At 46.7% G+C, this 144179-nt stretch overlaps 2 long non-coding RNA genes across 3 annotated transcripts; one reads left to right on the forward strand and one right to left on the reverse strand.

The window, feature by feature from the left end:
* Nucleotides 1-16540: 16540 nt before the first annotated feature.
* Nucleotides 16541-76683, reverse strand: LOC143768483 (uncharacterized). 2 transcript variants are annotated; one of them, XR_013213886.1, is made up of 3 exons: nt 76664-76683; nt 16846-17037; nt 16541-16739 (listed from the first exon to the last, which is right to left on the reverse strand). It is a non-coding gene; the product is annotated as an uncharacterized LOC143768483 (long non-coding RNA). The 2 variants fall into 2 exon arrangements; XR_013213885.1 differs by lacking the exon at nt 76664-76683 and adding an exon at nt 43595-43639.
* A 27019-nt stretch (nt 76684-103702) lies between these two features.
* LOC143768484 (uncharacterized) lies at nt 103703-104197 on the forward strand. The gene is made up of 2 exons (XR_013213887.1): nt 103703-103892; nt 103999-104197. It is a non-coding gene; the product is annotated as an uncharacterized LOC143768484 (long non-coding RNA).
* The last annotated feature ends 39982 nt before the right edge of the window (nt 104198-144179 follow it).

Raw genomic sequence — 144179 nt, forward strand, 5'->3', positions numbered from 1 at the left:
TACTGTACAACACATGGAAAACTGCTGCGAATCCGCAGCCAAATCCAAAACGTGTGCACAAACCCACAAAGTGTAAAAAGTTTTTTTGGGTTTTTTTTATAACCACAAAGGGATTGGGTGATTGGGTAACAGTGATTTTGATTAGCAGGTTTATTTATTTATTTATTTATTTTTGTTTTGGGTTTTATTTATTTTTTTATGCATGTTTTTATTTCCAATTTATTTCACATAGTGTGTGGATCACCAGGTCATAAGACCTTTGGGGGGCATTATTAGGAGAATTTAATATTCCATATATATACTGTGTGTGTTATATATATAATTAATCTTTTTACTTGAGCAATTCGGTTAATGAACCATGCCCCCCACCATATTCACAAACAGAGCGGCCAACCCTATCTAGCCAACATTCCCTCACATCATACAGGTGACCTCACAGCTACTAGGTAATGAGAGAGCGTTCTACCTGTCATAATGGCCTCAGGGTGTAGGACATTCTACTGGCAGCCCACAAGTTATTAGCAACCCGCCTGGTACCATCAAGACATCATGGCTTCTCACAAGAAAAGCAGGAGATCCTATCCCAGAAGGAGAAGGACTCGCAGACCCCATAAAATGGGTAAATGTTATTGAGCCTACACTAAACAGTATAACCTCCATTATAATGCTATACATGTAATTCTGGGCAATGGGCAACCTTATATTAATACATTGGCTTCTTCTAGGTCATAAACGTAGACACCGTTATTACTCCAGAAGGCGGATGTAGCAGAACCAGGAATAACCCCTTACTGCTGTCACCGATGACCACTTCTCTCCTGATCGAGTCCACTGGGGAAGTTGAAAACAAGAAATTCAGAACTTCATAATCTGTCAATAAATCAGCATAAGGGCACCGGCATGAAATAAACGACCATGAGCAGATTGCAGTCTCTTCTCTTAGTTTTATAGAACTAAAATTATTTAGATAAAATAAGGTAAAACAGGATTTACAGTGGATATTAAAAGAAACATTTTAGAATTTTTTCCACTTTTAAAGTCACCTGTAATCTGTACAAATCCACTGCAAAACAAACTGAAATCTTTTTGGATGGAAAAATAAAAAAATAAAATTAACCCCTTTCTGACCTCGGACGGGATAGTACTTCCGAGGTCAGAACCCCCGTCTTTGATGCGGGCTCCGGCAGTGAGCCCGCATCAAAGCGGCAGACAGCGGCATTTAACTACCGCTTAAGGCCGGGCGGCAGGAAATGAGCGCATCGCTGACCCCGTCACATGATCGGGGGTCAGCGGTGCTTCTGCATTGTAACCATAGAGGTCCTTGAGACCTCTATGGTTACTGATCCCGGCTAGCTATGAGCGCCACCCTGTGCATTTCTGCTGCATAGCAGCGATCTGATGATCGCTGCTATGTAGCAGAGGCGGTCGAGGTGTGCCAGCTTCTAGCCTCCTATGGACGCTATTGAAGTATGGCAAAAGTAAAAAAAATGTGAAAAAAAAAAATATATGAAAGTTTAAATCACTCCCCTTTCGCCTCATTCAAAATAAATCAATAAAAAAAAAAAAATCAAACCTACACATATTTGGTATCGCCGCGTTCAGAATCGCCCGATCTATCAATAGAAAAAAGCATTAACCTGATTGCTAAACAGCAAAGCGAGAAAAAAATTCGAAATGCCAGAATTACGTTTTTTTGGTCGCCGCGACATTGCATGACAATGCAATAACGGCCGATCAAAAGAACGTATCTGCACTAAAATGGTATCATTATAAACACCAGCTCGGCACGCAAAACATAAGCCCTCAAGCGACCCCAGATCATGAAAAATGGAGACGCTACGGGTATCGGAAAATGGAGCATTTTTTTTTAGCAAAGTTTGGATTTTTTTTTCACCACTTAGATAAAAAATTACCCAGACATGTTAGGTGTCTATGACCTTGTAATGACCTGGAGAATCATAATGGCAGGTCAGTTTTAGCATTTAGTGAACCTAGCAAAAAAGCCAAACAAAAAACAAGTGTGGGATTGCACTTTTTTTGCAATTTCACCGCACTTGGAATTTTTTTCCCGTTTTCTAGTACACGACATGCTAAAACCAATGATGTCGTTCAAAAGTACAACTTGTTTAGCAAAAAATAAGCCCTCACATGGCCATATGGATATGGACAGAAAAATAAAAAAAGTTATGGCTCTTGGAAGGAGGGGAGCGAAAAACGAACACGGAAAAACGGAAAATCCCAAGGTCATGAAGGGGTTAAAATAATGTGGTTGAAGAAATATACATACAAACCCTTACACTAACACGTCATTGAAGTACACTTTCAATTTATTGTCGTGTTAAGTCTTTTTGGGTAGTTGTCTATCAGCATGGTACATCTAGAATTGGCAATCTTTCTCCACAATTCTTTGCAGTAGTGCTCCATATCTGTGAGATTGTGAGGGCATCTCCTCAGTACAGCGCCCTCTTCAGGTCATCCCACACATTTTCAACTGGATTCAGATCTGGGTTCAGGCAGGGCCATTCCACAACTCTGATCTTGTTCTAGAGAAGCCATTTTTTTGGTAATTTGGAGGTATGTTTATGGACATTATCATGCTGAAAGGTGAAATTCATATTTCTATTCATCTTTTTTGCACAAGACTTGCAAAATCAACTGATGTTTAGAACTGTTCAGAATTCCGTCTTCTTTGACTAAAGATCCAGTTATAGTTGCTGAGAAACAGTCCTATAGCCGTGGCATATCACTAATAGCAGCAGACCATGTGGTTGCTATGGGGCCTGTGAGTTGGTCCCCCATGGCCTAGCATTGTACATTTAACTTTATCGGCATTCTGGATGTTGATACAGTTGAAAAGTAATTATGGAAGAGAGAGCCATCAGCTCCATCCTCCATCATTCTCCCTGTGCGTTTGAGCTCTGACATTGGAGAGCAGAGGTTCAGAACACGCGCTGCAGAGACCAGAGGACTGGGGAATGAAGAGAGATGAGTACTTTTATTTATTTATTTTAAATAAGGCCATCATACTGTTTGGAGAGCTTTGTGGGGGCCATAAAATTGATTGCAGGGCTATGTTGGGATTGTTATACCATTTACTGGGCTATGTGGAGGCACTATACAGTTTGCAGGGCTATGTGGTGACCATTATACTGTATGCAGGGCTATGTGGAGACCATTATACAGTTTGCAGGGCTATGTGAAGACCATTATACTATATGTAGGGCTATGTGGAGACCATTATACAGTTTGCAGGGCTATGTGGGGGCCATTATACTGTATGCAGGGCCATGTGGGGGCCATTTTACAGTTTGCATGGCTTTGTGGAGACCAATATACAGTTTGCAGGGCTATATGGAGAACATTATACAGTTTGCATGGCTATGTGGAGACCATTATACAGTTTGCAGGGCTATGCGGGGGCCATTATACTTTATACAGGGCCATGTGGGGGCCATTTTACAGTTTGCATGGCTATGTGGAGACCATTATACTATATGCAGGACTATGTGCGGGCCATTATACAGTTTGCAGGGCTATGTGGATACCAATATACAGTTTGCAGGGCTATATGGAGAACATTATACAGTTTGCAGTGCTATGTGAGGACCATTATACCAGAGGCGTATCTAGGGGGGATAGCTGGGGCATGTGCCCCTGGCACAGCCGTCGGGGGGGCACAGTCGGGCCTCATAATCCGGCTGTCAGCAGTGTCTCCCCTGGTGGCTGCATTCTGCCACCCCCTGACTGAAAGTCGGCTGTTATGTGTGCCGAATGTCAAGTTGACAGCCGGCACAGAGAAGCTGCAGGGCGCCGGCCGCATGTGCAGGGATCTTTCCTGCTTCATGCCGTGCTTCGTCTCTCTCACACAGACAGCAGCGCCGCTGGATGACGTCATCATTCAGCGGCCGGCTGTGCCAGAGAGAGGAAGCTGCCAACGGTGATGCTTCAGCTGTGGGAGAGCATGCGGACAGGTGAGAGGTGCTGTGTGTGTCTGTGTGTTTGTGTGCATCTGTGTGTGTGCGTGCGTAGCGCTGCAGGGGAATGTGCAGAGAGGTAAATGGTGTTGTGTGTATAGAGGGAGGAGACGGCAAGGATGGGGTGATGGAGAGGGCAATGGTGGGTATGGTGGGGAGGAGGAAATGATTGAAGTGGAAGAATGGGCAATGATGGGGAGGGTATAGAGCAGGGGTCTCAAACTGCATTCCTCGAGGGCCTCAAACCATGCATGTTTTCAAGATTTCCTTAGCATTGTACAAGGTGCTGGAATCATTCTCTGCAGATGATTAAATTATCACCTGTGCAATACAAGGAAATCCTGAAAACATGACCTGTTTGCAGCCCTCGAGGAATGCAGTTTGAGACGTCTGGTATAGAGTGTACATACTTATGTATAACACAGTCCCTTAGTGTATAGTGCACTCACTTATTATATATAGCACAGTCCCTTAGTATATAGTGTACTCACTAATTCTGTATAACACCATCCTTTGTTACATAGTTTCCTCTTTTATCACGTATAACACCGTTCCTTAAGGTACCATCACACTCAACGAGAACGACAACGATCCGTGACGTTGCAGTGATGTTGCAGCCTGCTGGATAGCGATATCGTTGAGTTTGACACGCAGCAGCGATCTGGATCCTGCTGTGATATCGCTGGTCGGAGCTAGAAGTCCAGACCTTTATTTCGTCGCTGCTCACCCACTGTCATCGCTGGATCGGCGTGTGTGACACCGATCCAGTGATGTGTCCACTTGTAACCAGGGTAAACATCGGATTACTAAGCGCAGGGCCGCGCTTAGTAACCCGATATTTACCCTGGTTACCATTGTAAAAGTAAAAAAAAAAACACTACATACTCACCTTCTGATGTCTGTCACGTCCCCCGGCGTCCACACGCTGCTGCAGAGAGCTATCCCTGCACTGACTGTGTGAGCGCCGGCCGGCCGTAAAGCAGAGCACAGCGGTGACGTCACCGCTGTTACTGCCGGCGCCGCTGACACATTCAGTGCAGGGAAGATTAAGATTAAGATCTGAAGATTAAGTGCACGGGGTCGGACAACTTAAGTGGGGATGGGGGGATTTATTGTGTGTGGGGAGAATTTGATTGGGGATAGGGGGATTTATTATGTGTGGGGAATATTGGAGTGGGGATGGGGGTGTTATGTGTGTAGGTAGAATTGGAGTGGGAATGGGGTATTTATTGTGTGTGGGGAGAATTGGAGTGGGAATGGGGGATTAAGGGTATGTGCACACGTTGCAGATTGGCTGCAGCGGATTCGCAGCAGTTTTCCATCCAGTTTACAGTACCATGTAAACCTATGGAAAACAAAATCCGCAGTGCACATGGTGTACAAAATACCGCACGGAAACTCTGCATTGTATTTTCCGCAGCATGTCAATTCTTTTTGTGGATTCCGCAGCTGTTTACACCTGCTCCTCAATAGGAATCCGCAGGTGTAAAACCGCATGTGGAATCCGCACAAAAACCACAGGTAAATCCGAGGTAAATCCCCAGGTAAAACACAGTGTGTTTTACCTGCGGATTTTGCAAAAACGGTGCCGAAAATCCGCACAGGAATCCGCAACGTGGGGATATAGCATTGTGCGGATTCCACAGCGTTTTACACCTGCTCCTCAATAGGAATCCGCAAGTGGTAAAAAGCAGGTGAAATCCGAACCAAAAACGCTGGAAATCCGCAATAAATCGGCTTGTTATCCGCAGATAAAACACAGTGCATTTTACCTATAGATTTTTAAAAAACGGTGCGGAAAAATCCGCACACGAATCCGCAATGTGGGCACATAGCCTTATCGTGTGTGGGGAGAATTTGAGTGAGGATGGGGGATTTAATGTGTGGGGAAGATTTGAGGACCCAAAATGAAGAGCAAAGGGGGAGATGGGGGGCATATATGAGGAAACAGTACAGGGGAATGGGGGCATGTATGAGGAAATAGTATGGGGGATGGGTGCAGACAGTGTGGGGAGTGAATGGGGGAATGTATGTGGACACAGTATGAGTAGCGATGTGAGAAAGGTATGTGGACAGAGTACGGGGAGTGAGGGTGATGTGATGTGTGCAGACAGTATGGGGAGTCAGGTGAGCAGGCAGTATAGAAAGTGAGGGGGTAAATATATGAGAAGACAGTATGGTGAACAGGGGTATGTGAGAGGAGACAGTATGAGGAGGGAGGGGAATAGCGTGAGGAAACAGTATGGGGGAGTAAAGTGAGTGGGCACAGAATAGAAACTGAGTAGTGGGGTGTAGCATGGAGGGACAGTGTAAGGGCACAGCAAGGAGGGGACAGTATACCAAGGAGGGAAAGTGTGACGAGAGAGTACAGTGTAAATACTGGGCCCTATAGGGGGGACACAGTATAAGAGGACGGTGTGAAGACTGAAGAGGGGTTGGGTATGGAAGGAAGTCTTCAGTGTAAAGAGCATGTACCAAAAGAGGGACAATGTGGGGGTCATATTTTGTGCAGACAATATAGTGAGGGGCAATTTTTTAATCAGGAGCATTATAATTACACTTCTATCTTTAAGGGCATCATGTGGAGATTTTCTGACAAAAAACAGAGAAGATGGAAGTCTGCAGTGACGAGCTGTGGATGACAAAACTCATCATGGGATCTGGACAAGGTGAAGAAAAGAACGAGAACGACTCCAGAGACGACTTCATCTATAAGGTACCTGGATGTAAATGTTATTTGTGATACTGACTAATTCTCATATTTTTATTTATGTTAGGAGCATTAAAGGGGATGTCCCAGTTTGTAATGAGTCTGCAGTCATTCTTTGTGACTGCAGACTTCTGAGTTCTCACAGTGCGCCCTGCACGCTGTGACGATTCTCTCGTGCTGGTGATTTACATACATGAAGTCATGCGCTGACTAGACATGTGTGGCATCACTTAATGAAAATGAACTAAGCGAGGCCAGGCACGTTTAGTCGGAATGTGGTCAGAAGTATACAAATCGCATGCTTGTGATGACATGACTGTCCTCCGGCAAGGGAGAATCCTAAAAGTGTGCAGTGCATTAGTTGTGAGAATTCGGAAGCCTGCAATGTCAGGATTCAGCTCTGCAGGTTTCATCACATGGACACTTTACTCATATACGACTTTCATACTTATGGTCCTGTGACAACTAGCTGCTCTTCCTGCTTCTCTCAGTTTTTCACTGAACATTGAGAACATTAGGGAGAGGACCTCATGGGTACATGACTAAGTGTGCAAATCGCATATGTCCTTGGGAGGGGGGTGGGCGCCAAAATGAATATTTGCTAAGGATGCCAGAAAAAGTAGATACACCTCTGAATTATACTATATGTAGGGTTATGTGGAGACCATTATACTATATGCAGGGCTATGTGGGGGCCATTATACAGTTTGCAGGGCTATGTGGGGGCCATTATACAGTTTGCAAGGCTATGTGGAGGCCATTATACTATATGCAGGGCTATGTGGAGACCATTATACTATATGCAGGGCTATGTGGGGGCCATTATACAGTTTGCAGGGCTATGTGGGCACCATTATACAGTTTGCAGAGCTATGTGGGGGCCATTATACTATATGCAGTGCTCTGTGGTGATTATCATACAGTTTGCAGGGCTACGTGAGGACCATTATACAGTTTGTATGGCTCAAAGGCATTATATAGTTTCAAGGCTATGTGGGGGCCGTTATATTGTTTGGAGGACTAATGGGGCCATTATACTGGGAGAAAGCCATTAGACAATGTAAAGGATTGTGTTGCGGTCATCATATTGTGTTGACGGTTGTTTAGAGGTCATAATAATGTGTGGAGGGGTGTAATGGCGGTTATACTGTATGGAAAACTAACGATAATAAGGGAAAAGTATGCAATAAGATGGATCATCAATAGAAACTCAAGGTTTATTTGTACTTAAGTCAAGGCATATATTAAAAAAATTTAAAAAGCCAAAAATCTATAACTAGTGATAACCGGACAAACCCTTAATAGAGCTAGAGTCCGCCCTATATGTCAAAATAATGAACAGATCCCAATAGCAAGTATAATAAACACCTAAAGATGAGTCCCCAGCGCTGGACCTGGGGATGTGTGACTGCAGACTTGTGAATCCTCCCAGGTCACGCACTGTGCGCTGCGAGGATTCACCATTGTCTGGGAACGGCGGTCAGGCATGCATACTCCTGGCCAGAACCCTCAAAATGATTTCAGGTTGTTTCTCAATAGATTTGTACGGATTGAGTGACATAAAATATATTGTCTATATCTGGAAAAAAGAACCTGAGAATATATACAAGGTATAAATGTAGGAGAAGGAAGTGAAAGTGGCGCTAGTGTTGAAAGGTTTATACAGGGCCGTATTTGGCCTTCATGCTGCCCTAGACACTTTTCGTGGTTGCGCCTCTTACTGACGTCACACACTGAGTCTGTGACATCTATTTAAAGCAGATGCACTCTGTAAAACGCTTTAAAAAGCGCTAAACAAACACTAAAAGTATGAACGCCTGCACTTGCTGTACACAGGTTCAGTCTTTTGAGCGTTTTTTTTAACACCTTCAGCTTTTCAAAGTCATCTATAGGAATATGCCCCCCAATCCCTATTCTAAAGTGTCAGCCACCCCTAAATTGCCAGCCTGCATAGCACCAGTCTCCAGGGGCTGGGTGGCAAATTTTAGCCTTGGGGGCAAGCACAGCAGTGGCCCATGAGTAGCGGCCCATCGTTAAAAAGGTTGTCCGATCTTAAGCTTCAAGTCTAAAGTCACTGTATGTGAATCCTCACATCATGTGCACACTGCGCTGTGAGGATTCTCTGGTGCTGGTGGTGGGATCGGGCAGTTATGTGATGCAGGGTCAGAACCACCATCAGTAGATGAATGCAGGGTCAGAACCACCATCAGTAGATGAATGCAGGGTCAGAACCACCATCAGTAGATGAATGCAGGGTCAGAACCACCATCAGTAGATGAACGCAGCAATACAATCACCATCAGTAGATGAATGCAGGGTCAGAACCACCATCAGTAGATGAATGCAGGGTCAGAACCACCATCAGTAGATGAATGCAGGGTCAGAACCACCATCAGTAGATGAATGCAGGGTCAGAACCACCATTAGTAGATGAATGCAGGCAGGGCCGGACTTAGCCCAAAAGGCGCCCTGTGCGAGACTGCAGGACGGCGCCCCCCCCCCCCCTCCAAACTTTGAAAGAAAACAATAACTCTTTAATATTCACAACAACACGTTTACTTAGAAAACTTGTGTTTCCCTGCAAAACACTTGAAGAAACACTAATATTGCAATAACGGGAATTATAAAGTGCTTTAAAGCGGACCAAAAGGAAAAAATGACGCTTGGTCCAAAGCCATATGGGCTGACAGCCAATCAGAGTGCAGAGCGGCGGCCTGCAAGGCCATACACCGCCACACCATGACCAGATGACATATTACCACCACAGTGATCGAATAATATCAAATACAAGGAACGAATACCACAACATCATGACCAGACCACATATTACCACCACATAGTGACTGAATACTACAATACTGATCAATAATAAAAAAAACCCACAATACTATCACCATAAGTGCCATTATACACAGGAGATCTGTACTTAGTATGCAGCGTCTGTGTATAGGTAATACAGTGATCACCGGTGACATACACAGGACCTCAGTATATAGTATACAGTGTATAGTGTCAGTGTATAGGTAACACACTGACTCACCAGTGACATCTCTAGGTGAAGTCCTTCATCTTTCATCCCGCACAGACCGCCATCACTTCATCCAGCCAGGACTCGTCTCTGCAGGAAATAACACAGTTATCTCGAGTTCCACTTGCAGAACACATTACTTAATTTTCCCAACTTCTACATTACACCACATGAAGAAGGCGACATAGTGTCACTCTACACAGTAATAGGACCGCCCCTCCATTTAAAACAGTATACTCAAAAAATAAAATAAATACATCACTGCAGTAATAATATCCCTTAATTAGCCCCTATGGTAATAATATTCGCCATCCTGGCCCCCGTGTGTCTCATTCCTGGCGTCAGCCATATATTCTCCCATCCTGCCCTAATGAGTATCTATCCTGCCCCATATGATCTTCCCATCCTGCCCCATCTGTCTCCATCGTATCCATCCTGCCCCATCTGTCTCCAATCCTGCCTCCAGTGTCTCCAGTCATGACGCCATGTCTGTCATCCTGCCCCGTGTCTCCATTCTGCCCCTGTGTCAAGCATTCTGCCCGTGTCCAGCATTCTGCACCAGTGTCCAGCATTCTGCACCAGTGTCCAGCATTCTGCCCCTGTGTCCAGCTTTCTGCCCCCTGTGTCCAGCTTTCTGCCCCAGTGTCCAGCTTTCTGCCCCAGTGTCCAGCTTTCTGCCCCAGTGTCCAGCTTTCTGCCCCAGTGTCCAGCGTTCTGCCCCCGTGTCCAGCGTTCTGCCCCCGTGTCCAGCGTTCTGCCCCAGTGTCCAGCGTTCTGCCCCAGTGTCCAGCGTTCTGCCCCAGTGTCCAGCGTTCTGCCCCAGTGTCCAGCGTTCTGCCCCAGTGTCCAGCGTTCTGCCCCTGTGTCCAGCGTTCTGCCCCTGTGTCCAGCGTTCTGCCCCCGTGTCCAGCGTTCTGCCCCAGTGTCCAGCGTTCTGCATCAGTGTCCAGCGTTCTGCCCCAGTGTCCAGCGTTCTGCCCCAGTGTCCAGCGTTCTGCCCCAGTGTCCAGCGTTCTGCCCCAGTGTCCAGCGTTCTGCCCCAGTGTCCAGCGTTCTGCCCCCGTGTCCAGCGTTCTGCCCCCCGTGTCCAGCGTTCTGCCCTCGTGTGCAGCGTTCTGCCCCAATGTCCTTTCTGCCCCCCTGTGTCCAGCTTTCTGTCCCCCCCTGTGTCCAGCGTTCTGCCCCAGTGTCCAGCTTTCTGCCCCCCTGTGTCCAGCTTTCTGCCCCCCAGTGTCCAGCTTTCTGCCCCCCAGTGTCCAGCTTTCTGCCCCCCAGTGTCCAGCTTTCTGCCCCCCAGTGTCCAGCTTTCTGCCCCCCAGTGTCCAGCTTTCTGCCCCCCAGTGTCCAGCGTTCTGCCCCCGTGTCCAGCGTTCTGCCCCCGTGTCCAGCGTTCTGCCCCCGTGTCCAGCTTTCTGCCCCCCAGTGTCCAGCTTTCTGCCCCCCTGTGTCCAGCTTTCTGCCCTGGGCCCCCCCCCCCGATCGCCGCTCTCAATAAAAAAAAAACAAAACAAGTTCTGCTTACCTGACCGCGATCCTGCTCTGTCTGGTTATCGGTGGGGGCGGCCATCTTCCTGAGGCCGCGCGTGCGCAGGTGGAGTGCTCTGCTGCCTGGGGCTTCAGGAAAATGGCCGCGGGATGCCGCGCATGCGCAGATGGAGATCGCGGCGGCCATTTTTCTGAAGCCGACATGCGAACAGGTAAATTCTGCGCCGCCGGCGACCCGCCCCCCGCATTGCGCCCCCCTTCCTACGCCACTGCTTGGCGCCCTGTGCGGCCGCACAGGTCGCACAGGGCAAAGGCCGGCCCTGAATGCAGGGTCAGAACCACCATCAATAGATGAATGCAGCACCACGCTTATTATGGTGGTCAATTTCATTGTTAGATCAGCCCCATGATACAATTGTATGACATGAACATGTACCTCCCAGTATGTCCTTAACTATAGTAAGGAGATACTGGGAGTTGTTGTTACCTTCATCATCAGACTGTGGACCATACAGGAACCTCACCTACTTATGAGATGTACTAAGCCCATTGGGGCTAAACTTTTTGGGTGTTGGCCAGTGATCCGCAGCCCCTGTCCTCACAGGGCATGATTTTGTATTTTTGTGTGGAAAACGTTTTTAATATTTTTGTGTGGTTTACATATAGTCTAATAAATTTTGATATATTTTTTATGGTGATCCCTGCATGAATGCATGACGGTCACATGTCTTCTCCGTCTAAAGTGCTGCCGGCTTTTGAACGTAGGTGATTCCTCATATGTTGATTGAACTGTGAATCACTGAGTCCAATATATTGTACGGGTGACATTTATCTAGCGGAGACGGAGCGTCTCCACAAAATAAATAGACATGCTGCAGTCCGTAAAAGACGAGCCGCACATGTGTCTCTGCAGGAAAGCAGGAGGAGTCATTGCATGCATAGTGGAGATGGGATTTCATGAAATCCCGTCCACTATGCTGTAACATCTGGACGCAGTGGGTGTACGTAGCGTCCAACACGCAGTGGGTACAGAACGTGGGAACGTACCCACACACTCTCATACACACACACACACACACTCTTAGGGCTCATACTCACATGCGAGAAACTCGGACAGAGTCTCGCATGTCAATACTCGGCACTGCACCCGGCACTCAGGAGCGGAGCTGCAGTGTCGGGTGTTGACGTGTGAGACTTGTTCGAGTTTCTCGCATGTGAGTATGAGTCCTTACACACACACACAAACTCATATAGACACACACACACACAATGCCATGCGGCTGCCCTCGTGGACTACTAACACCATGGCCCATTCCCTATACACAGCAAATGACAGATCTCTAATCTTGAGTAGCTCAGCTTCTGCTCCTCATCGGAGCGCTGCTCACCATTCTTCACGCCGGCTGCTGCGTCCCCGCCTCTTCTGCCCCACTCCGCATTGCCAGCAGCAGCAGAGTGATGAGGTCGCAGCCTGATGACCTCATCACTCTGCTGCACGCTAGGCCACGGCACGGGAACAACCGCGATGCTCTGCTCTGTGCATTCTGTGTATATCATGCATTCAAATGTATTCGCGTCTCAAAGAGGCGAATACATGTGGATGCATCATGCAAGATCAGGAAGGAGTCTGCCAGCCAGGCTGCAAATTAAGTTTTGGCATCCGCAATCAAAAGTACGGTGCCGATCCTCCGGCAGCCCTGACCAGCTGCCTGGGGACCGGCCCAGGGGGAAAATGCATCCCTGCCACCCGACCCAGCCTGCCACTGCCAGCCTCCCCTGTTCCCCAGTATAAAACAGCTCCAGCCTCCCCAGTATATAGCAGCCCCAGCCTCCCCTGTTCCCCAGTATATAGCAGCTCTAGCCTCCCCTGTTCCCCAGTATATAGCTCCTCTAGACTCTCCCCTGTCACCAGTATATAGCTCCTCCAGACTCTCCCCTGTCACCAGTATATAGCTCCTCCAGACTCTCCCCCATCACCAGTATATAGCTGCTCCAGACTCTCCCCCGTCACCAGTATATAGCTGCTCCAGACTCCCCCGTCACCAGCATATAGCAGCTCCAGCCTCCCCTGTTCCCCAGTATATAGCAGCACCTGCCTCCCCTTTTCACCAGTATATAGCTGCTCTAGACTCTCCCCTGTCACCAGTAGCTCCTCCAGACTCCCCCCTGTCACCATTATATAGCTCCTCCAGACTCCCCCGTCACCAGTATATAGCTCCTCCAGACTCCCCCCTGTCACCAGTATATAGCTCCTCCAGACTCTCCCCCGTCACCAGTATATAGCTCCTCCAGACTCCCCCGTCACCAGTATATAGCTGCTCCAGACTCTCCGCTGTCACCAGTATATAGCTCCTTCAGACTCCCCTGTCACCAGTATATAGCTGCTCCAGACTCCCCCCTGTCACCAGTATATAGCTCCTCCAGACTCCCCCCGTCACCAGTATATAGCTGCTCCAGACTCTCCCCCGTCACCAGTATATAGCTGCTCCAGACTCTCCCCCGTCACCAGTATATAGCTCCTCCAGACTCTCCCCCGTCACCAGTATATAGCTCCTCCAGACTCTCCCCGTCACCAGTATATAGCTCCTCCAGACTCCCCCGTCACCAGTATATAGCTCCTCCAGACTCTCCCCTGTCACCAGTATATAGCTGCTCCAGACTCTCCCCCGTCACCAGTATATAGCTCCTCCAGACTCTCCCCCGTCACCAGTATATAGCTCCTCCAGACTCTCCCCGTCACCAGTATATAGCTCCTCCAGACTCCCCCGTCACCAGTATATAGCTCCTCCAGACTCTCCCCTGTCACCAGTATATAGCTCCTCCAGACTCTCCCCCGTCACCAGTATATAGCTCCTCCAGACTCCCCCGTCACCAGTATATAGCTGCTCCAGACTCTCCGCTGTCACCAGTATATAGCTCCTTCAGACTCCCCTGTCACCAGTATATAGCTGCTCCAGACTCCCCCCTGTCACCAGTATATAGCTCCTCCAGACTCCCCCCTGTCACCAGTATATAGCTGCTCCAGACTCTCCCCCGTCACCAGTATATAGCTCCTCCAGACTCTCCCCCGTCACCAGTATATAGCTCCTCCAGACTCTCCCCGTCACCAGTATATAGCTCCTCCAGACTCCCCCGTCACCAGTATATAGCTCCTCCAGACTCTCCCCTGTCACCAGTATATAGCTCCTCCAGACTCTCCCCCGTCACCAGTATATAGCTCCTCCAGACTCCCCCATCACCAGTATATAGCTCCTCCAGACTCCCCCGTCACCAGTATATAGCTGCTCCAGACTCTCCCCCGTCACCAGTATATAGCTCCTTCAGACTCCCCTGTCACCAGTATATAGCTGCTCCAGACTCCCCCCTGTTACCAGTATATAGCTCCTCCAGACTCCCCCCTGTCACCAAACTCTTCCCCCCCCCCCCATCTTCAGCTCTATGAGCAGTGTAGTTTATCAATGCAGTTTGGCACTTTTGAAGTTAAGACTCTAATAAAAAAAACAAATTTGGGCTGTCTTAGTAATGTGATCCCTCCTTATTTAGCATTGGTGATGCAGCAGATAAATAGAAGCAACGTAGTAACTTTGGTTACTATACCTTTAAGAAGCTTCAAGTTTGTGCACACAATGCCGTGGATAGCTGTAGTCCGAGAAGGGGGGAGCAATGAAGCAGCACGGAGCCAGGAAGGATGATAAGGTGAAATCACCGCGTGTACAGAGCCAGGGACGCTCTGGCAGGTAGCGTCCCTGGAAACCAGGGAAATCCAAGATGGACGGCGGCTACTGGAATGAGTGTGACCTCACAAGGTACGGAGGCCTGGAAATACCAAAAATTCAACCCATTTCATGGGTTGTCTGACGGAGGGAGGGAAGGGGAGGTTAAAAAAAAAAAAAAAAAGTTCTTCTCTGTCTTGGTGCCGCCCCCTGCAGCCTGCCGCCCCTAGGCACGTGCCCTCCAGTGCCTAGTGGCAAATACGGCCCTGAACACCGCGGAGACACCATCACGTGTTTCTCAACGCAAGCAATGAATAGCCAGGTCTTTCACCAGGAAGGAACAACCACGGGAAGGGCAGCATCCAAGAAAGGAAATCTGTGGATGGATACCATGTTTTGGCATAGGTGGTTTTCCTTTATTGGATGCTGCCCTTCCCGTGGTTGTTCCTTCCCGGTGAAAGACCTGGCTATTCATTGCTTGCGTTGAGAAACACGTGATGGTGTCTCCGTGGCTTTTCTACATGCAATTACGAGTTCATAGACACCTAACATGTCTGGGTAATTTTTTATCTAAGTGGTAAAAAAAAAATTCCAAACTTTGCTAAAAAAAATTGTGCCTTTTTCTGATACCCATAGCATCTCCATTTTTCATGATGTGGGGTCGGTTGAGAGCTTATTTTTTGCGAGCCGAGCTGGTGTTTTTAATGATACCATTTCGGTGCAGATACGTTCTTTTGATCGCCCGTTATTGCATTTTAATGCAATGTCGTGGCGACCAAAAAAACTTAATTCTGGCGTTTCGAATTTTTTTCTCGCTTTGCTGTTTAGCGATCAGGTTAATGCTTTTTTCTATTGATAGATCCGGTGATTCTGAACGCGGCGATACCAAATATGTGTAGGTTTGATTTTTTTTATTGATTTATTTTGAATGGGGCGAAAGGGGATGATTTAAACTTTTATATATTTTTTTATTTTTTTCACATTTTTTTCACATTTTTTTACTTTTGCCATACTTCAATAGCATCCATAGGAGTCTAGAAGCTGGCACAACTCGACCGCCTCTGCTACATAGCAGCGATCATCAGATCGCTGCTATGCAGCAGAAATGCAGGTGTGCTATGAGCGCCGACCACAGGGTGGCGCTCATAGCTAGCCGGGATCAGTATCCATAGAGGTCTCAAGGACCTCTATGGTTACAATGCAGAAGCATCGCTGGCCCCCGATCATGTGACGGGGGTCAGCGATGCGCTCATTTCCGGCCGCCCGGCCGGAAGCGGTAGTTAAATGCCGCTGTCTGTGTTTGACAGTGGCATTTAACTAGTTAATAGTTCAAAACAGCTGACATGTCCCGGCTTTGATGCGGCTCACCGCCGGAGCCCGCATCAAAGACGGGGGTTCTGACCTCGGATGTACTATCCCGTCCGAGGTCAGAAAGGGGTTAATTTAATTTTGTTATTTTTCCATCCAAAAAGATTTCAGTTTGTTTTGCAGTGGATTTGTACAGATTACAGGTGACTTTAAAAGTGGAAGAAATTCTAAAATGATTCTTTTTATATCCACTGTAAGTCCTGTTTTACCTTATTTTATCTAAATAATTTTAGTTCTATAAAACTAAGAGAAGAGACTGCAATCTGCTCATGGTCGTTTATTTCATGCCGGTGCCCTTATGCTGATTTATTGACAGATTATGAAGTTCTGAATTTCTTGTTTTCAACTTCCCCAGTGGACTCGATCAGGAGAGAAGTGATCATCGGTGACAGCAGTAAGGGGTTATTCCTGGTTCTGCTACATCCGCCTTCTGGAGTAATAACGGTGTCTACGTTTATGACCTAGAAGAAGCCAATGTATAAATATAAGGTTGCCCATTGCCAAGAATTACATGTATAGCATTATAATGGAGGTTATACTGTTTACTGTAGGCTCAATAACATTTACCCATTTTATGGGGTCTGCGAGTCCTTCTCCTTCTGGGATAGGATCTCCTGCTTTTCTTGTGAGAAGCCATGATGTCTTGATGGTACCAGGCGGGTTGCTAATAACTTGTGGGCTGCCAGTAGAATGTCCTACACCCTGAGGCCATTATGACAGGTAGAACGCTCTCTCATTACCTAGTAGCTGTGAGGTCACCTGTATGATGTGAGGGAATGTTGGCTAGATAGGGTTGGCCGCTCTGTTTGTGAATATGGTGGGGGGCATGGTTCATTAACCGAATTGCTCAAGTAAAAAGATTAATTATATATAAATATATCACACACAGTATATATATGGAATATTAAATTCTCCTAATAATGCCCCTTGAAGGTCTTATGACCTGGTGATCCACACACTATGTGAAATAAATTGGAAATAACAACATGCATAAAAAATAAATAAAACCCAAAACAAAAAGAAATAAATAAAAAAACCTGCTAATCAAAACCACTGTTACCCAATCACCCAATCCCTTTGTGGTTATAAAAAAAAACTAAAAAACTTTTTACACTTTTTGGGTTTGTGCACACGTTTTGGATTTGGCTGCGGATTCGCAGCAGTTTTCCATGCGTTGTACAGTACCATATAAACCTATGGAAAACCAAAACCACATGGAAACGCTGCGGTTTATTTTCCGTAGCATGTCAATTCTTTGTGCGGAATCCGCAGCGATTTACACCTGCTCTATAATTGGAATCCGAAGCTGTAAAAATGCATGTGAAAACCGCACAAAAACTGCCGTAAATCCATGGTAAATCCGCAGGTAATCCCCAGGTAAAATGCAGGGCGTGTTACATGCGGATTTTTCAAATTCTGCGTGGAATAATCCGCACACGAATCCGCAACGTGTGCACATTGCCTTTATTTTTTTTCCTCCTCTTTTAACAAAAGCTGTAACTTTATTTTTCCATCAACAAAGCCATTTGAGATCTGTATTATTGATTGACGCCGTTCATTTTATCATATCATCTACCGAAAAACAAAGGAAATAATTCAATGCGATAAAATGGTGAAAAACATGATATTCTGAACTCGTTTTTTGGGTTTTGTATTTACAGCGTTCATTGTGTTGTAAAAATGACCTGGGAACCTAGGTCAGTAGGTCAGTGTGCTCTAGGTCAGTATTATTATGGTGATAGCAAACTTCCTTTTTTTTTTAAAGTGGTGAACAAAAATTCAGAAATTCAGTAGAAATTAATGTTTTTTTGTCACCAAACTGATGTTTGCAATGATACTATTTTGGGGAAGAAAGAAAAAAACTCGTATTTCTGGCGTTTTTATTTTTTTTGTTCACCAATCAGGTTAATTAATTTCAGATTTTTGATAGGTGAGTTTTATGAATGCATTAATACCAAATATGTTAATTTATTTATTTTTATAGTAATATTACCAGCCTTTTAATTAATTAAACAAAGATCAAAGTGAGAGTAGGTTCACACGAGCGTATAAAAAAAACATTCAAATTTGTTTTTACAGAAGCAGCTATTAATTATTTACAAGACCCTTTACACTTTCTTTTTTACAGAATTACAATGTATCCATATTGATACAGGAAAGAAATATATCTTGGTACCGTGTTAGCCAGTAGATAGAAAAATATTTAGAATTGAGAGTCCTCAGGGGTTGATACCTTTTAATGGCTAACTGAAAAGATGGTAACAAATTGCAAGCTTTCGAGACTACATACGTCTCTTCATCAGGCAAAGACTAAAACAAATTCTGAAGAATCACATATTTATGCACAACATAGTATAGGAAAAAAAAAAGTGTGAGGGGAAAAAAAAACCATGGATAAGCCAGGTGACATGAAGGAGAATTACCATGGGTGATAAACAGTTACGTCCATAAATATTGGGCCAATTCTTAGATAAGGAATGTTTTATTGTCCCGTGATTAGGGTCTGTTGTGATGACCCCACATGGTCTGATGGGCAAGTTCCTTAGTTGTAGTTAGTTGATGTAAAAAGACATAAATCCGTGTGACACATTCATTCCTGCATTTAGAGTGTCAAAGGTCGTCATCAGTTTATATTCCCAGACTCTCCTGTCTTTCTGCGAATTGAAGTTACTTTTTAGTACAAGTAATTTCATGTCCATAATGCTATGATTTGGGAGACAGAAATGTATTGCCACAGGTATATCCATTCTTTTTTCTCTTATTGTATGGCGATGAGAGTTCATCCTTGTTCTCAGTTTCTGCCCTGTCTCCCCCACATACAGACCCCCAGTTGGACATTTAGTACAAATAATTAGGTACACCACATTAGAAGTGACGCAGCTGAAGGTACCTGGGATCTTGTAGTCCTGATGTGAATTGGGGATCTTTATCTTGTCCGTGGTCATTATAAATGGACAGGTTTTTGTTATGACCCCAATGGCAGAGGGTCTCAAAAGTACATACCAAGTCTGCAAACATAAAAAACCAGCTCATAGGGCAGTGGTAACTGGGCTAACCGTATATCTAATCCTAGCACCACAAATAGCAGCAGCCAGGGAAAGTGCCTACGTTGGTTCTAGACGTCTCGCGCCAGCCGGAGAACTAACTAACCCTAGAAGGGAAAAGATAGACCTTTCTTGCCTCCAGAGAAAAGACCCCAAAAGTTGGATACAAGCCCCCCACAAATAATAACGGTGAGGTAAGAAGAAAAGACAAACGTAAGAATGAACTAGATATTTAGCAAAGAGAGGCCCACTGACTAATAGCAGAATATAGTAAGATGACTTATACGGTCAGCAAAAACCCTATCAAAATTTCCACGCTGGATATTCAAGAACCCCCGAACCGTCTAACGGCCCGGGGGGAGAATACCAGCCCCCTAGAGCTTCCAGCAAAATCAGGAATCACATTTAGTACAAGCTGGACAGAAAATAAGAGCCATACAAATAACCAAAAAACAAGGAAGCACGACTTAGCTTAATTTAGCAAGAACCAGGACCAGCAGACAGGAGCAAACAGAAAGGATCTGATTACAACGATGCCAGGCACTGGACTGAGAATCCAGGAAGCTTATATAGCAACACCCCTGGACTAACGACCCAGGTGGGTGCCAAACAGAGAAAGACAATCCCAGAGTCATATCACCAGTGACCACAAGAGGGAGCCAAAAAAGTCTAATTCACAACAGTACCCCCCCTTTAAGGAGGGGTCACCGAACCCTCACCAAGACCACCAGGGCGATCAGGATGAGCAGCGTGAAAGGCACGAACTAAGTCGGCCGCATGCACATCAGAGGCAACCACCCAGGAATTATCCTCCTGACCATAGCCCTTCCACTTGACCAGATACTGAAGCCTCCGCCTGGAGAGACGGGAATCCAAGATCTTCTCCACCACGTACTCCAACTCGCCCTCAACCAAGACCGGAACAGGAGGCTCAACAGAAGGAACCACAGGTACAACGTACCGCCGCAACAAAGACCTATGGAACACGTTGTGAATGGCAAACGACACCGGAAGATCCAAGCGAAAGGACACAGGATTAAGGATTTCCAATATCTTGTAAGGACCGATGAAGCGAGGCTTAAATTTAGGAGAGGAGACCTTCATAGGAACAAATCGAGAAGACAGCCATACCAAATCCCCAACACGAAGTCGGGGACCCACACCGCGGCGGCGGTTGGCAAAACGCTGAGCCTTCTCCTGTGACAACTTCAAGTTGTCCACCACATGATTCCAGATCTGCTGCAACCTATCCACCACGGAATCTACCCCAGGACAGTCAGAAGGCTCCACATGTCCCGAGGAAAAACGGGGATGGAAACCAGAGTTGCAAAAAAAAGGCGAAACCAAAGTAGCGGAACTAGCCCGATTATTAAGGGCAAACTCAGCCAATGGCAAGAAGGTCACCCAATCATCCTGATCTGCAGAAACAAAACACCTCAAATAAGCCTCCAGAGTCTGATTAGTTCGCTCCGTTTGTCCATTAGTCTGAGGATGAAAGGCAGACGAAAACGACAAATCAATGCCCATCTTAGCACAAAAGGATCGCCAGAACCTGGAAACAAACTGGGATCCTCTGTCAGACACAATATTCTCAGGAATGCCGTGTAAACGAACCACATTCTGAAAGAACAAAGGAACCAGATCGGAAGAGGAAGGCAGCTTAGGCAAAGATACCAAATGGACCATCTTGGAAAAGCGATCACATACCACCCAGATGACAGACATGCCCTGAGACAGCGGAAGATCTGAAATGAAATCCATGGAAATGTGTGTCCAAGGCCTCTTCGGGACAGGCAAGGGCAAGAGCAACCCGCTGGCACGAGAACAGCAAGGCTTAGCTCGAGCACAAGTCCCACAGGACTGCACAAATGACCGCACATCCCGTGACAAGGAAGGCCACCAAAAGGACCTAGCCACCAGATCTCTGGTGCCAAAAATTCCCGGATGCCCTGCCAACACCGAGGAATGAACCTCGGAAATGACTCTGCTGGTCCACTTATCAGGAACAAACAGTCTGTCAGGTGGACAAGAGTCAGGTCTACCAGCCTGAAATCTCTGCAACACACGTCGCAAATCCGGAGAAATGGCTGACAAGATAACTCCCTCTTTAAGAATACCAACAGGTTCTGCGACTCCAGGAGAGTCAGGCACAAAGCTCCTTGAAAGAGCATCAGCCTTCACATTCTTTGAACCTGGTAAATACGAGACCACAAAGTCAAAACGGGAGAAAAACAATGACCAGCGGGCCTGTCTAGGATTCAGGCGTTTAGCAGACTCGAGATACATCAGATTTTTGTGATCAGTCAAGACCACCACACGATGCTTAGCACCCTCGAGCCAATGACGCCACTCCTCAAATGCCCACTTCATGGCCAACAACTCCCGATTGCCAACATCATAATTCCGCTCAGCAGGCGAAAACTTCCTAGAGAAAAAGGCACATGGTCTCATTACAGAGCAACCAGGGCTTCTCTGCGACAAAACGGCCCCTGCCCCAATTTCAGAAGCATCCACTTCAACCTGAAAGGGCAGTGAGACATCAGGCTGGCACAAAACAGGTGCCGAAGTAAACTGGCGCTTCAACTCTTGGAAAGCTTCCACGGCTGCAGGAGCCCAGTTAGCAACATCAGAACCTTTCTTGGTCATATCCGTCAAAGGTTTAACAACGCTAGAAAAATTAGCGATAAAACGACGGTAGAAGTTAGCAAAACCCAAGAACTTCTGAAGACTTTTAACTGACGTGGGCTGAGTCCAATCATGAATAGCTCGGACCTTGACTGGGTCCATCTCCACCGCAGAAGGGAAAAAAATAAACCCCAAGAAGGGAACCTTCTGTACTCGAAAAACCAGAAAAAACAATATTTTATTATTAAATTGTCTAAAATCCCAATAGATAAAACTCAAATGTATGCAATCAACATCAGCCAACTGGGTTGGGTAAGCTAGAAAAATAGGGAGAAAATAGCAGATATGCCTGACACAGTCCCTGTAGGTGGCCCTAAAGTGTCTTAAACCTACCTACCAGCGGAGGTTGGCACCCTAGATTTCGATATGGCGCCCCCGCTCACCGTCGACTGTCCCTCCTTACCCTAGTAGGGTCCTACTTGCTACCCACACCCAGGTACCCACAGACATACACACACAAATTGACCAATAGGTCACACTAACCAAAAAACGTGAAAAAGTGAAAAAAGAAAAAAGTGAACGAAAAATTCTAAAAACACTGCAGACATTGCTGCATAAATGCACTAAATAGCATGTACCCCACAGTTACCTCAAAAAGATTTTTTTGAAAAAATAGATAGTGCAGAGCTATGGGGTACAGCCGGGCACAGTTGGAGTGTGCTCAATAAAATATTCGGAGGTCATAAGTAGTGAAACCTCTAATAGATGTAACAATAGGTCACTGTCTTTGTTAGTGGTTGATGACCTAAAAATCTTAGACAGACCAATAAAGCTAATGTACAGAGTGGATCCCTAAGCAAGATAGCACCCCTCCGAAAAGGTTAGCAGATATATGAGTACACTCAATGGATGTAAATATGTTGTTGGGTGATATAGATATTACACCCTAAATTGTCCAAAAATAAACAGAACAAAATATTCAACAAAAACCAAAAAACAAAATAAACCCAAATGAAAAGATTATCTGCCTTATAGGGTATCACATGTAGTATTTCTCATTTAGTTTAAGGGCTAATGCACATCAGTATACAGAAACGACTGAGAACCATCCCTATATTAGATGATCTGGTAAACTTTTATTGTTATGAGTAGCATAATAGTCTGCACTCTAGATGCCATCCGAGTTCCGCATCTTATACCATAGAAAAAATCAGCAAAATATTGAACAAAATCAGAAAAAAAGAAAAAAACACAAAACAAATTGGTATCACATATAGTGTCTCTCAATTGCGTTAGGTTAGTGCATCTACAGGCCCAAAATATCTAAGGCCAATCCCTTATAGGATATCACATATAGTATTTCTCATTTGGTTTAAGGGCTAATGCACATCAGAGTACAGAAACAACTGAGAGCCATTCCTCTTTACCCTCTCTATAATGGATAATCTGGTACACTTTAGTTGGTGTCAGTAACACATTAGTCTGCACTCTAGATGCCATACGAGTTCCGCATCTCATACCAAAGGAAAAATTTTACCAAAATATAACAAAATCAGAAAAAAGAAAGAAACACAAAATAAATTGGTATCACATAAAGTGTCTCTCAGTAGCGTTAGATTAGTGCAACTACAAGCCCAAAATATCTGAGGCCAATCCCTCATTGCTGTCCTATAGGCAAGTGCTGTACTTGGTCTGTCTTGACAAAAAAACTTATCTGAGTAGGTGACATGTTCAGTCCCATCTCGCCATCCCTACGCGTTTTTGGTAATCCACTTGTGTAGCCATAGCTGCTAGACTTCTGAAGCCATTGTTGCTATACCCGAATTTATCCCCTGATGAGCCCCTAAACTGGGAAGGGGCGAAACGCGTAGGGATGGCGAGATGGGACTGAACATGTCACCTACTCAGATAAGTTTTTTTGTCAAGACAGACCAAGTACAGCACTTGCCTATAGGACAGCAATGAGGGATTGGCCTCAGATATTTTGGGCTTGTAGTTGCACTAATCTAACGCTACTGAGAGACACTTTATGTGATACCAATTTATTTTGTGTTTCTTTCTTTTTTCTGATTTTGTTATATTTTGGTAAAATTTTTCCTTTGGTATGAGATGCGGAACTCGTATGGCATCTAGAGTGCAGACTAATGTGTTACTGACACCAACTAAAGTGTACCAGATTATCCATTATAGAGAGGGTAAAGAGGGATGGCTCTCAGTTGTTTCTGTACTCTGATGTGCATTAGCCCTTAAACCAAATGAGAAATACTATATGTGATATCCTATAAGGGATTGGCCTTAGATATTTTGGGCCTGTAGATGCACTAACCTAACGCAATTGAGAGACACTATATGTGATACCAATTTGTTTTGTGTTTCTTTCTTTTTTCTGATTTTGTTTAATATTTTGCTGATTTTTTCTATGGTATAAGATGCGGAACTCGGATGGCATCTAGAGTGCAGACTAATATGCTACTCATAACAATAAAAGTGTACCAGATCATCTAATATAGAGAGAGTAATGAGGGATAGTTCTCAGTCGTTTTTGTATACTGATGTGCATTAGCCCTTAAACTAAATGAGAAATACTATATGTGATACCCTATAAGGCACTAATCTAACGCTATTGAGAGACACTTTATGTGATACCAAGTTATTTTGTGTTTCTTTCTTTTTTCTGATTCTGTTTAATATTTTGCTAATTTTTTCTTTGGTATGAGATGCGGAACTCGTATGGCATCTAGAGTGCAGACTAATGTGTTACTGACAGCAACAAAAGTGTATCAGATTATCCATTATAGAGAGGGTAATGAGGGATGGCTCTCAGCTGTTTCTGTACTCTGACGTGCATTAGCCCTTAAACCAAATGAGAAATACTATATGTGATATCCTATAATGGGATTGGCCTTATATTTTTTTGGGCTTGTAGATGCACTAATCTAACGCAATTGAGAGACACTATATGTGATACCAATTTGTTTTGTGTTTTTTTCTTTTTTTCTGATTTTGTTCAATATTTTGCTGATTTTTTCTATGGTATAAGATGCGGAACTCGGATGGCATCTAGAGTGCAGACTATTATGCTACTCATAACAATAAAAGTTTACCAGATCATCTAATATAGGGATGGTTCTCAGTCGTTTCTGTATACTGATGTGCATTAGCCCTTAAACTAAATGAGAAATACTACATGTGATACCCTATAAGGCAGATAATCTTTTCATTTGGGTTTATTTTGTTTTTTGGTTTTTGTTGAATATTTTGTTCTGTTTATTTTTGGACAATTTAGGGTGTAATATCTATATCACCCAACAACATATTTACATCCATTGAGTGTACTCATATATCTGCTAACCTTTTCGGAGGGGTGCTATCTTGCTTAGGGATCCACTCTGTACATTAGCTTTATTGGTCTGTCTAAGATTTTTAGGTCATCAACCACTAACAAAGACAGTGACCTATTGTTACATCTATTAGAGGTTTCACTACTTATGACCTCCGAATATTTTATTGAGCACACTCCAACTGTGCCCGGCTGTACCCCATAGCTCTGCACTATCTATTTTTTCAAAAAAATCTTTTTGAGGTAACTGTGGGGTACATGCTATTTAGTGCATTTATGCAGCAATGTCTGCAGTGTTTTTAGAATTTTTCGTTCACTTTTTTCTTTTTTCACTTTTTCACGTTTTTTGGTTAGTGTGACCTATTGGTCAATTTGTGTGTGTATGTCTGTGGGTACCTGGGTGTGGGTAGCAAGTAGGACCCTACTAGGGTAAGGAGGGACAGTCGACGGTGAGCGGGGGCGCCATATCGAAATCTAGGGTGCCAACCTCCGCTGGTAGGTAGGTTTAAGACACTTTAGGGCCACCTACAGGGACTGTGTCAGGCATATCTGCTATTTTCTCCCTATTTTTCTAGCTTACCCAACCCAGTTGGCTGATGTTGATTGCATACATTTGAGTTTTATCTATTGGGATTTTAGACAATTTAATAATAAAATATCGTTTTAAGGATAGTACGTTTTTTCTGGTTTTTCAACTTAATATATCCTTTCAATATTCTAGCCGGTTTTCTAACCTTCTGTACTCCAAAGAGACACTTTGAGCCCTTAACAAACAAAGCATGCTCACGCAAAACCTGAAACACCATCCTGACCTGCTCTACATGCGAGTCCCAATCATCAGAAAAAAACAGAATATCATCCAGATAAACAATCATAAATTTATCCAGATACTTCCGGAAAATATCATGCATAAAGGACTGAAACACTGAAGGAGCATTAGAGAGCCCAAAAGGCATCACCAAGTACTCAAAATGACCTTCGGGCGTATTAAATGCAGTTTTTCATTCATCTCCCTGCTTAATGTGCACAAGGTTGTACGCACCACGAAGATCTATCTTGGTGAACCACTTGGCACCTTTAATCCGGGCAAACAAGTCCGACAACAGAGGCAAAGGATACTGAAATTTAACAGTGATTTTATTCAGAAGCCAATAGTCAATACAAGGTCTCAAAGATCCGTCCTTCTTGGCCACAAAAAAGAATCCCGCACCAAGAGGGGAAGAGGATGGACGGATATGCCCCTTCTCCAGAGACTCCTTGATATACGAACGCATTGCGGTATACTCAGGTACAGACAGATTAAATAATCTTCCCTTAGGAAATTTACTACCTGGAATCAAATCTATGGCGCAGTCACAGTCCCTATGAGGAGGCAGAGCACTGGACCTGGACTCGCTGAACACGTCCTGATAATCAGACAAATACTCAGGAACTTCCGAAGGAGTAGAGGAAGCAATAGACACCGGCGGGGAATCAGCATGAATTCCCTGACAGCCCCAACTTGACACAGACATTGCCTTCCAATCCAAGACTGGATTATGGGTCTGTAACCATGGCAGACCCAAAACGACCAAATCATGCATTTTATGCAGAACAAGAAAACGAATCACCTCCCGATGTTCAGGAGTCATGCACATGGTTACCTGTGTCCAAAACTGCGGTTTATTTTCCGCCAATGGCGTAGCATCAATACCTCTAAGAGGGATAGGATTTACCAAAGGCTCAAGAACAAAACCACAGCGCTTGGCAAATGACATCCATAAGACTCAGCGCAGCACCTGAATCCACAAACGCCATAACAGGGTAGGAAGACAATGAGCAAATTAAAGTCACAGACAAAATAAATTTAGGTTGCAAATTACCAATGGCGACAGGACTAACAACCCTTGTTAGGCGTTTAGAGCATGCTGATATAACATGTGTAGAATCACCACAGTAAAAACACAACCCATTCTGACGTCTATGATTTTTCCGTTCATTTCTAGTCTGAATTCTATCACATTGCATTAAATCAGGTGTTTGTTCAGACAACACCACCAGAGGATTAGCAGTTTTGCGCTCCCGCAAACGCCGGTCAATTTGAATAGCCAGCGCCATGGAATCATTCAGACTTGTAGGAATGGAGAAACCCACCATCACATTCTTAATGGCTTCAGAAAGGCCATTTCTGAAATTTGCGGCCAGAGCACACTCATTCCACTGAGTAAGCACGGACCATTTCCGAAATTTTTGGCAATACACTTCAGCTTCATCCTGGCCCTGAGAAATAGCCAGCAAGGCTTTTTCTGCCTGAATTTCAAGATTGGGTTCCTCGTAAAGCAATCCGAGCGCCAGAAAAAACGCATCAATATTTGCCAATGCCGGATCTCCTGGCGCTAGCGAGAAGGCCCAATCCTGAGGGTCGCCCCGTAAGAAAGAGATAATTTTAACTTGCTGAGCTGAGTCTCCAGATGAACGGGGTCTCAGAGATAGAAACAATTTACAATTATTCCTGAAATTCCTAAACTTGAATCGGTCTCCAGAGAACAGTTCAGGAATAGGTATTTTAGGTTCAGACATTGGACTACTGGTAACAAAATCTTGTATGCCCTGCACACGAGCAGCAAGCTGATCCACACTTGTAATCAAGGTCTGGACATTCATGTCTGCAGCAAGCACAAGCCACTCAGAGGTAAAGGGGAGGAACAAAGAGAGGGAAAAAAAAAAAAAAAAAACCTCAGAATTTCCTTTCTTATTATCCCACTTCTGCAATGCATTAAACATTCAACTTTGGCCTGGCATACTGCTATGACCCCAATGGCAGAGGGTCTCAAAAGTACATACCAAGTCTGCAAACATAAAAAACCAGCTCATAGGGCAGTGGTAACTGGGCTAACCGTATATCTAATCCTAGCACCACAAATAGCAGCAGCCGGGAAACGTGCCTACGTTGGTTCTAGACGTCTCGCGCCAGCCGGAGAACTAACTAACCCTAGAAGGGAAAAGATAGACCTTTCTTGCCTCCAGAGAAAAGACCCCAAAAGTTGGATACAAGCCCCCCACAAATAATAACGGTGAGGTAAGGAGAAAAGACAAACGTAAGAATGAACTAGATATTTAGCAAAGAGAGGCCCACTGACTAATAGCAGAATATAGTAAGATGACTTATACGGTCAGCAAAAACCCTATCAAAATTTCCACGCTGGATATTCAAGAACCCCCGAACCGTCTAACGGCCCGGGGGGAGAATACCAGCCCCCTAGAGCTTCCAGCAAAATCAGGAATCACATTTAGTACAAGCTGGACAGAAAATAAGAGCTATACAAATAACCAAAAAACAAGGAAGCACGACTTAGCTTAATTTAGCAAGAACCAGGACCAGCAGACAGGAGCAAACAGAAAGGATCTGATTACAACGATGCCAGGCACTGGACTGAGAATCCAGGAATCTTATATAGCAACACCCCTGGACTAACGACCCAGGTGGGTGCCAAACAGAGAAAGACAATCCCAGAGTCATATCACCAGTGACCACAAGAGGGAGCCAAAAAAGTCTAATTCACAACAGGTTTTGCATTTTTTCTGTTTGCAAGGAAAGGTACCTGCAGCTGTTGGAGAGGACAGGGAGCTTCTGACAATGATGCTTCTTAGATTTGGGGGCTGCCTAAAACACAGTAGTGGGGGGTCTGGAAAAATGGATTGTAGTCTGGCATCTTTTTGCAGTAAAGGTTGTAATTTCCGTGCAGCTCCCCTTAGCGCCTCCAGATTTGGATTGTAGGTAACTACTAGAGGTACCCGGTTATTTTCTTCTTTAGTTTTGTAATGTAGCAGGTGATTCCTTGATATTCTGGTGGCTCTTGTGATCTGATTTTCAGTTGTTCTTGGATGGTAGCCCTGATTCAAAAAGGTCGCCTCAGCTGACGTCAGCACACACGTTACCGGCGTATGACATCATTGTCATTCGCTGGCGAGTCCCTTCTTGAAATGCCTGGCTTGGACATCGCCACTGGAACGCGGACAGGTAAGGAGAAAGTGTTTTTTTTATTATTATTTTTATTGAAAGCGGCAAGCCTCAAGATGTTTGTGCAGCAAGATGGAGCCACATGGAACATGTGTCTTCTTCCTGCCCCATCTGTCTCCTTCCTGCATCATGATCCTGCACCATGTGAGATGGTGCAGGATGGAAACACATGGCGCAGGATGGAAACAGATGGGGCACGATGGAGACACATGGTGCAGGATGGAGACGGATGGTGCAGGATCATGGGCAGGATGGAGACCTGGGGCAGGATGTACACAGATGGGGCAGGAACATGGGGCAAGATGGAGACAGATGGGGCAGGATGGAGACAGATGAGGCAGGATGGAGACATGGGGCAGGATGGAGACAGATGAGGCAGGATGGAGACAGATGAGGCAGGATGGAGACAGATGAGGCAGGATGGAGACAGATGAGGCAGGATGGAGACAGATGAGGCAGGATGGAGACAGATGGGGCAGGATGGAGACACATGGAGCAGGATCATGGGGCTGGATGAAGATAGGGAGGGATGGAGATAGATAGGGAGGAATAGAGACAGATGGAGCAGGAACATGGGGCAAGATGGAGACACATAGTGCAGTATCATGGGGCAGGATGGAGATATGGTGCAGGATGAAGACACGTGGTGCAGTATCATGGGCAGGATGGAGACAGATAGGGAGGTATGGAGATAGATGGGGCAGGATGGAGACACCTGGAGCAGGATCATGGGGAAGGATGGAGATACACGGTGCAGGATCTTGGGGCAGGATAGAGATGGGGCACATTTCGACTTCTCAGTTGGCTACAGGCTCTACGCTAGGGACGGGCTGCACCTCAATGGGGAAGGGGCAGCTGTGCTGGGGGAGAAAATGGTTAGAAGGTTGGAGGAGTGTTTAAACTAGGGATTGGGGGGGGAGGGTATTCATTTTATAGGAGGGGAAGATAGTGTAGATAGAGACCTGGGCACAAATAAGGAAGTTGGCGGAGGCGGTAGCATAGGGGGTGTGGTTAGAACAGTTAGTAATTTAAGAAAGAATAGAGGTACAGAGAGTAACATCAAGTGCATGTATACTAATGCCAGAAGCCTCGCCAACAAAATGGATGAATTAGAACTAATGTTGTTGGAGCATAATTATGACATGGTGGGGATATCTGAGACGTGGCTGGATGAGAGCCATGACTGGGCTGTTAACTTGCAGGGCTATAGCCTGTTCAGAAATGACTGTACAGATAAGCGAGGGGGTGGGGTGTGTCTATATGTAAAATCTTCATTAAAACCCATCCTGCGTGATAATATAGGTGAATTTAATGAAAATGTAGAGTCCCTGTGGGTGGAGATAAGGGGAGGGGGAAAAAATAATAAATTACTGATAGGGATTTGTTATAAATCTCCAAAAATAATGGAAGCAATGGAGAATATCCTCGTAAAGCAAATAGATGAAGCTGCGACTCAAGGAGAAGTCATTATTATGGGGGACTTCAACTACCCTGAAATAGATTGGGGAACAGAAACCTGCAGTTCCAGCAAAGGTAATCGGTTTTTGACAACTATGAGAGACAATTACCTTTCACAACTGGTTCAGGGCCCAACAAGGAGGGGGGCACTGCTAGACCTAATATTAACCAACAGGCCAGACCACATATCAAATATAAGGGTTGGGGGTCACTTGGGGAATAGTGATCACAAAATAATAAGTTTTCATGTAACCTTTAATAAGATGGGTAGTAGGGGGGTGACAAGGACACTAAACTTCAGGAGGGCAAATTTCCAACGGATGAGAGAGGATCTTGGTGCAATTAACTGGGACGATATCCTGAGACAAAAAAATACACAAAGAAAATGGGAGACGTTTATTAGCATCCTGGATAGGACCTGTGCACAGTATATACCGTATGGGAATAAACATACTAGAAATAGGAGGAAACCAATATGGCTAAATAGAGCTGTAAGGGGCGCAATAAGGGACAAAAATAAAGCATTTAGAGAATTAAAGGAAGTAGGTAGTGAGGAGGCATTAAATAAATACAGAAAATTAAATACATTCTGTAAAAAGCAAATCAAGGCAGCAAAGATTGAGACAGAGAGACTCATTGCCAGAGAGAGTAAAAATAATCCCAAAATATTCTTTAACTATATAAATAGTAAGAAACTAAAAAATGACAGTGTTGGCCCCCTTAAAAATAATCTGGGGGAAATGGTGGATGAGGATGAGGAAAAAGCCAATATGCTAAATGACTTTTTTTCATCAGTATTTACAAAAGAAAATCCCATGGCAGACAAAATGACTAGTGATAAAAATTCCCCATTAAATGTCACCTGCTTAACCCAGCAGGAAGTACAGTGGCGTCTAAAAATAACTAAAATTGACAAATCTCCGGGCCCGGATGGGATACACCCCCGAGTACTGCAGGAACTAAGTACAGTCATTGATAGACCATTATTTTTAATCTTTAAAGACTCCATAATAACAGGGTCTGTACCACAGGACTGGCGTATAGCAAATGTGGTGCCAATATTCAAAAAAGGGGCAAAAAACTGAACTCGGTAATTATAGGCCAGTAAGCTTAACCTCTACTGTGGGTAAAATCCTGGAGGGCATTCTAAGGGATGCTATACTGGAGTATCTGAAGAGGAATAACCTTATGACCCAGTATCAGCACGGGTTTACTAGGGACCGTTCATGTCAGACTAATTTGATCAGCTTCTATGAAGAGGTAAGTTCCGGACTGGACCAAGGGAACCCAGTGGACGTAGTGTATATGGACTTTTCCAAAGCTTTTGATACAGTGCCACACAAAAGGTTGTTACATAAAATGAGAGTAATGGGGATAGGGGAAAATATGTGTAAGTGGGTTGAGAGCTGGCTCAGGGATAGGAAACAAAGGGTGGTTATTAATGGAGCACACTCGGACTGGGTTGCGGTTAGCAGTGGGGTACCACAGGGGTCAGTATTGGGCCCTCTTCTTTTTAACATATTTATTAATGACCTTGTAGGGGGCATTCAGAGTAGAATTTCAATATTTGCAGATGACACTAAACTCTGCAGGGTAATCAATACAGGGGAGGACAATTTTATATTACAGGATGATTTATGTAAACTAGAAGCTTGGGCTGATAAATGGCAAATGAGCTTTAATGGGGATAAATGTAAGGTCATGCACTTGGGTAGAAGTAATAAGATGTATAACTATGTGCTTAATTCTAAAACTCTGGGCAAAACCGTCAATGAAAAAGACCTGGGTATATGGGTGGATGACAAACTCATATTCAGTGGCCAGTGTCAGGCAGCTGCTACAAAGGCAAATAAAATAATGGGATGTATTAAAAGAGGCATAGATGCTCATGAGGAGAACATAATTTTACCTCTATACAAGTCACTAGTTCGACCACACTTAGAATACTGTGCACAGTTCTGGTCTCCGGTGTATAAGAAAGACATAGCTGAACTGGAGCGGGTGCAGAGAAGAGCGACCAAGGTTATTAGAGGACTGGGGGGTCTGCAATACCAAGATAGGTTATTACACTTGGGGCTATTTAGTTTGGAAAAACGAAGACTAAGGGGCGATCTTATTTTAATGTATAAATATATGAGGGGACAGTACAAAGACCTTTCTGATGATCTTTTTAATCATAGACCTGAGACAGGGACAAGGGGGCATCCTCTACGTCTGGAGGAAAGAAGGTTTAAGCATAATAACAGACGCAGATTCTTTACTGTAAGAGCAGTGAGACTATGGAACTCTCTGCCGCATGATGTTGTAATGAGTGATTCATTAATTAAATTTAAGAGGGGACTGGATACCTTTCTGGAAAAGTATAATGTTACAGGGTATATACACTAGATTCCTTGATAAGGCGTTGATCCAGGGAACTAGTCTGATTGCCGTATGTGGAGTCGGGAAGGAATTTTTTTCCCCATGGTGGAGTTACTCTTTGCCACATGGGTTTTTTTTGCCTTCCTCTGGATCAACATGTTAGGGCATGTTAGGTTAGGCTATGGGTTGAACTAGATGGACTTACAGTCTTCCTTCAACCTTAATAACTATGTAACTATGTAACTATGTAACATATATACCAAGATGAGGTCCAGGATAAGCAACATCTACACCAGAATGGGGCCAACATGAGGGACATATACCAGGATTGGTAACATATATGAGGATTGGGGGCATATATACCAGGATGGATCCAGGATAGGGAACATGCAGTATATACCTATATACCTGGATAGATCCAGGATGGGGAACATATTTCCCTGGATTGGGAGCATATATGTCAGGATGGGGCCAGGATGAGGGACATAAATACCAGAATGAACCCAGGATAGGGGACATTACCCTCTGGTTTTCTCAGCGCAAAACTTTTACAAATATACAAGGTATAAATGTAAAATACATTTCCAATAAAATCTATCAAAGACTCTCTGCAGTATATTTGACATCATGTTTCACATTTGATTTTTTGTTATCTTTTAAATCAGTGATTTACATGATGCTCATATCAGGAAGAGGCCAAGTGAAGGTTAATCTCTCCGTGGCTTGTCTATGGCAAGTACTAAGAAGAGCAGAGGATAGTACTAGATCCCCTCTGTTGTAGTCTGGCGTTCATCATTAGTCATTGTCACAGCTGATGTACAGTTAAGTCGCTCGCTGGTGCTTCACAGCAGTGTATTATAAATAGGAGAAGCATAAAAGTGTCTTACCTTGAGGCTATGTGCACACGCTGCAGATTACTCTGCAGATTTTTCCAGAGTGATTTTGGTAAATCCACAGGTAATTCGCACTGCGGATTACCTGCTGAATTGCCATGGATTTACCGGGTTTTTTTGGCGGTTTTTGTGCTGATTTCACATGCGGTTTTACACCTGCAGATTCCTATTATGGAGCAGGTGTAAACCGCTGCGGAATCCGCACAAAGAAGTGACATGCTGCTGAATAAACAACGCTACGCTTCCGCGCGTTTTTATATACGTTGCTTCTATTTATCTGCTGCATCACCAATGCTAAATAAGGAGGGATCACATTACTAAGACAGCCCAAATTTGTTTTTTTTATTAGAGTCTTAACTTCAAAAGTGCTAAACTGCATTGATAAACTACACTGCTCATAGAGCTGAAGATGGGGGGGGGGGGGGAAGAATTTGGTGACGGGGGGGAGTCTGGAGGAGCTATATACTGGTGACAGGGGAGAGTACAATTATGACACCTATCCATTATTAATCCAATTGTATGAAAGGGTTAAAAAAACACACACACATTATTAAAAAGTATTTTAATGAAATAAACACACAGGTTGTTTTAATATTTTATTGCTCTCTCAATCCATGTGAAGACCCTCGCTTGGAAAAATAATAAACCAACAATATACATACCCTCTCTGATGACCTGTCACATCCCACGAGGTAATCCATCTGAAGGGGTTAAAATATTTTACAAGCAGGAGCCCTGCTAATGCAGCTGTGCTCGTGCTTGTAAGCCCCGGGGAATGAAGGAAATGTAGGTCAATGACCTATAGTTACCTTCAGTCGCGGTGATGCGCCCCCTGGTGGATGTCCTCATATGACCTGGAGCGTGGGAAAAAGTTCCCAGGCTGCAGTTCATGAGGACATCCAGTAGAGGGCGAATCACCGCGACTGAAGGTAACTATAGGTCATTGACCTACATTTCCTTCATTCCCCGGGGCTTACAAGCACGAGCACAGCTGCATTATAGCAGGGCTCCTGCTTGTAAAATATTTTAACCCCTTCAGATGGATTACCTCGTGGGACGTGACAGGTCATCTGAAGGTATGTATATTGTTGGTTTATTATTTTTCCAAGCGAGGGTCATCACATGGATTGAGAGAGCAATAAAATATTAAAACAACTTGTGTGTTTATTTCATTAAAATACTTTTTAATCATGTGTGTGTGTTTTTTTAACCCTTTCATACAATTGGATTAATAATGGATAGGTGTCATAATTGACGCCTGTCCATTATTAATCTGGCTTAATGTCACCTTACAATAGCAAGGTGGCATTAACCCTTCATTACCCCATATCCCACCGCTACACGGGAGTGGGAAGAGAGTGGCCAAGTGCCAGAATAGGCGCATCTTCCAGATGTGCCTTTTCTGGTGTGGCTGGGGGCAGATGTTTTTAGCCACGGGGGGGCCAATAACCATGGACCCTCTCTAGGCTATTAATATCTGCCCTCAGTCACTGGCTTTACTACTCTGGCGGAGAAAATTGCGCGGGAGCCCACGCCAATTTTTTCCGCGATTTAACCCTTAAATTTAATAGCTACAGCGCCGAAATTTTGCACATACACACTACTAACATTAGTAGTATGGAATATGCAAAAAAAAGGGGGATATGACATGGTTTACTGTATGTAAACCATGTCTCATATCCTGTCGGGTTTGGGAAGGAGAAATGAAAAGCTGGTAATTGAATTAGCGGCTTTAATGCTATCTTGCGCTGCATTAAATATAAATATACATATATAGGAGTCTCACTGACATATATATGTATATATACCTATTCTATGTGTATATATCTACTCTATTCTAACCTGTCAGTGTGATTTTACTGTACACAGCACTGATTTGCCGGCTTTTCAAAGGACACCGGTGCGTACAAATTGGACAGTAATACGGATGTCATACGGATGATGCGATTAAAAATCGCATTGCACTCGCATGACAATCGCATACGTTACATCCGTTTTTTCGGTCCAGATTACGGACCGATTTGTCTCTCGCCAGTGGAAATGAGCCCTTCGATGTAAGATTTTCACATACGAGTTCTATCTGTGTTTTTAACGTATATAACTTGCACCTATTATGACTATCAGGGCTCGCTCACACTGGCGTATAGCACTGCTGAGTACTATGCGATGTTTTGTCAGATAGCTCTCGGCACAATGTTATTCTATGGGGCTAGTGCAATCTGCGATTGTTTTCTCATGCCGATTCTGCCTCATGATCCTGAACCATCTCTCTCATCCTGCCCCATCTGTCTCCATCCTTCCCCATCTGTGTCCATCCTGCCCCATGTCCCCATCCTGCCCCATGTTTCTCCATTGTGCCTCATCTGTCTCCATCCTGCCCCATGATCCTGCTCCATGTGTCTACATCCTGCCTCATATCTCCATCCTGCCCATGTCTACATCCTGACTAGTGTTGAGCGATACCGTCCGATACTTGAAAGTATCGGTATCGGAAAGTATCGGCCGATACCGGCAAAGTATCGGATCCAATCCGATACCGATACCCGATACCAATACAAGTCAATGGGACTCAAGTATCGGAGGTATTCCTGATGGTTCCCAGGGTCTGAAGGAGAGGAAACTCTCCTTCAGGCCCTGGGATCCATATAAATGTGTAAAAGAAAGAATTAAAATAAAAAATATCGCTATACTTTACCTCTCCGACGCAGCCGGGACCTCAGCGCAGGAACCGGCAGCGTTGTTTGTTTAAAATTCCCGCTTTTACATGGTTACGCGAACTCCCGGCTTGTGATTGGTCAGGGCGCCCATGTTGCCGGGCCGCGGACCAATCACAGCAAGCCGTGACGAAAATACGTCACGGCTTGCTGTGATTGGTCCGCGTCCCGGCAACATGGCCGCCATTAACCAATCACAAGCCGTGACGTCACGGGAGGCTGGACTTGCGCGCTTTTGAAAAAGCGCGCGTGTCCAGCCTCCAGTGACGTCCCGGCTTATGATTGGTCACGGCGCCATGTTGCCGGGACGCGGACCAATCACAGCAAGCCGTGACGAAAATACGTCACGGCTTGCTGTGATTGGTCCGCGGCCCGGCAACATGGCCGCCATTAACCAATCACAAGCCGTGACGTCACGGGAGGCAGGACAAGCGCGCATTTTAAAATTGCGCGCGTGTCCAGCCTCCCGGCTTGTGATTGGTTGATCGCGGCGCAACCAATCATAAGCCGGGACGTCACTGGAGGCTGGACACGCGCGCTTTTTCAAAAGCGCGCAAGTCCAGCCTCCCGTGACGTCACGGCTTGTGATTGGTTAATGGCGGCCATGTTGCCGGGACGCGGACCAATCACAGCAAGCCGTGACGTATTTTCGTCACGGCTTGCTGTGATTGGTCCGCGGCCCGGCAACATGGGCGCCCTGACCAATCACAAGCCGGGAGTTCGCGTAACCATGTAAAAGCGGGAATTTTAAACAAACAACGCTGCCGGTTCCTGCGCTGAGGTCCCGGCTGCGTCGGACAGGTGAGTATAGCGATATTTTTTATTTTAATTCTCTCTTTTACACATTTTAACAATGTTAAAATGTGTAAAAGAGAGAATTAAAATAAAATGTTGTTCCGATACCCGATACCCGATACCACAAGAGTATCGGAATCCCGGTATCGGAATTCCGATACAGCAAGTATCGGCCGATACCCGATACTTGCAGCATCGGAATGCTCAACACTAATCCTGACCCATGTGTTTCTATCCTGCCCCATATCTCCATCCTGCACCATCTGTCTCCATCCTGCCTCATGATCGTGCTCCATGTGTCTACATCCTGCCCATGTCTCCATCCTGCCCCATGTCTCTATCCTGCCCCATGTCTCCATCCTGCCCCATGTCTCCATCCTGCCCCATCTGTCTCCATCCTTCCCCATCTGTGTCCATCCTGCCCCATGTCCCCATCCTGCCCCATGTTTCTCCATTGTGCCTCATCTGTCTCCATCCTGCCCCATGCTCCTGCTCCATGTGTCTACATCCTGCCTCATATCTCCATCCTGCCCCATGTCTCCATCCTGCCCCATGTGTTTCCATCCTGCCCCATGTGTTTCCATCCTGCCCCATGTGTCTCCTTCCTGCCCCATGTGTCTCCTTCCTGCCCCATGTGTCTCCTTCCTGCCCCACGTGTCTCCTTCCTGCCCCACGTGTCTCCATCATGCCTCATCTGTGTCCATCTTGCCCCATGATCCTGCTCCATGTGTCTACATCCTACTTCATGTCTCCATCCTGCCCCATGTGTTTCCATCCTGCACCATGTGTCTCCATCGTGCCCCATCTGTCTTCATCGTGCCCCATCTGTCTCCATCCTGCCCCATGTGTTTCCATCCTGCACCATCTGTCTCCATCGTGCCCCATCTGTCTCCATCCTGCCCCATGATGACATACTGCAGGATCATGGGGCAGGAAGGAGACAGATGAGGCAGGATGGAGAAACATGTGCTGTCGAAACATATTTGTGGATTGCCACTATTAATAAAAATAAAAAATAAAAACGTTCTCCTCACGCTCCAGCGGCGATGTTCCCTCCAGGCATTTCAAGCACGGACTCACTGGCGAATGACAATGACGTCATATGCCAGCGACGTGTGCGCTGACGTCAGCTGCCAGCCTCTGATTGGTTGGGGCTTTTAACTATTGCCATTCAGGCCCCCACGGCAATAGAGTTTAACTGAACCTGTGTCTTGGTTTCGAACACAGGTTCATTTACTGAATCCTGCCGCTGGGGGCCAATGAGCAGAAGAGAGGGGACCCGATGCTGGCCCCCTCTGCTTATCGGGCCCCATAATCCAGTAAGGGCAGTAATGCCCTGATGGCGGCCCTGATTGTCCCGATTATCTCGCATGAGAGAATATACAATAGTGTGACCCTGGTCTAATGACTTTTCTCGTGGCTGTATATTTTTTGGGACAGAGAGGTCCACACCAAATCTAGGAGACATGTTTGAGTTTGGTCCAAGTCAGTGATCACACTTGCCAATCAAATTCTATGGGTCACTTAAAAAAAATCAGACAGCACATCAGACTTTTTTTTTCATATAAGAAAAAAATGATGAAACTCTGATGGTAAAAGCTGACACACTGACCAAACACTGAGGAAAATCTGATCCAGCACTGAGGGAAATCAGACTATTTTTGTGCATGTGAGAAATCGCTGACTTGTGAATGAGGTCTTAGCTTACATATGTAGATAGCAACTTCATCCACATATATTGTAATCTACATTTTCCATGATACTTGGCGTGAAGTCCACACCAAGAACCTGCAACAAATCTGTAATATCTGAGCAAAACCTTCATGGGGTTATCTGGGACAATTTTATTGTTTTCTCACGTGGCTAAGATCTGACAGGCAGTAATCATGTAAGGTGTTTCATATATACCTTGATTTCCTTACCCTTTCAGTTCCTACAGTTGGCATTACCATCACCAGACTGCATACAGCCGCCTTTATTCCCATAATTTCATATGACATCCAGGTATCTACTTCTCATAATTATTTTTAAAATTACCTTAATGTCACTAGTCACAGCATAACTGCCATTAACCCTTTCTTAGGCCTCTTTCACACGTCAGTGTCTCCGGTACGTGTAGTGACAGTTTTCTCACGTACCGGAGACACTGACACACGTAGACCCATTCAAATGAATGGGTCTATGCACATGTGCGTGTTTTCACACGGACCGTATGTCCGTGCTGAAAACACGTCGACATGTCCGTTTTCCACCGGCAGCACGGACCACAATACGGACAGCACACGTGCACACGGAGATCAGTGTGCACTCTCCTCCGTGTGCACGTACCGCCCGCAGGAGAGACAGCGCTACACTAAGCGCTGTCCCCCCCGCGTGTGGTGCTGAAGGCGGAATTCATCTCTTCTCCCCCGCCGGAGAGAAGAGATGAAAGATCTTTCTTTTTTTTTGTCTGGGGGGGGGGGGTGAAAAATAAAGTTTGCATGTGCCCCGGCGTCCCCCCCCCCCCCCCCCCCAGTGCGCCGCCTGGCCTCTTGCCGCAGAAATACTCACCCGGCCAGCTCCTGCGATGTCTCCTGTGTCCTCTCTGCGCTGCCAGCTTCTCCTGTGTGAGCGGTCACGTGGGACCGCTCATTACAGTCAGGGATTATTCACTGACTGTAACCACGTGACCGCTCACACAGGAGAAGCTGGCAGCGCAGAGAGGACACAGGAGACATCGCAGGAGCTGGCCGGGTGAGTATTTCTGCGGCAAGAGGCCAGGCGGCGCACTGGGGGGGGGGGGGGACGCGGGGGCACATGCAAACTTTATTTTTCACCCCCCCCCCAGACAAAAAAAAAGAAAGATCTATCATCTCTTCTCTCCGGCGGGGAAGAACAGATGAATTCTGCCTTCAGCACCACATGCGGGGGGACAGCGCTTAGTGTAGCGCTGTCTCTCCTGCACGGTCCGTGTGGTCCTCAGGGGGCACACGGGCGGCACACGGATGCCGCACGTATGTGCCACTTGAGCACACGGACATACCGACACGGATATCTCTGGTACCGGTTTTTCCCGGTACCGGAAATATCAGGACGTGTGAAAGAGCCCTTACTAAGATAATTTCAGGAAGGTTATTTTCCCTACAGCACAAAACTGGTAATTTCTCTTAGGCCGGTTTCACACGTCAGTGGCTCCGGTACGTGAGGTGACAGTTTCCTCCCGTACCGGAGACACTGACACACGTAGACCCATAAAAATCAATGCATCTGTTCAGATGTCATTGATTTTGTGCGGACCGTGTGCGGACCGTGTCTCCGTGTGCCAAACACGGAGACATGTCAGTGTTCGTGGGAGCGCACGGATTACACGGACCCAATAGAGTCAATGGGTCCGTGTAAAACACGCACCTCACACGGACATTCTCCGTCTGGGGTCCGTGTGGCGTGCCGGAGACAGCGCTACAGTAAGCGCTGTCCCCCCCACATGGTGCTGAAGCCGCCATTCATATGTTCCCTGTAGCAGCGTTTGCTATAGAGAAAATATGAATGATAGTGTTTAAACTAAAGATCCATGTGTCCGCCGCCCCCCCACCCCCTGTGCGCCCCCCCCGCTGGTCAGAAAATACTTATCCGGGTCCCCCGTCGGCTGTCGCTCCTTCCTGGTCTGGCCGCGCCTCCTACTGTATGCGGCCGATTACACTCATGAATATGTGGCTCCACCTCCAATAGGGGCGGAGCCGCCTATTCATGAGTGTAAATGAGCGGCCCCACGTGACCGCATACAGTAAGCCGCGGCCAGACCAGGAAGGAGCGACTGCCGACGGGGGATCCGGGTGAGTATTTTCTGACCAGCGGGGGGGGCGCACAGGGGGTGGGGGGGCGGCGGACACATGGATCTTTATTTTAAACACTATTCTTCATATTTTCCCTGCAGCAAACGTTGCTGCAGGGATGATATGAATCGCAGCTTCAGCACCATGCAGAGTGGGTACCACACGCTCCGTGTGGTACCCACTCGCCATACGGGCGGCACACGTGTGCCGCAGGTATGGCCTCCGTGAGTTCCCAGGCACACGGACACGGATAACTCCGGTACCGATTTATTCCGGTACCGGAATTATCTGGACGTGTGGGACAGCCCTCAGTAACATTTCCCACATGTCTACTTTACATCAGTACAATTTTGGAACCAAAATTTTTTTTTGTGACGGAGTTATAAGGGTTAATGCCAATGGAAACAGCAGAATCGATTACAGGAGTGGTATGTGACCTCCCAGGGCCAGTAGAGATTGGCACCGGGCACAACAGACAGGTAGTTAGCAACTATATGGCTGTTAGTCCTTGGCCCATAAGAGAAAAATATAATAAACCTAAATAACAGTGGCATAGAGTGCAATGGACACTGTTGCAACATTTGGACCAGGGCCTCCCAGCATGTTGGTCAGATGTATGGGCCCTCATAGCATTCTAAATCCTATAAGGAAATATGTGTCCGTCCCCCCCCCTTTCAACATTATACAGTAATGTCCCCTATCCTGGGTTCATTCTGGTATTTATGTCCCTCATCCTGGCCCCATCCTGACATATATGCTTCCAATCTAGGGAAATATGTTCCCCATCCAGGACCTATCCAGGTATATAGGTATATACTGTATGTTCCCTATCCTGGATCCATCCTGGTATATATGCCTCCAATCCTGGGCTCATCCTGGTATATATGTCCCCAATCCTCATATATATGTTACCAATCCTGGTATATGTCCCTCATCTTGGCCATATTCTGGTATAGATGTGGCTTATCCTGGACCTCATCTTGTTATATATGTGCCCCATCTCTATCCTGCCCCAAGATCCTGCACCGTGTATCTCCATCCTTCCCCATGATCCTGCTCCAGGTGTCTCCATCCTGCCCCATCTATCTCCATACCTCCCTATCTGTCTCCATCCTGCCCCATGATACTGCACCACGTGTCAGCATCCTGCACCATATCTCCATCCTGCCCCATGATACTGCACTATGTGTCTCCATCTTGCCCCATGTTCCTGCCCCATCTGTCTCTATTCCTCCCTATCTGTCTCCATCCCTCCCTATCTATCTTCATCCAGCCCCATGATCCTGCTCCATGTGTCTCCATCCTGCACCATCCGTCTCCATCCTGCACCATGTGTCTCCATCCTGCCTCATCTGTGTACATCCTGCCTCATGTCTCCATCCTGCACCATGTGTCTCCATCGTGCCCCATCTCTTTCCATCCTGCGCCATGTGTTTCCATCCTCCACCATCTCACATGGTGCAGGATCATGATGCAGGAAGGAGACAGATGGGGCAGGAAGAAGACAAATGTTCCATGTGGCTCCATCTTGCTGCACAAACATTTTGAGGCTTGCCGCTTTCAATAAAAATAATAATAAAAAAACACTTTCTCCTTACCTGGCCGCGTTCCAGTGGCGATGTCCAAGCCAGGCATTTCAAGCGGGGACTCGCCAGCGAATGACAATGATGTCATACGCCGGTAACGTGTGTGCTGACATCAGCTGCCAGCCTCCTATTGGCTGGCGGCTTTTAACTATTGCCGTGCGGGCCCACAATAGAGTTTAACTGAACCTGCGTCTCGGACGCAGGTTGAGTAACTGCACCCGCAGAATCCTGCAGAATCCTGCAGCTGGGGCCCGGTGAGCAGAAGAGAGGGGGCCCGATGTGGACCCCCTCTGTTCACCGGGCTCCATACGCCATTCAGAGCAGTAGTGCCCTGATGGCGGCCCTGAGGATACGTTCACACAACCATATTTTCAGTCTTAGGGCTGTCCCACACGTCCAGATAATTCCGGTACCGGAATAAATCGGTACCGGAGTTATCCGTGTCCGTGTGCCTGGGAACTCACGGAGGCCATACCTGCGGCACACGTGTGCCGCCCGTATGGCGAGTGGGTACCACACGGAGCGTGTGGTACCCACTCTGCATGGTGCTGAAGCTGCGATTCATATCATCCCTGCAGCAACGTTTGCTGCAGGGAAAATATGAAGAATAGTGTTTAAAATAAAGATCCATGTGTCCGCCGCCCCCCCACCCCCTGTGCGCCCCCCCCGCTGGTCAGAAAATACTCACCCGGATCCCCCGTCGGCAGTCGCTCCTTCCTGGTCTGGCCGCGGCTTACTGTATGCGGTCACGTGGGGCCGCTCATTTACACTCATGAATAGGCGGCTCCGCCCCTATTGGAGGTGGAGCCACATATTCATGAGTGTAATCGGCCGCATACAGTAGGAGGCGCGGCCAGACCAGGAAGGAGCGACAGCCGACGGGGGACCCGGATAAGTATTTTCTGACCAGCGGGGGGGGCGCACAGGGGGTGGGGGGGCGGCGGACACATGGATCTTTATTTTAAACACTATCATTCATATTTTCTCTGTAGCAAACGCTGCTACAGGGAACATATGAATGGCGGCTTCAGCACCATGTGGGGGGGGACAGCGCTTACTGTAGCGCTGTCTCCGGCACGCCACACGGACCCCAGACGGAGAATGTCCGTGTGAGGTGCGTGTTTTACACGGACCCATTGACTCTATTGGGTCCGTGTAATCCGTGCGCTCCCACGAACACTGACATGTCTCCGTGTTTGGCACACGGAGACACGGTCCGCACACGGTCCGCACAAAATCAATGACATCTGAACAGATGCATTGATTTTTATGGGTCTACGTGTGTCAGTGTCTCCGGTACGGGAGGAAACTGTCACCTCACGTACCGGAGCCACTGACGTGTGAAACCGGCCTTAGGGCTCATTTCCACTGGCGAGGAAAACAGACGAGTGCAATCCGATAAAAAATCGGATTGCACTCGGACCAATGTTATTCAATAGGTGTCTTTTCATTTGCGATTTTTTTCTCAGCCGAAATCGGACTGAGAATAAAATCGCAGCATGCTGCGATTTGCTGCGAGTCTCGGACGAGACTCGCCAATGCAAGTCAATGGGTGCGAGAAAAAAAACGGACGGAATACGGACCATCCGTATTCCGTCCGTTTTTTACAGATGCATCACCATTCTGTGGCCTAGAACACTGTCCATGGTCCTGTAAATGACTTTTTAAAAATAGTTGCAGAGAAAAAAAACGGATTGCATACGGATGTCATACGGATGTAAAACGGATGGTGCGATTAAAAATCGCATTGCACTCGCATGACAATCGCATGACAATCGCATACGCTACATCCCTTTTTTCGGTCCAGATTACGGACTGATTTGTCTCTCGCCAGTGGAAATGAGCCCTTACAGCACAAAACTGTTAACTGTGGATTCACTTTCTTCAACCGCGATATTATAACAAAGTGTTTCTTTTCCAGGTACTTCCATGCTTCCACACCTAGTTCACATTACTTTTACTGAGGCCGGTTTCACACGTCAGTGGCTCCGGTACGTGAGGTGACAGTTTCCTCACGTACCGGAGACACTGACACACGTAGACCCATAAAAATCAATGCATCTGTTCAGATGTCATTGATTTTTTGCGGACCGTGTCTCCGTGTGCCAAACACGGAGACATGTCAGTGTTCGTGGGAGCGCACGTTTTACACGGACCCAATAGAGTCAATGGGTCCGCGTAAAACACGGACCTCACACGGACATTCTCCGTCTGGGGTCCGTGTGGCGTGCCGGAGACAGCGCTACAGTAAGCGCTGTCCCCCCCACGTGGTGCTGAAGCCGGTATTCATATCTTCCCTGTAGCAGCGTTTGCTATAGAGAAAATATGAAGAATAGTGTTAAAAATAAAGATCCATGTGTCCGCCGCCCCCCCACCCCCTGTGCGCCCCCCCGCTGGTCAGAAAATACTTACCCGCTCCCTCGCTCCTTCCTGGTCTGGCCGCGCCTCCTACTGTATGCGGTCACGTGGGGCCGATCATTTACAATCATGAATAGTCGGCTCCGCCCCTATGGGGGGTGGAGCCACATATTCATGACTGTAAATGATCGGCCCCACGTGACCGCATGCAGGAGAAGCCGCGGCCAGACCAGGAAGGAGCGACAGCCGACGGGGGACCCGGGTAAGTATTTTCTGACCAGCGGGGGGGGCGCACAGGGGGTGGGGGGGCGGCGGACACCTAAATCTTTATTTTTAACACTATTCTTCATATTTTCTCTGCAGCAAACGCTACTGCAGAGAGGATATGAATCGCAGCTTCAGCACCATGCAGAGTGGGTACCACACGTGTGGTGTGCCGCACGTATGGCCTCCGTGAGTTCCCAGGCACACGGACACGGATAACTCCGGTACCGATTTATTCCGGTACCGGAATTATCTGGACGTGTGGGACAGCCCTGAAACAGTTTTTATTACTTCTTGTTCACTGTAAGCACCCTTGGATAGAATATCTTCTGTCATCTCCTATCGCGTCAAATCGTTTGACAAGTGGAATCATACTAACATTTTCCCATGTATTTTGTATTCCACGACATATTGTTGATCTTGTCTTGTTTTCTTTTTCTATTTTATGTATACTCTAGTTATCTGCAATAAGGAAATGCTGATGAATGTCCTATGAGGGACCGAAAACGTTTAGGCTGTGTGCACACGTATAATGGTCCACTGCGGATTTTTCCGCAGCAATTTTGATAAATCTGCAGGGCAAAAACGCTGCGTTTTTGCTGCAAATTTATTGCGAATTTAGAGCGGATTTACTGCAATTTTCCTGCGGATTTCACTGCGGTTTTACAACTGCGGTGTTCTATAGGAGCAGCTGTAAAACCGCTGCGGAATCCGCAGAAAGAAGTGACATGCTGCGGAATGTAAACCGCTGCATTTCCGAGCATTTTTTTCCGCAGCATGTGCACAGCGTTTTTTTGTTTCCCATAGGTTTACATTGTAATCTGTAGCGTTTTCCGCATCGTGTGCACATACACTTAATTTAATCTATTTGGTCTGGATGTACAATAAAGAAGGAATCATTTTTTTCAAATACTGAGTACCAAGTAATTTTTTTGCCTAAGATCTGACTGGCGACAGCTCAGAGATCACAGACCACTCCGGGCGATTCTGCTGCTTCACATCAACATAGTAGCTGCTTCTGTTTGGAGCTGCTCTGTCAACTAGGTGAGACTGCTGATGTCATGCCGATTGACACCCAGCTCCCCCTAGTTAGACAGCGGGGATCAGACTGTCTATCAGCATGACATCAGCAGTCACGCCACGGCCCATCAACTGAGCAGAAGAAAAGCAGCTGCTCTGTCTATATGATGCCAATGGAAACAGCAGAATCGATTACAGGAGTGGTATGTGACCTCCCAGATGGGCTCCGGGCACAACAGACAGGTAGTTAGCAACTATATGGCTGTTAGTCCTTGGCCCATAAGAGAAAAATATAATAAACCTAAATAACAGTGGCATAGAGTGCAATGGACACTGTTGCAACATTTGGACCAGGGCTTCCCAGCATGTTGGTCAGATGTATGGGCCCTCATAGCATTCTAAATCCTAGAAGGAAATATGTGTTTCCCCCTTTCAGCATTATACAGTAATGTCCCCTATCCTGGGTTCATTCTGGTATTTATGTCCCTCAACCTGGCCCCATCCTGACATATATGCTCCCAATCCAGGGAAATATGTTCCCCATCCTGGATCTATCCAGGTATATAGGTATATACTGCATGTTCCCTATCCTGGGCTCATCCTGGTATATATGTCCCCAATCCTCATATATGTTACCAATCCTGGTATATGTCCCTCATCTTGGCTCCATTCTGGTGTAGATGTTGCTTATCCTGGACCTCATCTTGTTATATATGTGCCCCATCTCTATCCTGCCCCAAGATCCTGCACCGTGTATCTCCATCCTTCCCCATGATCCTGCTCCAGATGTCTCCATCCTGCCCCATCTATCTCCATACCTCCCTATCTGTCTCCATCCTGCCCATGATACTGCACCACGTGTCTTCATCCTGCACCATATCTCCATCCTGCCCCATGATACTGCACTATGTGTCTCCATCTTGCCCCATGTTCCTGCTCCATCTGTCTCTATTCCTCCCTATCTATCTCCATCCCTCCCTATCTATCTTCATCCAGCCCCATGATCCTGCTCCATGTGTCTCCATCCTGCCCCATCTGTTTCCATCCTGCCTCATCTGTCTCCATCCTGCCTCATCTGTCTCCATCTTGCCCCATGTTCCTGCCCCATCTGTGTACATCCTGCCCCATGTCTCCATCCTGCCCATGATCCTGCACCATCCGTCTCCATCCTGCACCATGTGTCTCCATCGTGCCCCATCTGTTTCCATCCTGCGCCATGTGTTTCCATCCTCCACCATCTCACATGGTGCAGGATCATGATGCAGGAAGGAGACAGATGGGGCAGGAAGACGACAAATGTTCCATGTGGCTCCATCTTGCTGCACAAACATCTTGAGGCTGCCGCTTTCAATAAAAATAATAATAAAAAAAACACTTTCTCCTTACCTGTCCGCGTACCTGTGGCGATGTCCAAGCCAGGCATTTCAAGAAGGGACTCGCCAGCGAATGACAATGATGTCATACGCCGGTAACGTGTGTGCTGACATCAGCTGCCAGCCTCCTATTGGCTGGCGGCTTTTAACTATTGCCGTGCGGGCCCGCAATAGAGTTTAACTGAACCTGCGTCTCGGACTGCACCCACAGAATCCTGCAGCTGGGGCCCGGTGAGCAGAAGAGAGAGGGCCCGATCTGAGCCCCCTCTGTTCACCGGGCTCCATACGCCATTCAGAGCAGTAGTGCCCTGATGGCGGCCCTGAGGATACGTTCACACAACCATATTTTCAGTCTTAGAATAGTATTCTGTGTATGAAAAAAGCAGACAGCATTCAAACCAATATTATTCAACGGGGCAGAGCAGATGAGCAATTTTTTTCACTGACCGAATCTGTGTGTGAAAAAATGGCGACAAACACGAGTTTAGTCTGCAAATCGAAGGAGACTCTACTGTTCTAATCTATGGGTGTGAAAAAATACTGACGCCGTGCGGAGCCACAGTGTAGCATTCAATTTTTATGGATACATTGTAATTCTGTAAAAAAGAAAGTGTAAAGGGTCTTGTAAATAATTAATAGCTGCTGCTGTAAAAACAAATTTGAATGTTTTTTTAGATGCTCGTGTGAACCTACCCTCACTTTGATCTTTGTTTAATTAATTAAAAGGCTAGTAATATTACTATAAAAATAAATAAATTAACATTTGGTATTAATGCATTCATAAAACTCACCTATCAAAAATGTGAAATTAATTAACCTGATTAGTGAACAAAAAAACAAAAAAAATAAAAACGCCAGAATTACAGGTTTTTTCCTTTCTTCCCCAAAATAGTATCATTGCAAACATCAGTTTGGTGACAAAAAAAACACATTATTTTCTACAAACTTCTGAATTTTTGTTCACTTTAAAAAAATAAAAAGGAAGTTTGCTATCACCATAATAATACTGACCTAGAGCACACTGACCTACTGACCTCGGTTCCCAGGTCATTTTTACAACACAATGAACGCTGTAAAGACAAAACCCAAAAAACGAGTTCAGAATATCATGTTTTTCACCATTTTATCGCATTGAATTATTTCCTTTGTTTTTCGGTAGATGATATGATAAAATGAACGGCGTCAATCAATAATCCATAGCTCAAATGGCTTTGTTGATGGAAAAATAAAGTTACAGCTTTTGTTAAAAGAGCAGGAACAAAATAAAGGCTATGTGCACACGTTGCGGATTCATGTGCGGATTATTCCGCGCAGAATTTGAAAAATCCGCAGGTAACACGCCCTGCGTTTTACCTGGGGATTACCTGCGGATTAACCATGGATTTACGGCAGTTTTTGTGCGGTTTTCACATGCGGTTTTACACCTTCGGATTCCAATTATAGAGCAGGTGTAAATCGCTGCGGATTCCGCACAAAGAATTGACATGCTACGGAAAATAAACCGCAGCGTTTCCATGCGGTTTTGGTTTTCCATAGGTTTACATGGTACTGTACAACGCATGGAAAACTGCTGCGAATCCGCAGCCAAATCCAAAATGTGTGCACAAACCCAAAAAGTGTAAAAAGATTTGTTTTTTTTTGTTTTTTTATAACCACAAAGGGATTGGGTGATTGGGTAACAGTGATTTTGATTAGCAGGTTTTTTTATTTATTTATTTTTGTTTTGGGTTTTATTTATTTTCTATGCATGTTTTTATTTCCAATTTATTTCACATAGTGTGTGGATCACCAGGTCATAAGACCTTCGGGGGCATTATTAGGAGAATTTAATATTCCATATACAGTGGGGCAAAAAAGTATTTAGTCAGTCAGCAATAGTGCAAGTTCCACCACTTAAAAAGATGAGAGGCGTCTGTAATTTACATCATAGGTAGACCTCAACTATGGGAGACAAACTGAGTAAAAAAAATCCAGAAAATCACATTGTCTGTTTTTTTATCATTTTATTTGCATATTATGGTGGAAAATAAGTATTTGGTCAGAAACAAAATTTCATCTCAATACTTTGTAATATATCCTTTGTTGGCAATGACAGAGGTCAAACGTTTTCTGTAAGTCTTCACAAGGTTGCCACACACTGTTGTTGGTATGTTGGCCCATTCCTCCATGCATATCTCCTCTAGAGCAGTGATTTTTTTGGCTTTTCGCTTGGCAACACGGACTTTCAACTCCCTCCAAAGGTTTTCTATAGGGTTGAGATCTGGAGACTGGCTAGGCCACTCCAGGACCTTGAAATGCTTCTTACAAAGCCACTCCTTCGTTGCCCTGGCGGTGTGCTTTGGATCATTGTCATGTTGAAAGACCCAGCCACGTTTCATCTTCAATGCCCTTGCTGATGGAAGGAGGTTTGCACTCAAAATCTCACGATACATGGCCCCATTCATTCTTTCATGTACCCGGATCAGTCGTCCTGGCCCCTTTGCAGAGAAACAGCCCCAAAGCATGATGTTTCCACCACCATGCTTTACAGTAGGTATGGTGTTTGATGGATGCAACTCAGTATTCTTTTTCCTCCAAACACGACAAGTTGTGTTTCTACCAAACAGTTCCAGTTTGGTTTCATCAGACCATAGTACATTCTCCCAAAACTCCTCTGGATCATCCAAATGCTCTCTAGCAAACTTCAGACGGGCCCGGACATGTACTGGCTTAAGCAGTGGGACACGTCTGGCACTGCAGGATCTGAGTCCATGGTGGCATAGTGTGTTACTTATGGTAGGCCTTGTTACATTGGTCCCAGCTCTCTGCAGTTCATTCACTAGGTCCCCCCGCGTGGTTCTGGGATTTTTGCTCACCGTTCTTGTGATCATTCTGACCCCACGGGGTGGGATTTTGCGTGGAGCCCCAGATCGAGGGAGATTATCAGTGGTCTTGAATGTCTTCCATTTTCTAATTATTGCTCCCACTGTTGATTTCTTCACTCCAAGCTGGTTGGCTATTGCAGATTCAGTCTTCCCAGCCTGGTGCAGGGCTACAATTTTGTTTCTGGTGTCCTTTGACAGCTCTTTGGTCTTCACCATAGTGGAGTTTGGAGTCAGACTGTTTGAGGGTGTGCACAGGTGTCTTTTTATACTGATAACAAGTTTAAACAGGTGCCATTACTACAGGTAATGAGTGGAGGAAAGAGGAGACTCTTAAAGAAGAAGTTACAGGTCTGTGAGAGCCAGAAATCTTGATTGTTTGTTTCTGACCAAATACTTATTTTCCACCATAATATGCAAATAAAATGTTAAAAAAACAGACAATGTGATTTTCTGGATTTTTTTTCCTCAGTTTGTCTCCCATAGTTGAGGTCTACCTATGATGTAAATTACAGACGCCTCTCATCTTTTTAAGTGGTGGAACTTGCACTATTGCTGACTGACTAAATACTTTTTTGCCCCACTGTATATACTGTGTGTGATATATATATATATATAATTTAATCTTTTTACTTGAGCAATTCGGTTAATGAACCATGCCCCCCACCACATTCACAAACAGAGCGGCCAACCCTATCTAGCCAACATTCCCTCACATCATACAGGTGACCTCACAGCTACTAGGTAATGAGAGAGCGTTCTACCTGTCATAATGGCCTCAGGGTGTAGGACATTCTACTGGCAGCCCACAAGTTATTAGCAACCCGCCTGGTACCATCAAGACATCATGGCTTCTCACAAGAAAAGCAGGAGATCCTATCCCAGAAGGAGAAGGACTCGCAGACCCCATAAAATGGGTAAATGTTATTGAGCCTACACTAAACAGTATAACCTCCATTATAATGCTATACATGTAATTCTTGGCAATGGGGAACCTTATATTAATACATTGGCTTCTTCTAGGTCATAAACGTAGACACCGTTATTACTCCAGAAGGCGGATGTAGCAGAACCAGGAATAACCCCTTACTGCTGTCACCGATGACCACTTCTCTCCTGATCGAGTCCACTGGGGAAGTTGAAAACAAGAAATTCAGAACTTCATAATCTGTCAATAAATCAGCATAAGGGCACCGGCATGAAATAAACGACCATGAGCAGATTGCAGTCTCTTCTCTTAGTTTTATAGAACTAAAATTATTTAAATAAAATAAGGTAAAACAGGACTTACAGTGGATATTAAAAGAAACATTTTAGAATTTCTTCCACTTTTAAAGTCACCTGTAATCTGTACAAATCCACTGCAAAACAAACGGAAATCTTTTTGGATGGAAAAATAAAAAAATAAAATTAACCCCTTTCTGACCTCAGACGGGATAGTACGTCCGAGGTCAGAACCACCGCTTTGATGCGGGCTCCGGCGGTGAGCCGCATCAAAGCCGGGACATGTCAGCTGTTTTGAACTATTAACTAGTTAAATGCCACTGTCAAACACAGACAGAGGCATTTAACTACCGCTTCCGGCCGGGCGGCCGGAAATGAGCACATTGCTGACCCCCGTCACATGATCGGGGGTCAGCGGTGCTTCTGCATTGTAACCATGGATACTGATCCCGGCTAGCTATGAGCGCCACCCTGTGGTCGGCGCTCATAGCACACCTGCATTTCTGCTGCATAGCAGCGATCTGATGATCGCTGCTATGTAGCAGAGGCGGTCGAGGTGTGCCAGCTTCTAGCCTCCTATGGACGCTATTGAAGCATGGCAAAAGTAAAAAATAAAAAAGTTAAAAAAAATGTGAAAAAAATAAAAAAAAAAATAATAGTTTAAATCACCCCCCTTTCGCCCCATTCAAAATAAATCAATAAAAAAAAAAAAATCAAACCTACACATATTTGGTATCGCCGCGTTCAGAATTGCCCGATCTATCAATAGAAAAAAGCATTAACCTGATCGCTAAACAGCAAAGCGAGAAAAAAATTCGAAACACCAGAATTACGTTTTTTTCGTCGCCGCGGCATTGCATGAAAATGCAATAACGGCCGATCAAAAGAACGTATCTGCACTAAAATGGTATCATTAAAAACACCAGCTCGGCACGCAAAAAATAAGCCCTCAACCGACCCCAGATCATGAAAAATGGAGACGCTACGGGTATCGGAAAATGGAGTATTTCTTTTTAGCAAAGTTTGAATTTTTTTTTCACCACTTAGTTAAAAAATTACCCAGACATGTTAGGTGTCTAGGAACTCGTAATGACATGGAGAATCTTAATGGCAGGCCAGTTTTAGCATTTAGTGAACCTAGCAAAAAAGCCAAACAAAAAACAAGTGTGGGATTGCACTTTTTTTGCAATTTCACCGCACTTGGAATTTTTTCCCCGTTTTCTAGTACACGACATGCTAAAACCAATGATGTCGTTCAAAAGTACAACTTGTTTAGCAAAAAATAAGCCCTCACATGGCCATATGGATATGGACAGAAAAATAAAAAAGTTATGGCTCTGGGAAGGAGGGGAGCGAAAAATGAACACGGAAATATGGAAAATCCCAAGGTCATGAAGGGGTTAAAATAATGTGGTTGAAGAAATATACATACAAACCCTTAAACTAACACGTCATTGAAGTACACTTTCAATTTATTGTCGTATAAAGTGGAGCGCCCCCAGACGCAGGGCCGCGGGTACTCGGTACCGGGCCTCTCTCTGTCGGTCTTGGGGTTGTCACGGTGGCCTGACCCGGTGCGTGACCCTGCTAAGGGGCGTCCAATTAAAGGTGGTGGTGCGTGGTGCGATGAATAACGAGGACACAGGGTTGCAGTCTCTTTACCTCTTTACTGAAGGCTTCGGGATCCGCAATCCAGAGCACTGCTAACAGGGCTGTCCGAGACCGGCCGGTCCGAAGGCACATCCAGAGTTCCCTTTGCAGGTGGAAATCAGTGCCTACCTACTAGCGCCTGGGTGTTGTAGTACTTCCCTGCTGAGCACCACGGGATAGTCCTCACAACTGTCATGTATGTTTCTGTTCTTACTCTCCGTCCCCCAGATAATTTGGATAGGACGCACCCGTATGACGGGGTAGGCCTGGAGCTATTTTATAGGGACCCTAGAGACGCCCATCTCCCACAATTTGCCTCCGTTGTCTTCATTAGGTGAATTAGGTGAGACAGCCAACCTATAATTAACTGTCCTGCCGTTGGTTTGAAGTAATGCTTAGAGCCCAATACTTCCTCGGCGTTCCGGCCACCGGCTACGCGCCTCAGTAGGATGTTGCCGATCTCGGGGCACGACTCCTACTGGTTCTATCGCCTTTTGCTGTGATCTCGTTTCTCACTTCTCCACAATAAACCTCGCTTCTTGTCCTTTCTTAAGATACCGCCGCAATGTAGAGCAGGCGCGGTTCTGTAACGATCTGTTCTGTTCGCTAGGCCACTGTCAGGATCCCACCCCTGACAGGGACCCCCCTGAATCTTCCCAAGCAACCTCTTCCCTCACCAGGTGTTGCCTGGGCAAAACCCAGTCAGCTTCTCCCTAACTTCCTATCCAACCCCCAGTTTTACCCAAGTGTGAGGAGTGGCCTAATACATAGAACCCTTTGCTCCCCCTGATGGCAGGAGTGTGAAGTGTAATGTGTGACTGTGATACCTGGTCAGGTGAACTCCTTTAGTGCAATCAGACGTAACATCACTCCCCTTAGTGGCAGAGCGACGTTACTGCAACGACCAGGTTTCTGGGGCGCTGCACTCCCCCCCCCCCCCCCCCCCGGTTAAATCCAGTACTCCCGGACTGGGAAGAAAACAACAATACATGTCAGCAAAAGACATACAACATTTTTAAATGCAATGAACAAGTAAATTTAACAGTGCTTCCCTTTATGGGAGGTGAGGACACTTGAACGTTACAAACAGAAACATATTTAAAGTTTTTAAATAACACTCATTAATTAACTGACTATAAGTAACCATCTTTACCCAGCCAGGTATTCTACCTACTAAGTGCAAATTCTGGGACAATAATTTAACTTTTTCTTTAAGGGCGTTTAGGCTGAACCCACTAAAGGCTTACTATAAAACTCTAGAATATAAATTAACTTTGTCTTTATTTCTCTTTTCTAAATGCAATATTTTCTTTACTCTCTCTGATTCTGAACATGCAGGACCGCCTGGCTACTCGTCCGGGCCTACTGCCTCTTTTCTTTTGTAAGCTTTATTCTTCTTTATTCACAGTATAAGATCAATCAACCATCTCTCTATGGTTTCCAGGAGGACTCACTAACCCCTACGGGTTCACTTTCTTTGAAATTCGGCTTTCAATTCTTTCCTGTCCTCAATCTCTAATAACATCATTAAACATTGTCTATCTTAAATAACTAAACACTATCTACTACCATTCAACATTTTCAAAGTAACATAATACTTAAGTGCAACATGTGAACATCCCCTTTAAGAGGAACACCAAGTCTCTTTGAGGTAGCGCAACTTCTCAAGTTGCAAGTCCGTTTCAAAGCAGGAACCTCTGCGCTGTTTCCTGGAACAGTCTCTTCGAAAAGCTCCTTTTCTTGTAAAACCAGTAGAGGGCACCTTTAATAAGGTGCGAACTATTTACAGCACAGTTTGTGAACCATTCACCGTCCATGATTCGGCAGTCTTTAAAACAGTGATGAACAAAAGCAAAAACAAAAAGAAAAATAATAGCGATCCCGGGTAAACAAAGGGATCCCTTTAAGAATAACCCTGATCGGGTATCAGCAGCAAAACAGACAAACAGGCAGTTAACTATTTACAGTTGCATGGCTTTAAGGCTTACTCCGGTAAATCAGGGGGTGGCCTCCACCGGGGCTTTACCTGACAGGTGGCCCTCTGTGGCTCAGGCAGGCTTGACTCCAAGTCTACTCCCGGTGCCAGGTACACTCCATGAGTTTGAGCCTTCTGCACGACCAGGTCGTGCGCCACGATGAGTGTCTGCATGGGCCGGTGAATAAAGCTGGTGGCGGCAGAGGCTGCTGCAGCCGCTTCAGCGGCAAGCTCCTCCCCCTCGGTTCTGGAGACCGCCAGGACGGCTGTACAGCGCTGCATGTCCCGGGCCCACCAACCTCTTCCCTTTAGATGCCGGCGATACGTCACCACATCTCCCGGCCTCAGGAGGGACTTGGCGCCGTCTCCACACAAGCAGGGTTCCACCTCGACCCGGGTGATGCGGACTCTCAGGGTTGCTCCAATTTCTTGAACGAAGCCTTTCCCTTCCTGGGGCTGGTAAACAATCACAACGCCCCATTTCGGCAAGGAGCCCTCCAGCAGCTCACCTCGCGCTTCCCGCTCCACTTCCCGCTGGAACTCCGCAATTAGATGGTTCCGATAGTCTCCCCAAGGGAAGGGCCTGAGGTCGTGCCCCCCCGGTAATTCGGGGCCAGGCGGCGGGGCCATCGGGGCACAAATGGCCGCGGTGGTGACTGGATCAGGTGCGGGGGTGAGGCGTCCTCCCCGGGGGTCACGGCACTGAGTACCTACGCTTGAGGTAACTCCTCCGGTGCCACTCCACTCTCCTGAGGGAGGCGTACGGACTGGGGACCGTTCAGGCACGGGATGCCCCCCCGGCAGCTCCCATGGATCCAAATCCTCCAACAGGGGCATGTCGGCGTAGTCCTCCGGTGACGGGGGCCGGTGCGGTGCCATTCTTTTCCGCAGGCCTTCTCTGGTCTCCAGTCCCACCTCATCTGAGTCATAGTTTCGTTTCTTCGGTCTCCGCCCACCATAGAAGATCAGGAGGCGGGTTTCAGCTGCTGACGGACACGTCCTTAGGATACAGTAATATTTAGACTGGGCGGCCATTGTCTTTCGCGCTCTCCAGATTGTGTTCGCCCACTTCCACGCCCTTCTTCTCCTCTTGCGCTCCTCTTGGCGCTGTAATGGCGGCGGTTTTGGCGGGAACTTTTGGCGGCAAGTGGCAATGCACAGTCTTTGCAATAAATCACAGTTCAAGCACAATTCAATCACAGTTCCAAGGCACACATGACCTGATTCTTCAGGCTTAAGTAGATCCTGTTCGTGACGCCAAGTTTTGGAGCGCCCCCAGACGCAGGGCCGCGGGGTACTCGGTACCGGGCCCCTCTCTGTCGGTCTTGTGGTTGTCACGGTGGCCTGACCCGGTCCGTGACCCTGCTAAGGGGCGTCCAATTAAAGGTGGTGGTGCGATGAAATAACAAGGACACAGGGTTGCAGTCTCTTTACCTCTTTACTGAAGGCTTCGGGATCCGCAATCCAGAGCACTGCTAACAGGGCTGTCCGAGACCGGCCGGTCCGAAGGCACATCCAGAGTTCCCTTTGCAGGTGGAAATCAGTGCCTACCTACTAGCGCCTGGGTGTTGTAGTACTTTCCTGCTGAGCACCACGGGATAGTCCTCACAACTGTCATGTATGTTTCTGTTCTTTCTCTCCGTCCCCCAGATGATTTGGATAGGACGCACCCATATGACGGGGTAGGCCTGGAGCTATTTTATAGGGACCCTAGAGACGCCCATCTCCCACAATTTGCCTCCATTGTCTTCATTAGGTGAGACAGCCAACCTATAATTAACTGTCCTGCCGTTGGTTTGAAGTAATGCTTAGAGCCCAATACTTCCTCGGCGTTCCGGCCGCCGGCTACGCGCCTCAGTAGGATGTTGCCGATCTCGGGGCACGACTCCTACTGGTTCTATCGCCTTTTGCTGTGATCTCGTTTCTCACTTCTCCACAATAAACCTCGCTTCTTGTCCTTTCTTAAGATACCGCCGCAATGTAGAGCAGGCGCGGTTCTGTAACGATCTGTTCTGTTCGCTAGGCCACTGTCAGGATCCCACCCCTGACAGGGACCCCCCTGAATCTTCCCAAGCAACCTCTTCTCTCACCAGCCCAGTCAGCTTCTCCCTAACTTCCTATCCAACCCCCAGTTTTACCCAAGTGTGAGGAGTGGCCTAATACATAGAACCCTTTGCTCCCCCTGGTGGCCAGAGTGTGAAGTGTAATTTGTGACTGTGATACCTGGTCAGGTGAACTCCTTTAGTGCAATCAGACGTACCATCACTCCCCTTAGTGGCAGAGCGACGTTACTGCAACGACCAGGTCTCTGGGGCGCTGCACTAAGTCTTTTTGGGTAGTTGTCTATCAGCATGGTACATCTAGAATTGGCAATCTTTCTCCACAATTCTTTGCAGTAGTGCTCCAAATCTGTTAGATTGTAAGGGCATCTCCTCAGTACAGCGCCCTCTTCAGGTCATCCCACACATTTTCAATTGGATTCAGATCTGGGTTCTGGAAGGGCCATTCCACAACTCTGATCTTGTTCTAGAGAAGCCATTTTTTTGTTAATTTGGAGGTATGTTTATTGACATTATCATGCTGAAAGGTGAAATTCATATTTCTATTCATCTTTTTTGCACAAGACTTGCAAAATCAACTGATGTTTAGAACTGTTCAGAATTCCGTCTTTTTTGACTAAAGATCCAGTTATAGTTGCCGAGAAACAGTCCTATAGCCGTGGCATACCACTAATAGCAGCAGACCATGTGGTTGCTATGGGGCCTGTGAGTTGGTCCCCCATGGCCTAGCATTGGACATTTAACTTTATCGGCATTCTGGATGTTGATACAGTTGAAAAGTAATTATGGAAGAGAGAGCCATCAGCTCCATCCTCCATCATTCTCCCTGTGCGTTTGAGCTCTGACATTTGAGAGCAGAGTTTCAGAACACGCGCTGCAGAGACCAGAGGAGTGGGGAATGAAGAGAGATGAGTACTTTTATTTATTTATTTATTTTAAATCAGGCCATTATACTGTTTGGAGAGCTTTGTGGGGGCCATAAAATTGATTTCAGGGCTATGTTGGGATCGTTATACCATTTACTGGGCTATGTGGAGGCACTATACAGTTTGCAGGGCTATGTGGAAACCATTATACTATATGCAGGGCTATGTGCGGGCCATAATACAGTTTGCAGGGCTATGTGGAGACCATTATACAGTTTGCAGGGCTATGTGAAGACCATTATACTATATGTAGGGCTATGTGGAGACCATTATACAGTTTGCAGGGCTATGTGGGGGCCATTATACTTTATGCAGGCCCATGTGGGGGCCATTTTACAGTTTGCATGGCTATGTGGAGACCATTATACTATATGCAGGGCTATGTGGAGACCATTATACTATATGCAGGACTATGTGCGGGCCATTATACAGTTTGCAGGGCTATGTGGAGACCAATATACAGTTTGCAGGGCTATATGGAGAACATTATACAGTTTGTAGTGCTATGTGAGGACCATTATACCAGAGGCGTATCTAGGGGGGATAGGTGGGGCATGTGCCCCTGGCATAGCCGTCGGGGGGCACAGTCGGGCCTCATAATCCGGCTGTCAGCAGTGTCTCCCCTGGTGGGTGCATTCTGCCACCCCCTGACTGAAAGTCGGCTGTTATGTGTGCCGAATGTCAAGTTGACAGCCGGCACAGAGAAGATGCGGCGTGCCGGCCGCATGTGCAGGGATCTTTCCTGCTTCATGCCGTGCTTAGTCTCTCTCACACAGACAGCAGCGCCGCTGGATGATGTCATCAGTCAGCGGCCGGCTGTGCCAGAGAGAGGAAGCTGCTGATGGTGATGCTTCAGCTGCGGGAGAGCGTGCGGACAGGTGAGAGGTGCCGTGTGTGTGTCTGTGTGTGTGCGTGCGTGCGTAGCGCTGCAGGGGAATGTGCAGAGAGGTAAATGATGTTGTGTGTATAGGGGGAGGAGACGGCAAGGATGGGGTGATGGAGAGGGCAATGATGGGTATGGTGGGGAGGAGGAAATGATTGAAGTGGAAGAATGGGCAATGATGGGGAGGGTATAGAGCAGGCGTCTCAAACTGCATTCCTTGAGGGCCTCAAACCATGCATGTTTTCAAGATTTCCTTAGCATTGTACAAGGTGCTGGAATCATTCTCTGCAGATGATTAAATTATCACCTGTGCAATACAAGGAAATCCTGAAAACATGACCTGTTTGCAGCCCTCGAGGAATGCAGTTTGAGACCTCTGGTATAGAGTGTACATACTTATGTATAACACAGTCCCTTAGTGTATAGTGCACTCACTTATTATATATAGCACAGTCCCTTAGTATATAGTGTACTCACTAATTCTGTATAACACCATCCTTTGTTACATAGTTTCCTCTTTTATCACTTATAACACCGTTCCTTATTACGGACCATTCTCTTCAGTTATATATGGTGCCGTCCCTTATTATATAGCTTCCTCTGCTGTTATGTACAATGCAGTCTCTTACATAGTGTATTCTTGTTATTTTGTTATTCACAGCGCCCTCTTTTATTACATAGTCCCCTCTCCTTTTAGATATAAAATGACTGCTGATGGAGTAGCCGGTGACGAGACGACCAGACCATCAGCTCCTTCATTAGAAAAGAAGCTTTCCTCTGCTCTATCAGCCATAATTGCATTATACTGCTAACAAAAGAGGATGGTATGTAATAAAAAACAGGGCTCTACGTAATCCAATATGTAAGGGACGGTACTGTACATAACAAGAGAGGGCACTGTATAATAAGGGACGGCAATATACATAATAAATATATACACATGTATGTGTGTGTGGCTATATATATATATATATATATATATATATATATATATATATATATATATATATATATATACACACTATAGCTTTTTCGCCACATATTTCTTGCACAGGGTCCCCAGGCTGTCAGTGACCGCCTCTGCCTAGGCATCAATTGTACTCGCATCTTACAGAAGCGAGAATGCACTTGAGGCTCTGACTGCCGGGTCAGAGCAACGTGATCAGATCATGCGATTACGCTGCTGACGTCACTCACTTGCACTGGTAGAGGTGGACACTGGTGGTAAGTGCTCCAGTGGAGCTGAAAACACCGAAGATTAAGTGCACGGGGTGGGACATTTTAAGTGGGGATGAGGGGATTTAATGTGTGTGAGGAGAATTGGAGTGGTGATGGGGGTGTTTAATGTATGTAGGGTGATATGGAGTGTGGATGGGGGGATTTATTATGTGTGGGTAATATTGGAGTGGGGATGAGGGGATTGAATGTGTGTGTGGAGGTACGGAGTGGGGATTGGGTTATTTATTGTGTGTGGGGAGATTTGTAGTGATGATGGGGGATTTAATGTGTGGGGAAGATTTGAGGACCCAAAATGAAGAGCAAAGGGGGAGATGGGGGGCATATATGAGGAAACAGTACAGGGCAATGGGGGCATGTATGAGAAAACAGTAAGGGGGAATGGGGGGCATGAATGAGGAAGCAGTATGGGGGAATGAGGGCATGTATGAGAAAACAGTACTGGGGAATGGGAGGCATGTATGAGGAAATTGCAGCGCCCCCACTGCCGCAGGGCTGAGGGGTACCCGGTACCGGGCCTCTGGGTCTCTGCTCTGGGGTTGTCACGGTGGCTAGGCCCGGTCCGTGACCCTGCTGAGAGGCGCACAATGAAAGGTGGTGGTATGGGATGATAACGTTATGGTGCGGTGTAGTGCCGGTCGCAGTAAATAACGAGGACACCAGGTTGCAGTCTCTTTACCTCTTTACTGAAGGCTTCTGGGTCCTCAGTCCGGAATACTGTTAACAGGGCTGCGCAAATCCGGCCGGTCCGATGGCACCTCCAGAGTTCCCTTCGCAGGTGGAAATCTGTGCCTACCTGCTAGCGCTTGTGTGTTGTGGTCCTTCCCTGCTGTGCTTACGGAATAGTACCCCACAACTGTTGTGTCTGTTTCTCGTGTTCCCTCACAACTCGATTCTGATGTTCTTCTACGTCCCCCTGATCTTACGGTTAGGACGCACCCGTATGACGGGGAGGCTCGGAGGTTCTTCCTGGGCTCTATCGTCACCCCTCTCCTGTTGTTACCCCCCTGTGTCTTCCTGGGTCTGTGTGAGACAGCCTGCCTGTGACTGACTGTCCTGCCGTAGGTTTGAAGTTTGGCTTGGAGCTCTATACTTCCTCGGCGTTCCGGCCACCGGTTATGCGCCTCAATAGGATGTTGCCTCGATCTTACAGCACGACTCCTACTGGTATTCTCCTAGTTGCGTTGATCTCGTTTCTCACTCAGCACAATAAATCTCGCTTCTTGTCCTTTCTTGGGATACCGCCGCTATATCGTGCAGGCGCGGTCCCGTAACGTTCTCTCTGGTTGCTAGGCCTGTCAGGATCCCACCCCTGACAGGGACCCCTCCGAATCTTCCCCTACAACACCCTCTGCCACAAGGTGTTGCCTGGTTCCAACCCAGTCAGCTTTCTGATCTAACTTCCTGCCTAACCCCCAGTTTTACCAGATTGTGAGGAGTGGCCTAATAAATAGAACCCTTAGCTCCCCCTGGAGGCCAGACTGTGAAATGTATTGGTGTCTGTGATACCTGGTCAGATGAACTCCTTCAGTGCCATCAGACGTACCATAGCCCCCCTTAGTGGCGGAGCTACAGTACTGCAACGACCAGGACTCTGGGGCGCTGCACTCCCCCCCGGTTAAATCCAGTACTCCTGGACTGGGAAGAAAACAACAATACATGTCAGCAAAAAGACATACAATTTTGAAAATGCAAGTACAAGTAAACTGTTTAACAGAGCTTCCCTTTATGGGAGGTGAGGACACTTGAACGTTACAACCATGGTTAAATACTTTAAATAATATACTATAAATAACTTCTTTTACCCAACCGGGTATTCTACTAAGTGCAAAATTTGTGAACAATAATTTAACTTTGCCTTTAAGGACGTACTCGCTAAATCCACTAAAGACCGTCTTATAATCACATTATAAGGCTAATCAACTCTTATACATTCTCCTTCTTTACATCGGCAGGACCGCCTGTCCTAACTGCTCCAGACCTACTGCCTCTCCTTTCTGTTACAGGACCGCCCCTTTCTGCCCGGGCCTACTGTCTTTCCACTGCTATACACAGTATAGAACATATCATTTTTCTTTCAGTTCAAGATCACTGAGCCATCTCTGTGCGGCTCCTAGGAGGACTCACTAACTAACCCCGTACGGGTTCACTCTCTGTCCTCATTCTTCTATCAATATCATTAAACATTCCTTACAATCAACCAGTTAGCTATATATAACTTTCACATGTCAACATTATCAGTACTTTCTTTCAAAACATCATCATTCTTTAAGTGTTTTTTATGAACATCCCCTTTAAGAGGGGACCAAGTCTCTGTGAGGTAGTGCAACTTCTCAAGCTGCAAGTCTGTACGCAGCAAGGACTCCAGTGCTGGTTCTGCGACCAGTGTCTTCGCAAAGAGTCCTTTCGGTCATAAAACCAGTAGAGAGCACCTTTAAGAAGGTGCAAACTATTTACAACATCAGTTTTTGAATCATTCACCGTCCATGATTCAGCAGTCTCTTGAAAACTGAGGCAACAAGTAGACAACAAACAAAAACAATAGGGATCCCGGGTCAACAAAGGGATCCCTTTAAGAGTTAACCCTGGACGGGTTTTAGCAGCAAACGGCAGGAAAACACAGTTAACTTATTTACAATCAATAAAGCATTTTTGCTTACTCAGTTTTCTTATTGTGCAGGGGACGGTCTCCTTCCAGGCCTCACCCGGCCAACGGGTCGCCTTGGTGTAGCAAGGGCCGGTCCCGGCTCCAGCAACGACAGGATCCCTCTGCGGGAGGCCCTCCTTACTCGTGGGCAGGCGCGACCCAGGGGCACACGGTGAGCCCGGACTTCCGAAGGCTCCACGGAGACAGGTTCCAGCGCCTTTTCTGCAGGGGGCTCATCCTCTGATGTTCCGGTATCGGCCTGGAGTGCGACACACCGCTGGACGCCCCGAGCTGTCCAGCCAGTTTCACCAGCTTCCCTCCTCCACCGGGTATAGGTCACTGCGTCGCCAGGCTCCAGGTCGCGATCGTACCTTCCCCCGCAGGGCTCCACTTCCTCTCGATCAACACGGACCTGTAGTGGCTCCCCGATCTCCTGGATAACTCCCCTTCCCTTCCGGGAGTTGAAGGACACCACAACACCCCAGTGTGACGGTGGAGTCTCCGCGACGCTTGTCAGATCAACCTGGGCCGCAGGTTGGAGTCTGTTCCGCCAAGCCGTCATCAAGTGTCGCAGGTGTTCTGCCTCCGGTAGGATCCTTAAGCCCTGAGTCTGCAGCTCACACTCCGCCGCGGTCGGGATGGAAGAAGCGGGGGACACCGGAGACAGGCGGACCTCCGTAGGTTGGCCCAGCCGAGCGATCACGCGGGCATCGGCCTCCAGGCGGTAGGCTATCTGCCGGGCCTCGGCTGCAGCCACACACTCCTCGGACGGCGGCCAGGGGGGTCGGCCCATCGGTAGCTCCGCAAGGGTCAGTTCCCGCAACGATGGCGTGTCCTGGGCTGTGTCGGGTTGTGCAGCCTCTCGCTGGGTCGAGTCATTCCCACTCGGTGCTCCCGGCGTCGCCATCTTCGTTTTCTCTCTGGTGTCCTCTTCCCGCGGTCTCTTTCGTGGGCGGCCCCGTCGCCATGGTCTCCACCCTCCAAAGAGGATGAGAAGGCGGACCTCGGCTGCTGACGGACATGTCCTCAGGACACAGAAATATTTAGACTGGGCGGCCATTGTCTTTCGCGCTCTCCAGCTGGTCTACGCCCACTCCACGCCCCTCTTCTTCTCCTGCGCTCTCCTCAGCGCTGTAATGGCGGATGGTTTTGGCGGCAATTGGTAATCCACAGTCTTTGCAATAAGTCACAGTCCAAGTATAATAAATCACAGTTCCAAGGCACACATGACCTGATTCTTCAGGCTTAAGTAGATCCTGTTCGTGACGCCAAAATTGCAGCGCCCCCACTGCCGCAGGGCCGAGGGGTACCCGGTACCGTGCCTCTGGGTCTCTGCTCTGGGGTTGTCACGGTGGCTAGGCCCGGTCCATGACCCTGCTGAGGGGCGCACAATGAAAGGTGGTGGTATGGGATGATAACGTTATGGTGCGGTGTAGTGCCGGTCGCAGTAAATAACGAGGACACCAGTTTGCAGTCTCTTTACCTCTTTACTGAAGGCTTCTGGGTCCTCAGTCCGGAATACGGTTAACAGGGCTGCGCAAATCCGGCCGGTCCGATGGCACCTCCAGAGTTCCCTTCGCAGGTGGAAATCTGTGCCTACCTGCTAGCGCTTGTGTGTTGTGGTCCTTCCCTGCTGTGCTTACGGAATAGTACCCCACAACTGTTGTGTCTGTTTCTCGTGTTCCCTCACAACTCTATTCTAATGTTCTTCTACGTCCCCCTGATCTTACGGTTAGGACGTACCCGTATGACGGGGAGGCTCGGAGGTTCTTCCTGGGCTCTATCGTCACCCCTCTCCTGTTGTTACCCCCCTGTGTCTTCCTGGGTCTGTGTGAGACAGCCCGCCTGTGACTGACTGTCCTGCCGTAGGTTTGAAGTTTGGCTTGGAGCTCTATACTTCCTCGGCGTTCCGGCCACCGGTTATGCGCCTCAATAGGATGTTGCCTCGATCTTACAGCACGACTCCTACTGGTATTCTCCTAGTTGCGTTGATCTCGTTTCTCACTCAGCACAATAAATCTCGCTTCTTGTCCTTTCTTGGGGTACCGCCGCTATATCGTGCAGGCGCGGTCCCGTAACGTTCTCTCTGGTTGCTAGGCCTCTGTCAGGATCCCACCCCTGACAGGGACCCCTCCGAATCTTCCACTACAACACCCTCTGCCACAAGGTGTTGCCTGGTTCCAACCCAGTCAGCTTTCTGATCTAACTTCCTGCCTAACCCCCAGTTTTACCAGATTGTGAGGAGTGGCCTAATAAATAGAACCCTTAGCTCCCCCTGGAGGCCAGACTGTAAAATGTATTGGTGTCTGTGATACCTGGTCAGATGAACTCCTTCAGTGCCATCAGACGTACCATAGCCCCCCTTAGTGGCGGAGCTACAGTACTGCAACGACCAGGACTCTGGGGCGCTGCAAAATAGCATGGGGGAATGCAGGGCATTTATGAGGAAACAGTATGGGGGATGGGTGCAGACAGTATGGGGAGTGAATGGGGGAATGTATGTGGACACAGTATGAGTAGCGATGTGAGAAAGGTATGTGGACAGAGTAGGGGAGTGAGGGTGATGTGATGTGTGCAGACAGTATGGGGAGTCAAGTGAGGAGGCAGTATAGAAAGTGAGGGGGTAAATATATGAGAAGACAGTATGGTGAACAGGGGTATGTGAGAGGAGACAGTATGAGGAGGGAGGGGAATAGTGTGAGGAGACAGTATGGGGGAGTAAAGTGAGTGGGCACAGAATATAAACTGAGTAGTGGGGTGTAGCATGGAGGGACAGTGTAAGGCCACAGCCAGGAGGGGACAGTATACCAAGGAGGGAGAGTATGACGAGAGAGTACAGTATAAATACTGGGCCCTATAGGGGGGACACAGTATAAGAGGACGGTGTGAAGAGGGGGTGGGTATGGAAGGAAGTGGTAAATGTAAAGAGCATGTACCATAAGAGGGACAATGTGGGGGTCATATTGTGTGCAGACAATATAGTAAGGGGCAATTTTTTATTCAGGAGCATTATAATTACACTTCTATCTTTAAGGGCATCATGTGGAGATTTTCTGAAAAAGAGCGGAGAAGATGGAAGTCTGCAGAGACGAGCTGTGGATGACAAAACTCATCATGGGGTCTGGACAAGGTGAAGAAAAGAACGAGAACGACTCCAGAGACGACTTCATCTATAAGGTACCTGGATGTAAATGTTATTTGTGATACTGACTAATTCTCATATTTTTATTTATGTTAGGAGCATTAAAAGGGATGTCCCGGTTTGTAATGAGTCTGCAGTCATTCTATGTGACTGCAGACTTCTGAGTTCTCACAGTGCGCCCTGCACGCTGTCACGATTCTCTCGTGCTGGTGATTTACATACATGAAGTCATGCGCTGACTGGACATGTGTGGCATCACTTAATGAAAATGAACTGAGCGAGGCAGGGCACGTCTAGTCGGAATGTGGTCAGAAGTATACAAATCGCATGCTTGTGCTGACATGACTGTCCACCGGCAAGGGAGAATCCTAAAAGTGTGCAGTGCATTAGTTGTGAGAATTTGGAAGCCTGCAATGTCAGGATTCAGCTCTGCAGGTTTCATCACATGGACACTTCACTCATATGCGACGTTCATACTTATGGTCCTGTGACAACTAGCTGCTCTTCCTGCTTCTCTCAGTTTTTCACGGAACATTGAGAACATTAGGGAGAGGACCTCATGGGTACATGACTAAGTGTGCAAATCGCATATGTCCTTGGGAGGGGGGTGGGCGCCAAAATGAATATTTGCTAAGGATGCCAGAAAACGTAGATACACCTCTGAATTATACTATATGTAGGGTTATGTGGAGACCATTATACTATATGCAGGGCTATGTGGGGGCCATTATACAGTTTGCAGGGCTATGTGGGGGCCATTATACAGTTTGCAAGGCTATGTGGAGGCCATTATACTATATGCAGGGCTATGTGGAGACCATTATACTATATGTAGGGCTATGTGGGGGCCATTTTACAGTTTGCAGGGCTATGTGGGCACCATTATACAGTTTGCAGGGCTATGTGGGGGCCATTATACTATATGCAGGGCTATGTGGGGGCTATTATACAGTTTGCAGGGCTATGTGGGCACCATTATACAGTTTGCAGGGCTATGTGGGGGCCATTATACTATATGCAGGGCTATGTGGGGGCCATTATACAGTTTGCAGGGCTATGTGGGCACCATTATACAGTTTGCAGGGCTATGTGGGGGCCATTATACTATATGCAGTGCTCTGTGGTGATTATCATACAGTTTGCAGGGCTACGTGAGGACCATTATACAGTTTGTATGGCTCAAAGGCATTATATAGTTTCAAGGCTATGTGGGGGCCGTTATATTGTTTGGAGGACTAATGGGGCCATTATACTGGGTGAAAGCCATTAGACAATGTAAAGGATTGTGTTGCGGTCATCATATTGTGTTGACGGTTGTTTAGAGGCCATAATAATGTGTGGAGGGGTGTAATGGCGGTTATACTGTATGGAAAACTAACGATAATAAGGGAAAAGTATGCAATAAGATGGATCATCAATAGAAACTCAATGTTTATTTGTACTTAAGTCAAGGCATATATTAACCCCTTCCCGACATCTGACGGTATAGTACGTCACATGTCGGGACCCCCGCTTTGATGTGCGCTCCGGCGGTGAGCGCACATCAAAGCCGGGACATGTCAGCTGTTTTGAACAGCTGACATGTGCCCGCAATAGGCGCGAGCAGAATCGCGATCTGCGCGCGCCTATTAACTAGTTAAATGCCGCTGTCAAACGCAGACAGCGGCATTTAACTACCGCATCCGGCCGTGCGGCCGGATATGAGCGCATCGCCGACCCCCGTCACATGATCGGGGGTCGGCGATGCTCCTCCATTGTAACCATAGAGGTCCTTGAGACCTCTATGGTTACTGATTGCCGGTGGCTGTGAGCGCCCCCCTGTGGTCGGCGCTCACAGCACACCTGCAAATCTGCTGTGTAGCAGCGATCTTATGATCACTGCTGCATAGCAGAGCCGATCGGGCTGTGCCTGCTTCTAGCCTCCCATGGAGGCTATAGAAGCATGGCAAAAGTAAAAAAAAAAAGTTTTTAAAAATGTGAAAAAAATAAAAAAAAATATAAAAGTTTAAATCACCCCCCTTTCGCCCCAATCAAAATAAATCAATAAAAAAAAAACCCAACCTACACATATTTGGTATCGCCGCGTTCAGAATCGCCCGATCTATCAATAAAAAAAAAAAAGAATTAACCTGATCGCTAAATGGCGTAATGAGAAAAAAATTTGAAACGCCAGATTTACGTTTTTTTGGTCGCCACGACATTGCATTAAAATGCAATAACGGGCGATCAAAAGAACGTATCTGCACCAAAATGCTATCATTAAAAACGCCAGCTCGGCACGCAAAAAATAAGCCCTCACCTGACCCCAGATCACGAAAAATGGAGACGCTACGAGTATTTCTTCCACAGCTTCACACCGGGCGAGTTGCAATACTACTAATCAAACAATTTTTTCTCCTTCGCTATTATCCTCCCTTTGGGCCAGTTGCAATCATCAGGTGTTACCTACTAAATATTTGGCTGTCTCATGATTAAGTAAACTATTTTCCCTTTTACCCTCTGGTTTTCTTAGCACAAAACTTTTACAAATACACAAGGTATAAATGTAAAATACATTTCCAATAAAATCTATCAAAGACTCTCTGCAGTATATTTGACATCATGTTTCACATTTGATTTTTTGTTATCTTTTAAATCAGTGATTTACATGATGCTCATATCAGGAAGAGGCCAAGCGAAGGTTAATCTCTCCGTGGCTTGTCTATGGCAAGTACTAAGAAGAGCAGAGGATAGTACTAGATCCCCTCTGTTGTAGTCTGGCGTTCATCATTAGTCATTGTCACAGCTGATGTACAGTTAAGTCGCTCGCCGGTGCTTCACAGCAGTGTATTATAAATAGGAGAAGCATAAAAGTGTCTTACCTTGAGGCTATGTGCACACGCTGCAGATTACTCTGCACATTACTCTGCAGATTTTTCCAGACTGATTTTGGTAAATCCGCAGGTAATCCACACTGCGGATTTCCTGCTGAATTACCGTGGATTTACCGTTTTTTTTTTTTGGTGGTTTTTGGTGGATTTCACATGCGGTTTTACACCTGCGGATTCCTATTATGGAGCAGGTGTAATCCGCTGCGGAATCCGCACAAAGAAGTGACATGCTGCTGAATAAACAACGCTACTCTTCCGCGCGTTTTTTTCCGCAGCATGTGCACTGCGGATTTTGTTTTCCATAGGTTTACATGGTACTGTATATAATTCCACCATGGAAAGCTAATGTTAATCCCTTCCCTTAGGCTGGTTTCACACGTCAGTGGCTCCGGTACGTGTGGTGACAGTTTCCTCATGTACCGGAGACACTGACTCACGTAGACACATTAAAATCAATGTGTCTCTGCACATGTCAGCCTGTTTTCACGGACCGTGTGTCCGTTTGAAAAACATGGAGACATGTCAGTGTTTGTGGGAGCGCACGGATCACACGGACCCATTAAAGTTAATGGGTCCGTGTAAAACACGTACCGCACACGGATGCTGTCGGTGTGCCATCCGTGTCCCGTGCAGGAGACAGCGCTACAGTAAGCGCTGTGACCCCAGCTTGTGGTGCTGAAGCCCCCATTCATCCCTTCTCTCCAGCAGCGTTTGCTGGGGAGAAGGAATGAAAAATCATTTTTTTTGTGTGTTTAAAATAACCTTCCCGGCAACCTCCCCCCTCCCACCCCCTGTGCCCCCGGCCGCTGTTATTAAAATACTCACCCGGCTCCCTCGATGCTTCCTCTCCACGCCGCAGCTTGTCCTGTATGAGCTGTCACGTTGTGCCGCTCATTACAGTGATGAATATGCGGCTCCACCTCCCATAGGGGTGGAGCCGCATATTCATCACTGTAATGAGCGGTACCACGTGACCGCTCATACAGGAAGAAGCTGCGGCACGGAGAGAAAGCGTCGAGGGAGCCGGGTGAGTATTTTAATAACAGCGGCCGGGGGCACAGGGGGTGGGAGGGGGGAGGTTGCCGGGAAGTTTATTTAACAGCAAAAAAACAAAAAAAACTATGATTTTTCATTCCTTCTCCACAGCGAACGCTGCTGGGAAGAAGGAATGAATTCCGGCTTCAGCACCAGATGCAGGGGACAGCGCTTATCTCTAGCGCTGTCTCCTGCACGGTCCGTGTGGTACCCAGTCGGCACACGGGCGGCACACGGCTGCCGCACGTGTGCCACACTGATGTGCCACGTGAGCACACGGACATGGATAACTCCGGTACCGATTTTTCCGGTACCGGAATTATCTGGACGTGTGAGACTGCCCTTAGATGTAAGATTTTCACATACGAGTTCTATCTGTCTTTTTATCGAATATAACTTGCACCTATTATGACTATCAGGGCTCACTCACACTGGCGTATAGCACTGCTGAGTACTATGCGATGTTTTGTCAGATAGCTCTCGGCACAATGTTATTCTATGGGGCTAGTGCAATCTGCGATTGTTTTCTCATGACGATTCTGCCTCATGATCCTGAACCATCTCTCTCATCCTGCCACATCTGTCTCCATCCTTCCCCATCTGTGTCCATCCTTCTCCATCTGTCTCCATCCTTCTCCATGACTCCATCCTGCCCCATGTCTCCACCCTGCCCCATGTGTCTCCATCGTGCCTCATCTGTCTCCATCCTGCCCCATGATCCTGCTCCATGTGTCTCCATCCTGCCCATGTCTCCATCCTGCCCCATGTCTCCATCCTGCCCCATGTCTCCATCCTGCCCCATGTCTCCATCCTGCCCCATCTGTCTCCATCCTGCCCCATGTGTTTCCATCCTGCCCCATGTGTTTCCATCCTGCACCATGTGTCTCCATCGTGCACCATGTGTCTCGATCGTGCCCCATCTGTCTCCATCCTGCCCCATGATGACATTTTGCAGGATCATGGGGCAGGAAGGAGACAGATGAGGCAGGATGGCGAAACATGTGCGGTCGAAACATATTGTGGCTTGCCACTATTAATAAAAATAAAAAATAAAAACTTTCTCCTCGCGCTCCAGCGGCGATGTTCCCTCCAGGCATTTCAAGCACGGACTCACTGGCGAATGACAATGACGTCATATGCCAGCGACGTGTGCGCTGACGTCAGCTGCCAGCCTCTGATTGGCTGGGGCTTTTAACTATTGCCATTCAGGCCCCCACGGCAATAGAGTTTAACTGAACCTGTGTCTTGGTCTCGAACACAGGTTCATTTACTGAATCCTGCCGCTGGGGGCCAATGAGCAGAAGAGAGGGGACCCGATGCTGGCCCCCTCTGCTTATCAGGCCCCATAATCCAGTAAGGGCAGTAATGCCCTGATGGCGGCCCTGATTGTCCCGATTATCTCGCATGAGAGAATATACAATAGTGTGACCCTGGTCTAATGACTATTCTCGTGGCTGTGCATTTTTTGGGACAGAGAGGTCCACACCAAATCTAGGAGACATGTTTGAGTTTGGTCCAAGTCAGTGATCACACTTGCCAAACAAATTCTATGGGTCACTAAAAAAATAAATCAGACAGCATATCAGACACTTTTTTTCATAAAAGAAAAAAATGATGAAACTCTGATGGTAAAAGCTGACACACTGACCAAACACTGAGGAAAATCTGATCCAGCACTGAGGGAAATCAGACTATTTTTGTGCATGTGAAAAATCGCTGACTTGTGAATGAGGTCTTAGCTTACATATGTAGATAGCAACTTCATCCACTTATATTGTAATCTACATTTTCCATGATACTTGGTGTGAAGTCCACACCAAGAACCTGCAACAAATCTGTAATATCTGAGCAAAACCTTCATGGGGTTATCTGGGACAATTTTATTGTTTTCTCACGTGGCTAAGATCTGACAGGCAGTAATCATGTAAGGTGTTTCATATATACCTTGATTTCCTTACCCTTTCAGTTCCTACAGTTGGCATTACCATCACCAGACTGCATACAGCCGCCTTTATTCCCATAATTTCATATGACATCCAGGTATCTACTTCTCATAATTATTTTTACAATTACCTTAATGTCACTAGTCACAGCATAACTGCCATTAACCCTTTCTTACTAAAATTATTTCAGGAAGGTTATTTTCCCTACAGCACAAAACTGGTAATTTCTCTTACAGCACAAAACTGTTACCTGTGGATTCACTTTCTTCTACCGCGATATTATAACAAAGTATTTCTTTTCCAGGTACTTCCATGCTTCCACACCTAGTTCACGTTACTTTTACTGAAACAGTTTTTATTACTTCTTGTTCACTGTAAGCACCCTTGGATAGAATATCTTCTGTCATCTCCTATCGCGTCAAATCGTTTGACAAGTGGAATCATACTAACATTTTCCCATGTATTTTGTATTCCACGACATATTGTTGATCTTGTCTTGTTTTGTTTTGCTATTTTATGTATACTCTAGTTATCTCCAATAAGGAAATTCTGATGAAGGTCCTATGACGGACCGAAAACGTTTAGGCTGTGTGCACACGTATAATGGTCCACTGCGGATTTTTCCGCAGCGGATTTGATAAATCTGCAGGACAAAAACGCTGCGTGATTGCTGCAGATTTATCGCGAATTTAGAGCGGATTTACTGCAGTTTTCCTGCGGATTTCACTGCGGTTTTACAACTGCGGTGTTCTATAGGAGCAGCTGTAAAACCGCTGCGGAATCCGCAGAAAGAAGTGACATGCTGCGGAATGTAAACCGCTGCGTTTCCGCGCGTTTTTTTCCGCAGCATGTGCACAGCGTTTTTTTGTTTCCCATAGGTTTATATTGTAATCCGCAGCGTTTTCCGCATCGTGTGCACATACCCTTAATTTAATCAGTAAGAAGAAATATGAATGGCACTGAGAAAAACCGCTCTTAGTATTCACTGTTAAAGGATGAATGAGCTCTGAATCACGGACACATTCCAGAAACCTTCACCTTGCTGGAGGTGCTTGCTATGAAGAAGGTGCATACAAAGTCCAATAAAACAAGAAAAAAGCAGCAGCACTCCAATTGTTGGTGAAAAAAACAACCTTAGTCCTTTATTACATAATAAAGATCATGGACAAGGTATTGCGGGTAAAACAAGTGCAGATTATGCAGGCAATAGGACGACGGCCGTTTCACGCAATAAGCGCTTCCACGGGTCTGTTGTTTCACCAACAATTGGAGTGCTGTTGTTTTATTACACTTAGTTTAATCTATTTGGTCTGGATGCACAATATAGAAGGAATCATTTTTTTCAAATACTGAGTGCCAAGTAATTTTTTTGCCTAAGATCTGACTGGCGACAGCTCAGAGATCACAGACCACTCCTGGCGATTCTGCTGCTTCACATCAACATAGTAGCTGCTTCTGTTTGGAGCTGCTCTGTCAACTAGGTGAGACTGCTGATGTCATGCCGATTGACACCCAGCTCCCCCTAGTTAGACAGCGGGGATCAGACTGTCTATCAGCATGACATCAGCAGTCACGCCACGGCCCATCAACTGAGCAGAAGAAAAGCAGCTGCTCTGTCTATGTGATGCCAATGGAAACAGCAGAATCGATTACAGGAGTGGTATGTTACCTCCCAGGGCCAGTAGAGATTGGCACCGGGCACAACAGACAGGTAGTTAGCAACTATATGGCTGTTAGTCCTTGGCCCATAAGAGAAAAATATAATAAACCTAAATAACAGTGGCATAGAGTGCAATGGACACTTTGGACCAGGGCTTCCCAGCATGTTGGTCAGATGTATGGGCCCTCATAGCATTCTAAATCCTAGAAGGAAATATGTGTTTCCCCCCCCTTTCAGCATTATCCAGTAATGTCCCCTATCCTGGGTTCATCCTGGCCCCATCCTGACATATATGCTCCCAATCCAGGGAAATATGTTCCCCATCCTGGACCTATCCAGGTATATAGGTATATACTGTATGTTCCCTATCCTGGATCCATCCTGGTATATATGCCCCCAATCCTGGGCTCATCCTGGTATATATGTCCCCAATCCTCATATATTTTACCAATCCTGGTATATGTCCCTCATCTTGGCCCCATTGTGGCGTAGATGTTGCTTATCCTGGACCTCATCTTGTTATATATGTGCCCCATCTCTATCCTGCCCCAAGATCCTGCTCCGTGTATCTCCATCCTTCCCCATGATCCTGCTCCAGGTGTCTCCATCCTGCCCCATCTATCTCCATACCTCCCTATCTGTCTCCATCCTGCCCATGATACTCCACCACGTGTCTGCATCCTGCACCATATCTCCATCCTGCCCCATGATACTGCACTATGTGTCTCCATCTTGCCCCATGTTCCTGCCCCATCTGTCTCCATCCCTCCCTATCTATCTTCATCCAGCCCCATGATCCTGCCTCATCTGTCTCCATCGTGCCCCATCTGTCTCCATCCTGCCCCATCTGTCTCCATCCTGCCCCATCTTCCTGCCCCATCTGTGTACATCCTGCCCCATGTCTCCATCCTGCCCATGTGTCTCCATCGTGCCCCATCTGTTTCCATCCTGCGCCATGTGTTTCCATCCTGCACCATCTCACATGGTGCAGGATCATGATGCAGGAAGGAGACAGATGGGGCAGGAAGAAGACAAATGTTCCATGTGGCTCCATCTTGCTGCACAAACATCTTGAGGCTGCCGCTTTCAATAAAAATAATAATTAAAAAAACACTTTCTCCTTACCTGGCCGCGTTCCAGTGGCGATGTCCAAGCCAGGCATTTCAAGCGGGGACTCGCCAGCGAATGACAATGATGTCATACGCCGGTATCGTGTGTGCTGACGTCAGCTGCCAGCCTCCTATTGGCTGGCGGCTTATAACTATTGCCGTGCGGGCCCACAATAGAGTTTAACTGAACCTGCGTCTCGGACGCAGGTTGAGTTACTGCACCCGCAGAATCCTGCAGCTGGGGCCCGGTGAGCAGAAGAGAGGGGGCCTGATGTGAGCCCCCTCTGTTCACCGGGCTCCATACGCCATTCAGAGCAGTAGTGCCCTGATGGCGGCCCTGAGGATACATTCACACAACCGTATTTTCAGTCTTAGAATAGTATTCTGTGTATGAAAAAGCAGACAGCATTCAAACCAATATTATTCAACGGGGCAGAGCAGATGAGCAATTTTTTTCACTGACCGAATCTGCGTGTGAAAAAATGGCGACAAACACGAGTTTAGTCTGCAAATCGAAGGAGACTCTACTGTTCTAATCTATGGGTGTGAAAAAATACTGACACCATGCGGAGCTACAGTGTAGCATTCAATTTTTATGGATACATTGTAATTCTGTAAAAAAGAAAGTGTAAAAGGGTCTTGTAAATAATTAATAGCTGCTTCTGTAAAAACAAATTTGAATGTTTTTTTCAGACGCTCGTGTGAACCTACCCTCACTTTGATCTTTGTTTAATTAATTAAAAGGCTGGTAATATTACTATAAAAATAAATAAATTAACATATTTGGTATTAATGCATTCATAAAACTCACCTATCAAAATCTGAAATTAATTAACCTGATTGGTGAACAAAAAAAATAAAAAAAATAAAAACGCCAGAATTAAGTTTTTTTTTTCTTACCATTCCTCCTTAAAAAAATACAATAAAAAGTAATTAAAACATCTTATGTCCCCCAAAATAGTATCATTGCAAACATCAGTTTGGTGACAAAAAAAACACATTATTTTCTACAAACTTCTGAATTTTTGTTCACCACTTTAAAAAAATAAAAAGGAAGTTTGCTATCACCATAAGGCCGGTTTCACACGTCAGTGGCTCCGGTACGTGAGGTGACAGTTTCCTCACGTACCGGAGACACTGACACACGTAGACCCATAAAAATCAATGCATCTGTTCAGATGTCATTGATTTTTTGCGGACCGTGTCTCCGTGTGCCAAACACAGAGACATGTCAGTGTTCGTGGGAGCGCACGTATTACACGGACCCATTAAAGTCAATGGGTCCGTGTAAAACACGGACCACACACGGACCTTCTCCGTCTGCGGTCCGTGTGCGTGCAGGAGACAGCGCTACAGTAAGCGCTGTCCCCCCCACTGGTGCTGAAGCCGCGATTCATATGTTCCCTGCAGCAGCATTTGCTGCAGAGAAAATATGAATAATAGTGTTTAAAATAAAGATCTATGTGTCCGCCGCCCTCCCACCCCCTGTGCGCCCCCCCCCGCTGATCAGAAAATACTCACCCGCTCCCACGTTGGCTGTCACTCCTTCCTCTCTGCCCCGCGCCTCCTACTGTATGCGGTCACGTGGGGCCGCTCATTTTCAATAATGAATAGTCGGCTCCGCCCCTATGGGAGGTGAAGCCACATATTCATGACTGTAAATGATCGGCCCCACGTGACCGCATACCCTAGAAGCCGCGGCCAGACCAGGAAGCAGCGAGGGAGGCGGGTAAGTATTTTCTGAACAGCGGGGGGAGCGCACAGGGGGTGGGGGGGCGACGGACACATAGATCTTTATTTTAAACACTATTATTCATATTTTCTCTGCAGCAAATGCTGCTGCAGGGAACATATGAATTGACCACTCCCTGAAGAAGCTACGTGTGAAACGCGCGTTGGAGTGTGGAGTTCAGGCACAGGAACGGTATCATGAGCATTGGTAAGGTCCTTTACATGCACTTTGCACTTTTAATTGACTATATCTCTTAGGGGATGTGGGATAAGTACTATATAGGGATTTTTACCCCTCATTGAATATTGGCATTAAGGGCCACTAGCACTGTGCACTATGCACTTTATACTTCACATCATTTAGAGAAGAGGATAATAAATCCATGGTATTTGAATGCACTATTGGTATGTACTTTTACTGGCTGGTTCTTACCATGGCTCATGTTTACATGGATATGTGAATTGGAGGCAAAGGCGTCATTAAGTACTATATATTATATTGAATGTTATAGCAATTTGCCTCTGTACCAATTTTTGTAAATTATACTTTGTGCCTCCTCCGGATTTCTGTGTTTTGTTTTGTTGAGTGTCCTTATATTACGTATCATAATAAAATATTTGGTTTTATAAACTATGTGTTATTAGTGATATTTCCAGGTGGTTTTTTAGGTTATATGCTTGCGGTCCTACTTGGAATAATAAGAATATTGGGTTAGAATTTTCTCCTTTGTTTTTTGGTAAAACATATGAATCGCGGCTTCAGCACCAGTGGGGGTGGGGGGGAACATATGAATCGCGCTTCAGCACGATGCAGGGTACCAGACGCGTGGGTACCACACGCTCCGTGTGGTACCCACTCGCCATACGGGCGGCACACGTGTGCCGCACGTATGGCCTGCGTGAGTTCCCAGGCACACGGACACGGATAACTCCGGTACCGATTTATTCCGGTACCGGAATTATCTGGACGTGTGGGACAGCCCTTATGATACTGACCTAGAGCATACTGACCTACTGACCTAGGTTCCCAGGTCATTTTTACAACACGATGAACGCTGTAAATACAAAACCCAAAAAACGAGTTCAGAATATCATGTTTTTCACCATTTTATCGCATTGAATTATTTCCTTTGTTTTTCCGTAGATGATATGATAAAATGAACGGCGTCAATCAATATTCCATAGCTCAAATGGCTTTGTTGATGGAAAAATAAAGTTACAGCTTTTGTTAAAAGAGGAGGAACAAAATAAAGGCTATGTGCACACGTTGCGGATTCATGTGCAGATTATTCCGCGCAGAATTTGAAAAATCAGCAGGTAACACGCCCTGCGTTTTACCTGGGGATTACCTGCGGATTTACCATGGATTTACGGCAGTTTTTGTGCGGTTTTCACATGCGGTTTTACACCTTCGGATTCCAATTATAGAGCAGGTGTAAATCGCTGCGGAATCTGCACAAAGAATTGACATGCTACGGAAAATAAACCGCAGCGTTTCCATGCGGTTTTGGTTTTCCATAGGTTTACATGGTACTGTACAACGCATGGAAAACTGCTGCGAATCCGCAGCCAAATCCAAAACGTGTGCACAAACCCAAAAAGTGTAAAAAGTTTTTTTTTTTTTTTTTTTATAACCACAAAGGGATTGGGTAAGGGTATGTGTCCACGTTCAGGATTGCATCAGGATTTGGTCAGGATTTTCCATCAGTATTTGTAAGCCAAAACCAGGACTGGAACAATTAGAGGAAAAGTATAACAGAAACATATGCACCACTTCTGCATTTATCACCCACTCCTGGTTTTGGCTTACAAATACTGATGGAAAATCCTGACCAAATCCTGATGCAATCCTGAACGTGGACACATACCCAAAGGGTATGTGTCCACGTTCAGGAATTGCTGCGTTTTTGACGCTGCGTTTTTCCGCAGCGTCAAAAACGCAGCGTCCAGATGTTACAGCATAGTGGAGGGGATTTCATGAAATCCCGACTCCACTATGCCTTAAAAAACCCATGCGTTTTTGCCGCGAAAACGCATGCGCGGTGCGTTTTTTCAAAATGCAGCATGTTGCTACAATGAGCAAAACACGCAGGCACACCGCAGGTGACCTGCCAGTGACCTCAGGTGCAGTTTTGGTCCGGATTTTACTTGTATAAAATCCTGACCAAAGCCTGAAGCAAGCCTGAACGTGGACACATACCCTAAGGCCGGCCTCACACTGGGCATAAGACAATACGCCACGTATTATACGTCCGTACTACGGCCGTAATACGGAGAAATGTTCCCAAAATATTGATCCGTAGTCAGGGTGTGTCAGCGTATTTTGCGCATGGCATCCTCCGTATGTAATCCGTATGGCATCCGTACTGCGAGATTTTCGCGCAGGCTTGCAAAACCGACATCTAATGGATTTATGTGCTCAAATGTTCGGGAAAACATATATACAGTATATATATATATATATATATATATATATATATATATATATATATATATATATATATATATATGTCATTGAGACACATATATATATATTCTGTATTTAGATTTCATTCAGCGCGATATGTGTTAAAAGCCGGTAATTCAATTGCCGGCTTCTCATTTCTCATGCACAAACCCGACAGGATATGAGACATGGTTTACATACAGTAAACAATTCTCATATCCCCTTTTTTTTTGCATATTCCACACTACTAATGTTAGTAGTGTGTATGTGCAAAATTTCAGCGCTGTAGCTGCTGAAATAAAGGGTTAAATGGCGGAAAAAATTGGCGTGGGCTCCCGCGCAATTTTCTCCGCCAGAATGGTAAAGCCAGTGACCGAGGGCAGATATTAATAGCCAGGAGAGGGTCCATGGTTATTGGCCCCCCCGTGGCTAAAAACATCTGCCCCCAGCCACCCCAGAAAAGGCACATCTGGAAGATGCGCCTATTCTGGCACTTGGCCACTCTCTTCCCACTCCCTGTAGCGGTGGGATATGGGGTAATGAAGGGTTAATGCCACCTTGCTATTGGAAGGTGACATTAAGCCAGATTAATAATGGAGAGCCGTCAATTATGTCACCTATCCATTATTAATCCAATAGTACGAAAGGGTTAAAAAACACACACACACATGATTTAAAAGTATTTTAATGAAATAAACACAGCGGTTGTTGTAATAATTTATTGTTCTCTCAATCCATCAGGAACACCCTCGCTTGGAAAAATAATAAACGCACAAGATACATACCTTCTGGTGAACCGTCTCGTCCCACGAAGTAATCCATCTGAAGGGGTTAACTAATATTACAGGCAGGAGCCCTGCTAAATGCAGCTGTGCTCCGTGCTTGTAATTCCCCAGCGAATGAATGAAATGTAGGTCATTGACCTACATTTCCTTCAGTCGCGGTGATGCGCCCCCTGGTGGATGTCCTCATATGACCTGGAGCGTGGGAAAAAGTTCCCAGGCTGCAGTTCATGAGAACATCCACCAGAGGGCGCCTCACCGCGACTGAAGGAAATGTAGGTCAATGACCTACATTTCATTCATTCGCTGGGGAATTACAAGCACGGAGCACCGCTGCATTTAGCAGGGCTCCTGCCTGTAATATTAGTTAACCCCTTCAGATGGATTACTTCGTGGGACGAGACGGTTCACCAGAAGGTATGTATCTTGTGCGTTTATTATTTTTCCAAGCGAGGGTGTTCCTGATGGATTGAGAGAACAATAAATTATTACAACAACCGCTGTGTTTATTTCATTAAAATACTTTTAAATCATGTGTGTGTGTGTTTTTTAACCCTTTCGTACTATTGGATTAATAATGGATAGGTGACATAATTGACGCCTCTCCATTATTAATCTGGCTTAATGTCACCTTCCAATAGCAAGGTGGCATTAACCCTTCATTACCCCATATCCCACCGCTACAGGGAGTGGGAAGAGAGTGGCCAAGTGCCAGAATAGGCGCATCTTCCAGATGTGCCTTTTCTGGGGTGGCTGGGGGCAGATGTTTGTAGCCAGGGGGGGGGGGGGGCAATAACCATGGACCCTCTCCTGGCTATTAATATCTGCCCTCGGTCACTGGCTTTACCACTCTGGCGGAGACAATTGCGCGGGAGCCCACGCCAATTTTTTCCGCCATTTAACCCTTTATTTCAGCAGCTACAGCGCTGAAATTTTGCACATACACACTGCTAACATTAGTAGTGTGGAATATGCAAAAAAAAAGGGGATATGAGATGGTTTACTGTATGTAAACCATGTCTCATATCCTGTCGGGTTTGTGCAGGAGAAATGAAAAGCCGGCAATTGAATTACCGACTTTTCACTAACACCGCTGCGTATTTCTCGCAAGTCACACTGCTGGTCAGTGTGGAATCCGTATTTTTCTCGCCCCCATAGACTTTCATTGGCGATTTTTTTGCGCAATACGGTGACAAACGCAGCATGCTGCGATTTTGTACGGCCGTAGAAAGCCGTATAATACTGAACCGTAATATACGGCTAATAGGAGCAGCCCCTTGAGAATAATTGTGCCGTTTATTTTGCGAGTTTTTCGGACGTAGTTTATGCGCTCATACGTCCGTAAAACTCGCTAGTGTGAGGCCGGCCTAACAGTGGTTTTGATTAGCAGGTTTTTTTATTTATTTATTTATTTTTGTTTTGGGTTTTATTTATTTTTTATGTATGTTTTTATTTCCAATTTATTTCACATAGTGTGTGGATGACCAGGTCATAAGACCTTCGGGGGCATTATTAGGAGAATTTAATATTCCATATATATACTGTGTGTGTTATAGATATTTATATATAAATAATCTTTTTACTTGAGCAATTCCGTTAATGCCCACCACCATATTCACAAACAGAGCGGCCAACCCTATCTAGCCAACATTCCCTTACATCATACAGGTGACCTCACAGCTACTAGGTAATGAGAGAGCGTTCTACCTGTCATAATGGCCTCAGGGTGTAGGACATTCTACTGGCAGCCCACAAGTTATTAGCAACCCGCCTGGTACCATCAAGACATCATGGCTTCTCACAAGAAAAGCAGGAGATCCTATCCTAGAAGGAGAAGGACTCGCAGACCCCATAAAATGGGTAAATGTTATTGAGCCTACACTAAACAGTATAACCTCCATTATAATGCTATACATGTAATTCTTGGCAATGGGCAACCTTATATTTATACATTGGCTTCTTCTAGGTCATAAACGTAGACACCGTTATTATTCCAGAAGGCGGATGTAGCAGAACCAGGAATAACCCCTTACTGCTGTCACCGATGACCACTTCTCTCCTGATCGAGTCCACTGGGGAAGTTGAAATCAAGAAATTCAGAACTTCATAATCTGTCAATAAATCAGCATAAGGGCATGAAATAAACGACCATGAGCAGATTGCAGTCTCTTCTCTTAGTTTTATAGAACTAAAATTATTTAGATAAAATAAGGTAAAACAGGACTTATAGTGGATATAAAAAGAATCATTTTAGAATTTTTTTCCACTTTTAAAGTCACCTGTAATCTGTACAAATCCACTGCAAAACAAACGGAAATCTTTTTGGATGGGAAAATAAAAAAAATAAAATTAACCCCTTTCTGACCTCGGATGGGATAGTACGTCCGACGTCAGAACCCCCGCTTTGATGCGGGCTCCGGCGGTGAGCCGCATCAAAGCCGGGACATGTCAGCTGTTTTGAACTATTAACTAGTTAAATGCCACTGTCAAACACAGACAGCGGCATTTAACTACTGCTTCCGGCCGGGCGGCTGGAAACGAGCGCATCGCTGACCCCCGTCACATGATCGGGGGTCAGCGATGCTTCTGCATTGTAACCATAGAGGTCCTTGAGACCTCTATGGTTACTGATCCCGGCTAGCTATTATTTTAAAAAATAAAAAATATATAAAAGTTTAAATCATCTTCCTTTCGCCCCATTCAAAATAAATCAATAAAAAAAAAATCAAACCTACACATATTTGGTATCGCCGCGTTCAGAATCGCCCGATCTATCAATAGAAAAAAGCATTAACCTGATCACTAAACAGCAAAGTGAGAAAGAAATTCGAAACGCCAGAATTACGTTTTTTTGGTCGCTGCGACATTGCATTAAAATGCAATAACGGGCGATCAAAAGAACGTATCTGCACTAAAATGCTATCATTATAAACACCAGCTCGGCACGCAAAAAATAAGCCCTCAACCGACCCCAGATCATGAAAAATGGAGACGCTACGGGTATCAGAAAAAGGATGATTGGGTGGCTTTCTTGCCGTTGGCCGAGTTTGCCCTTAATAATCGGGCCAGTTCGGCTGCTTTGGTTTCGCCTTTTTTTTGTAATTTAGGTTTCCATCCTCGTTTTTCTTCAGGGCAGGTTGAGCCTTCTGATTGTCCTGGTGTAGATTCTGTGATGGACAGGTTACAGCAGATTTGGACTCATGTGGTAGACGATTTGACGTTGTCTCAGGAAAAGGCTCAGCGTTTTGCTAACCGCCGTCGGTGTGTTGGTCCTCGGCTTCGTGTGGGGGATTTAGTCTGGTTATCTTCTCGTTATGTTCCTATGAAGGTTTCTTCTCCTAAGTTCAAGCCTCGGTTTATTGGTCCTTATAAGATCTCTGAGATTATCAATCCAGTCTCTTTTCATTTGGCTCTTCCAGCCTCTTTTGCCATCCACAATGTTTTCCATAGATCTTTTTTGCGGAGATATGTGGTGCCTGTTGTTCCCTCTGTTGATCCTCCTGCCCCGGTGTTGGTTGAGGGGGAGTTGGAATATGTGGTTGAGAAAATTTTGGATTCTCGTTTTTCGAGGCGGAGGCTTCAGTATCTTGTTAAGTGGAAGGGTTATGGCCAGGAGGATAATTCTTGGGTGGTTGCCTCCGATGTCCATACTGCCGATTTGGTTCGTGCTTTTCACTTGGCGCGTCCTGATCGGCCTGGGGGCTCTGGTGAGGGTTCGGTGACCCCTCCTCAAGGGGGGGTACTGTTGTGAATTCCGCTCTTGGGCTCCCTCCGGTGGTTGTAAGTAGCACTTTTGTGAATTCTGCTCTTGGGCACCCTCCTGTGGTTTTGAGTGGTATAGCTGCTTCTTGGATTTAGCTTTAGCAGCTGCTTCCACTGATCGTCTTTCTGGCTCGGCTATTTTAGTCTGGCCCTAGCCCTCAATCTATGCCAGTTGTTTGTCAATTGTTCCTGCTTGGAGCCACTGCTCTTTTGGATTTCCCTGACACTCTATCCAGTTCAGCAAAGATAAGTCCTTGCTTGTCTTTTTGCAGTCCATTTGTTGTGGACTTTATTGTTCAGCACATTCTATGTTTTGCTCATTTGTCCAGCTTATCAGTATGGATCTATTTAGCTAAGCTGGAAGCTCTGGGCTTTAGATTTTGCCCTCCACACCTTTAGTCAGGTGTGGAGATTTTTGCATATCTCTGCGGCGGACTTTTTCTAGTTTTTATTACTGACCGCACAGTGTTCTTTCCTTACTATGTATATAGCTAGAAGTGGCCTCCTTTGCTAAATCTTGTTTCATACTACGTATGTCATTTCCTTCTCCTCTCACAGTCAATATTTGTGGGGGGCTATCCTATCCTTTGGGGATTTTCTCTGAGGCAAGATAGCTTTCCTGTTTCTACCTTTAGGGGTAGCTAGTTCTCCGGCTGTGACGAGGTGTCCAGCGAGTGACAGGAACATCCCACGGCTACTTCTAGTGTTGTGTTAAGATCAGGAACTGCGGTCTGTATAGTTACCACCTGCTCAGAGCTAGTCGCATGTCGCTCCTAAATTACCAGTCCATAACAGGACTGGTCTGGAGGATATCAAGAGATCCAAATGGTTTAGGGATCTGGAGGACTATCATAACGGTAGAATTTATGGTTGGCAATTTAGAAATTCTATGCCAAACAGATCCGTACCAGTATCGGGCCGTCCTAGGGGTGGTCCGAAGAGGATGAGGAAGTTTCAGAGACGGATGACTCCACAATCTTCATTTGGTTTTACTGGTGGGGAATCAGACTCTACCGACGATGGTGGAGGGATGAATGTGGATACAGCTCGTTTTTTAGCCAAGGAAATAGTGGACGTGTCCCAAGAAGACGGAGGAGCCACAGGGGTGGCAGGAAACACAGGAAAAAGGAACCAAGGACTGATGACCAGATCCAAAGTGAAGAGGAAGTAGGAGAATCATCATCATTGGTGGTAAATATATCTTCATTATCTCTTTCAGATTTACAAGTAAGGGTGCTCTCCAGGGGGCTATCGTTTTGTCCCATGGGTAGCACCAACTGGTTTAACCTTGATAATGATTTATTTTCTTTTTTTCGCCGTCTAAAATTGGCGGTGTTTTTTTCGGATAAAGAGAAAGCTGTGACCTTACCTCCGCAAACACAACTCTCACTTGATAAGTTTGGTCTCTATGGTAAGAGTGACTTTGTGCCTCCAATACAGGATCCGGTTATAGAGACTTTTTGTAAATTGGTGAAGGCTGATATAGCCAAGTTGAAAAATAATGGGAGGAGATTGGGTCGTCCTAATTTGACCTTTGCGGAACGGAAAGAGATAGGGATACTGAGGAGGAATAAATCCATCACCATAAAGCCAGCCGACAAGGGCGGGGCTTTGGTGGTGATGGATACCTCTCAGTATATTGGTGAGATACGGTTGCAGCTTTCAGATATTGATGTTTATGAAAGATTGCAGGTGAACCCAACCCAGAGATTCAAATTGGAACTGGATTTATTGATTGATGGGGCACTGGAAATTGGTCTCATCGATATGAAATTGGCAAAATATCTAAAAGTTGAGTATCCCGTGGTTCCGGTTCTGTACACCTTTCCGAAGATCCACAAGGATCTTCAGAGACCCCCTGGTTGCCCGATTGTGTCGGGCAGGGGGTCTCTATGCAATAAAGTGGCGATCTTTTTGGATCGCTTACTAAGGAAGTTTGCTGCTTCTGCACTCTCTTATGTATGAGATACAAGTGACTTCATAAGATCTTTGGAGGGTGTGCAGGTTGTGGAATCCACGTGGCTGGTTTCGTTTGATGTAACATCCCTGTACACCTCCATTGAGCATGCCAGGGGATTGTCAGCGGTCGGTGTGGCGCTTGCCGACTCCGACATGGACCCGGACTGTGCACGGTTCGCCCTGGCGCTGCTGGAGTTCATCCTCGGGAGGAATTATTTTCTCTTCGGGGATGATTACTACCTGCAGCGCCGCGGGACAGCCATGGGGTCCAATGTGGCCCCCACTTTTGCTAACATCTACATGGCTGTCCTGGAGGACGAACATGTGTACAGTTCGCGGTTTTGGGGCCATGTTAGGGGCTGGCGGCGCTATATCGATGACATCTTCCTGATATGGGATGGTGACAGGGATGAGCTTGAACATTTTCATTTATATTTGAATAACATCTATCCTGGGTTGGGTTTTACCATGGATTGCTCTCAGATGAGCATGCAATTCCTTGATACTTGTGTTTACAAGATGGATGGGTTTTTGCATACGGATCTGTTCGTTAAGCATACGGACAGAAATAATCTACTACATTTTTCCAGTGAACATCCGCGTCGGATGGTGGAGTCTCTGCCATGGATCCAATTATTGAGTCAGAAGAATTGTTTCTTGTGATTCTTTCATTGATGATAGACTTACTGAGATGTGTCAGAAATTCTTGTCAAGGGGTTATTCCAGGGTCGATCTTGACAAGTTTAAAATGAAGGCCTTGACTAAAAAACGTGATGAGCTTCTTATACCTAAAGTGTCTGCTGAATCAAACAAAAGAATAACGTTTGTTACAGTGTATAATGGTTTGAGTAATAAGATCTCGGATGTCATACGTAGACATTGGTCATTATTGAGTAAGGGTCATGTCGATATTAATGAGTTCCAAGTACCTCCTTTATTTTCTTATAGGAGGAATAGGAACCTTAAGGACGAGTTGGTTATGTCAGATGTTGGTAGTTTTAGGAGAGACGTACAAACCACTCTTAGCCGTCCTAGCTTGGGAAATTTCCCTTGTCTTGGATGCGCATGTTGTAACAACTTAGTAAAAGGTGCATCCTTCCATCATCCATAAACTGGAAAGAGGTACGAAATACGGAAACGCTATACATGTAAGAGCAGCTTTGTTGTTTATGTCCTCAGCTGCCCATGTGGTCTCTTCTATGTGGGGGAGACCACGAAGGAGGTTAAAGCGAGTATCAGCAAACACAAAAGCACTATTAGAACGAAATTAATTGAACTTCCGGTACCGAGACATTTTCATGAAATGGGCCATTCGGTTAATCAATTGAGGTACAGGGTTATAGACGATGTACCCATGCCAAGACGAGGTGGAGATCGCGTTACTCTCCTGAAGAGAAAAGAATTAAAATGGATATTTGAATTGGACACTCTTTTCCCCAAAGGATTGAATATAGAATACCAACAGAATTGTTTCCTCTGAGGTTTTGTTGCGTTATCTCATCGGTATAATGTTTTTAACTGTATTATATATTCTTTGTTTGCCTTGTTTTTTATATTGTACAGATTATTTGGGTAGTTTGATGCACACTCCGATTAATCTTTTGTCCCTTCTTTTGAGGGATAATTGTTGAGTATCAGTGATAAAGGGGTTAACCATGTGGCCGTCTATTTGAGGCCGATTGGTGTCCCAGGGATTATTGATACCATTATTTATATGAACATTGATTTATGAAGGAGATTATGGGGCTTTACTATATGGCTAATAAGCTTTGATGTTTGTTATATTATGTCCCTTACCTATTTAATGAGGGTTATTCTATAATTATATTATGGTTACATGTCCCCATTTAGCCTTAAAGGCGATACGCTGTGTTTGGATATATACCTTTCGGAGACTGGCTGTCTATGCTATTATGCCCCTTGTGTCAATGGCCACTTTAGGCTGAATGTGCCTGCCTCCGTTAGATCGCAAATGCTAAGCAGCATTAGGCTGGGCAAATACCAGCATGGGAGACTGGCTGGGAATTCTTCACCCCATAGGGGTGGAGCCGCATATTCATCACTGTAATGAGCAGTACCACGTGACCGCTCATACAGGAAGAAGCTGCGGCACGGAGAGGAAGTGTCGAGGGAGCCGGGTGAGTATTTTAATAACAGCGGCCGGGGGCACAGGGGGTGGGAGGGGGGAGGTTGGCGGGAAGTTTATTTAACAACAAAAAAAACAATGATTTTTCATTCCTTCTCCCCAGCGAACGCTGCTGGGAATGAACGAATTCCGGCTTCAGCACCAGATGCACGGGACAGCGCTTATTTCTAGCGCTGTCTCCTGCACGGTCCGTGTGGTACCCAGTCGGCACACGGCTGGCGCACGTGTGCCACACTGATGTGCCACGTGAGCACACGGACACCTCCGGTACCGATTTTTCCGGTACCGGAATTATCTGGACGTGTGAGACTGCCCTTAGAACTCGTATGTGAAAATCTTACATCTATCTGTGTTTATAACGAATATAACTTGCACCTATTATGACTATCAGGGCTCACTCACACTGGCGTATAGCACTGCTGAGTACTATGCGATGTTTTGTCAGATAGCTCTCGGCACAATGTTATTCTATGGGGCTAGTGCAATCTGCGATTGTTTTCTCATGACGATTCTGCCTCATGATCCTGAACCATCTCTCTCATCCTGCCGCATCTGTCTCCATCCTTCCCCATCTGTGTCCATCCTTCTCCATGACTCCATCCTGCCCCATGTCTCCACCCTGCCCCATGTTTCTCCATTGTGCCTCATCTGTCTCCATCCTGCCCCATGATCCGGCTCCATGTGTCTACATCCTGCCTCATATATCCATCCTGCCCATGTGTTTCCATCCTTCCCCATGTGTTTCCATCCTTCCCCATGTGTTTCCATCCTTCCCCATGTGTTTCCATCTTGCCCCATCTGTCTCCATCCTGCCTCATGATCCTGCTCCATGTGTCTACATCCTGCCTCATATCTCCATCCTGCCTCATGCCTCCATACTGCCCCATGTGTTTCCATCCTGCCCCATGTGTTTCCATCCTGCCCCATGTGTTTCCATCCTGCACCATGTGTCTCCATTCTGCCTCATCTGTCACCATCCTGCTCCATGATCCTGCTCCATGTGTCTCCATCCTACCCCATGTCTCCATCCTGCCCCATGTCTCCATCCTGCCCCATGTCTCCATCCTGCCCCATGTCTCTGCAGCACCCCAGAGTCCTGGTCGTTGCAGTACTGTTGCTCTGCCACTAAGGGGAGTGATGGTACGTCTGATTGCACTAAAGGAGTTCACCTGACCAGGTAACACACACCCACAATACAATTCACACTCCGGCCACCAGGGGGGGTGGTTCTATCTATTAGACCACTCCTCACACTTGGGTAAAACTGGGGGGTTGGACAGGAAGTGAGGGAGAAAGGAGCTGGGAAGAGCTCGAGAGAGGACCTGTCAGAGGTGGGATCCTGGCAGAGCCCTAGTGAACAGGAAAGAACGTTACGGAGCCGTGCCTGTGCTTACAGCGGCAGTCTCCTAGGAAAGGACAAGAAGCGAGAGGTATTGTGAAGGAGTGATAAACGGGAATACAGCGCAGGGGTGATAGGACCAGAAGGAGTCGTGCTGTAAGATCGAGGCAACATCCTTCTGAGGCGCAAAGTCAGTGGCCGGAACGCCGAGAAAGTAAGAGACTAAGCATTACTTCAAACCACGGCAGGACAGCCAATTATAGGTTGGCTGTCTCACTTGAACACCTAAGCAGACAACGGAGGCTGCTGTGGGAGAGGAGCGACTCTAGGGTCCCGGAAGAGCTCCTGGCCTACCCCGTTATACGGGTGCGTCCTAACCATATCATCTGGGGGACGGAGAGAACGAACATCAGAGACAGACACAACAGTTGTGAGGACTATCCCGGGGTGCTCAGCAGGGAATGACTACAACACACAGGCGCTAGAAGGTAGACACTGATTCCCACCTGCTAAGGGAACTCCGGATGTGCCTTTGGACCGGCCGGTCTCAGCCAGCCCTGTTAACAGTGCTCTGGATTGAGTATCTCGAAACCTTCAGTAAAGAGGTAAAGAGACTGCAACCCTGTGTCCTCGTTATTCATTGCACCCCGCACCACACATCATCACTCTCAACTTTTACTGGACGCCCCTTAGCAGGGTCACGGACCGGGTCTAGCCACCGTGACAATCCCAGAACCGAGACAGAGAGGCCCGGTACCGGGTACCCCTCGGCCCTGCGACGGTGGGGGCGCTCCAACTCCATCCTGCACCATGTGTCTCCATCGTGCCCCATCTGTCTCCATCCTGCCCCATGTGTTTCCATCCTGCACCATCTGTCTCGATCGTGCCCCATCTGTCTCCATCCTGCCCCATGATGACATTTTGCAGGATCATGGGGCAGGAAGGAGACAGATGAGGCAGGATGGCGAAACATGTGCGGTCGAAACATATTGTGGCTTGCCACTATTACTAAAAATAAAAAATAAAAACTTTCTCCTCGCGCTCCAGCGGCGATGTTCCCTCCAGGCATTTCAAGCACGGACTCACTGGCGAATGACAATGACGTCATATGCCAGCGACGTGTGCGCTGACGTCAGCTGCCAGCCTCTGATTGGCTGGGGCTTTTAACTATTGCCATTCAGGCCCCCACGGCAATAGAGTTTAACTGAACCTGTGTCTCTGTCTCGAACACAGGTTCATTTACTGAATCCTGCCGCTGGGGGCCAATGAGCAGAAGAGAGGGGACCCGATGCTGGCCCCCTCTGCTTATCGGGCCCCATAATCCAGTAAGGGCAGTAATGCCCTGATGGCGGCCCTGATTGTCCTGATTATCTCGCATGAGAGAATATACAATAGTGTGACTCTGGTCTAATGACTATTCTCGTGGCTGTGCATTTTTTGGGACAGAGAGGTCCACACCAAATCTAGGAGACATGTTTGAGTTTGGTCCAAGTCAGTGAACACACTTGCCAAACAAATTCTATGGGTCACTAAAAAAAAAAATCAGACAGCACATCAGACACTTTTTTTCATAAAAGAAAAAAATGATGAAACTCTGATGGTAAAAGCTGACACACTGACCAAACACTGAGGAAAATCTGATCCAGCACTGAGGGAAATCAGACTATTTTTGTGCATGTGAAAAATCGCTGACTTGTGAATGAGGTCTTAGCTTACATATGTAGATAGCAACTTCATCCACTTATATTGTAATCTACATTTTCCATGATACTTGGCGTGAAGTCCACACCAAGAACCTGCAACAAATCTGTAATATCTGAGCAAAACCTTCATGGGGTTATCTGGGACAATTTTATTGTTTTCTCACGTGGCTAAGATCTGACAGGCAGTAATCATGTAAGGTGTTTCATATATACCTTGATTTCCTTACCCTTTCAGTTCCTACAGTTGGCATTACCATCACCAGACTGCATACAGCCGCCTTTATTCCCATAATTTCATATGACATCCAGGTATCTACTTCTCATAATTATTTTTACAATTACCTTAAGGTCACTAGTCACAGCATAACTGCCATTAACCCTTTCTTACTAAGATTATTTAAGGAAGGTTATTTTCCCTACAGCACAAAACTGGTAATTTCTCTTACAGCACAAAACTGTTACCTGTGGATTCACTTTCTTCTACCGCGATATTATAACAAAGTGTTTCTTTTCCAGGTACTTCCATGCTTCCACACCTAGTTCACGTTACTTTTACTGAAACAGTTTTTATTACTTCTTGTTCACTGTAAGCACCCTTGGATAGAATATCTTCTGTCATCTCCTATCGCGTCAAATCGTTTGACAAGTGGAATCATACTAACATTTTCCCATGTATTTTGTATTCCACGACATATTGTTGATCTTGTCTTGTTTTTCTATTTTATGTATACTCTAGTTATCTCCAATAAGGAAATTCTGATGAAGGTCCTATGAGGGACCGAAAACGTTTAGGCTGTGTGCACACGTATAATGGTCCACTGCGGATTTTTCCGTAGCGGATTTGATAAATCTGCAGGGCAAAAACGCTGCGTGATTGCTGCAGATTTATCGCGAATTTAGAGCGGATTTACTGCAGTTTTCCTGCGGATTTCACTGCGGTTTTACAACTGCGGTGTTCTATAGGAGCAGCTGTAAAACCGCTGCGGAATCCGCAGAAAGAAGTGACATGCTGCGGAATGTAAACCGCTGCGTTTCCGCGCGTTTTTTTCCGCAGCATGTGCACAGCGTTTTTTTGTTTCCCATAGGTTTACATTGTAATTCGCAGCGTTTTCCGCATCGTGTGCACATACCCTTAATTTAATCAGTAAGAAGAAATATGAATGGCACTGAGAAAAACCGATCTTAGTACTCACTGTTAAAGGATGAATGAGCTCTGACTCACGGACACATTCCAGAAACCTTCACCTTGCTGGAGGTGCTTGCTATGAAGAAGGTGCATACAAAGTCCAATAAAACAAGAAAAAAGCAGCAGTACTCCAATTATTGGTGAAAAAAACAACCTTAGTCCTTTATTACATAATAAAGATCATGGACAAGGTATTGCGGGTAAAACAAGTGCAGATTATGCAGGCAATAGGACGACGGCCGTTTCACGCAAAAGCGCTTCCACGGGTCTGTTGTTTCACCAACAATTGGAGTGCTGTTGTTTTATTACACTTAATTTAATCTATTTGGTCTGGATGCACAATATAGAAGGAATCATTTTTTTCAAATACTGAGTGCCAAGTAATTTTTTTGCCTAAGATCTGACTGGCGACAGCTCAGAGATCACAGACCACTCCTGGCGATTCTGCTGCTTCACATCAACATAGTAGCTGCTTCTGTTTGGAGCTGCTCTGTCAACTAGGTGAGTCTGCTGATGTCATGCCGATTGACACCCAGCTCCCCCTAGTTAGACAGCGGGGATCAGGCTGTCTATCAGCATGACATCAGCAGTCACGCCACGGCCCATCAACTGAGCAGAAGAAAAGCAGCTGCTCTGTCTATGTGATGCCAATGGAAACAGCAGAATCAATTACAGGAGTGGTATGTGACCTCCCAGGGCCAGTAGAGATTGGCACCGGGCACAACAGACAGGTAGTTAGCAACTATATGGCTGTTAGTCCTTGGCCCATAAGAGAAAAATATAATAAACCTAAATAACAGTGGCATAGAGTGCAATGGACACTGTTGCAACATTTGGACCAGGGCTTCCCAGCATGTTGGTCAGATGTATGGGCCCTCATAGCATTCTAAATCCTAGAAGGAAATATGTGTTTCCCCCCCCCTTTCAGCATTATCCAGTAATGTCCCCTATCCTGGGTTCATCCTGGCCCCATCCTGACATATATGCTCCCAATCCAGGGAAATATGTTCCCCATCCTGGACCTATCCAGGTATATAGGTATATACTGTATGTTCCCTATCCTGGATCCTGGTATATATGCCCCCAATCCTGGGCTCATCCTGGTATATATGTCCCCAATCCTCATATACTGTATGTTACCAATCCTGGTATATGTCCCTCATCTTGGCCCCATTCTGGTGTAGATGTTGCTTATCCTGGACCTCATCTTGTTATATATATGCCCCATCTCTATCCTGCCCCAAGATCCTGCTCCGTGTATCTCCATCCTTCCCCATGATCCTGCTCCAGGTGTCTCCATCCTGCCCCATCTATCTCCATACCTCCCTATCTGTCTCCATCCTGCCCCATCAATCTCCATACCTCCCTGTCTCCATCCTGCCCATGATACTGCACCACGTGTCTGCATCCTGCACAATATCTCCATCCTGCCCCATGATACTGCCCCATCTGTCTCTATTCCTCCCTATCTGTCTCCATCCCTCCCTATCTATCTTCATCCAGCCCCATGGTCCTGCCCCATCTGTCTCCATCCTGCCTCATCTGTTTCCATCCTGCCCCATGTTCCTGCCCCATCTGTGTACATCCTGCCTCATGTCTCCATCCTGCGCCATGTGTTTCCATCCTCCACCATCTCACATGGTGCAGGATCATGATGCAGGAAGGAGACAGATGGGGCAGGAAGAAGACAAATGTTCCATGTGGCTCCATCTTGCTGCACAAACATTTTGAGGCTTGCCGCTTTCAATAAAAATAATAATAAAAAAAACACTTTCTCCTTACCTGGCCGCGTTCCAGTGGCGATGTCCAAGCCAGGTATTTCAAGCTGGGACTCGCCAGCGAATGACAATGATGTCATACGCCGGTATCGTGTGTGCTGACGTTAGCTGCCAGCCTCCTATTGGCTGGCGGCTTTTAACTATTGCCGTGCGGGCCCGCAATAGAGTTTAACTGAACCTGCGTCTCGGACTGCACCCGCAGAATCCTGCAGCTGGGGCCCGGTGAGCAGAAGAGAGGGGGCCCGATGTGGACCCCCTCTGTTCACCGGGCTCCATACGCCATTCAGAGCAGTAGTGCCCTGATGGCGGCCCTGAGGATACGTTCACACAACCATATTTTCAGTCTTAGAATAGTATTCTGTGTATGAAAAAGCAGACAGCATTCAAACCAATATTATTCAACGGGGCAGAGCAGATGAGCAATTTTTTCCACTGACCGAATCTGTGTGTGAAAAAATGGCGACAAACACGAGTTTAGTCTGCAAATCGAAGGAGACTCTACTGTTCTAATCTTTGGGTGTGAAAAAATACTGACGCCATGCGGAGCTACAGTGTAGCATTCAATTTTTATGGATACATTGTAATTCTGTAAAAAAGAAAGTGTAAAGGGTCTTGTAAATAATTAATAGCTGCTTCTGTAAAAACAAATTTGAATGTTTTTTTTAGACGCTCGTGTGAACCTACCCTCACTTTGATCTTTGTTTAATTAATTAAAAGGCTAGTAATATTACTATAAAAATAAATAAATTAACATATTTGGTATTAATGCATTCATAAAACACACCTATCAAAAATCTGAAATTAATTAACCTGATTGGTGAACAAAAAAAAAAAAAAAAACGCCAGAATTACGGGTTTTTTTCTTACCATTCCTCCCTAAAAAAATACAATAAAAAGTAATTAAAACATCTTATGTCCCCCAAAATAGTATCATTGCAAACATCAGTTTGGTGACAAAAAAAACACATTATTTTCTACAAACTTCTGAATTTTTGTTCACTTTAAAAAAATAAAAAGGAAGTTTGCTATCACCATTATAATACTGACCTAGAGCATACTGACCTACTGACCTCGGTTCCCAGGTCATTTTTACAACACAATGAACGCTGTAAAGACAAAACTCAAAAAACGAGTTCAGAATATCATGTTTTTCACCATTTTATCGCATTGAATTATTTCCTTTGTTTTTCGGTAGATGATATGATAAAATGAACGGCGTCAATCAATATTCCATAGCTCAAATGGCTTTGTTGATGGAAAAATAAAGTTACAGCTTTTGTTAAAAGAGGACGAAAAAAAATAAAGGCAATGTGCACACGTTGCGGATTCGTGTGCAGATTATTCCACGCAGAACTTGAAAAATCCGCAGGTAACACTCCCTGCATTTTACCTGGGGATTACCTGCGGATTTACCATGGATTTACAGCAGTTTTTGTGCGGTTTTCACATGCGTTTTTACACCTTCGGATTCCAATTATAGAGCAGGTGTAAATCGCTGCGGAATCCGCACAAAGAATTGACATGCTACGGAAAATAAACCGCAGCGTTTCCATGCGGTTTTGGTTTTCCATAGGTTTACATGGTACTGTACAACACATGGAAAACTGCTGCGAATCCGCAGCCAAATCCAAAACGTGTGCACAAACCCACAAAGTGTAAAAAGTTTTTTTGTTTTTTTTTTATAACCACAAAGGGCTTGGGTAAGGGTATGTGTCCACATTCAGGATTGCATCAGGATTTGGTCAGGATTTTCCATCAGTATTTGTAAGCCAAAACCAGGACTGGAACAATTAGAGGAAAAGTATAACAGAAACATATGCACCACTTCTGCATTTATCACCCACTCCTGGTTTTGGCTTACAAATACTGATGGAAAATCCTGACCAAATCCTGATGCAATCCTGAACGTGGACACAAACCCTAAGGGCTGTCCCACACATCCAGATAATTCCGGTACCGGAATAAATCGGTACCGGAGTTATCCGTGTCCGTGTGCCTGGGAACTCACGTAGGCCATACGTGCGGCACACGTGTGCCGCCCGTATGGCGAGTGGGTACCACGCGGAGCGTGTGGTACCCACGCGTGTGGTACCCTGCATCGTGCTGAAGCCGCGATTCATATGTTCCCTGCAGCAGCGTTTGCTGCAGAGAAAATATGAATAGTGTTTAAAATAAAGATCTATGTGTCCGCCGCCCCCCCACCCCCTGTGCACCCCCCCCCGCTGTTCAGAAAATACTTACCCGCCTCCCTCGCTGCTTCCTGGTCTGGCCGCGGCTTCTAGTGTATGCGGTCACGTGGGGCCGATCATTTACAGTCATGAATATGTGGCTCCACCTCCCATAGGGGCGGAGCCGACTATTCATGATTGTAAATGAGCGGCCCCACGTGACCGCATACAATAGGAGGCGCGGGGCAGAGAGGAAGGAGTGACAGCCAACGTGGGAGCGGGTGAGTATTTTCTGAACAGCGGGGGGGGCGCACGGGGTGCGGGGACGGCGGACACATAGATCTTTATTTTAAACACTATTATTCATATTTTCTCTGCAGCAAACGCTGCTGCAGGGAACATATGATTCGCGGCTTCAGCACCATGTGGGGGGGACAGTGCTTACTGTAGCGCTGTCTCCTGCACAGGCTCGGACTGGCCCACCGGGGAATCGGTGGATCCCCCGGTGGGCCCAGGCACTGACACCTGCTGGCAGGGCCCCCACTGCTCCAGGGGCCCCCACTGCTCCGGGGGCCCCCCTGGCCGCCCCCCACCCACCCTCCTTGAAGACGATACTCACCCTGCTCCAGCGATGGTCTCGGCGTCTGCTCTGCACTGCATCTTCTTCCTGCTTGTGCGGTCACGTGGTACCGCTTCATTAAGGCCATGAATATGCACATATTCATGACTTTAATCAGTATCACATGACCGCACAAGCACAAGCAGGAAGAAGATGCAGTGCAGAGCAGACGCCGAGACCATCGCTGGAGCAGGCAGCAGGGTGAGTATCGTCTTCAAGGAGGGTGGGAGGGTGGCGGCCGGGGGGCCCCCAGAGCGGCCCCCGGAGCAGTGGGGGACACTGGAGGGGGGGGGGGCAGAATGCTGGACACCCACTGGGGGCAGATTGCTGGAGACACACTGGGACAGAACGCTGGACAGACTGGGGGCAGAACGCTGGACAGACTGGGGGCAGAACGCTGGACAGACTGGGGGCAGAACGCTGGACAGACTGGGGGCAGAACCCTGGACAGACTGGGGGCAGAACGCTGGACAGACTGGGGGCAGAACGCTGGACAGACTGGGGGCAGAACGCTGGACAGACTGGGGGCAGAACGCTGGACAGACTGGGGGCAGAACGCTGGACAGACTGGGGGCAGAACGCTGGACAGACTGGGGGCAGAACGCTGGACAGACTGGGGGCAGATTGTTGGACACACGGGGGTAATATGCTGGACACACTGGGGCAGATTGCCGGACACACTGGGGCAGATTGCCGGACACACTGGGGCAGATTGCCAGACATACTGGGGCAGATTCCTGGACACACTGTCTGGGGGCAATGCTGGACATACTGGGACAGATTGCTGGACACTGGGGCAGATTGCCGGACATACTGGGGCAGATTGCTGGATACACTGTCTGGAGGCAATGCTGGACACACTGGGGCAGATTGCTGGACACTGGGGCAATATGCTGGACATACTGGGGCAGGTTGCTGGACACACTGGGGGTAATATGCTGGACACACTGGGGTAGATTGCTGGACACACTGAGGGCAGGACTGGAGGCATGGGCAGAATGTAGATACAGGGCATGATTGGAGACACGGGGCAGAATGAAAGACATGGGGCAGGATTGGATCATGGGGCAGGATGGATACGATGGAGACAGATGGGGCAGGATGGGGAGATCATATGGGGTAGAATGGATACTCATGAGGGCAGGATGCGAGAACATATGGCTGGAGCCAGGAATGAGATAAACGGGGCCAGGGTGGGGAATATTATTACCATAGGGGCTAATTAAGGGATATTATTACTGCAGTGATGTATTTATTTTATTTTTTGAGTATACTGTTTTAATTGGGGGGGCGGTCCTGTTACTGTGTAGAGTGACACTATGTCGCCTCTTTTTCTTCATGTGGTGTAATGCAGAAGTTGTGAAAAATTAAGTAATGTGTTCTGCAAGTGGAGCTCGAGATAACTGTGTTATTTCCTGCAGAAATGAGTCCTGGCTGGAAGAAATGATGGCGGTCTGTGCTGGATGAAAGATGAAGGACTTCACCTAGAGACGTCACTGGTGAGTCAGTGTTACCTATACACTGACACTATACACTGTATACTATATACAGAGCTCCTGTGTATAATGTCACCAGTGATCACTGTATTACCTATACACTATATACAGAGCTCCTGTGTATAATACCACCAGTGATCTCTGTATTACCTCTACACAGACACTGCATACTAAGTACAGATCTCCTGTGTATAATGTCACTTAGGCTGCCGTCACACATTCAGTATTTGGTCAGTATTTTACATCAGTATTTGTAATCACACGTAATTGCTCTATGTTTTTACAAAGACAAATCCCTTCAAAACGAAGGGTATATGTACCACCCAGCAAAACTTCCACATATAGTGGGATCTATGCAATAAAGCGATCTCCACTATGGTACTAATATAAAATAAATTTTATTGAACATAATGTTAAAAACACAAATAGGATAAAATTACTACATGTAAGAAAGGTACACAATCCAATAAAAGGGACTATACTGCCATGGGAGATTGCAAGATGGCTCAGGCTGAATGCAGTATATATACAATGAGAAATACCTATGCTATGATATGAGAGTCCATGGATGGAAAGCTGCCTCTATCAACGATACCTAGCTTAATAATATGGTGTCCTAAATCAGACCCCTCAAAAATACATGGCATATGCTAGAGGGACGCCGGGGTCATTGCAGCAGGCGAACAGTAAGGTAATATCCTTTTACTACCTCTAGCATATGCCATCAGGCTCGGACTGGCCCACCGGGGAATCGGTGGATCCCCCGGTGGGCCCAGGCACTGACACCTGCTGGCAGGGCCCCCACTGCTCCAGGGGCCCCCACTGCTCCGGGGGCCCCCCTGGCCGCCCCCCACCCACCCTCCTTGAAGACGATACTCACCCTGCTCCAGCGATGGTCTCGGCGTCTGCTCTGCACTGCATCTTCTTCCTGCTTGTGCGGTCACGTGGTACCGCTTCATTAAGGCCATGAATATGCACATATTCATGACTTTAATCAGTATCACATGACCGCACAAGCACAAGCAGGAAGAAGATGCAGTGCAGAGCAGACGCCGAGACCATCGCTGGAGCAGGCAGCAGGGTGAGTATCGTCTTCAAGGAGGGTGGGAGGGTGGCGGCCGGGGGGCCCCCAGAGCGGCCCCCGGAGCAGTGGGGGACACTGGAGGGGGGGGGGGGCAGAATGCTGGACACCCACTGGGGGCAGATTGCTGGAGACACACTGGGACAGAACGCTGGACAGACTGGGGGCAGAACGCTGGACAGACTGGGGGCAGAACGCTGGACAGACTGGGGGCAGAACGCTGGACAGACTGGGGGCAGAACCCTGGACAGACTGGGGGCAGAACGCTGGACAGACTGGGGGCAGAACGCTGGACAGACTGGGGGCAGAACGCTGGACAGACTGGGGGCAGAACGCTGGACAGACTGGGGGCAGAACGCTGGACAGACTGGGGGCAGAACGCTGGACAGACTGGGGGCAGAACGCTGGACAGACTGGGGGCAGAACGCTGGACAGACTGGGGGCAGATTGTTGGACACACGGGGGTAATATGCTGGACACACTGGGGCAGATTGCCGGACACACTGGGGCAGATTGCCGGACACACTGGGGCAGATTGCCAGACATACTGGGGCAGATTCCTGGACACACTGTCTGGGGGCAATGCTGGACATACTGGGACAGATTGCTGGACACTGGGGCAGATTGCCGGACATACTGGGGCAGATTGCTGGATACACTGTCTGGAGGCAATGCTGGACACACTGGGGCAGATTGCTGGACACTGGGGCAATATGCTGGACATACTGGGGCAGGTTGCTGGACACACTGGGGGTAATATGCTGGACACACTGGGGTAGATTGCTGGACACACTGAGGGCAGGACTGGAGGCATGGGCAGAATGTAGATACAGGGCATGATTGGAGACACGGGGCAGAATGAAAGACATGGGGCAGGATTGGATCATGGGGCAGGATGGATACGATGGAGACAGATGGGGCAGGATGGGGAGATCATATGGGGTAGAATGGATACTCATGAGGGCAGGATGCGAGAACATATGGCTGGAGCCAGGAATGAGATAAACGGGGCCAGGGTGGGGAATATTATTACCATAGGGGCTAATTAAGGGATATTATTACTGCAGTGATGTATTTATTTTATTTTTTGAGTATACTGTTTTAATTGGGGGGGCGGTCCTGTTACTGTGTAGAGTGACACTATGTCGCCTCTTTTTCTTCATGTGGTGTAATGCAGAAGTTGTGAAAAATTAAGTAATGTGTTCTGCAAGTGGAGCTCGAGATAACTGTGTTATTTCCTGCAGAAATGAGTCCTGGCTGGAAGAAATGATGGCGGTCTGTGCTGGATGAAAGATGAAGGACTTCACCTAGAGACGTCACTGGTGAGTCAGTGTTACCTATACACTGACACTATACACTGTATACTATATACAGAGCTCCTGTGTATAATGTCACCAGTGATCACTGTATTACCTATACACTATATACAGAGCTCCTGTGTATAATACCACCAGTGATCTCTGTATTACCTCTACACAGACACTGCATACTAAGTACAGATCTCCTGTGTATAATGTCACTTAGGCTGCCGTCACACATTCAGTATTTGGTCAGTATTTTACATCAGTATTTGTAATCACACGTAATTGCTCTATGTTTTTACAAAGACAAATCCCTTCAAAACGAAGGGTATATGTACCACCCAGCAAAACTTCCACATATAGTGGGATCTATGCAATAAAGCGATCTCCACTATGGTACTAATATAAAATAAATTTTATTGAACATAATGTTAAAAACACAAATAGGATAAAATTACTACATGTAAGAAAGGTACACAATCCAATAAAAGGGACTATACTGCCATGGGAGATTGCAAGATGGCTCAGGCTGAATGCAGTATATATACAATGAGAAATACCTATGCTATGATATGAGAGTCCATGGATGGAAAGCTGCCTCTATCAACGATACCTAGCTTAATAATATGGTGTCCTAAATCAGACCCCTCAAAAATACATGGCATATGCTAGAGGGACGCCGGGGTCATTGCAGCAGGCGAACAGTAAGGTAATATCCTTTTACTACCTCTAGCATATGCCATGTATTTTTGAGGGGTCTGATTTAGGACACCATATTATTAAGCTAGGTATCGCTGATAGAGGCAGCTTTCCATCCATGGACTCTCATATCATAGCATAGGTATTTCTCATTGTATATATACTGCATTCAGCCTGAGCCATCTTGCAATCTCCCATGGCAGTATAGTCCCTTTTATTGGATTGTGTACCTTTCTTACATGTAGTAATTTTATCCTATTTGTGTTTTTAACATTATGTTCAATAAAATTTATTTTATATTAGTACCATAGTGGAGATCGCTTTATTGCATAGATCCCACTATATGTGGAAATCAGTATTTGTAAGCCAAAACCAGGAGTGGGTGATAAATGCAGAAGTGGTGCACATGTATCTATTATACTTTTCCTCAAATTGTTCCACTCCTGGTTTTGGCTTACAAATACTGATGTAAAATACTGACCAAATACTGCTAGTGTGACAGCAGCCTTATGGTGATAGTATTGTGTTTTTTTTTTGTTTTTTTTATTTCTGATCAGTATTGTAGTATTCAGTCACTATGTGGTGGTAATATGTGGTCTGGAAATGGTGTTGTGGTATTTGTCCCTTGTATGTGCTATTTGGTCACCAAGTGGTGGTAATATGTGGTGTTGACACGGTGCGGTGGTATTTGTCCCTTGTATGTAGTATTATTCGGTCACTATGTGGTCTGGTCATGGTGTGGTGGTATTTCTTCCTGTATGTGGTATTATTGGTCTTGGTATAGTGGATTGTGTTGTGTATGGCAGTCATTTGTTCTCTCTGATATTAATTAGGAGAAGATTCTTTATTTCCATTAGAGTTTTAATGCTTTGTACACAGCGGCGGAGATGCACTTACAGGGGTTTCCTGTTGAAAAAAGTAATCACCTCTCCACAGGATAAGTGATAACATATTGATTGGTGGGGGTCTGACTGCTTGGATCCACTCAGCAAAATGTGGAACTTTTCATTCCCATTAGACTGGAGTGGCATGTCCGACTAGATCACTGATCCATTCATTCCCTCAGTGGCTGCACTTGTTTTTTTCTGGAAGCCCCAAAGAGAATGAATGGAGCTGCGGTCAGAAATCCCACCTGCCGCTGCATTTTAAAATAGTGATAAAAGTGTCCTGTCAGGGATAAAACTTCCCCAGTTTCTAATGGTCGGATCTAAGCGATCACCTATCCTGTGGAGCCCATGGATCAGTGATAACTTGTTTTACCTAGAACCACATTAATGTAAACTACCGTAATTATACATCCCAGTTATTGGGGCACACGGTAGATGTGCAGCAGCCGCCGGTGTTTTACAGCCGATGCTCCACTATAATGACAGATATTTGCATATAGCTGTAGGGTGGGCCCCTAGAGTCCATTCCTCTGGTGGGCCCCAGACACCCCAGTCCGACGCTGCTCCTGCACGCACACGGACCCCAGACGGAGAACGTCCGTGTGAGGTCCGTGTTTTACACGGACCCATTGACTTTAATGGGTCCGTGTTACATAGTTACATAGTTATTAAGGTTGAAGGAAGACTGTAAGTCCATCTAGTTCAACCCATAGCCTAACCTAACATGCCCTAACATGTTGATCCAGAGGAAGGCAAAAAAAACCCATGTGGCAAAGAGTAACTCCACCATGGGGAAAAAAATTCCTTCCCGACTCCACATACGGCAATCAGACTAGTTCCCTGGATCAACGCCTTATCAAGGAATCTAGTGTATATACCCTGTAACATTATACTTTTCCAGAAAGGTATCCAGTCCCCTCTTAAATGTAATTAATGAATCACTCATTACAACATCATACGGCAGAAAGTTCCATAGTCTCACTGTGTAAAACGTGCGCTCCCACGAACACTGACATGTCTCCGTGTTTGGCACACGGAGACACGGTCCGCAAAAAATCAATGACATCTGAACAGATGCATTGATTTTTATGGGTCTACGTGTGTCAGTGTCTCCGGTACGTGAGGAAACTGTCACCTCACGTACCGGAGCCACTGACGTGGGAAACCGGCCTAACAGTGGTTTTGATTAGCAGGTTTTTTTATTTATTTATTTATTTTTGTTTTGGGTTTTTATTTATTTTTTTATGTATGTTTTTATTTCCAATTTATTTCACATAGTGTGTGGATAACCAGGTCATAAGACCTTCGGGGGGCATTATTGGGAGAATTTAATATTCCATATATATACTGTGTGTTATAGATATATATAAAATTAATCTTTTTACTTGAGCAATTCCGTTAATGAACCATGCCCCCCACCATATTCACAAACAGAGCGGCCAACCCTATCTAGCCAACATTCCCTCACATCATACAGGTGACCTCACAGCTACTAGGTAATGAGAGCGTTCTACCTGTCATAATGGCCTCAGGGTGTAGGACATTCTACTGGCAGCCCACAAGTTATTAGCAACCCGCCTGGTACCATCAAGACATCATGGCTTCTCACAAGAAAAGCAGGAGATCCTATCCCAGAAGGAGAAGGACTCGCAGACCCCATAAAATGGGTAAATGTTATTGAGCCTACACTAAACAGTATAACCTCCATTATAATGCTATACATGTAATTCTTGGCAATGGGCAACCTTATATTAATACATTGGCTTCTTCTAGGTCATAAACGTAGACAACGTTATTACTCCAGGAGAAGGATGTAGCAGAACCAGGAATAACCCCTTACTGCTGTCACCGATGATCACTTCTCTCCTGATCGAGTCCACTGGGGAAGTTGAACACAAGAAATTCAGAACTTCATAATCTGTCAATAAATCAGCATAAGGGCACCGGCATGAAATAAACGACCATGAGCAGATTGCAGTCTCTTCTCTTAGTTTTATAGAACTAAAATTATTTAGATAAAATAAGGTAAAACAGGATTTACAGTGGATATTAAAAGAATCATTTTAGAATTTCTTCCACTTTTAAAGTCACCTGTAATCTGTACAAATCCACTGCAAAACAAACGGAAATCTTTTTGGATGGGAAATTAAAAAAATAAAATTAACCCCTTTCTGACCTCGGACGGGATAGTACGTCCGAGGTCAGAACCCCCGCTTTGATCGGGCTCCGGCGGTGAGCCGCATCAAAGCCGGGATATGTCAGCTGTTTTGAACTATCAACTAGTTAAATGCCACTGTAAAACACAGACAGCGGCATTTAACTACCGATTCCGGCCAGGCGGCAGGAAATGAGCGCATCGCTGACCCCGTCATATGATCGGGGGTCAGCGATGCTTCTGCATTGTAACCATAGAGGTCCTTGAGACCTCTATGGTTACTGATCCCGGCTAGCTATGAGCGCCACCCTGTGGTCGGCGCACATAGCACACCTGCATTTCTGCTGCATAGCAGCGATCTGATGATCGCTGCTATGTAGCAGAGGTGGTCGAGTTGTGCCAGCTTCTAGCCTCCTATGGATGCTATTGAAGCATGGCAAAAGTAAAAAAAAGATTAAAAAAATGTGAAAAAAATAAAAAATATATAAAAGTTTAAATCATCCCCCTTTCGCCCCATTCAAAATAAATCAATAAAAAAAAAATCAAACCTACACATATTTGGTATCGCCGCGTTCAGAATCGCCCGATCTATCAATAGAAAAAAGCATTAACCTGATCGCTAAACAGCAAAGTGAGAAAAACATTCGAAACGCCAGAATTACGGTTTTTTGGTTGCTGTGACATTGCATTAAAATGCAATAAAGGGCGATCAAAAGAACATATCTGCACTAAAATGCTATCATTATAAACACCAGCTCGGCATGCAAAATATAAGCCCTCAACCGACCCCAGATCATGAAAAATGGAGATGCTACGGGTATCAGAAAAAGGCGCAATTTTTTTTTTGGCAAAGTTTGGAATTTTTGTTTTACCACTTAGATAAAAAATTACCCAGACATGTTAGGTGTCTATGAACTCGTAATTGCATGTAGAAAAGCTGCGGAGACACCATCACGTGTTTCTCAACGCAAGCAATGAATAGCCAGATCTTTCACCGGGAAGGAACAACCACGGGAAGCGCAGCATCCAATAAAGGAAAACCGCCTATGCCAAAACATGGTATCCATCCACAGATTTCCTTTATTGGATGCTGCCCTTCCCGTGGTTGTTCCTTCCCGGTGAAAGACCTGGCTATTCATTGCTTGCGTTGAGAAACACGTGATGGTGTCTCCGCGGTGTTGGATGTTTTGATCTCCCCGAGGTCATTCATCCTTATGTTTATGAACATGTAATGACCTGGAGAATCATAATGGCAGGTCAGTTTTAGCATTTAGTGAACCTAGCAAAAAAGCCAAACAAAAAACAAGTGTGGGATTGAACTTTTTTTTGCAATTTCACTTTACTTGGAATTTTTTTCCCGTTTTCTAGTACACGACATGCTTAAACCAATGATGTCGTTCAAAAGTACAACTTGTTTAGCAAAAAATAAGCCCTCACATGGCCATATTGACAGAAAAATAAAAAAGTTATGGCTCTGGGAAGGAGGGGAGCGAAAAACGAACACGGAAAAACGGAAAATCCCAAGGACATGAAGGGGTTAAAATAATGTGGTTGAAGAAATATTCATACAAACCCTTAAACTAACATGTCATTGAAGTACACTTTCAATTTATTGTCGTGTTAAGTCTTTTTGGGTAGTTGTCTATCAGCATGGTACATCTAGAATTGGCAATCTTTCTCCACAAGTCTTTGCAGTAGTGCTCCATATCTGTGAGATTGTGAGGGCATCTCCTCAGTACAGCGCCCTCTTCAGGTCATCCCACACATTTTCAATTGGATTCAGATCTGGGTTCTGGCAGGGCCATTCCACAACTCTCATCTTGTTCTAGAGAAGCCATTTTTTTGTTAATTTGGAGGTATGTTTATGGACATTATCATGCTGAAAGGTGAAATTCATATTTCTATTCATCTTTTTTGCACAAGATTTGCAAAATCAACTGATGTTTAGAACTGTTCAGAATTCCGTCTTCTTTGACTAAAGATCCAGTTATAGTTGCCGAGAAACAGTCCTATAGCCGTGGCATATCACTAATAGCAGCATGACATTGGGTATTCGTGATGCCCGTGAGTTTCACTTAAAACTGACCGTTAACCTTAAACTCTTCTAACCACATGTTCCCCGCACGCTTTTAACCCATACCCCAATGACTACTCATCACAGGTTTATTTGGATAAATTGGCCACAGCAGCCTTTTTATTAATATTCAAACAAAACAGTTTAATTTCTTAACATTAAACCCCAGGGAAGGCGGTCCTCGAAGCCCCAAGAATTAACCAAGTCATATCCAATCTCCATAATTTGGCATCCAGGTCGTGTCCTTGCCTCTAGCCACTAGGCACCAGCTCAGAGACGCTTAAGAGACTCGCCCGGCCAATATCCGCCAGAATCCCACGGCCCCAGTCATCTCGACTGTATAACCACCAATTTCCTTTCCATTTTCAAAACCACACCATGGGGAGTCCAGGATCTTAAAAAAAAAAAACCCCTCCAAGCTGCCATTTCTTAGCACCACCAACTTCGAGGACCTCTTTCCCCCCCGCCATGCTGCCGCGACGAAGCATACCTAAAAAACCCTTAGCGCAACTGATCCAACCCTTGCCAAGCTTGCCTAAAACTCCTGACACAAAGTCTCCGCCCTTTGTAAAACCCAGCAATTCCGCAAATTTTTAAAAAAAAGGGAGGGTGGGTGGGCGGGTGCTTGTTATATTGCTAAGAGGGGCACAAAAATGGTTGCTCCTCTAAGATGTGTGCCCCCTTTTATAATCGTCCCCCCCGTCACCCCCTTCTTCCCGCCTACTTCACCTCCTAGCCAATCCGTGAGCCCCGATTCAAATAAAAATTGCCTCATTACCCTACACTATTACCCCCACCTTTCTGTTCACTCCCTATAGGCCCACTCAACCCTGTCATGCTGTCCTCCCTTAAAGGTCTGCGGCCCAGTCCGTCCTCACTGACCATGTGGTTGCTATGGGGCCTGTGAGTTGGTCCCCCATGGCCTAGTATTGTACATTTAACTTTATCGGCATTCTGGATGTTGATACAGTTGAAAAGTAATTATGGAAGAGAGAGCCATCAGCTCCATCCTCCATCATTCTCCCTGTGCGTTTGAGCTCTGACATTTGAGAGCAGAGGTTCAGAACACGCGCTGCAAAGACCAGAGCAGTGGGGAATGAAGAGAGATGAGTACTTTTATTTATTTATTTTATTTTTTTTAAATAAGGCCATCATACTGTTTGGAGAGCTTTGTGGGGGCCATAAAATTGATTGCAGGGCTATGTTGGGATCCTTATACCATTTACTGGGCTATGTGGAGGCACTATACAGTTTGCAGGGCTATGTGGAGACCATTATACTATATGCAGGGCTATGTGCGGGCCATTATACAGTTTGCAGGGCTATGTGGAGACAATTATACAGTTTGCAGGGCTATGTGAAGACCATTATACTATATGTAGGGCTATGTGGAGACCATTATACAGTTTGCAGGGCTATTTGGAGACCATTATACAGTTTGCAGGGCTATGTGGTGACCATTATACTATATGCAGGGCTATGTGCGGGCCATTATACAGTTTGCAGGGCTATGTGGATACCAATGTACAGTTTGCAGGGCTATATGGAGAACATTATACAGTTTGCAGGGCTATGTGAGGACCATTATACCAGAGGCGTATCTAGAGGGGACAGCTGGGGCATGTGCCTCTGGCACAGCCAGCAGGGGGGCACAGTCGGGCCTCTTAATCTGGCTGTCCGCAGTGTCTCCCCTGGTGGCTGCATTCTGCCACCCCCTGACTGAAAGTCGGCTGTTATGTGTGCCGAATGTCAAGTTGACAGCCGACTCAGAGGAGCTGCAGCGAATCAGCCGCAATGTGCAGGGATCTTGACCGTGTATGGCCAATATGGCTCCTTCTTACCCATAAAAACATCACCCACCACCCCGTGCGCTCAGAAACCCAAACTTCAAATAAAAACGAAACACAATAGCTTCTTTTGGATAATTTTGGCCACAGCGGCCAGTTTATTAACAAACAAGAATAAACATTTTCTTTAAGCATTAACATACATTTTATGAAAAATTCGAGGGGAGGGTTCTTGGAGCCCACCGGGAAAAAATTCTGGCTTAAAATATTTTGGCAAAACCAAAAACAGAACTTAAACACCGCAAATTACCCTCAGCCGTACCACCAGCTCAAGGGCACCATAATTCCCGTTCCGGGAACAAATTAACCACCACCAGCTCCCAGGGTAAAAACCCCGTCCAGAGCCTGTAACCAAAATGCCAGAACAACCAACCCATTTAACTGTCCGGAATTTCCTTCAAATTCCTTCCCCGCTTAATCCGCATCAACTCCAAGAACCCCACCCCCCGCCACAAACTCACAGCCCTGAACACCTCAGGTTTGTGAGTGCCCCAACGCCATCATAGCTCTCTCAATTCCTTCCTGTATTGACAGGGCCCACAAATCAATGCCAATCTCATTCAGGTGAACCCCGTCCTCCCTCCAAAAATTACCAACACCCGCCTCCAAATCAAAGTGCCGCACACTTATACCCCCATTCCTGGATACAAATTTCGCTACCGTACTGTTCAACTTCACCCTAGCCCTATTGATCCCCTTAAAAGATCGCGCTAACCTCCACTTCTTACGAGGAACAATATCCGACCAGACTGTTAACACCCCCGGGAACGCCTTCAACAACCGGAGAAAATCAAAAAGAATGTGTCTTATCAAGTCTGACCGGTTTGGAGCCTAAGTCGTTCCCTCCCAAATGAACCACCAAAATATCAGGTGCTCTATCCAAAAGGGCAGCTCGTGAAAAATAAGAAATCACCCTGCTCCAAACCATTCCCCGAAAACCAAGCCACCGAACAACAACTTGTTTCCTACTGAAACCCAACTGCCTACCGTCCGGCCAGGCATCCGCACGAAGCACCCCCCAATAGACAAACGAATGTCCAAAAATCCAAGCAAGGTATGGGCCCCGACCTGAAATATAATAACAACAATAACCGTTAAGCAAGGACCAGTACACTACAAAGCTACTGCAATTAGTGCCGTACATAAGACAAATAACGGCCTGAGCTCCAGCGCCCAATCCGCTTGATCACTTCTGACCCCAGGCCAAGGCTATCAGCCTCCGACGCTGCCCCGATCCTGAACGAATGCGATCCGAACTCATCCCGCGAAAAACCCAAAACCCCTAAACTTTTGTGAAGAATCGCAATAAACTGAAAACGGGACAGGAAAACTCCGTCTTGATGGCACAACAACGGGCCCGCCCGACTGGACCACAAACTCCAATAAGCCTTTAAACTTCGTTCAGGGCAAATCACTGACCCAGCAACTCTGCCCAACACTACCCGTTTCCCCGTCCCGGCTTGATCCGTCTTGGAACGCCAGATCCAAAACACGATACCACCAGTCCAAAAATCAACATCTTGAGCCAATAATCCACCTGCACTAACTCTGCTATGAGACACCAACTCCCCTAATCGTAAAGCACCGAAAAAGGCCAAAGAAAAAGCCAAACGAAGCAATACCGTTTCAAAATGAGAACAGCAAATACTTTCCAATATGCCGCCTAAACGTTCAAGGACATTGAAAGATATAGGCCGGCGTCCGTCAACCCTCCTATTACCCCTCCAAAAACCTTTTAATGCTTGCCGTACCAAAAACATTTCTGTCACATCCACCTAGCCCTCTAGCTTAAAACCAAAAGCTAAGCCGTCCACCAATTTGTTCACCTTAGAGATAGACCAGCCGGAATCCACCGCCCTACCAACCAAACACAAAACAGCTAACAACTTGTCGTCCTCAGACCTTAACGCACCCCACTGCAACACCGAACTCTGCCAAATATTCCATGATGCTTCATATGCCGCCCAAGTCTGACTCGTAACTGAGAGGCCCGAATCAACCGTCCCGCTCCTCCGTAGGAATCTCCCACAAGTGCGAAGGGCATACCGCTCCTGCTGCGTCCGCTTCTGGTGCCAGCTCCCGGAAACGCTCCCACTGCAAACGAGATAAGGCATCTGCTAACGAATTTTGCACGCCAGGTACATGCACCGCTGAAATCCAAGCATTGATCTCCAAACATCGCAAAACAAGTTCTCTCACCAACTTTATCACGGGAGGCGACGATGCTGACAGCATGGTGATCACCGACACCACACTCATATTGTCGCAATGAAACCTAATTCTGCGATTTGCAAAAACGTCACCCCAAATTAAAACTGCCACCACAATGGGAAACAACTCCAACAAAGCGAGATTTTTGTGAGACCACTCTCATGCCAAACGTCCGGCCACGTTCCAACGCTCCATCGGCCTGCGCAATAGGCCCCGTAACTGACACTGCCTGCTGCATCCGTGTAGATCTCACAATCAAAATTGTGCTGCTGTATCAAAGAGTGACCATTAATGCACCAAAAAACTCTGCCACACCATCAAATCGTCCCTAAGTTCTTGACGCAGTCGAATGAAATGATGCGGGGCCCGTACCCCCGCCGTCGCCCTGGACAACCTACGGCAAAAAATTCGTCCCATGGGCATAATCCTACACGCAAAATTCAAGCGACCGAGCAAAGACTGCAACTCTTTCAAAGTCAACTTTTTGAGCCTGACAATGCGACCGACCTCCTGTTTCAAAAACAACAATTTTTCTTCTGGCAACCGACATTCCATTTTTTCCGAGTCTATCAGAATACCCAGAAAACTCAAAACAGTGCAAGGGCCCTCAGTTTTTTCCTTAGCTAAGGGGACACCAAAAAGCTCCGCCACCCACTCCATGGCGGCCAAAGTATTGCTACACACATTAGAATCGGGAGGACCTATAAACAAAAAAATCATCCAAGTAATGAATGACGGACGGAACACCAGCCACCTCCCTGACCACCCATTCTAGAAAGGTACTAAATGTCTCAAACAAGGAACATGAAATGGCACAACCCATCGGCAGACATCTGTCTAGATAATAACCGTCATTCCAAAAACAACCCAACAACGGAATACTGTCCGGGTGAATCGGAAGTAATCTAAAGGCCGACTCCACATCCGTCTTCGCCAACAAAGCTCCCGTGCCGTAACTGCGTACCCAGTGCACGGCCATATCAAAAGACGTATAAACCACCGAACATAACTTGCGAAATGCCATCGTTAACAGACAACCCCTTCGGGTACGACAAATGCTGTATTAGGCGAAATTTATTCGGTTCCTTTTTTGGGACCACCCCCAACGGTGAAACAATCATCCCTTCGACAGGTAAACCAGAAAAAGGACCAGCCATTCTCCCTAACTCCACCTCCTTTTTTAACTTTTCACTAACCACTGCTGCATGTAAGGTGGCCGACCTCAAGTTCTTAACCGAAAAAGGAACCGAATGGTCCGGGGGGGGGGGGAGGGGGGGTGGGGGCGAAAACCTTCCGCAAAACCCATACTAATAACTCCCGCCTTCTCCCAGTCAGGGTACCTACTTAGAAAGGGGGCCATCTTTTGAAGCCTCACCGGCATCTCCCCCTTGACCGGCACCCACTGCCGGCTTACCTCTCGCTTTCCTAAAGCATTTAGAGGCCCCATGGGAACTTCCATTACAGTGGGAGCACATATGTTTGAAATTGCAGGCAGGGGTGGATTAAGGGTAGCCAGGGCCCCGGGCTGTTCAGACACTGTGGGCCCCCTCCGGTCATGTGACGTGGGTCATGTGACGGGGGTCATGTGACGGGGGTCATGTTATACCCAAACCAGATTATTCCAGAAAAAGGGCCGGGCCCTACTCTACTGTAACCTATTAAATATTTGTTAAAATCTGCAATACAATTTAGGTATATTTTGACCAATAATATCACATACAAGGAACAAATACCACCGCGCCATGACCAGACCACAAATTACAACCACAGTGATCGAATAATATCACATACAGGGAACAAATACCACTGCACCATGTCAAGACCACATACTACCACCACTTGGTGACCAAATAGCACATTCAAGGGACAAATACCACAACAACATTTCCAGACCACATATTACCACCACATAGTGACTGAATACTACAATACTGATCAATAATAAAAAAAACCCACAATACTATCACCATCAGTGCCATTATACACAGGAGATCTGTACTTAGTATGCAGTGTCTGTGTAGAGGTAATACAGAGATCACTGGTGGTATTATACACAGGAGCTCTGTATATAATGTATAGGTAATACAGTGATCACTGGTGACATTGTACACAGGACCTCTGTATATAGTATACAGTGTATAATGTCAGTGTATATGTAACACTGACTCACCAGTGACGTCTCTAGGTGAAGTCCTTCATCTTTCATCCAGCACAGACCGCCATCACTTCATCCAGCCAGGACTCATTTCTGCAGGAAATAACACAGTTATCTCGAGCTCTGCTTGCAGAACACATTACTTAATTTTTCACAACTTCTACATTACACCACATGGAGAAAAAAAGGCGATATAGTGTCACTCTGCACAGTAACAAGACCGCCCCCCCCCCATTTAAAACAGTATACTCAAAAAATAAAATAAATACATCACTGCAGTAATAATATCCCTTAATTAGCCCCTATGGTAATAATATTCCCACACCCTGGCCCCGTGTGTCTCATCCCTGGCTCCAGCCATATGTTCTCCCATCCTGCACTCATGAGTATCCATTCTACCCCATGTGATCTCCCCATCCTGCCCCATCTGTCTCCATCCTGCCCCATCTGTCTCCATCGTATCCATCCTGCCCCATGATCCAATTCTGCCCCATGGCTTTCATTCTGCCCCGTGTCTCCAATCATGCCCCGTGTCTACATTCTGCCCATGCCTCCAGTCCTGTCCCCAGTGTGTCCAGCAATCTGCCCCAGTGTGTCCAGCATATTACCCCCAGTGTGTCCAGCAATCTGCCCCAGTATGTCCAGCATATTGCCCCAGTATGTCCAGCAATCTGCCCCAGTGTGTCCAGCATATTACCACCAGTGTCTCCAGCATTGCCCCCAGTGTCTCCAGCATTGCCCCCAGTGTGTCCAGCAATCTGCCCCAGTGTCTCCAGCATTGCCCCCAGTGTGTCCAGCATTGCCCCAGTGTCTCCAGCAATCATCTGCCCCAGTGTGTCCAGCAGCCTGCCCCAGTGTGTCCTCCAGCATTGCCCCCAGTGTCTCCAGCAATCATCTGCCCCAGTGTGTCCAGCATTGCCCCCAGTGTGTCCAGCATTGCCCCCAGTGTGTCCAGCAATCTGCCCCAGTGTGTCCAGCAATCTGCCCCAGTGTGTCCAGCATTGCCCCCAGTGTCTCCAGCATTGCCCCCAGTGTCTCCAGCATTGCCCACAGTGTGTCCAGCAATCTGCCCACAGTGTGTCCAGCAATCTGCCCCAGTGTGTCCTCCAGCATTGCCCCCAGTGTGTCCAGCAATCTGCCCCAGTGTCTCCAGCATTTCCCCAGGCCCCCCGAATTGCCGTTCGCAAACAAAAAAAACCCCAAAAAAACCGAGTTCTCCTCAGCTGACCTGTGCGCTCCAGCGGCGAGCTCCCTCCAGCATCGCACACTCGCCGGCGACTGACAATGACGTCAAACGCCGGTGACGTGTGCGCTGCGGCTGACTTCAGCTGCCAGCCTCCAATTGGCTGGCGGCTGTTGTTAACTATTGACGTGCGGGCGCGCGCCCGCACGTCAATAGGAAACCGCCGCAGCGCCGGAAGGGGCCCAGTGAGCAGATGAGAAGGGGCCCGATGTGGGCCCCCTCTCTCTGCCCACCGGGTCCGGGGGCACATGAATGCCGGCGGGCATTCACAGTACTCGGGCGGATTATCAGAGGGTCAATCTGTGCGGTACCCTGACCCTCTGATAATCCGCCCCTGCTTGCAGGTATTTCCGTACTTGTACTGGCCCTCGTTAAATTACCAGCATGTTCCTGATTTTTCTTTTGCTCCCTGTGACCCCTGACCACTACTGCCATGTCCTGCCTGCTGGGTGCCACTCCCCCCGCTCCCGTGAAAGGACTGCCCGTACCTGACTGACGCCATCACTTTTAACCAAAGTCCTATGTCTTTCTGGTCCCACCGTATCTCAGGCCTGACCACCTTCCTCTGCCTAAACTGTTCATCATAACGCAATCAGGCCTGCCCGCCATAAGTACGGTGCGCTTCCCCAATCGCATCAAGATAACAGAATAAGCCGGAACAATTTTCAGGAGACTTCTCGCCTATTACTCTCGCTAAGATCGCAAACGCTTGCAACCAATTAGTAAACGTCTGTGGGATAAGTCTCCACCTCCTCTTTTCTTCATCCTCCTTCTTACTGTCATCCTTTTTTCCCTTGTCCAAATTAAACTTCTCTAATGGGAGTAGGGAAAAAATCTCCACATAGTCGTCTCGCCAAATTTTCATCTTAACCTCCTTCTTCAAATGAGCCCCTAACGGCCCTTCAAAACACACATACTCCTCACCCTTAGCCCTATCATCCAACTTCACCGTGTCTCCTTGATCTTTTTCTGTTTGCACGGATACGGACACACCGGACACCGACGGCAACTGTTCAAGCACTACCGGTCCACCTTGATCAGTTATCTGCTGCGCCGCAACCCCCGCCCCCGGGAGCCATGCCCCGACCGGTGATGCCACCACCTCCCTCGCTGCCCCACTCTGCAATCTGCTCAAAAGTTGCAACACGCTAACCAAGACATCTCGCAGCCCGGGTCCGACCGACCCGCCGTTACCTCCTAACTCCGTCACCCTCCCACTAGACGCCTGATGACCCCTAACCTCCGCTGCTAAAACCCCCATGGGCAACAAACTGGACATGGATTGATACTCACCGAGCTGCGCCGGTCTGTGTCCCTGCCAGCCGTACGTCCCGAGGTCCGCCGCTCCCCATCGACCTCTGGATCATTGTCAGAAGAAGAGTCTTCAGCACAGCTGTGCCGCTCCCGGCCCGCGCCCCTGGCCTCCACGTCACCAGGGGGGAACGGAGCGTCTGCCGTGCCTCGTCCGACCGACCTTCTCCTGGATCTTGACCGCGCTTGCTCTGCAGGCTGTGGATCCCTAACCGGCCCTCGTCCTCTGCCAGGCAGTGGGGCCCCACTGCCAGCCGTGCCTCCCGTCCGGTGCCCATCCTCTAAGCCTTGTGGCCGGGACATCCCCTGTGCCACTGTAGTCGCCGGAGTTCTCCTGCCCACGCTCCTGCTGACAGGCCCCGATACTGCGGCCGCACTGCTGGTGCCCGCCGCTCCGGTGCCAATGCGCCCGGTGTCTGCCACTCCAGCCGTGCTCCTGCCTGTCCGCTGTGCAGCGGTGCCGCTCCTGGAGTCCGGTCTCCTCCCAGCACCTCCCCGGGTCCTCGGTGCGGCTTGCTGAGGTGCCGCAGGCCTCACTTCCACCGGTGCGGCCCTTGTTTCCTGCGCAGCCCTCTCCACTGCTGCGCTCTTGGGACCTGCGCCAGCCGGCAGGTGAAGAGGATTCCTGCCGGAGGGGGCACAGCGGGGGGACGCCGCGCCGCTGCACCCAGCCTCCTTATGGTCCCCAGAGGGGCTCCTGGGCCTGCGCCTGCTCACCTGCAGTGAGAGTCTCTGTGGGGGCCTCATCTGTCTGCCGTGCCTACTGCTGGTGTCCTGGCCTCCTGCGTTACCGAGCAGCGAGGCGAGCTGCTCCTCCAACCATCCTCCCCTTCTGGACCTGGCGACATCTCTCAGGCGCCCCACCAAGTCATCCACTGACTCCATCCGAAAAACAGGTAATCCGACAGGCTGTGTGGTCGGGGGGGGGAGGGGCTTCTCTCTCTCTCTTTACTTCGGCTTGTTCCGGTGTCAAGTGACACCTTTCCCGCACTTTTCCCCTTTTATACCCACGCCCCCCACTACCAAACCCCTCCCTAGGCTCCCCTTTTACCCAATCATCCTACTCAGGCCCAATTTCAAATAATGCCTTATGTCCAAGCACAGTCATGGGGGGCCTGCATTGAGCTGTGCCTATTCCTGCCCCCTCCTTTCCTGCTTCCTGCCGTGCTTCGTCTCTCTCACACAGACAGCAGCGCCGCTGGATGACGTCATCATTCAGCGGCCGGCTGTGCCAGAGAGAGGAAGCTGCCGACAGTGATGCTTCAGCTGCAGGAGAGCGTGCGGACAGGTGAGAGGTGCCGTGTGTGTGTCTGTGTGTGTGTGTGCGTGCGTAGCGCTGCAGGGGAATGTGCAGAGAGGTAAATGGTGTTGTGTGTATAGAGGGAGGAGACGGCAAGGATGGGGCGATGGAGAGGGCAATGATGGGTATGGTGGGGAGGAGGAAATGATTGAAGTGGAAGAATGGACAATGATGGGGAGGGTATAGAGCAGGGGTCTCAAAACTGCATTCCTCGAGGGCCTCAAACCATGCATGTTTTCAAGATTTCCTTAGCATTGCACAAGGTGCTGGAATCATTCTCTGCAGATGATTAAATTATCACCTGTGCAATACAAGGAAATCCTGAAAACATGACCTGTTTGCAGCCCTCGAGGAATGCAGTTTGAGACCTCTGGTATAGAGTGTACATACTTATGTATAACACAGTCCCTTAGTGTATAGTGCACTCACTTATTATATATAGCACAGTCCTTTAGTATATAGTGTACTCACTAATTCTGTATAAACACCATCCTTTGTTACATAGTTTCCTCTTTTATCATGTATAACACCGTTCCTTATTACGGACCATTCTCTTCAGTTATATATGGTGCCGTCCCTTATTATATAGCTTCCTCTGCTGTTATGTACAGTGCTTTCTCTTACATAGTGTATTCTTGTTATTTTGTTATTCACAGCGCCCTCTTTTATTACATAGTCCCTTCTCCTTTTAGATATAAAATGACTGCTGATGGAGGAGCCGGTGACCAGATGACCAGACCATCAGCTCCTCCATTAGAAAAGAAGCTTTCCTATGCTCTATCAGCCATAATTGCATTATACAGTTAACAAGAGAGGATGATATGTAATAAAAAACAGGGCTCTACATAATCCAATATGTAAGGGACGGTACTGTACATAACAAGAGAGGGCACTGTAAAATAAGGGACGGCAATATACATAATAAATATATACACCGGGTCAGAGCAACGCGAGCAACGTGATCAGATCATGAGATCATGCTGCTGACGTTACTCCCTTGCACTGGTAGAGGTGGACACTGGTGGTAAGTGCTCCATTGGAGCTGAAAACACCGAAGATTAAGTGCACGGGGTGGGACAATTTAAGTGGGGATAGGGGGATTTATTATGTGTGGGGAATATTGGAGTGGGGATGAGGGGATTTAATGTGTGTAGGGATAATTGGAGTGGGAATGGAGGATTTATTGTGTGTGGGGATAATTTGAGTGTGGATGGGGGGATTTATTATGTGTGGGGAATATTGGAGGAGGGATGAGGGGATTTAATGTGTGTGAGGAGAATTGGAGTGGTGATGGGGGATTTATTGTGTGTGGGGATAATTTGAGTGGGAACGGGGGATTAAGGGTATGTGCACACGTTGCGGATTTGGCTGCGAATCTGCAGCAGATTGGCTGCTGCGGATTCGCAGCAGTTTTCCATCCGGTTTACAGTACCATGTAAACCTATGGAAAACCAAATCCGAAGTGCCCATGGTGCGGATAATACCGCGCAGAAATGCTGCGCTGTATTTTCCGCAGCATGTCAATTCTTTGCGTGGATTCCGCAGCGGTTTACACCTGCTCCTCAATAGGAATCCACAGGTGTAAAACCGCATGTGGAATCCGCACAAAAACCACAGGTAAATCCCCAGGTAAAACACAGTGTGTTTTACCTGCGGATTTTGCAAAAACAGTGCCGAAAAATCCAAACAGGAATCCGCAATGTGGGCAAATAGCATTGTGCGGATTCCACAACGTTTTACACCTGCTCCTCAATAGGAATCTGCAAGTGGTAAAAAGCAGGTGAAATCCGAACCAAAAACACTGGAAATCCGCAATAAATCGGCAGGTTATCCGCTGATAAAACAGAGTGCACTTTACCTGCGGATTTTTCAAAAACGGTGCGGAAAAATCCGCACACGAATCCGCAACGTGGGCACATAGCCTTATTGTGTGTGGGGAGAATTTGAGTGAGGATGGGGGATTTATTATGTGAGGGGAGAATTGGAGTGAGGATGGGGGTGTTTAATGTGTGTGGGGTGAGATTTGGAGTGGGGATTGGGTTATTTATTGTGTGTGGGGAGATTTGTAGTGATGATGGGGGATTTAATGTGTGGGGAAGATTTGAGGACCCCAAATGAAGAGCAAAGGGGGCGATGGGGGGCATATATGAGGAAACAGTACAGGGGAATGGGGGGCATGAATGAGGACGCAGTATGGGGGAATGAGGGCATGTATGAGAAAACAGTACTGGGGAATGGGAGGCATGTATGAGGAAATAGTATGGTGGAATGGAGGGCATTTATGGGGAAACAGTATGGGGGATGGGTGCAGACAGTATGGGGAGTGAATGGGGGACTGTATGTGGACACAGTATGAGTAGCGATGTGAGAAAGGTATGTGGACAGAGTACGGGGAAGTGAGGGTGATGTGATGTGTGCAGATAGTATGGGGAGTCAGGTGAGCAGGCAGTATAGAAAGTGAGGGGGTAAATATATGAGAAGACAGTATGGTGAACAGGGGTATGTGAGAGGAGACAGTATGAGAAGGGAGGTGAATAGTGTGAGGAGACAGTATGGGGGAGTAAAGTGAGTGGGCACAGAATAGAAACTGAGTAGTGGGGTGTAGCATGGAGGGACAGTGTAAGGGCACAGCCAGGAGGGGACAGTATACCAAGGAGGGAGAGTGTGACGAGAGAGTACAGTGTAAATACTGGGCCCTATAGGGGGGACACAGTATAAGAGGACGGTGTGAAGAGGGGTTGGGTATGGAAGGAAGTGGTCAGTGTAAAGAGCATGTACCATAAGAGGGACAATGTGGGGGTCATATTTTGTGCAGACAATATAGTGAGGGGCAATTTTTTAATCAGGAGCATTATAATTACACTTCTATCTTTAAGGGCATCATGTGGAGATTTTCTGAAAAAGAGCAGAGAAGATGGAAGTCTGCAGAGACGAGCTGTGGATGACAAAACTCATCATGGGGTCTGGACAAGGTGAAGAAAAGAACGAGAACGACTCCAGAGATGACTTCATCTATAAGGTACCTGGATGTAAATGTTATTTGTGATACTGACTAATTCTCATATTTTTATTTATGTTAGGAGCATTAAAGGGGATGTCCCGGTTTGTAATGAGTCTGCAGTCATTCTTTGTGACTGCAGACTTCTGAGTTCTCACAGTGCGCCCTGCACGCTGTCACGATTCTCTCGTGCTGGTGATTTACATACATGCAGTCATGCGCTGACTATACATGTGTGGCATCACTTAATGAAAATGAACTGAGCGAGGCCGGGCACGTCTAGTCGGAATGTGGTCAGAAGTATACAAATCGCATGCTTGTGCTGACATGACTGTCTACCGGCAAGGGAGAATCCTAAAAGTGTGTGCAGCGCCCCAGAGTCCTGGTCGTTGCAGTACTGTGGCTCCGCCGCTAAGGGGGGCTATGGTACGTCTGATGGCACTGAAGGAGTTCATCTGACCAGGTATCACATACACCAATACATTTCACAGCCGGGCCTCCAGGAGGAGCTAAGGGTGCTATTTATTAGGCCACTCCTCACCGTGTGGGTAAACTGGGGGTCAGGCAGGAAGTTAGTAGAGAAAGCTGACTGGGTTGGAACCAGGCAACACCTTGTGGCAGGGGGTGTTGTGGGGAAGATTCGGTAGGGTCCCTGTCAGGTTTGGGACCCTGACAGAGGCCTGGCTACAAGAAAGAACGTTACGGGACCGTGCCTGCTCAGCATAGCGGCGGTGCCCTAAGAAAGGATCAGAAGCGAGATATATTGTGCTGAGTGAGAAACGAGATCAAAGCAAGAAGGAGAATACCAGTAGGAGTCGTGCTGTAAAACTGAGGCAACATCCTACTGAGGCGCACAACCGGTGGCCGGAACGCCGAGGAAGTATTCATATATCTAGCTCCAAGCAATACTTCAAACCAACGGCAGGACAGTCAGTCACAGGCGGGCTGTCTCATCTAAATCACCTATGCAGACTTGGGGGGCAACCTGTGGAGAGGGGCGACTCTAGGGTCCCGGAAGAGCTCCGAGCCTACCCGTCATACGGGTGCGTCCCAACCATAACAGCGGGAGGGACGGAGGATTAGCAGGACATCATCTAATCGAGTTGTTGTGAGGGAACACGAGAAACAGACACAACAGTTGTGGGGACTATCCCGTAAGCACAGCAGGGGAGGACCACAACACATAGCGCTAGCAGGAAGGCACAGATTTCCACCTGCAAAGAGAACTCTGGAGGTGCCATTGGACCGGCCGGACTTGCGCAGCCTGGTGAACCGTATTCCGGACTGAGGACCCAGAGACCTTCAGTAAAGAGGTAAAGAGACTGCAACCTGGTGTCCTCGTTATTTACTGCACCGCACCACCATCCACATCCATCACATCATTTACTGTGCGCCCCTCAGCAGGGTCACGGACCGGGCCTAGCCACTGTGACAACCCCAGAGCAGAGACTCAGAGGCCCGGTACCGGGTACCCCTCGGCCCTGCGGCAGTGGGGGCGCTACAACTGCAGTGCATTAGTTGTGAGAATTCGGAAGCCTGCAATGTCAGGATGCAGCTCTGCAGGTTTCATCACATGGACACTTCACTCATATGCGACTTTCATACTTATGGTCCTGTGACAACTAACTGCTCTTCCTGCTTCTCTCAGTTTTTCACTGAACATTGAGAACATTAGGGAGAGGACCTCATGGGTACATGACTAAGTGTGCAAATCGCATATGTCCTTGGGAGGGGGGTGGGCGCCAAAATGAATATTTGCTAAGGATGCCAGAAAACGTAGATACACCTCTGAATTATACTATATGCAGGGCTATGTGGGGGCCATTACACAGTTTGCAGGGCTATGTGGGGGCCATTATACAGTTTGCAGGGCTATGTGGAGACCATTATACAGTTTGCAAGGCTATGTGGAGGCCATTATATTATATGCAGGGCTATGTGGAGACCATTATACTATATGCAGGGTTATGTGGAGGCCATTATACAGTTTACAGGGCTATGTGGGGACCATTATACAGTTTGCAGGGCTATGTGGGGGCCATTATACTATATGCAGGGCTCTGTGGTGATCATCATACAGTTTGCAGGGCTATGGGGCTATGTGAGGACCATTATACAGTTTGTATGGCTCAAAGGCAATATATAGTTTCAAGGCTATGTGGGGGACGTTATATTGTTTGGAGGACTAATGGGGCCATTATACTGGGTGCAAGCCATTAGACAATGTAAAGGATTGTGTTGCAGTCATCATATTGTGTTGACGGTTGTTTAGAGGCCATAATAATGTGTGGAGGGGTGTAATGGCGGTTATACTGTATGGAAAACTAACGATAATAAGGGAAAAGTATGCAATAAGATGGATCATCAATAGAAACTCAATGCTTATTTGTATATAAGTCAAGGCATATATTAAAAACATTTAAAAAGCCAAAAATCTATAACTAGCGATAACCAGACAAACCCTTAATAGAGCTAGAGACCGCCCTATATGTCAAAATAATGAACAGATCCCAATAGCAAGTATAATAATCACCTAAAGATGAGTCCCCAGCGCTGGACCTGGGGATGTGTGACTGCAGACTTGTGAATCTTCCCAGGTCACGCACTGTGCGCTGCGAGGATTCACCATTGTCTGGGAACGGCGGTCAGGCATGCATACTCCTGGCCAGAACCCTCAAAATGATTTCAGTTTGTTTCTCAATAGATTTGTACAGATTGAGTGACATAAAAGGTGGAAAAAGTTCTGAAATTATTCTTTTTAGTATGATTTTTTTACAGGACAGAAACCTGGCATTTTAATAAGGGTGTGCAGACTTTTTATATCCAGCCCAAGTCCAATACATTTTTTTCCTTCAGACCTCAGTTCTTCTGCCAATATTGTATATTATTCACTAAACATATTGTATTTTATATTAACTATTGGAAACTATAAACTTTAGTGGAGACCTCCAGGGAAATATTGATTCTTCTTTTTGAAGATGAGGACCTTTCGTCTATATCTGGAAAAAAGAACCCGAGAATATATACAAGGTATAAATGTAGGAGAAGGAAGTGAAAGTGGCGCTAGTGTTGAAAGGTTTATAACTGCAGCGAATCAAGATACCAACCACAGAGTGATCAAGAGAAATTAGGAATATTTGTAAAAGATTTGCGCTGAGAAAACCAGAGGGTAAGGCTATGTGCCCACGTTGCGGATTCATGTGCGGATTTTTCCGCACCGTTTTTGAAAAATCCGCAGCTAAAATGCACTGCGTTTTACCTGTGGATTTGCTGCGTTTTTTGTGTGGATTTCACCTGCGGTTTTACATCTGCGGATACCTATTGAGGAGCAGGTGTAAAACGCTGCGGAATCCGCACACTAAGTATTTCTTCCACAGCTTCACACCGGGCGAGTTGCAATACTACTAATCAAACAATTTTTTCTCCTTCGCTATTATCCTCCCTTTGGGCCAGTTGCAATCATCACGTGTTACCTACTAAATATTTGGCTGTCTCATGATTAAGTAAACTATTTTCCCTTTTACCCTCTGGTTTTCTCAGCGCGAAACTTTTACAAATATACAAGGTATAAATGTAAAATACATTTCCAATAAAATCTATCAAAGACTCTCTGCAGTATATTTGACATCATGTTTCACATTTGATTTTTTGTTATCTTTTAAATCAGTGATTTACATGATGCTCCTATCAGGAACAGGCCAAGTGAAGGTTAATCTCTCCGTGGCTTGTCTATGGCAAGTACTAAGAAGAGCAGAGGATAGTACTAGATCCCCTCTGTTGTAGTCTGGCGTTCATCATTAGTCATTGTCACAGCTGATGTAGAGTTAAGTCGCTCGCCGGTGCTTCACAGCAGTGTATTATAAATAGGAGAAGCATAAAAGTGTCTAAGGGCAGTCTCACACGTCCAGATAATTCCGGTACCGGAAACAATCGGTACCGGAATTATCCGTGTCCGTGTGCCCCTACGTTTCTGGTGTACATCAGTGTGGCACACGTGCGGCACACGTGTGCCGCCCGTGTGCCCACTGGGTACCACACGCACCGTGCTGGGTACCACACGTACCAGCATCTGGTGCTGAATCCGCGATTCATATCTTCCCTGCAGCAGCGTTTCCTGCATAGCAGATATGAATAATGGTGTTTAAAAGAAAGATCTATCTGTCCCCCGCCCTCCCACCCCCTGTGCGGCCCCCCGCTGTTCTGAAAATACTCACCCGCCTCCCTCGTTGGCTGTTGCTGCTTCCTGTCCTGGCCGCACCTTCTACTGTATGCGGTCACGTGGGGTCGCTCATTTACAGTCATGAATAGGCGGCTCCACCCCTATGGGAGGTGGAGCCACACATTCATGACTCTAATCGGCGGCCCCACGTGACCGCATACAGTAGAAGGTGCGGCCAGGACAGGACTCTGCGAGGGAGGCGGGTGAGTATTTTGTGTTTTACACGGACCCATTGACTTTAATGGGTCCGTGTAATACGTGCGCTTCCATGAACACTGACATGTCTCCGTGTTTGGCACACGGAGACACGGTCCGCAAAAAATCAATGACATCTGCACAGATGCATTGATTTTAATGGGTCTACGTGTGTCAGTGGCTCCGGTACATGAGAAAACTGTCACCTCACGTACCGGAGCCACTGACGTGTGAAACCGGCCTTACCTTGAGGCTATGTGCACACGCTGCAGATTACTCTGCAGATTTTTCCAGACTGATTTTGGTAAATCCGCAGGTAATCCGCACTGCAGATTACCTGCTGAATTACCGTGGATTTACCGGGTTTTTTTTTGGCGGTTTTTGTGCGGATTTCACATGCGGTTTTACACCTGCGGATTCCTATTGTGGAGCAGGTGTAAACCGCTGCGGAATCCGCACAAAGAAGTGACATGCTGCTGAATGAACAACGCTACGCTTCCGCGCGTTTTTTTCCGCAGCATGTGCACTGCGGATTTTGTTTTCCATAGGTTTACATGGTACTGTAAACTCATCGAAAACTGCTGCGAATCTGCAGCAGCTAATCCACTGCGGATCCGCAACAATATCCGCAGCGTGTGCACATAGCCTCAGTACTTTGGCGCACAACCCAAGCACTGATGAAAAACTATGTAATTCCACCATGGAAATCTAATGTTAATCCTTTCCCTTAGGCTGGTTTCACACGTCAGTGGCTCCGGTATGTGAGGTGACAGTTTCTTCACGTACCAGAGCCACTGACACACGTAGACCCATTAAAATCAATGCATCTGTGCAGATGTCATTGATTTTTTGCGGACCGTGTCTCCGTGTGCCAAACACGGAGACATGTCAGTGTTCGTGGAAGCGCACGTATTACACGGACCCATTAAAGTCAATGGGTCCGTGTAAAACACGTACCGCACACGGACTTTCTCCGTGTGCAGTCCCTGTGCCGTGCAGGAGACAGCGCTACAGTAAGCGCTGTCCCCCCCACATGGTGCTGAAGCCGCGATTCATATCTTCTCTGCAGCAGCGTTTGCTGCATAGAAGATATGAATAATAGTGTTTAAAAGAAAGATCTATCTGTCCCCCGTCCCCCCACCCCCTGTGCGCCCCCCCGCTGTTCTGAAAATACTCACCCGCCTCCCTCGCAGTGTCCTGTCCTGGCCGCACCTTCTACTGTATGTGGTCACGTGGGGCCGCCGATTAGAGTCATGAATATGTGGCTCCACCTCCCATAGGGGTGGAGCCGCCTATTCATGACTGTAAATGAGCGGCCCCACGTGACCGCATACAGTAGAAGGTGCGGCCAGGACAGGAAGCAGCGACAGCCAACGAGGGAGGCGGGTGAGTATTTTCAGAACAGCGGGGGGGCGCACAGGGGGTGGGGGGGCGCACAGGTGGGACAGATAGATCTTTCTTTTAAACACTATTATTCATATCTTCTATGCAGCAAATGCTGCTGCAGGGAAGATATGAATCGCGGATTCAGCACCAGATGCTGGTACGTGTGGTACCCAGCACGGTGCGTGTGGTACCCAGTGGGCACACGTGTGCCACACTGATGTACACCAGAAACGTAGGGGCACACGGACACGGATAATTCCGGTACCGATTGTTTCCGGTACCGGAATTATCTGGACGTGTGAGACAGGCCTTAGATGTAAGATTTTCACATACGAGTTGTATCTGTGTTTATAACGAATATAACTTGCACCTATTATGACTATCAGGGCTCGCTCACACTGGCGTATTGCACTGCTGAGTACTATGCGATGTTTTGTCAGATAGCTCTCGGCACAATGTTATTCTATGGGGCTAGTGCAATCTGCGATTGTTTTCTCATGCCGATTCTGCCTCATGATCCTGCACCATCTCTCTCATCCTGCCCCATCTGTGTCCATCCTTCCCCATCTGTGTCCATCCTTCCCCATCTGTGTCCATCCTGCGCCATCTGTGTCCATCCTTCCCCATGTCTCATCCTGCCCCATGTTTCTCCATTGTGCCTCATCTGTCTCCATCCTGCCCCATGATCCTGCTCCATGTGTCTACATCCTGCCTCATGTCTCCATCCTGCACCATCTGTCTTCATCCTGCCTCATGATCCTGCTCCATGTGTCTACATCCTGCCTCATATCTCCATCCTGCCCATGTCTCCATCCTGCCCCATGTGTTTCCATCCTGCCCCATGTGTTTCCATCCTGCCCCATGTGTCTCCATCCTGCTCCATGTTTCTCCATTGTGCCTCATCTGTCTCCATCCTGCCCCATAATCCTGCTCCATGTGTCTACATCCTGCCTCATGTCTCCATCCTGCACCATGTGTTTCCATCCTGCCCCATGTCTCCATCCTGCACCATCTGTCTCCATCCTGCCTCATGATCCTGCTCCATGTGTCTACATCCTGCCTCATATCTCCATCCTGCCCCATGTGTTTCCATCCTGCCCCATGTGTTTCCATCCTGCCCCATGTGTTTCCATCCTGCCCCATGTGTCTCCTTCCTGCCCTATCGGTCTCCATACTGCCCCATGATCCTGCTCCATGAGTCTATGCAGCGCCCCAGAGTGTCCTGGTCATTGCAGTAATGTCATTCTTCCACCAGGGGGAGTGATATTACGTCCGAAGGTAATAAAGGAGTCCATCCTTCCAGGTATCACCAAACATACACCACCTTCACATTCCAATCCACCAGGGGGAGCCATGCTCCTATCTAGTAGGGCACTCCTCACAGAAGGGTAAAACTGGTGGGTTGGATAGGAAGTTAGTGAGACGCTGGCTGGGCTTTGCCCAGACAACACCCGTCAGGCAGACGGGGGAGAAGGAGGAACATCTGAGCTGCAGACAGAGGGTCCCTGTCAGGGGTGGGATCCTGACAGAGGCCTAGCGGGATAGAAAGCTATGGAGCTGCGCTTGCCCCACGTGCGGCAGCATCCTAAGAAAGGACACGAAGAGAACTGAGTTGTAGAGAGTGAGAAACGACATCACAGCACAAGGAGAAAACACCGGGAGGAGTTCTGCCCCGAGATCGGCAGCCTCCTTCTGAGGCACGTAGCTGGAACACTCTATGCATTACTTCAGAGACCGGCAGTCAATTCTAAGTTGGCTGCCCGACCTTAATACCTAAGAAGACACGGTGGCAAATTGTGGGGGTCGGGGTGTCTCTAGGGTCCCTATAAACAAGCCTCAGGCCATCCCAGTCATACGGGTTTGTCCTATCCATACCATCTGGGGGACAGAGAGGAAGAAATAACATCTAGAACATCTACGAGAGTTGTGAGGACCTTAACGAGTTGCTCAGCAGGGAGGGACTACAACACACAGGCGCTAGTAGGTAGGCTACTGATTTACACCTGGATAAGGGGACTCTGGATGTGCCTTAGGACCGGCCGGACTCTGCCTACCCTGTGGTCTGTACCCTGGACTGTGGATGCTGAAGCTTCCAGTAAAAGGTAAAGAGACTGCAACCTTGTGTCCTCGTTATTCACTGCGCCTTACATCTTCCACCATCACCATCGCCACTTCTGGGAAGCCCTGGGGATACACTTCAACTGTGGGAAGGTATACCATCTAGCTGCCATAACATCACCCCAGCGGACCCCTAAGCAGCGTCGGTCACCCTGACCGAGTACCACAGGTGGCGTCACAAACACCGTACAAACTTTCCATTGATTGGACGCCCCTCAAAGGGCCACGGACCGGGTCAGGCCACCGTGACACCTCCCGAACTGAAGGACCCGGTACCGAGTACCCCATTGCCCTTAACGTGGGGGCGCTCCATCTACATCCTGCCCCATGTCTCCATCCAGCCCCATGTGTTTCCATCCTGCACCATGTGTCTCCATCGTGCTCCATCTGTCTCCATCGTGCCCCATCTGTCTCCATCCTGCCCCATGATGACATTTTGCAGGATCATGGGGCAGGAAGGAGACAGATGAGGCAGGATGGAGAAACATGTGCTGTCGAAACATATTGTGGCTTGCCACTATTACTAAAAATAAAAAATAAAAACTTTCTCCTCGCGCTCCAGGGCGATGTTCCCTCCAGGCATTTCAAGCACGGACTCACTGGCGAATGACAATGACGTCATATGCCAGCGACGTGTGCGCTGACGTCAGCTGCCAGCCTCTGATTGCCTGGGGATTTTAACTATTGCCATTCAGGCCCCCACGGCAATAGATTTTAACTGAACCTGTGTCTCGGTCTTGAACAAAGGTTCATTTACTGAATCCTGCCGCTGGGGTCCAATGAGCAGAAGAGAGGGGGCCCGATGCGGGCCCCCTCTGCTTATCGGGCCCCATAATCCAGTAAGGGCAGTAATGCCCTGATGGCGGCCCTGATTGTCCCAATTATCTCGTATGAGAGAATATACAATAGTGTGACCCTGGTCTAATGACTATTCTCGTGGCTGTGCATTTTTTGGGACAGAGAGGTCCACACCAAATCTAGGAGACATGTTCGAGTTTGGTCCGTCAGTGATCACACTTGCCAAACAAATTCTATGGGTCACTAAAAAAAAAATCAGACAGCACATCAGACTTTTTTTTTCATATAAGAAAAAAATGATGAAACTCTGATGGTAAAAGCTGACACACTGACCAAACACTGAGGAAAATCTGATCCAGCACAGAGGGAAATCAGACTATTTTTGTGCATGTGAAAAATCGCTGACTTGTGAATGAGGTCTTAGCTTACATATGTAGATAGCAACTTCATCCACATATATTGTAATCTACATTTTCCATGATACTTGGCGTGAAGTCCACACCAAGAACCTGCAACAAATCTGTAATATCTGAGCAAAACCTTCATGGGGTTATCTGGGACAATTTTATTGTTTTCTCACGTGGCTAAGATCTGACAGGCAGTAATCATGTAAGGTGTTTCATATATACCTTGATTTCCTTACCCTTTCAGTTCCTACAGTTGGCATTACCATCACCAGACTGCATACAGCCGCCTTTATTCCCATAATTTCATATGACATCCAGGTATCTACTTCTCATAATTATTTTTACAATTACCTTAAGATCACTAGTCACAGCATAACTGCCATTAACCCTTTCTTACTAAGATTATTTCAGGAAGGTTATTTTCCCTACAGCACAAAACTGGTAATTTCTCTTACAGCACAAAACTGTTACCTGTGGATTCACTTTCTTCAACCGCGATATTATAACAAAGTGTTTCTTTTCCAGGTACTTCCATGCTTCCACACCTAGTTCACGTTACTTTTACTGAAACAGTTTTCATTACTTCTTGTTCACTGTAAGCACCCTTGGATAGAATATCTTCGGTCATCTCCTATCGCGTCAAATCGTTTGACAGGTGGAATCATACTAACATTTTCCCATGTATTTTGTATTCCACGACATATTGTTGATCTTGTCTTGTTTCGTTTTTCTATTTTATGTATACTCTAGTTATCTCCAATAAGGAAATTCTGATGAAGGTCCTATGACGGACCGAAAACGTTTAGGGCTGTCCCACACGTCCAGATAATTCCGGTACCGGAAAAAATCGGTACCGGAGTTATCCGTGTCCGTGTGCCCGTGAGCTCACGTAGGACATACGTGCGGCACACGTGTGCCGCCCGTGTGCCGAGTGGGTACCACACGGAGCGTGTGGTACCCACGCGTTTGGTACACTGCATCGTGCTGAAGCCGCGATTCATATCTTCTGTGCAGCAGCGTTTGCTGCATAGAAGATATGAATAATAGTGTTTAAAAGAAAGATCTATGTGTCCGCCGCCCCCCCAGCCCCTGTGCGCCCCCCCCCCGCTGTTCTGAAAATACTCACCCGCTTCCCTCGTTGGCTGTCGATGCTTCCTGGTCTGGCCGCGCCTTCTACTGTATACGACACGTGGGGCCGCTCATTTACAGTCATGAATAGGAGGCTCCACCCCTATGGGAGGTGGAGCCACCTATTCATGACTCTAATCGGCGGCCCCTCGTGACCGCATAAAGTAGAAGGGGCGGCCAGCACAGAACACTGCGAGGGAGTCGGGTGAGTATTTTCAGAACAGCGGGGGGGGGCGCACAGGGGGTGGGAGGGCGGCGGACACATAGATCTTTCTTTTAAACACTATTATTCATATCTTCTATGCAGCAAACGCTGCTGCACAGAAGATATGAATGGCGGCTTCAGCACCATGTGGGGGGGACAGCGCTTACTGTAGTGCTGTCTCCTGCACGCCACACGGACTGCACACGGAGAAGGTCCGTGTGTGGTCCGTGTTTTACACGGACCCATTGACTTTAATGGGTCCGTGTAATACGTGCGCTCCCACGAACACTGACATGTCTCCGTGTTTGGCACACGGAGACACGGTCCGCAAAAAATCAATGACATCTGCACAGATGCATTGATTTTAATGGGTCTACGTGTGTCAGTGGCTCCGGTACGTGAGGAAACTGTCACCTCACATACCGGAGCCACTGACGTGTGAAACCGGCCTTAGGCTGTGTGCACACGTATAATGGTCCACTGCGGATTTTTCCGCAGCGGATTTGATAAATCTGCAGGGCAAAAACGCTGCGTATTTGCTGAAGATTTATTGCAGATTTACAGCGGATATACTGCGGATTTCACTGCAGTTTTACAACTGCGGTGTTCTATAGGAGTAGCTGTAAAACCGCTGCGGAATCCGCAGAAAGAAGTGACATGCTGCGGAATGTAAACCGCTGCATTTCCGTGCGTTTTTTTCCGCAGCATGTGCACAGCTTTTTTTGTTTCCCATAGGTTTACATTGTAATCTGCAGCATTTTCCGCATCGAGTGCACATACCATTAGTTTAATCTATTTGGTCTAGATGTACAATAAAGAAGGAATCATTTTTTTCAAATACTGAGTGCCAAGTAATTTTTTTGCCTAAGATCTGACTGGCGACAGCTCAGAGATCACAGACCACTCCTGGCGATTCTGCTGCTTCACATCAACATAGTAGCTGCTTCTGTTTGGAGCTGCTCTGTCAACTAGGTGAGACTTCTGATGTCATACTGATTGACACCCAGCTCCCCCTAGTTAGACAGCGGGGATCAGACTGTCTATCAGCATGACATCAGGAGTCACGCCACGGCCCATCAACCGAGCAGAAGAAAAGCAGCTGCTCTGTCTATGTGATGCCAATGGAAACAGCAGAATCGATTATAAAAGTGGTATGTGACCTCCCAGATGGGCTCCGGGCACAACAAACAGGTAGTTAGCAACTATATGGCTGTTAGTCTTTGGCCCATAAGAGAAAAATATAATAGACCTAAATAACAGTGGCATTGAGTGCAATGGACACTGTTGCAACATTTGGACCAGGGCCTCCCAGCATGTTGGTCAGATGTATGGGCCCTCATGGTTGTAGCGCCTCCACTGCCGCAGGGCCGAGGGGTACCCGGTACCGGGCCTCTGAGTCTCTGCTTCTGGGGTTGTCACGGCGGCTAGGCCCCGGTCCGTGACCCTGCCGTGGGGCGCACAGTAAATGATAGGTGTGGATGTTGGTGGTGCAGTTGTGGGATGCAGGTCGCGGTAAATAACGAGGACACCAGGTTGCAGTCTCTTTACCTCTTTACTGGAGATCTCTGAATCCTCAGTCCAGAATATGGTTCACCAGGCTGCGCAAGTCCGGCCGGTCCAATGGCACTTCCAGAGTTCACTTCACAGGTGGAAATCGGTGCCTTCCTTCTTAGCGCTATGTGTTGTAGTCCTTCCCTGCTGTGCTTACGGAAAGTACCCCACAACCGTTGTGTCTGTTTCTTAAGTTCCCTCACAACTCGATTAAATGATGTTCTTCTAATCGTCCGTCCCTTCCTGATGTTACAGTTAGAACGGCACCCGTTTGTCGGGTAGGCCTGGAGCTCTTCCGGGACCCTAGAGACGCCCCTCTCCCGCAATTGCCTCCCAAGACTTCATAGGTGATATGTGGTAGACAGCCCGCCTTAGACTGACTGTCCTGCCGCTGTTTAGAGTATTGCTTGAAGCTGAATGTTATAATACTCCCTTGGCGTTCCGGCCACCGGTAGTGCGCCTCAGTAGGGTGTTGCTCCGGTCTTACAGCACGACCCCTACTGGAATTCTCCTATCGCTTGATCTCGTTTCTCACTCAGCACAATCTATCTCGCTTCTAGTCCTTTCTTGGGCCCCGCCGCTTCCCGGAGCTGGCGCGGACCCGTTACGTTCTTTCCAATGCCAAGCCTCTGTCAGGATCCCACCCCTGACAGAGACCCTACTGTCTCTTCCTCCACAACACCCTCTGCCACTAGGTGTTGCTTCGTCCAATCCAGTCAGCTTTCTGATCTAACTTCCTGCCTGACCCCCAGTTTACCCACTATGGTGGGGAGTGGCCTAATGAATAGAACCCTTAGCTCCCCCCGGAGGCCCGGCTGTGAAATGTATTGGTGTCTGTGATACCTGATCAGATGAACTCCTTCAGTGCCATCGGACGCACCATGGCTCCCCATAGTGGCGGAGCCACAGTACTGCAACGACCAGGACTCTGGGGCGCTGCAATAGCATTCTAAATCCTAAAAGGAAATATGTGTTTCCCCCCTTTCAGCATTATACAGCAATGTCCCCTATCCTGGGTTCATTCTGGTATTTATGTCCCTCATCCTGGCCCCATCCTGACATATATGCTCCCAATCCAGGGAAATATGTTCCCCATCCCGGACCTATCCAGGTATATAGGTATATACTGTATGTTCCCTATCCTGGATCCATCCTGGTATATATGCCCCCAATCCTGGGCTCATCCTGGTATATATGTCCCCAATCCTCATATATATGTTACCAATCCTGGTATATGTCCATCATCTTGGCTCCATTCTGGTGTAGATGTTGCTTATCCTGGACGTCATCTTGTTATATATGTGCCCCATCTCTATCCTGCCCCAAGATCCTGCACCGTGTATCTCCATCCTTCCCCATGATCCTGCTCCAGATGTATCCATCCTGCCCCATCTATCTCTATTCCTCCCTATCTGTCTCCATCCCTCCCTATCTATCTTCATCCTGCCCCATGATCCTGCTCCATGTGTCTCCATCCTGCCTCATCTGTCTCCATCCTGCCTCATCTGTCTCCATCCTGCCCCATCTGTCTCCATCCTGCCCCATCTGTCTCCATCCTGCCCCATGTTCCTGCCCCATCTGTGTACATCCTGCCTCATTTCTCCATCCTGCACTATGTGTCTCCATCGTGCCCCATCTCTTTCCATCCTGCACCATGTGTTTCCATCCTCCACCATCTCACATGGTGCAGGATAATGATGCAGGAAGGAGACAGATGGGGCAGGCAGAAGACAAATGTTCCATGTGGCTCCATCTTGCTGCACAAACATTTTGAGGCTTTGCGCTTTCAATAAAAATAATAATAAAAAAAACACTTTCTCCTTACCTGGCCGCGTTCCAGTGGCGATGTCCAAGCCAGGCATTTCAAGCGGGGACTCGCCAGCGAATGACAATGATGTCATACGCCGGTAACGTGTGTGCTGACGTCAGCTGCCAGCCTCCTATTGGCTGGCGGCGTTTAACTATTGCCGTGCGGGCCCACAATAGAGTTTAACTGAACCTGCGTCTCGGACGCAGGTTGAGTTACTGCACCCGCAGAATCCTGCAGAATCCTGCAGCTGGGGCCCGGTGAGCAGAAGAGAGGGGGCCCGATGTGGACCCCCTCTGTTCACCGGGCTCCATACGCCATTCAGAGTACTAGTGCCCTGATGGCGGCCCTGAGGATACGTTCACACAACCATATTTTCAGTCTTAGAATAGTATTCTGTGTATGAAAAAGCAGACAGCATTCAAACCAATATTATTCAACGGGGCAGAGCAGATGAGCAATTTTTTTCACTGACCGAATCTGCGTGTGAAAAAATGGCGACAAACACGAGTTTAGTCTGTAAATCGAAGGAGACTCTACTGTTCTAATCTATGGGTGTGAAAAAATACTGACACCATGCGGAGCCACAGTGTAGCATTCAATTTTTATGGATACATTGTAATTCTGTAAAAAAGAAAGTGTAAAGGGTCTTGTAAATAATTAATAGCTGCTTCTGTAAAAACAAATTTGAATGTTTTTTTTACACGCTCGTGTGAACCTACTCTCACTTTGATCTTTGTTTAATTAATTAAAAAGCTGGTAATATTACTATAAAAATAAATTAATTAACATATTTGGTATTAATGCATTCATAAAACTCACCTATCAAAAATCTGAAATTAACCTGATTGGTGAACAAAAAAAACAAAAATTATCAAAACTTAAGAATTACGGGTTTTTTTTCTTTCTTCCCCAAAATAGTATCATTGCAAACATCAGTTTGGTGACAAAAAAACACATTAATTTCTAGAAACTTCTGAATTTTTGTTTACTTTAAAAAAATAAAAAGGAAGTTTGCCATCACCATAATAATACTGACCTAGAGCATACTGACCTACTGACCTCGGTTCCCAGGTCATTTTTACAACACAATGAACGCTGTAAAGACAAAACCGAAAAAACGAGTTCAGAATATTATGTTTTTCACCATTTTATCGCATTGAATTATTTCCTTTGTTTTTCGGTAGATGATATGTGAAAATGAACGGCGTCAATCAATAATCCATAGCTCAAATGGTTTTGTTGATGGAAAAATAAAGTTACAGCTTTTGTTAAAAGAGGAGGATCAAAATAAAGGCTATGTGCACACGTTGCGGATTCATGTGCGGATTATTCCGTGCAGAATTTGAAAAATCCGCAGGTAACACGCCCTGCGTTTTACCTGGGGATTACCTGCGGATTTACCATGGATTTATGGCAGTTTTTGTGCGGTTTTCACATGCGTTTTTACACCTTCGGATTCCAATTATAGAGCAGGTGTTCATCGCTGCGGAATCCGCACAAAGAATTGACATGCTACGGAAAATAAACCGCAGCGTTTCCATGCGGTTTTGGTTTTCCATAGGTTTACATGGTACTGTACAACACATGGAAAACTGCTGCGAATCCGCAGCCAAATCCAAAACGTGTGCACAAACCCAAAAAGTGTAAAAAGATTTTTTTTTTTGTTTTTTATATCCACAAAGGGATTGGGTGATTGGGTAACAATGATTTTGATTAGCAGGTTTTTTTTATTTATTTATTTTTGTTTTGGGTTTTATTTATTTTTTATGTATGTTTTTATTTCCAATTTATTTCACATAGTGTGTGGATCACCAGGTCTTATGACCTTCGGGGGGCATTATTAGGAGAATTTAATATTCCATATATATAATGTGTGTGTTAGGGCTGTCCCACACGTCCAGATAATTCCGGTACCGGAAAAAATCGGTACCGGAGTTATCCGTGTCCGTGTGCCCGTGAGCTCACGTAGGCCATACGTGCAGCACACGTGTGCCACCTGTGTGGCGAGTGGGTACCACACGGAGCGTGCGCTGTCCCCTGCATCGTGCTGAAGCCGCGATTCATATCTTCTGTGCAGCAGCGTTTGCTGCATAGAAGATATGAATAATAGCGTTTAAATGAAAGATCTATGTGTCCGCCGCCCCCCCACCCCCTGTGCGCCCCCCCGCTGTTCAGAAAATACTCACCCGCATCCCTCGTTGGCTGTCGCTCCTTCCTGGTCTGGCCGCGGCTTCCACTGTATGCGGTCACGTGGGGCCGCTCATTTACAATCATGAATAGGCGGCTCCACCTCCCATAGGGGCGGAGCCGACTATTCATGATTGTATATGAGCGGCCCCACGTGACCACATACAGTAGAAGGCGCGGGGCAGAGAGGAAGCAGCGACAGCCAACGTGGGAGCGGGTGAGTATTTTCTGAACAGCGGGGGGGCGCACAGGGGGTGGGGGGGCGGCGGACACATAGATCTTTCATTTAAACGCTATTATTCATATCTTCTATGCAGCAAACGCTGCTGCACAGACGATATGATTCGCGGCTTCAGCACCATGTGGGGGGGACAGCGCTTCCTGTAGCGCTGTCTCCGGCATGCCACACGGAGAACGTCCGTGTGAGGTCCGTGTTTTACACGGACCCATTGACTCTATTGGGTCCGTGTAATACGTGCGCTCCCACGAACACTGACATGTCTCCGTGTTTGGCACACGGAGACACGGTCCGCAAAAAATCAATGACATCTGCACAGATGCATTGATTTTAATGGGTCTACGTGTGTCAGTGTCAGGAAACCGTCACCTCACGTACCGGAGCCACTGACGTGTGAAACCGGCTATATATATATATATATATATATATATATATATATATATATATTTATTTAATCTTTTTACTTGTGCAATTCGGTTAATGAACCATGCCCACCACCACATTCACAAACAGAGCGGCCAACCCTATCTAGCCAACATTCCCTCACATCATACAGGTGACCTCACAGCTACTAGGTAATGAGAGAGCGTTCTACCTGTCATAATGGCCTCAGGGTGTAGGACATTCTACTGGCAGCCCACAAGTTATTAGCAACCCGCCTGGTACCATCAAGACATCATGGCTTCTCACAAGAAAAGCAGGAGATCCTATCCCAGAAGGAGAAGGACTCGCAGACCCCATAAAATGGGTAAATGTTATTGAGCCTACACTAAACAGTATAACCTCCATTATAATGCTATACATGTAATTCTGGGCAATGGGCAACCTTATATTTATACATTGGCTTCTTCTAGGTCATAAACGTAGACACCGTTATTACTCCAGAAGGCGGATGTAGCAGAACCAGGAATAACCCCTTACTGCTGTCACCGATGACCACTTCTCTCGAGATCGAGTCCACTGGGGAAGTTGAACACAAGAAATTCAGAACTTCATAATCTGTCAATAAATCAGCATAAGGGCATGAAATAAACGACCATGAGCAGATTGCAGTCTCTTCTCTTAGTTTTATAGAACTAAAATTATTTAGATAAAATAAGGTAAAACAGGACTTATAGTGGATATTAAAAGAATCATTTTAGAATTTCTTCCACTTTTAAAGTCACCTGTAATCTGTACAAATCCACTGCAAAACAAACGGAAATCTTTTTGGATGGAAACATAAAAAAATAAAATTAACCCCTTTCTGACCTCGGACGGGATAGTACATCCGAGGTCAGAACCCCCGTCTTTGATGCGGGCTCCGGCGGTGAGCCGCATCAAAGCCGGGACATGTCAGCTGTTTTGAACTATTAACTAGTTAAATGCCACTGTCAAACACAGACAGCGGCATTTAACTACCGATTCCGGCCAGGCGGCAGGAAATGAGCGCATCGCTGACCCCGTCATATGATCGGGGGTCAGCGATGCTTCTGCATTGTAACCATAGAGGTCCTTGAGACCTCTATGGTTACTGATCCCGGCTAGCTATGAGCGCCACCCTGTGGTCGGCGCTCATAGCACACCTGCATTTCTGCTGCATAGCAGCGATCTGATGATCGCTGCTATGTAGCAGAGGCGGTCGAGGTGTGCCAGCTTCTAGCCTCCTATGGACGCTATTGAAGCATGGCAAAAGTAAAAAATAAAAAAGTGAAAAAAAATAAAAAAATAATAGTTTAAATCACCCCCCTTTCGGCCCATTCAAAATAAATCAATAAAAAAAAATCAAACCTACACATATTTGGTATCGCCGCATTCAGAATCGCCCGATCTATCAATAGAAAAAAGCATTAACCTGATCGCTAAACAGCAAAGCGAGAAAAAAATTCGAAACGCCAGAATTACGTTTTTTTGGTCGCCGCGACATTGCATGAAAATGCAATAACGGCCGATCAAAAGAACGTATCTGCACTAAAATGGTATCATTAAAAACACCAGCTCGGCGCGCAAAAAATAAGCCCTCAACCGACCCCAAATCATGAAAAATGGAGACGCTACGGGTATCGGAAAATGGAGCATTTCTTTTTAGCAAAGTTTGGAATTTTTTTTCACCACTTAGTTAAAAAACTACCCAGACATGTTAGGTGTCTATGAACTCGTAATATACAAAAAAGATCACTGCACTCGTATATTTCAAGATGCTTATGCCAAAAGTTTATTAGGATAAAAGTTTGTGCAAATAGCAACAGGCGATAATAACGTTTCGGCCAGCCCGTGGCCTTGATCACAAAATCGCCCAAATAGACTTCATTACTGTAAGGACACTGTGTGCTTGCTGAGTCTGGAAAAGGACGCAGTTATGTAACCAAATTGGTATGGTATAGGTGCTTGCCCGTGCAATGTAAACGCAGTCCCAGCTGGAATCAATCCTGTTTTATATACTGGGTCTGGGGTACAGATAAGGCTGTATGGTCCCCAAGTGGCTTGGTATTCTCCAGTGGGAGTGAGGGTAGACAGTGCTGTCTTGCCTATAGGGTCAGGGGTATAGTTCAGGTTGTATAGTCCCTGTATGGTTTTACAAATCCCAGAGGGAACAGGGGATGATATCAGTCCTGGTTATTGTGCTTTCTGCACCTAGGATACTAGCGTTGGTGGCCAAGTGGAGGGAGCCGACACAATCATGTGTCCAGGCTATGGAAAGGCTATGACTATGACTATGAACTCGTAATGACATGGAGAATCTTAATGGCAGGTCAGTTTTAGCATTTAGTGAACCTAGCAAAAAAGCCAAACAAAAAACAAGTGTGGGATTGCACTTTTTTTGCAATTTCACCGCACTTGGATTTTTTTTCCTATTTTCTAGTACACGACATGGTAAAACCAATGATGTCGTTTAAAAGTACAACTTGTTTAGCAAAAAATAAGCCCTCACATGGCCATATGGATATGGACAGAAAAATAAAAAAGTTATGGCTCTGGGAAGGAGGGGAGCGAAAAACGAACACGGAAAAACGGCAAATCCCAAGGTCATGAAGGAGTGAAAATAATGTGGTTGTCATTGAAGTACACTTTCAATTTATTGTCGTGTTAAGTGGAGCGCCCCCAGACGCAGGGCCGCGGGGTACTCGGTACCGGGCCTCTCTCTGTCGGTCTTGGGGTTGTCACGGTGGCCTGACCCGGTGCGTGACCCTGCTAAGGGGCGTCCAATTAAAGGTGGTGGTGCGTGGTGCGATGAAATAACGAGGACACAGGGTTGCAGTCTCTTTACCTCTTTACTGAAGGCTTCGGGATCCGCAATCCAGAGCACTGCTAACAGGGCTGTCCGAGACCGGCCGGTCCGAAGGCACATCCAGAGTTCCCTTTGCAGGTGGAAATCAGTGCCTACCTACTAGCGCCTGGGTGTTGTAGTATTTCCCTGCTGAGCACCACGGGATAGTCCTCACAACTGTCGTGTATGTTTCTGTTCTTTCTCTCCGTCCCCCAGATGATTTGGATAGGACGCACCCGTATGACTGTGTAGGCCTGGAGCTATTTTATAGGGACCCTAGAGACGCCCATCTCCCACAATTTGCCTCCGTTGTCTTCATTAGGTGTAAAGGTGAGACAGCCAACCTATAATTAACTGTCCTGCCGTTGGTTTGAAGTAATGCTTAGAGCCCAATACTTCCTCGGCATTCCGGCCACCGGCTACGCGCCTCAGTAGGATGTTGCCGATCTCGGGGCACGACTCCTACTGGTTCTATCGCCTTTTGCTGTGATCTCGTTTCTCACTTCTCCACAATAAACCTCGCTTCTTGTCCTTTCTTAAGATACCGCCGCAATGTAGAGCAGGCGCGGCTCCGTAACGATCTGTTCTGTTCGCTAGGCCACTGTCAGGATCCCACCCCTGACAGGGACCCCCCTGAATCTTCCCAAGCAACCTCTTCTCTCACCAGGTGTTGCCTGGGCAAAACCCAGTCAGCTTCTCCCTAACTTCCTATCCAACCCCCAGTTTTACCCAAGTGTGAGGAGTGGCCTAATACATAGAACCCTTTGCTCCCCCTGGTGGCCAGAGTGTGAAGTGTAATGTGTGACTGTGATACCTGGTCAGGTGAACTCCTTTAGTGCAATCAGACGTACCATCACTCCCCTTAGTGGCAGAGCGACGTTACTGCAACGACCAGGTCTCTGGGGCGCTGCACTAAGTCTTTTTGGGTAGTTGTCTATCAGCATGGTACATCTAGAATTGGCAATCTTTCTCCACACAGTCCCTTAGTGTATAGTGCACTCACTTATTATATATAGCACAGTCCCTTAGTATATAGTGTACTCACTAATTCTGTATAACACCATCCTCTGTTACATAGTTTCCTCTTTTATCATGTATAACACCGTTCCTTATTGCGGACCATTCTCTTCAGTTATATATGGTGCCGTCCCTTATTATATAGCTTCCTCTGCTGTTATGTACAGTGCTTTCTCTTACATAGTGTATTCTTGTTATTTTGTTATTCACAGCGCCCTCTTTTATTACATAGTCACCTCTCCTTTTAGATATAAAATGACTGCTGATAGAGGAGCCGGTGACGAGACGACCAGACCATCAGCTCCTTCATTAGAAAAGAAGCTTTCCTCTGCTCTATCAGCCATAATTGCATTATACAGCTAACAAAAGAGGATGGTATGTAATAAAAAACAGGGCTCTACATAATCCAATATGTAAGGGACGGTACTGTACATAACAAGAGAGGGCACTGTATAATAAGGGACGGCAATATACATAATAAATATATACACATGTATGTGTGTGTGGCTATATATATATACATATATATATATATATATATATATATATATATATATACCGTATATATATATATATATATATATATATATATATATATATATATATATATATATACACAATAGCTTTTTCGCCACACATTTCTTGCACAGGGTCCCCAGGCTGTCAGTGACCGCCTCTGCCTAGGCATCAATTGTACTCGCATCTTACAGAAGCGAGAATGCACTTGAGGCTCTGACTGCCGGGTCAGAGCAACGTGAGCAACGTGATCAGATCATGCGATTACGCTGCTGACGTCACTCACTTGCACTGGTAGAGGTGAACACTGGTGGTAAGTGCTCCAGTGGAGCTGAAAACACCGAAGATTAAGTGCACGGGGTGGGACAATTTAAGTGGGGATGGGGGGATTTATTATGTGTGGGGAATATTGGAGTGGTGATGAGGGCATTGAATGTGTGTGAGGAGAATTGGAGTGGTGATGGGGGATTTATTATGTGTGGGGATAACTTGAGTGGGAATGGGGGATTAAGGGTATGTGCACACGTTGCGGATTTGGCTGCGAATCTGCAGCAGATTGGCTGCTGCGGATTCGCAGCAGTTTTCCATCCAGTTTACAGTACCATGTAAACCTATGGAAAACAAAATCCGCAGTGCACATGGTGTACAAAATACCGCATGGAAACTCTGCATTGTATTTTCTACAGCATGTCAATTATGTGGGCTATGTGCACACGTTGCAGTTTTGGCTGCGGATCCGCAGCGGATTAGCCGCTGCGGATTCGCAGCAGTTTTCCATCCGGTTTACAGTACCATGTAAACCTATGGAAAACCAAATCCGAAGTGCCCATGGTGCGGATAATGCCGCGCTGTATTTTTCACAGCATGTCAATTCTTTTTGTGGATTCCGCAGCTGTTTACACCTGCTCCTCAATAGGAATCCGCAGGTGTAAAACCGCATGTGGAATCCGCACAGAAACCACAGGTAAATCCGAGGTAAATCCCCAGGTAAAACACAGTGTGTTTTACCTGCGGATTTTGCAAAAACAGTGCCGAAAAATCCGCACAGGAATCCGCAACGTGGGGATATAGCATTGTGCGGATTCCACAGCGTTTTACACCTGCTCCTCAATAGGAATCCGCAAGTGGTAAAAAGCAGGTGAAATCCGAACAAAAAACGCTGGAAATCCGCAATAAATCGGTTTGTTATCCGCTGATAAAACACAGTGCATTTTACCTGCAGATTTTTCAAAAACGTTGTGGAAAAATCCGCACACGAATCAACAACGAGGGCACATAGCCTTATTGTGTGTGGGGAGAATTTGAGTGAGGATGGGGTATTTATTATGTGAGGGGAGAATTGGAGTGGGGATGGGGGTGTTTATTGTGTGTGGGGTGAGATTTGGAGTGGGGATGGGGGATTTAATGTGTGTGTGGAGGTACGGAGTGGGGATTGGGTTATTTATTGTGTGTGGGGAGATTTGTAGTGATGATGGGGGATCTATGTGTGGCGAAGATTTGAGGACCCAAAATGAAGAGCAAAGGGGGAGATGGGGGGCTTATATGAGGAAAGAGTACAGGGCAATGGGGGCATGTATGAGGAAACAGTAAGGGGGAATGGGGGGCATGAATGAGGAAGCAGTATGGGGGAATGAGGGCATGTATGAGAAAACAGTACTGGGGAATGGGAGGCATGTATGGGGGATTGGAGGGCATTTATGAGGAAACAGTATGGGGGATGGGTGCAGACAGTATGGGGAGTGAATGGGGGAATGTATGTGGACACAGTATGAGTAGCGATGTGAGAAAGGTATGTGGACAGAGTACGGGGAGTGAGGGTGATGGGATGTGTGCAGACAGTATGGGGAGTCAGGTGAGCAGGCAGTATAGAAAGTGAGGGGGTAAATATATGAGAAGACAGTATGGTGAACAGGGGTATGTGAGAGGAGACAGTATGAGGAGGGAGGGGAATAGTGTGAGGAGACAGTATGGGGGAGTAAAGTGAGTGGGCACAGAATAGAAACTGAGTAGTGGGGTGTAGCATGGAGGGACAGTGTAAGGGCACAGCCAGGAGGGGACAGTATACCAAGGAGGGAAAGTGTGATGAGAGAGTACAGTGTAAATACTGGGCCCTATAGGGGGGACACAGTATAAGAGGACGGTGTGAAGAGGGGTTGGGTATGGAAGGAAGTCGTCAGTGTAAAGAGCATGTACCAAAAGAGGGACAATGTGGGGGTCATATTTTGTGCAGACAATATAGTGAGGGGCAATTTTTTAATCAGGAGCATTATAATTACACTTCTATCTTTAAGGGCATCATGTGGAGATTTTCTGGAAAAAAACAGAGAAGATGGAAGTCTGCAGAGACGAGCTGTGGATGACAAAACTCATCATGGGGTCTGGACAAGGTGAAGAAAAGAACGAGAACGACTCCAGAGACGACTTCATCTATAAGGTACCTGGATGTAAATGTTATTTGTGATACTGACAAATTCTCATATTTTTATTTATGTTAGGAGCATTAAAAGGGATGTCCAGGTTTGTATTGAGTCTGCAGTCATTCTATGTGACTGCAGACTTCTGAGTTCTCACAGTGCGCCCTGCACGCTGTCACGATTCTCTCGTGCTGGTGATTTACATACATGAAGTCATGCGCTGACTGGACATGTGTGGCATCACTTAATGAAAATGAACTGAGCGAGGCCGGGCACGTCTAGTCGGAATGTGGTCAGAAGTATACAAATCGCATGCTTGTGCTGACATGACTGTCCACCGGCAAGGGAGAATCCTAAAAGTGTGCAGTGCATTAGTTGTGAGAATTCGGAAACCTGCAATGTCAGGATGCAGCTCTGCAGGTTTCATCACATGGACACTTCACTCATATGCGACTTTCATACTTATGGTCCTGTGACAACTAGCTGCTCTTCCTGCTTCTCTCAGTTTTTCACTGAACATTGAGAACATTAGGGAGAAGACCTCATGGGTACATGACTAAGTGTGCAAATCGCATATGTCCTTGGGAGGGGGGTGGGCGCCAAAATGAATTTTTGCTAAGGATGCCAGAAAACGTAACTACACCTCTGAATTATACTATATGTAGGGTTATGTGGAGACCATTATACTATATGCAGGGCTATGTGGGGGCCATTATACAGTTTGCAGGGCTATGTGGAGGCCATTATACTATATGCAGGGCTATGTGGAGACCATTATACTATATGGGGGCCATTATACAGTTTGCAGGGCTATGTGGGGACCATTATACAGTTTGCAGGGCTATGTGGGGACCATTATACAGTTTGCAGGGCTATGTGGGGCCCATTATACTATATGCAGGGCTCTGTGGTGACCATCATACAGTTTGCAGGGCTATGGGGCTATGTGAGGACCATTATACAGTTTGTATGGCTATGTCAAGGCATTATATAGTTTCAAGGCTATGTGGGGGCCGTTATATTGTTTGGAGGACTAATGGGGCCATTATACTGGGTGCAAGCCATTAGACAATGTAAAGGATTGTGTTGCGGTCATCATATTGTGTTGACGGTTGTTTAGAGGCCATAATAATGTGTGGAGGGGTGTAATGGCGGTTATACTGAATGGAAAACTAATGATAATAAGGGAAAAGTATGCAATAAGATGGATCATCAATAGAAACT

This window comes from Ranitomeya variabilis, chromosome 4 (assembly GCF_051348905.1).
Source record: "Ranitomeya variabilis isolate aRanVar5 chromosome 4, aRanVar5.hap1, whole genome shotgun sequence".
NCBI lineage: Eukaryota > Metazoa > Chordata > Amphibia > Anura > Dendrobatidae > Ranitomeya > Ranitomeya variabilis.